The following is a 139618-nucleotide window of genomic DNA, read 5'->3' on the forward strand; positions in this document are numbered from 1 at the left end:
CCATCTCTGCACGGCGGAATCGCTCTTGTCGGGCTCCAGTGCCCTCGCTAGGGAGGCTCTCCTAGGTCGCCCATCACAAAGTGGCTGCCTGACTGCCGTCATCACACTCTGGGGTACATCTCGACATGACTCTAAATCTCCCAGACAAGTCTCGTGTTGGCGCCCCCTGCTTGTTTAGGTGGTTGTGGTTTGCCCCCATCTGATCATTGGCTCTGTGATCCCAGGGTTGGTGTGGATTTTTGCTCCCTGCTGTCTAGAGTAGATGCTTAACCAATATTTGTGGGATGAGTAGGAAAAAAATGAGTGAATGGGTTTCTCAGAGCTCTTCCAGCTCTGTCAGTTTTAAGATTCTACAATAGCTGCAAAAATCCCCTGGGGGTTGGAGGACGAGGTGACAGGGAATCTTTATGATTGAGGGATCAGGCTGGTCACACTGATTATTTTTAGTATCACATAAAACAGGGGAAATCTGGTTTTAAGTGCTCCTGCTGTGATTCAGTAGGAAGGACACAGCTCCACCCAGGAAGTCTGCCTGCCAGAATAATTGGTCCTATGCAGATCGACCCTCTGGATCTAAACGTGTTTCCAGTTATTAGGGGGGTGGCGACAGAGCCGTCTGTTGCATGACACGATGAGGGCTCGACCCACCAAATCAGCAATGAAGGCAGTTGTACAGGACGAAGGACCTGGCTTCCTCGACAAGTAAAGTGGCATAAAAAGGGAAGGGAGGAGGGAATATTAGAGATTAAATGAGATTGCAGAGGCATGGCAACAAAATGCAGTGTGTGGACCTTGTTTAGATCCTGGTTTGAATAAATGCTCCCTAAAAAGACATTTTTGAAAAACAGGAGCACATTTGGGGAGTTCCCATTGTGCCGCAGCAAAACGAATCCGACTAGGAACCATGAGGTTGCGGGTTCAACCCCTGGCTTTGCTCAGTGGGTTAAGGATCTGGCATTGCTGTGAGCTGTGGTGTAGGTCGCAGATGTGGCTCGGATCCCGCGTTGCTGTGGCTGTGGCATAGGCCGGCGGCTGTAGCTCCGATTGGACCCCTAGCCTGGAACTTCCATATGCCGTGGGCGTGGCCCTAAAAAGCAAAAAAAATTTAAAAAAAAATGAGGACATTTGAGTGTGGACTTTGTATGAGATGGTATTAAGAAATGGTTAATTTCTATTAGGTGTGGTGATGAGGTTACTTTTTCAGAAATGTCCTAGTATGTGAGAGAGACACTCTGGAATATATGTGGGTGCAGTGATACACTGCCTGGAATTTTCTTTAAAGAGATTCTTAGGGGGAAGGAGGGAAATAAGGATGTTAAAACCAGGGGTGGTGGAGGAAGCGGAGTGATGGGCACAGGAGGCTTTGTTGTGTTAGTCCCTTTACTTTGGTGTGTGTTTGAAAATTTCCATAATTAAAAGTAAAATTAAATAGGAGGGCCTCTGGATATTCCATTTGGCTGGCTGTGACCCTCCCCGTCCCCTTTCTGCCTCCCCTGTCCCCTCCTCCATGCCCCACATTCAGGCCCAGCTCACATCTGTTCTCATCAGACCCTGCTCTCCCCAAACACCCGGAGAAAGGAGAGGCAGACCTTGACCGGAAGCTGGCCTCTGCCTGATTTGCATGTTGCCTCTTTCCTGGTTTCCCCGAAGCCCATCCTGATTTCTCTAGGTTCTGAGCATGTGTCCCCCCTGCTTGGTAACCCAGCAGCACTTTGCTTGGGCACAGTCCCTGGGCAGATTCCTCTGCCCCCTTAACCCTGCTCCTAGTCATCCATCAAATAAGAGTTTACTGCTCAGCTCCTGCGGGGGGTGGTGGGGGGGGAATGTGGGGATGTTGTTGTGTTAAAGGCTACACGGAGGAGTCAGGTGCAAGCCCTACCCTCCACAGGGAGCTCAAATTCCAGTTGGGGCAGTACTGAAAACGTGGCATATCATGTAATGGATGATGAATTGTGCCCATGGGGCGGAAGAAGGGAGGACTGAATTCTAGGGGGTATGAGGGGCAGCAGGACTTGGGAAGGAAGACCTGGGTCTTGAGCCATGAGGAGGTCAGAAGGGACAGAGTGTATCCCCTACTGCCTTGCAGAGAGGTCTCGGGAGACTCTAAGGAAAGATAAATGCTGGTTATGGTTATATAACTAACATTTATCATGTGCCTACTTATCTCACCTTGCAGGATAAAGGGGAGGTATGTACCTGGCACAGTGTCCACATAAAACAGAAAGGGTTGCCCCCTCCTTTCTGCCCTATGCCTCTTCTTGAATGACTTTGTAGATTTCCCCCAGAGCAGAGACCCCGCTCGATGCTTCTCTGTGCCCCAAAGTATTTGGCACAGTGCTGGGCACACAGCAGGCCCTTCATGAAGACCCGTGACTTTTGAGGTGAGTGAGTCCACCTCAGGCTAGTCCCAAGCTGGATGTATTAGCATCACTTGGTATAAACAGATTCCAAGGCCCCATCTTAGATCCTCAGAACCCATGTCTCCAAAGAAGGGGCCAGGAAATCTCTATTTTTGGCAGGTTCCCGAGGGGGTCTAAATGGATGCTGGGCTAGAGAACGAGGTGGGATTGGAGATGAATTCAGCACCATGGACAGACCCCCCCCCCTCCCCCCCGCCCCCGCTGCCTCTACTGTCCTTCCAGGGACTTGCTAGGGCAAGAACATTCTACATGTCCTCGGGTATGCAAGGAGAGTTCATGGTCTAACCCTGACAGAGGCTGTGAGACACCTGTAGCCTTGGCCCTCATGTGACACAGCCCTCGTCTGTGCTTCAGGAGCGAGTTTCAGGGTGGGCGCTGGTCCTGCTGGGAGACAGCTCTGACTGCACAGGGAGAGGCCTGATAATAAATATCCCTTCCATTGCCTTTATAAGTTATAAGTGACTCCCATACTGTGCAAGCAGCAAAGCATGAAGCCTGAGCCAGTGGGAACAAATTAATCCCCCAAACGTGGTTTGAGCACCTACTGTGTTCAAGAGCTGTGCTGGCAGCCAGGGGGTACCTGGGGATGAGTGAGATACAGCTGCCACCCCGGGGAGCCCAACAGCTTGTCAAATACGGTTCATTGATTGTTGGAAAGGAGTGCGGCCTTGCAGATAACCAGACCCGGAGTCAGCGAGTGCGCTTACTGGGGAGGCAGCCAGAGGAGTGGAGAGAACAGACGTGCAGCAGAAGAGGCTTCCTGGGTTTGAGACCTGGCCCTGGCACCGACTAGCTGTATGGCCTTGTGCCTGATGTTTAGCTTTCAGAACCCGTTTCCTAATCTGAGAAATGCCAGTGACCATATCCTCCCATCCCCTGGGGCATTTGTAAGCAAAGTGCCCACTCAGCCCGGTGCTAGGGATGCGGGCCTGCACCATTCATTCATTCCGAGACTCCCCATTTATGCCAGGCCTGGTGGCAGTTAAGGTGAGCAAGGTGGGTGAGAGCTGGTGTGCAGAGATCTTTTGAGGCTAGGGCAATCATTCTCTCTCTCTCTCTCTTTTTTTTTTTTTTTGGCTTTTTAGGGCTGCACCCACGGCATATGGAAGTTCCCAGGCTAGAGGTTGAATTGGAGCTGCAGCCTCTGGCCTACACCACAACCACAGCCGCCTCTGCGACCTACCCCACAGCTCTTGGCAACGTTGGATCCTGAACCCACTGAGCGAGGCCAGGGATCAAACCCGCGTTCTCATGGATACTAGTCGGGTTCATTACTGCTGAGACACAATGGCAACTCCAAGGGCAGGCATCCTCCTGCCCACCAGCCTCCCTTGCAGCGAGAGGGTGGCCGTGTGACTGAGTCCAGGCTGATGGATGTGCCCCACTGGCAGGCCTGGCCCATATAACCCGTCCCTATGAGATGATCTCTCTCTGTCCTCATTGCTGAGCTGGTTGGAGGAGACTTTGGGTTACAGGAGCCTAAGATGGGAGGAACCCCGGTCCCAGAATCTCTTTGTGGAAGTCTGTCCACTGAACAACTGCACTGAATTGGTAGAAGAACCGGAAACAAACTAGTGTTGAGCCCCTGGTTTGGGGGTGTTTGTTACAGCACTTAGCCAACGCTGACACATACAGGGAGATACAACCAACCAACAGGTAAACAAATAAGCAGGAGTTCTAGAAACTGATAGAGACAGTAGGGAACTTTTGGAGCATGTACAATGGATTTTTGTTCAATTCTTCTTCTTCTTCTTCTTCTTTTTTTTTTTTTTTTTTTTTGTCTTTTTAGGGCTGCACCCTCGGCATATGGAGGTTCCCAGGCTAGGGGTTGAATCAGAGCTGTAGCCACCGGCCTACGCCACGGTCACAGCCACAGCAACACCAACACCAGATCTGAGCCATGTCAGCGACCTACACCACAGCTCACAGCAACGCCAGATCCTTAACCCACTGAGCGAGGCCAGGGATCGAACCTGTGTCTTCATGGATGCTAGTCAGATGCGTTGCCACTGAGCCACAATGGGACCTCCGTTAAATTCTTCTAAGCTTCACGAATAAACCTTTAGCTCCTCAATGGTCCTGATCTGAAATTCTCTAGCTTTGGCTGTCTAACTTGCTTCCCAAGGCTCCTGAAACCCCATCTTGTGTGATATATGTCACGCATAACTCCACCTTCTGGATTTTATTTCAAAGACCTGCTGACCAAGTTGGTCTTCAGTTTGGCCCTGCTGGGCCAGGCACCTGTCCCTTCCTGCTACGTAGCTCCAGCGACCTTTTGCTTTCGTGCCCATACCTTGGCTTTCTGTGCAAAGAGCCTCCAGATGGACCCAGGTTCCCTTCTCTCAAGCTCCTTGACCCCCTCCCCCCAGCTTTGTTCAGTATTCAGGTGAAAAGTACATCTGCACCTTTAATGACTTTAGAGAGGCAGGGTACAGACCGTGAGAGTGAAAACATCCAATTTACCAGTTGGTTTGCAAGAGACATTTATGTAGTCCCAATCTGTTTCATTTGTATCTGATTATTCTAAAATGAAATTGAAATAAATTCTAATACATAAGTAATAGGTTTACTGTTCCATTTACCCATTGCTGCATAACAAACTACCCCAAAGCCTAGTGGCTTAAACCAGCGACACCACTTATTCTGCTCATGAATGTGTGATTTGGGCAGGGCTTGGTGGGACAGCTTGTCTCTGCTCCGCTTGATGTCAGCTGAAGCAGCTCTGGCCAGGGTCAGGACCATCTGAAGACTCCCACGAGTCGGTCGCCTGGGTGGGGAGAACTCAAATTGCTGCTGTCACTGTCTCTGTGCAGTCTCTCTCGTCCAGTGTTGCAGGGTGGCTGGACTTCTTCCGTGCTGGCTCAGGGCTCCCAGCCAAGAGAGCTAGGTTGCTTCTTAGGACCTGGCTTAGGAAGTCAGGCAGCATCAATCAAGGCCATGTCAAAGAGAAGGGATTTAGACTCCCCACCCTTGCCTTATAAATTACATTATTAATTTTTAAAATTGCATTTATATATAACATAAAATTTGCCATTTTAATCATTTTAAGTGTACCTCGGTGGCATGAATCACATTCACAGTGTTGTGCAACTGCCACCAACACTTTTTCGTAATGGTTGAGCATAAGGTTTTCAAGGCGTATCTATGTTGTAACATGTATCAGAACTCCATTCTTCTTCATGGCTGCATACTGTTCCATTTATGTATCTGTCGCATCTTGTTTATCCATTCATCTATCCATGGACACTTGGGTTGCTTCCATCTTTTGACTATTGTGAATAATGTTGCTATGAGCATGAGTATACAAATATCTATATCCCTGCTTTCAATTCTTTTGGGAATATACCCAGGAGTGCAATTGCTGAATCACATAGTAATTCTTTTTTTTTTTTTCTCTTTTGGGCTACATCTGTGGCATATGGAAGTTCCCAGGCTGGGGGTGGAATTGGAGCTGCAGCTTCCAGCCTACACCACAGCCACAGCCACACTGGATCTGAGCAATGGTGGCAATGCCAGATTCTTAATCCACTGAATGAGGCGAGGGATCAAACCTGCATCCTCACGGATATTAGTTGGGTTCTTAACTTGCTGAGCCACAACGTGAACTCCTCATATGGTGGTGATTCTATGTAAGTTTTTTTTTTCTTCTTGAGGGACCAGCATAGTATTTTCCACGGAAGCTGCGCCCTTTTGCATTCCCACCCTAAGGCACAAGTGTCCGAATTCCTCCACATCCACACCAGCACTTGTTTTCTGTTTTGTTTCGGTGATGGGTGTGAAGTGATACCTCACTGTGGTTTTGCTTTACATTTCCCTAAGAGCGATTTTGAACATCTTTTCACGTGTTTATTGGCCATCTTTATATCTTCTTTGGAGAAATGTCTTTTCAAGCCTTTTGCTCAATTTTTAACTGAGTTGTTGTTTTGTTGTTGATGAGCCCTCATTCTTTTTTTTACAGCCATGTAGTATTTGAAAGAAGAATTATACAGTTCTTTTCCTAACCAGTCTTCTTCTTTTTTAAGGCTGCACCTACAACATGTGGAGGTTCTGGGTCACGGCAATGCCAGATCCTTAACCCACTAACGGAGGCCAGGGATCGAACCTGCAACCTCATGGTTCCTAGTCGAATTCGTTTCCGCTGTGCCACAAAGGGAACTCCCTAACCAGTTTTCTATTGATGGATATTCAGGTTGTTTCAAATCATGTGCTGTCCAAGCCATGCAACAACAAATTTTCTGGTACACATCTTATTATGCTCATGTATGAGTATATTGGAAAATAAATTCCTAGCAGTGGGATCAGTGAATTAAAGAGAAGGTGCATTTATCATTTAAGCAGATACTGTCCAATTGCCCTTGAGAGAGGATGTACTGATTTATATTCCCTGTAGCTGCGTAAGAGAGCAAGGCGCAGCTTTAAAACTAACACATATGTTTTCAGCATTGTGCCAAAGATTTCTTCTTCCTTAGGGATGCTAATCTGACGTTTCTTAATACCGATTAAAACGTTGGTCTAACACTGCCCTCTGTTAAGGGATTTGCAACTTAATTGCATTTGTTCATAAAATGGAATTACTATCGAATAACTTGCCATCAACAGAACTAAGTTTTGACCCCCTGCTATGACAAATCTATTCATGTTTTATGTTTTAAAAATCCATTGAGGAGTTTCCTGGTGGGCTAGCAGTTAAGGATTTGGTGTTTTCATTGCTGCGGCTTATGGTCGCTGCTGTGGCTCAGGTTCGTTCCCTGGCCCGGGAACTTCTGCATGCCATGGATGTGGCCAAAAAAATCCATTCAAAGTGAAATGAATAGTAATCAAGTGCTACTTGAATACTATTAAAATGATTAAAAAAAAATCAGACTCAATCTCAATGTGTACGCCCATCTCTCCAAATAGGATAAAATTTATTTTCATCGATTTTTTTCCCCCAGTGGTATAGCCACGAAAATTCATGACTGAAAACTCCTTTCTGTTATCAATGACATCTAACAAGATAATGGGACCATTCACACATCAGCTGTTCACTCAGCCTGCACTTTCTAGACTCTGCGTGGATTTAGAAGCAAACAGCGTCTCTTTCCAAAGCCAACAGCAAACCCCTCACTTCTCCATCTTTTAATTAAGAAGGTAACTGAAAGTGGTTGTGAGCAAGCCAGGATCCAATTACAACAGATAAACAGATTGTAGCCACATTAACCACTTTATATTAATATACGTTCATCATTAATTAGACACTGTTTTCCAGAAGAAGGGGATTTTTTTTTTTTTAAGGAGACAAAATATCCGAAAATGAAGAACTGTCTTGTCAATCATCTCAGGATAGCAAATTGTATATGCTCTGTATTGCAGCTAATGTAATATTTATATTGACTGGTTAGAAAGACATATGCCAAATAAAATAGGATGTGCAGGGTAAATAAATGAGAAATAATCCGTATGCTGAACATATTAACATACAAACTTTTTACTATGTCCGGTGTAGAAGCTGGTTGACATAAATAATAGCTCAGTCCTCTTGCCTTGCATGATAGCTTTGGGTTCATATCTCATCCAGCAAAGGCATCCCAGGTCACCTCCCCTAATGACAGTTTCACTATCTCAAATGGCATCGAAGCATGCTGCTCCTTGTAAGTCACCAAAATTGGTGCTTCGTGCCTTTCTGCCCCCCCGGGAGCTGTCTAAGACACACTGGCTTCTTCCTCAGCCCCCTGAGATTCAGAACACATACCTGCCCAGAGATGTATATTTTTTAAAACTCCCCAGGTGATTTCAGCAGACAGCAAAGTTTGGGACCGTTTACCTTCTTCTCCCTAATAAAGATCATCAGAATCTCTTAGCCGTCTTTTCATTCATTTATTATACTAGCGTGTACTGAACACCTTCTATGCTGGGTTATTTACCTATGTTTTTCTTTTGTCCTTAAAGATATTTGTTTTTAACGGAAAGTTTCTTTTTTTCCCACTTTTTTTTTGGGGGGGGCACACCCATGGCATATGAAAGTTCCCAGGGTAGGGGTTGAATTGTAGCTACAACTGCAAAACCAGATCCAAGCCGCATCTGCAACTTACATCACAGCTCACGGCAATGCCGGATCCTTGCCCTGCTGAGTGGGGCCAGGGATCAAACCCGAGTTCTCATGGATGCTACTCCAGTTTGTTAACTGCTAAGCCACAATGGGAACTCCACAGAAAGTGTCTATAATGCATTTGTGGATCCACATCAAAATGAGTGCACGATTCTTAAAATAAACAAGACTTATTGTCTAAAATGTACACTACTATCTAACAAGTAAAATATTATGTAAAATGTGCCTTGTATGTTACTAGTGATACTCACACTGCCTTTAGGAAACAATGATTTCAATTCTTCATTCATTAACTCCTTTTTTCTCACTCCTTCCTTTTTCTTGCTGTGCCTTTGGCATATGGAAGTTCCCTGGCCAGGGACTGAACCTGTGCCATAGCAGCAACCCCAGCTGCTGCAGGGACAACCCTGGATCCTTAACCCACTGTACCACAAGAGTCCTCCTCGTTCATGCCTTCTTTAATTCATCCATTCCACATTTCCTGAGCAACTCTGATGGGCAATGCTTGATGCTGGTGTGCTGGGCATCCTCTCCTGCCTTCTTGCTTGACCATGTCGAGTGTCCACCTGCCACCCAGGAGCCTACTAGGCTCCCTGCTGCTGGAACAGGAGTGTAGCCGTGCCTGTTGTCGCCAGGCCCTAATGAAGCCCCTTCTCAGTGCTCCTTCCACGATCGCCCATCCTGCCCTTCTAGGCTGACAGTCCTGGAGCTGTCAGGGTGTATGTATATAGGGTACCACTACCGAGACTCTGGGGTCGGAGTCCCAGTGGGTAGTGTAGGCTGTGACCACTAGAGGGCACTCCTGCCCCACTGCCGGCTTCTCACCCAGGCCAGGCCGGGGGCGGAGTGGACCTGGAGGGAAGGTTAGGATGCCTGGGGCACTGCTGCAAGGGACCAGGCTAGGCTTGGAAAGAGCCTTATGAGATAAGGGGGCATGAAAATGGCTCCCTGACCCGAGTTCCCGTTGTGGTGCAACAGAAACAAATCCGACCAGTATCCATGAGGGTGGGGGTTTGATTCCCGGCCTCGCTCAGAGGGTTAATGACCCAGTGTTGCTGTGGCTGTGGTGTAGGCCGGCAGCTGCAGCTCCGATTTGACCCTTAGCCTGGGAACTTCTCTATATGCTGTAGGTGCGGCCCTAAAAAAAAAAAAAAAAAAAGAAAAGAAAAAGAAATGGCCCCCTGCACTCAGATTCTAAGAGATTGCCCCTCCTCCCTGTCGGGAGAAGAGCACACAGTACATCTTTTTACACAGGAGCAGCTGGGGACAGCAGCCATCAATTAAATAATCCTGCCATTTGGTAAAGGGCAAGGCCACCCCACGTGCAGATGCTGCGTGCATCATGAGCACCAGATGAGCCCGTGGCCGACCCTGAACCTGCCCTCTACCTCAACTCTTTGCTGATTCTTTCCAGGGAGGGGAGAGGGCCCATGGGGATTAACGGGGATGTCTCCTGGGGACTGGGGCCACCCTGATCCCCACCTCCAGCCAGGAAGACCAGTCTGGGTGGACTGAGCCTTCTGCAACTGGTCTTCCCTCAGGCCTCAGTTTTCCTTTCTATAAAATGGGACTGGAATCATTTCTGCCCCTCTCGGGAGCACGGATGTGAAAGCTGCTGCAAACAGCAAAGAACAGGTTTAAACAGAAGCAAGAGACTCTAAAATGGAACTTGGCATTCACCCCCCCTCCCCCCTTCCCGCTCTGGAATTTGTGCCAATTTGTAATCCGTGCGAGTGAGTCTGTGCCTCACCATGCCTAGCTGGAGCTGGTAATTAGGTGCGGTGGTGGCTCCTGCCTTTGCCCTCTGATGACTTTTCTTTAATTGCTCTAATCTGTGTTTTCACGCACTCGCTGGAAAATGAGAAGAGCCGCCAGCTCCACGGAGGAGGGGAGGTGAGGAGCGAGCCCGGGCGGCGGCGAAGGAGTGGGGGGTCAGCCACCAGGAACCTACTTACTGTCTGCAGCCCCGTTAACATTAACGGAGGAAGCAATCGCGGGAGGGTGGAGTCCTGGGGACCCTGAGTATCTAGGAAAGGGGGTGGGGGAGGGTAGGAAACCCTGATGGGGTTTGGCTCCTGGGGAGAAGGCTGGCGGAGGGGGTTGCAGAACGCCTAACTAGGACTAGGAGTGGGGGCACAGAGCAGAGAGCCCCCAGGGGAGCAGGTCTGTGGGCGAGCGTGTTTCTGGGCACACGTCCCCGGGTTTCTAGGAGTGCACAGCTGCGGCTTTCTCTGAGACAGGATGCTTCCCTGTGGTCTCTCTGGATTTGTCTTGCCTTTGGGAGGACAGTTCAGTCTGTGTCTGGTGTTTTGTCTCTGACTGTGTGTCTGTGTGTGTGAGTGTGTGGCAGAGAGGATTGTGCGTTAGCACCGGTAGCTGTGGGATTCAGCCGCCAGCCCTGCAGGGTTTCCTTGCTGAACCCCCGGGAACCCCGCCTTGGGACAGAGGTGGCTGGCACAGCTGGGGGTGGGGGGGGTGCTAGCCTATAGAGCGGCTTAAGCCCCCACTGCTGGGGTAAAGCGATTATCCGTGTGTGTGTGCGCGCGCGCGCGTGCACGCGAGTGCACTTGCGTGGGTGGGCGAGCCTGAGCTCACAGCCTTTAGCGGCGGCAGAATCCGCAGCTACCCTTCAAATTTGCCCATGGTGTTTCCTTCCCTCCCTTACCTCGCCGCGATTCACTGACCCCCGGCAGACCCGGCTGCGTGCATGTCTTCTAAGCTGCTCTGCTCCTACGTGGCTTCTCCTTGGAGGGGTTCTCTGGCTCTAATGGTAGAATTTCAGTCCATGTCAGAGGGGAGAGAGTTTGGGATGTAGGGCACTTCCTGATGCTGCCGTAGTGACACGGACAAATTGAGATTCTTGACCTTGTGTTTGACCAGTGAATCGCGGATAATCACCGCTTAGGTTTCCAAGCATAGACCTAAACAAGAGGAAAGGCTTGGGGTTGCTCCTCCTGGTGCTGGGAGGCTCTTCACAGGGCTAATTAGGATCCTTGCAGCAAGTATGAAGTCAGAGGATGAAATTCCAAAACTGGTGAGTAAATTCAGTTTCCTATAACAAAGGTACAATAAAGAGAGCACGTTCTCAGCACGAAGCCGTCAACGAGGCTGACGCTTAAGAGTTCCTCCTGTGTATCAGACACCACGCTCTTCCCAGGTTAGCTCCTGAAACCCTCGAAGCCGTCTCATGGTGCCCATTTTACAGATGAAGAAACGAAGGCACGAAGAGGGTACAGAATTTGCCTGGGGAGCACACAGTTCAGGGAGCAGGGATTTGAAGCCAGGCTGTCCGGTACCCTTGCCCAGGACCCAGCTGCTATGCCACGCCTTGTACGACAGCCCCGTCGGGTGATCTTAGTGTGGGTTGAATGGTGCCCCCGCCGGCAGGAGATCCGCAGCCCTCCGTTTCACATGGCAGAGGCGGGGAGGACAAGTTTAAAGGAGACACTTGCCCCATCCGGCTAGTAGTCATTTTGTTTGTTTGCTCTCTGTGATTTGAAAATATTATCCAGCTTCTCCTTTATTTCTCGCACAGGCAGGATGTCCAGCGCTTTGCTGTCTCAACTACACTTGTGTCACCAGCTCCAGCCCAGCGTGGAGAACCACAGACGCTGGGTTGTGGGGCCCGTTGATTCACAGTGTCTGGGGGCTGGGGGTTGAATGCTGGTGTTTTGGGCATCATGGATAGGGAGGCAGGCAGGCAGGCTGGGGGTGCGCCAGTAAGATGGGGGTGCAAGAGGCAGAGGTTGCACAGGAATATCAACCTCACAAGGCTTTTGTGTTTCGGTTAGGGATTGCTTCCCGCTGCTGATAAAAGAGGCTGGAAATAATAGAGGTTTAAACCAGATTGAGGCTTATCTCTCTCTTACATAAAGATGTCAGGAGGCAGACGTCCAGGACCGGTCAGGGGATTGAGGGGGGGCATCGGGCTTGACAGTGTCATCAGGAACCTGGGATCTTTTAATCCCGCCAACCTTAGCGTGTGGCTTCCGTTCTCAAGTTCACCTCAGGGCTCCACAATGGCTGCTGGATCGCCATCATCGTATGTACTATCTGGGTGGGGTGGGCACAGACTGTTCCCCTCTGTCCCGCCTAAAAGGTCACCCTCCCCAACTCCCCAGTGGCCTTTCCTAGCTGCAAGGGAGGCTGGGAAAAGGAATCTTTTGACTGGGCCCAAGCGAGTGTGTGTAACTAAGGTAAACAGGAGGTAGGATATTATCCGTCTCTGTCCCAAGGTACGTGGAGTCCTGTGCACCCCAAGAGGATGCTCATCTCTTTTTCTGCGACTGTTTTAAACCCAACAGCCAGAGGGGTTGAGGGAAAGGCACCCTAGGAGTGAGTGCCAAGACCCAGGCCCTCCAGGGGCCTGCCAGTTGGGCTTTTATTTCCCCTTAGAGTATTCTGTACAAGTTCCAGCCTTAGAGAAGGGGGTTTTGCTGGCCCACCGTGGAGGGGGTGGGGGGATATAGGGAGGAAGCTATGGAGGATGGGAATCCGTGGCTTGCTGGTATGTTCCAGAAGGAATTGTGATGACAGCAGTGATTACGCAGCTTGGCCCTGAGTTGGGAGGTCTGGGTAGCTCACCTGGGAGGGCAGGATAGGGTAGCTGGGGGTCTTGAGGATGTGGGGGGCCAGCAGATGGTGGCCCGTGTGGGAAGACCTCCTGACACTCTCCAGCAGGCCCAGCCAGCCCCCCGCCCCCTGCCCCCCAGGCCCAGGGACCGAGTCCGTGCTCCTCGCCCCATTTCTGCTGGGCCCTGACCATCCGAGGGAAGGTTGAACTGCTCCAGACACACGCCTCCCTTTCCTCACTGATCATCTTCACGGACTCTTGAGGCTGACAGAGATCATCACCCCCATTTTACAGATGGGGAAACTGAGGCTGGGAGAGGCTGAACGATGAGTTCAGAGTCACGCGGTGGTAGAGCTGGGCTGGGTCTCAGGTTCTTTGATTCCCAAGGGGGTGATAGATGGTCTGAGCATATGTTCCAAGTATGGCATCTTTTCATTTTTATTTTAAGAGAAAATCGAAGTATAATTTACACAGAGAGAGGAAAGAAAGTGCATGGATTTTAAATGTACAGTTTGATGGATTTACAGGTGTTTATCAGATATTCCTAGAAGGTTCCTGCAAGGTCCCTCCCGGCCACTAACCACCCCCACCCCCCCCATCCCCGCCAAAGGCAACGGCTACCCTGACCTCTGTCACTAGAGGTTGGCTTTGCCTGTTCTTGTCTTTCATTTAAACAGAGTCAGAGAGCATGCGCTTTTGCTTTTGGTACCTTCTTCTCCTTCTTTTTAGGGCCATACCCACGGCATATGGAAGTTCCCAGGCTAGGGGTCAAATTAGAGCTGTTGCTGCTGGCCTATGCCACAGCCACAGCAACTCGGGATCCACGCCGCATCTGTGACCTACACCACAGCTCACGGCAACACTGGATCCTTAACCCACTGCGAGAAGCCAGGGATCAAACCCACATCCTCAGGGACTGTAGTCAGGTACATTACCATTGAGCCACAGCAGGAACTCTGTGTTTGGCTTCTTGGACTTCGCATAATGCCGGCGAGAGTCATCCAGGTGGTGGCATGTGTATCCGTAGTAGATTCTTTTTTATTGCTGAGTAATATTCTATTGTGGAAATAGACCATCGCTGGCTTATGCATTCACTTGTTGTGGGCCCTTGGACTGTTTTCTGTTCGGAGATACAGGGAATAAAGCTACAGCGAGAATTCACGTTCAAGTCTCTGTGAGGACGTGTTTTCACGTCTCTTGGGTAAATCTCTGGGTGTGGAATGGCTGGGTCATAGAGTGGGTGTGACTTGGTAAGAAATTGCCAAACCGTTCTTCAGACACGTTGAGCCATTGACAGGGCTCCCATTGAAGTAGGAGGGCTGGTCTTTGTCCTTCCAGTGTTTGATAGCCTCAGTCTTTAACTTTTGGCCATTCACACTGTGTGGGTGTGAATGATACCTTATTGGTGCCTTCAATTTGCATATCTCTGCTCTTCAATTTGCATCTCTCTGCTGTCACTAAGGTGGAGCATCTGTACATATGCATCTTGGCCACTTTGATATTCCCTTCTGTGACCTGCCAGTTCACAGCCTTTGCCTATTTAAAAAAGGGTGGTGTTTGTTTTTTTCTTACTGATCTGTAGGAGTTCTTTACATATGGCGGTTACTAGTCCTTTGTTAGATAAATGTATTGAATAATCTCTACATCTGCAGATTGGCTTTTTGTTCTCTTAATGGGGTCTTTTTGCTACATATAAGTTCTTGATGATAACGAAACCCCATTTACAATTTTTTCCGCTATGATGAATGTTTTTGGCGTCCTGTTTAAGAAAGCCTTGCCTCCCCAAGGAGTCTTTTTAACACATGACTCCCTCTGGCCTCTCCCCCTCTGCTCTGGCTCCTCTTCCTGCCTCCCCATCCCCTCTTTGAAGTGCCTCCCCCAGGCAGGGGGTGAGGGAGGCAGAGATGGGATGGGAGTCTCTGGGGGAAGAGCAGGGTTAAAGCCTCCCCTGATCCGAGATCTATGTGCCTCACCCTCTTCCTTCCTCAATGCGGATTTGGGTTTTGTGCTGGGCTGCAAGATTAAAGCCAAAGAGATTAAAAGATTACCTCTGGCAGGGAAGGCAAATTCTGCCTCTTTGCTCCTAGAGCCATGGAGGGGGAGGGAGAGGGGAGAGGGATGGAGGGTCAGGGGTGGTAGTGACAGAGCCACCTCCACCTCCAGGCCCCTTCCCTTCCTGCTGGGAGCCCCTCCCCCTGGAAGCCTGGCTACTCTCTCATCGCGAGTGGCCCTGGGCACTAGGTCACCTCTCTGGGCCGCAGTTCCCAAGTTATAGAGGGGGTGGGGAGCTAAGCTGGATACCGAGCACCAAGGTGGGCTTTAGTGGGTTCTCAATATGTGGCCCCCAGACCAGCAGTCTCAGCATCAGCTGATCAAGTGTTAGAAATGCAGGAGTTCCCCCTCACGGCTCAGCAGAAAGAAATCTGACTGGCATCCGTGAGGACTCAGGTTCGATCCCTGGCCTCATTCAGTGGGTTAAGGATCCAGTGTGGGCGAGAGCTGTGGTGTAGGTCACAGATGTTGCTCAGATCCTGTGTTGCTGTGGCTGTGGTGTAGGCCGGGGGCTACAGCTCTGATTTGACCCCTAGCCTGGGAACCTCCATATGCCAAGGTTGTGGCCCTAAAAAGACCAAAAAAAAAAAAAAAAAGTTAGAAATACAAACCTCAGGCCCCTCCCCAGACCTACTGAGGCAGGAAACTTGGGGGATGGAGGGAGGCAGCAATCCGGGTTTTAAAAGCCCTCGGGGGATTCCGATGGCCAGGAATGTCTGAGCCCCAGTGCCTTTAATTACAGTAACAATTGCTAATTTTTAGAGCATTTAACTGTGCTCACCAGTGACTCTTCTAGAGTATGTACCCACACGCTTATGGTGCTATTACCCACCCTGCTTTACACATAAGGAAACCAAGGCACAGAGAGGTGAAGCAGCCTGCCCAGGGTCACACAGCTACTGAATGGCTAAGTCAGGACTCTGGATTCCGGGAGGCTGGCTCCAGAGGCCGAGCCACTAACCACTGTTTTATATTGTTTAGAGTTCCCAGCACTAGAGTTCCTGTTGTGGCTCAGTGGGTTAAAAAGCCCACGAGGTATTTTTGCGGTATCCATGAGAGTGTGGGTTCGATCCCTGGCCTCGCTCGGTGGGTTAAAGGATCTGGCGTTGCTGTGAGCTGCAGTGTAGGTGGTAGATGCTGCTCGGATCTGGTGCTGCTGCGGCTGTGGTGTAGGCCGGCCACTGCAGCTCCAATTTGACCCCTAGCCTGGGAACTTCCATATGCTGTGGGTGCCGCCCTAAAAAGAAAAAAAAAAAGAATTTCCAGTGCTGTTCATCCTAGCCTTTTCAGAAGCCCACAACTTTTGTCAGCTGCTTCAGGGAGTGGGGGCTCCAAAAGGCTGACCCCCCCACACACACATACCCCGCAGTCCAGAGGCCCCTAGTCTCAGGGCCCTTTCCCAGCTTCCCCTAGAGCCCGTCGACCACACAGGGGACCTTTCTGCTTCCTCTTCCTGCCTCCCAAGGGCTGCTGGGAACCCCCTTGGCTGAGGCCGAGGGAAGCAGATGCTAAGAGCTGCACGGGAAGCCAGAACCACGACTGAGACCCACGGCTCCACATCTCAGAAATCCACTCATGTCTCTCTCTCTCTTTTTTTTTTGCCATTTCTTGGGCCGCTCCTGTGGCATATGGAGGTTCCCAGGCTAGGGGTCTAATTGGAGCTGTAGCTGCCGGCCTACGCCAGAGCCACAGCAACTCGGGATCCGAGCCGCATCTGCGACCCACACCACAGCTCACGGCAACGCCGGATCGTTAACCCACTGAGCAAGGGCAGGGATCGAACCCACAACCTCATGGTTCCCAATTGGATTTGTTAACCACTGCGCCACCACGGGAACTCCACTCATGTCTCTCTTTAGTCCTCATTTGGTGTTTAGCGATCCCGACCAGAATGAAGTAGAGGCCGGCAGCAAGCTGGAGGCAAAGAGAAAGCAGAGGGGGAGAGGAAACCTGTCCATTAATTTTGCAATTCTCCCTGCGAGCCCCTCCTGCCATAAGGGGTGGTGAAAACCCCCAGCGACCACTCCACCCCACCTTGCCTGGTGCTGGAAAGTGATGAGGCTGATTTATGGGGGCAGCACTGGGGAGCAGGAGTGAGTGCACCAACTGCGGGAGAGAGCAATTCATCACAGCTCCCCAGGAGAGCAGAGAGGGCCAGTGCCTACTGCCTGGGTCCCCACTGGCCTGGCCCCCCACCCCCACTCCCGGGCTGCCTGGCTTGCTCTGCTCTTTGCCGGGTCATCAAGAGCAGAGGGACCTCCGGTATCTGCCGCTTGTCTTGCTTAGTTCTCTTGGGTGTGCAGCTTCTTTGAACCTTTGAGCGGGGGTTAGGGTGGAAAGGAAAGACCTTTGGATGCGACCTGGGGCAAGTCCCCTCTCGGAGCCTCAGTTCCCCATCGGTAGAACCAGGGCATTAGCCCAGCCTGCTAGCCTCAGGGGGCAGTGTAGAGGTGAAAGGCCATGGCCACGGGCTGCAAAGCTCTGTCCTGCCCCTCCCCTGACCCGCAGGTGACAGGTGTGAGGTGAGAATGAAGAACATGCCTTGGTTCCTGGGCACTGGATGTGTGCTGGGCACACGCCGCCTGCTGCAGCTGAGGGTCTGCGTGTGCAGGTGTGTCCACCTGTGCATATAGGCTGGTGTGTCCAAAGCCGCAGCTGCATGTACGGAGCGTGCACGAGTTTGGATGTGCACGAATGTTCGGCTGCACTGACAGCCCTGAGCTGCGGCTCTTCTGTAATCCCTCCACCCCCGCCAGCCTGGGAGGACCCCGGTGGGTGTGGGGGTGGGGGTGGGGTGTGGCTGGGTGCTTAGTCACAGGCCCCATCCAGCTGGTTATTTATTGATTAATTCTGCTGCCAGCTGATAGATGCCAAGCCTGTGCCAGACACAGGCCCTGGGCTGATTTACATAATTAAAAACCATCAGTAATGGAGCCGGGCCTCACCCGCCAACTGCTTCCTCTAGCGTGACAAAAGCTGAGCCTCCCTCCTCCTCCCCCACCCTGGCCTCTGCACCCTCAAGCCTCCCTCACCCCCCCACCTCCCACCCCCTTCGCTCTCCTGGTCTGCTCTGTGTCAGCCTGCTGGCCTGGGCCGCTCTGTGACATCAGCCACCGCCCCAGTCTGATGGAGAGATTGTAGCATTCCGGGATCCTCCAGGCAGTGACTCCAAGATTCTATTAGTCGATGGCTCTGAGGTTCTTTGATGGAGAGTCTCAGATTATAAGATTCCGCTGTGATCCTCTGAGTATGTGATTTTTCAAGAGTCTATTACTCTATGTGACAAAGGGAAAAATGTTTGCTCTTGGCAGCTTGGCCCGCTCTCGGGGAGGTGGGGCTGCGGTCTGGCGGGCCCAGCTCCCTGGGGAGGCCGCCTTGGTGGGTGTGGGTGTCAGTCCCCGCTTTATAGAAGGTGCCCTGCTGGGCCGGGGGCAGGGTTAGGCATGGCAGGGGTCTGGCAGAAGGAAGGAAGGCGCAAGGACACCCCAGGAGGGCTGGAGGGAGAAATGCTTGGTGGCCTCCTAGCCTCCAAGAGGACTTTGGAAAACAGCGGATCCTGGAGAGTGTGTGATGTCGGCTCTCTTGCTGGTGCCCCCTTCACTGACTCAGAGAAGCCTCTTGCTTTGAGAGAAGCAGTTTGGGATGATGAGCTGGGGGGGGGGGTATTCAATTTTCCAGCTGTGTGATTGTGAGGAAGCTGCACAGACTCTCTGAGCTGCAGTTACCGTCTCACCTGTGAAATGGGGCTTGTCGTGAGGATTAAATATTAATTTGCGACAAGTGCTTAGAAGGCGGTTGGCATCTGGTGAACCCCTAATGACTAGTTGCTATTATGTGTATGGGTCTTCTGGGGGTGAACTGCGTTTTCCCGTCTCTGGAGACCCAGCTCCTGGTGGGGCCGGTGCTCGGAGGATGTTGGTTGAATGAATGAGGTATCCTCTCTTCTCTCAGTGCTTCCCAGACACGATGCCAGCCCCAGCCAGCCCTCAGCCAGCTTAGGCAGGGTACCGGGGATGCATGGCTTCTCTCAGGTGGGTCCCCAGGACCAGTCCTTCCCTCCTCCATCTGTCTCATCTCTGCCCCTTCCTCTCTGTTGGCACAGCCCAGCTCCCATGCGCAGCAGGCATTTCTGCTCCTCCCCCAACCACTTCAAAGATTTGTCGTAATTTAAAAAATCGAAATAAAGTGTGTTTAAAATTAATGATAAAATGTGAGATGGTGCAGCCGCTGTGGAATACAGTTTGGCAGTTCCTCAGAAAGTTAAACAGAGAATTACCATATGATCCAACAATTCCACTCCTGGGTAAATATCCAAAGGAGTTTGAAAGTACATCCTCTGAAAAAAAGCAGACACTCAAACAGCTTGTACCCTGGTGTCCACAGCAGCATGCTTCACAACAGCCAAAACGTAGAAACAAGCCAAATGGTCATCTGCAGATGAACGGATTAACAGAATACAAAATGTATATAAAGATATTAAAAATACAATGCAAATCTATACAATGGAATATTATTTAGCCGTGAAAAAGGAATGCAATTCTGATACCTGCCACCACATGTATGAACCTTGAAAACATGCTGGTAAGTGAAGGAAACCAGACGCAAAAGGACACATTTAATTTCCATATTTTTTCCAATCAAATTTCCAAATTTGACTCCAATCAATCTCAATTTTCCATATCATATACCCAGGGAAATGTATGATTCCATTTATATGAGGTACCTAGAATAGTCAAATTCATAGAGACAGAAAGGAGAATAGAGGTTGTCAGGGGCTGGTGGAGGGAGGAATGGGAGTTAGTGGGTTTTTTTGTCTTTTTAAGGCCGCTCCCGTCGCATGTGGAGGTTCCCGGGCTAGGGATCCAATTGGAGCTGTGGCTGCCAGCCTACACCACAGCCACAGCCACGCAGGATCCCAGCTGCATCTGTGAACTACACCACAGCTCACGGCCGTGCGAGATCCTTAACCCACTGAGCAAGTCCAGTGATTGAACCCGCAACGTCATAGTTCCTAGTCAGATTCTGAGAAAGTTCTGGAGATGGAAGGTGGCGATGGTGCTACAACAGCGTGAATTTACTTAATGCTGTGGAACTGTACATTTAAAAATGGTAAATTTTGTTATGTCTATTTTAGCACAATAAAAGAGAAGGCTTCATTTCATTGAGAGAGATGATTTTGGGTTTTTTTTAGGGCTACAGGTGCGGCATATGGAAGTTCCCAGGCTAGGGGTTGAATCAGAGCCGCAGCTGCTGGCCCAGACCACAGCCACAGGAATGTGGGATCCAAGACACAGCTGTGACCTACACCATAGCTGGATGCAACGTGGGATACTTAACCCACCCATCGAGGCCAAGGATTGAACCTGCATCCTCGTGGATAGTAGTCAGGTTTGTTGCTGCTGAGCCACAAAGGGAACTCCCTTATTTTTATTTTTTAATGTCCACTCTTGAGCCTCCAGGGCCCGGTGTTCCCAGCCCATAACAAGGCCCTCGGCCATTCCTGGCTCCAAGGGGAGCCAGCTTGACCAGCAGCTCAGGGTTCCCAGCTAGGCTTCGGCTTCTCTTTCTCTCTTTTTCGCCAAACCCAACAACCCCTTTGGCAGCCACAGGTTGTCAGGGATGGGAACAACTGCCTGGAGATGATTAGGTGGTTCTGGGCTTTGAGGATTAGACATGGCCCCGAGGAGATGAAGAAGCGATTTCTCGCGGGAGCCTCTCTTTAGTGCGCATCAGAAGAGAAGGCGCTGGAAAGCGTGGGGACCATTGGCCCCGCCCCGGCTTTGGTTGCATTTCACACTGGAGAGGATTCCTTCTTGTTCAGCAGCCGCTCTTGGAGGTGGCTTTTAGTACGTTCGCTGCTGTGTCATCGATTTCTCCCCCTGAGCAAGTGCAGAAAATCGCCAAGTGCTGGACAGAGTCAGCTCCTTGGGCATCAAGAAATGTGTCCCACATTCGGGCTTACAAATCCCTGGTATCTTTTTATCTAATGTGAAAATTGTAATTGCCCCCCCCCCCCCCGATTATTCTGGGTGCTGACTGTATAGCCAAGTCATGCTTGTTTTTGCTGCTGTTGTTGTTGTTGTTTAATCAAAGGAATGGTGTTCGGAGTTCCCGCTGTGACTCAGCAGGTTATGAACCCAACTGGTATCCATGAGGATGGGGGTTCGATCCCTGGCCTTGCTCAGTGGGTTAAGGATCCGGTGTTGCTGTGAGCTGTGGTGTAGGTTGAAGATGTGGCTTGGATCCTGTATTGCTGTGGCGGCGGCATAGGCTGGCAGCTGCAGCTCCGATTCGACCCCCTAGCCTGGGAACCTCCATATGCCACAGGAGTGGCCCTTAAAAGACAACAATAAGAAAGAAAGAAAGAAAGAAAGGTGTGGTTTTGACTGACATCATTGTGCTGTAGGGAAAGACAGTCCAGCTTGTCCCTCATTTCAAAAAACTCATCGTGCATCTTTGTTCAACCTCGAGCCTTGCTCTGGTTTGAAAAGCAGATTTTTGCTCAGCCCATTTCTTCCGACAGTTGCTGAAAAGACATCCACTCAGTGGCCTTGGCTCGATGGTACTTGCTTATTTTCTCCATTTTTCTTGGCGCTGAATGAAGATCGGAAAGCCCTTTGTTGCCTGCCAACTGCTCAGAGACCAATGGGTGCTGGCATTCCTGAGCTGGTGCCTCCATCCACAGCGCTGTGCCTTTCCTTGCAGCCCTCAGAGTGGCTGAGTCAGTCCTGACCACCGAGTCCCTCTCCAGTCCACATCAGGGCTCACAAATTGCCATCAACTTAACAAAAAATTCTCTCCGGTAACATCAGTGTTGAGTGATGAATGGTACCCCAAAAAATCACGGGGCACATTTCCATCATATATGCCTAAATCGGGCTCCAGGTGATGGGGAAAATCCAACTAGAAGTACTTCAATAAATAAAAGTGCATTCCTGGGAGTTCCCATTGTGGTGCAGTGGAAACAAATCCAGCGAGTATCCATGAGGATGTGGGTTCGCGCAGTGGGTTAAGAATCCAGCATTGCTGTGAGCTGTGGTGTAGGTTGCAGATGTGGTTTGGATCCTGCATTGCTGTGGCTGCGGCAAAGGCTGGCAGCTACAGCTCCGATTCGATCCCTAGCCTTGGAACCTCCATAAAAACCAATAGACTAGAATAAAATAAAATAAAAGAAGCATTCCTGAGAAGATAGGTCTGTCTGCTAAAATAAAAGCCCAAATAACAGTGATTTAAATAAGGTAGAATTTTGCTTCTCTCTTGTATAACAGCTGAGCATAATGTGACCAGTGATGATAGGCTACAGCTTTTTATTTTTAATGACCTTCCTTCCTCAACCTGCTCCACCATCTGGGTTAAGATGGCTGCTCCAGCTCCTGCCACTGCATCTGCATTCCAGCTTACGGGAAGTGCAGAAGAACCAAAGAGAGATGTGTTATCTTTCCTTTGGAGGAGTAGCAAATTGCACAACTCATAAATTGCTTTTATTTCACTGGCCCGAATCCAGTCACAAGGCCACATTTATCTGCATGGTAAACTGGGAAATGTAGTCTTTTATCTGGGCAGCAAACTTCTATTTGAATGAATCCAGCAAACCTTGATTAGTACTGCAGAAAGAGGAGAGAGTGGATATTAGGAGACACCTAGAAGTTTCTCCATTAATGCAAAGATTAGAGTCGACCCTCTATGAGGGTGAGGATGGAGCAGCAAACAGAACAATAAACACTCCGCTTTTCACGGAGCTCACCCTTGTGTGGGAGCAGAGAAGGAGGAGAAGGTTTCAAGGAGGGAGTGGCCAGCTCTGTCCAAGGTGGCCGACAAATCAGAGGTGAGGTGATAGCCTGGTGACCTTGACAAAGAGTAGAGGGGAGAGGCAAAGACGGACAGCTTGGGCCTCCGAGAGAGGAATTGGGGTGAGTGAATAGAGGCAGTGCTTCGGGTACTTTTTCTTTCCGTACAAGAGGGGAGAGAAATGGAAATATGAGGGCAAGGTTTTTTTTTTTTTTTTTTTTTTTTTAAGATGGAGAAATATAGTCTGTGTTGATGAGGATGATCTCAGGGAGGGAAAAATGAGCATGAAGATGAAAGAGAAAGAGGGAGAAATGCTGGAGGAGCATCCTTGAGATGAGAGGGGTCGGGTTTAGGGCACCATGGAGCCTTGGTCTTAGGAAGAGGCATGTGGGGGAGTTCCCTGGTGGCTCAGCAGGTTAAGGACCTGGCGTTGTCACTGCTGTGGCTTTAGTTACTGCTGTGGTGCAGTTTAGATCCCTGGCCTGGGAACTTCTGCATGCCATGAAAAGAGGAAGAGGAAAGAAGGGAGGAGGAAAAGAAAGAAAGAAAGAAAGAGAGGCATGTGAGCATTGATGGAGTCTCTTCCGATTACTTCTGCTTCCTCAGTGAAATAGGAAACGGTAGCTTGAAGATGAGGAGGAGGGATGGGAAGTTTGGGGACGTAGGAGAAACTATGTATCTGCTGATGAATGGCTGTTTCCCTTATGTGACCAGTAGCTTCCAGGAGGGACAGGATGGCTGTCACCATTGGCTCCAGCATCACGCCAGCACTCCAGGTCTGAGGAAGGGGGAAGAAAGGTGGGGTCCTACTAGTTGTGTCTGACCTAAAAGAAAAGAGAAAGCTTTCCTAGAAACCCACCTGCTGCTTTCTGCTTGGATCTCATGGGTCAGAACTGAGTCACATGGCTAACCCTAGCTGCAAGGGATGCTGGAAAACCAGGAACAGGCTTCTCAGGATTGGCTGAGAGCAGGGCACACAGTCCCATCAAGTGCAGCCAGAGTTCAGCTAAGAGGAAGACGGGCGCTTGCCTGCCAGGCCTTCCCGTGCATGTGCCAAGGTCACATATGCCATGTTCTCAGTGGTTTTGAGCATCCCTAAAGGGAAGTATCAGCTGCCACGCATGTGCGATCCTTGCCACACTTACGTATTGTAGGTCTTTAATTTTGTTGTGTCCCCGACCTCAATAGTGTCATTTGATAAATGATAAAATGATTTTGCCAATGGCTTAACATATTTGCTCTGACTTATCACTTACTATCGCTGGCCTTATATGGGTCCTGGTAATAGAATGGTTTGTGCCTGGCTCTTCTGCGAGGCCTGCCACCTTGAATAATGCCTCTGTGCTTCCGGTCTCTTTTCTGCCATTAGTGACAGAAGTCATCAATTTTGTACTGGAAAGCTTTATTTTGTGCTTGTTCTAGAAACACTCCAGTGGTTTCCCAGAGCGATGCCTTGATTGTTTTCTGGGGAAACAGATGTGAAAACTTCAAAGGCCCCTACCTAGCACCGGCCAACCTGACCTGAGAGACCCAGCGCTGGTCACAGGTATGACGCAGATCCTCTGGCAGGTATGTAGGGCTGTAGTTTCTATTTTTACTGTTCTTTTCTGGTGCAAACTCATAGCTCTCCGAGCCAGTGCTTTCCATGGGCATATCAAAATCCTAGACACTATTTAGGTTATGCCTTATTCTGAATTACAGAATTTGTGTTAATGTATTCAACCCTTCTTTAATATTTCAACAGACCATTTTGCATTATCAGTTCATTTTGTTATTCGAGGCTGAAATACAACAGCAAACATGTTTGAGGGCTTACTGTGTGCCAGGCCCTATTCTAAGTGCTTTATATAGACCATGGCAATTTTAGAAGATGCCCCCAACCTTTGTGACACTCCTCCCTTGAAGAGTTGGAATCTACACCCCTTCCCTTGTAATCTGGGCTGGACTGATGTGATTCGCTTATCATCAACGGAAGGCAATGGCAGTGATGTTTTGTGATTTCCAAGTTCAAGTACAAAAATACTATGTAGTTTCTGCCTTGTGCTCCTGGGACGCTCATTCTGAAGGAAGCCAACCACCATGTAAAAAGCCCAACTCCCCTGATTCTGCCGTGCTGGATGCAGGCCCTTCGGGCACCAGCTCCAGCAGGGCTGCCAAAGTACAGCGGGCACCAGATGCCAGCCGTGGGAGGGAGCCATCTTGGAGGTCCAGTGCAGCCCGGATGACGTATCAGATGATGGTATTTGCAGCCAGCGTCTGACTGCACCCGATCAAGAACCCCAAGTGAGAACTGCCCAGCTGAGCCCTTCCAGAATTCCTGACTCACAAAACTGTGAGCACGATAAAATGGTTGGGTATGGGCTTTTTTTTTTTTTTAAACTGCCAGAATTTTTAAGCCGCAATAGTAACCAGAAGACCTAGAACTCACCTTGTCTCAGGAGTCCCCATCGTGGCTCAGCGATGATCAAACCCAGCTAGCATACACGAGGATGTGGGTTCGATCCCTGGCCTTGTTCAGTGGGTAAAGGATCCGGCGTGGCCGTGAGCTGTGGTGTAGGTCGCAGACGCGGCTCAGATCCTGCATTGCTGTGGCTGTGGCGTAGGTCAGCAGCTGCAGCTCCTATTCGACCCCTGGCCTGGGAACTTCCATATGCTGCGAGTGCAGCCCTAAAAAGACAAAAAAAAAAAAAAAAAAAAAAAAAAAGGAAAAGAAAAAAAAAGGAAAAGAAAAAGAAAAGAACTCACCTTGTCTCCATTTTTCAGATAAAGAAATTGATCCCCAGAGAGATTAAACAACTTGCACATGTTTTCACAGCAGAGATAAGAGATGAATGCAGGCAGCCTGATTCTAATATTCTGCCTCTTGACAATAAGGGGAGGGGGGGAAGCAAAGTTAACAAACAAGCAAGAATGCACACAATATAAAAATGTGCCAGCCAGGCTACAGCACCTGCAGAAATCACAATTAACATGACATTTCAATTTTGCAAAATATAACTGAGTGAAATTCTTCCAATCTTTCCTCTTTCATCCAAAACCTCTAAACTGGAAATTCCCACTGTGGCTCAGTGGGTTACAAGCCTGACTAGTATCCAGTGAAAATGCTGGTTCTATCCCTGGCCTCGATCAGTGGGTTAAGGATCTGGTATTGCCGTGTGTTGTGGTATAGGTTGCAGACTCTGCTGGGATCTGGTGTTGCTGTGGTGTAGGCTGGCAGCTGCACCTCTGATTCGACCACTAGCCCAGGAACTTCCATATGCTCCAAGTGTGGCCCTAAAAAACAAAATAAACCACAAACAAACCTCCAAACTGCCCAGGGAGGTCAGGGTTTTGAGATCACACAGGGGAACCCAGACCTCTTGACTTGTAGTATCTTAGACACTGAAGAACTGAAGCTCCTGGCAAAAAAAAAAAAAAAAAAAAAAAAAAAAAAAAAAAAAAAAAAATTAGGGAGTTCTCTTCTGATGAAATGGATTAAGGATCCAGCATTGTCACTGCCGTGGCTGGGGTCGCTGTTGTGGTGCAGGTTTGATCCCTAGCCCAGGAGCAGCACTTTCTCCCCTACCCCCCGAAATATTAGAGCCATGAAATTAAAGGACATCACATTTAACCATTGGAAGCATCTTGGAATTCATTTCACCCAACCTTCCACCCAGGGCAGGACAGGGAATAAACCACAGGAGAGCAAAGCAACCGCTCGATACTGTGTCCCGAGCGAGCATCGCTAGGCAGCTTGTGATTATTAATGGCTAAGGAACCGTGGAGGAAATATAGCAGGGTCAGATAACGGGGTCAGGATGGTCCCTGAGGGCTGGGGGCCAGGTCGGCTTCATGGACATGTAATCTGTGCTGTTAGCCTGGGCCCCCTGCCTTGAAAGACCCCACACTTCAATCAGTGCCCTGCCTTGCTGTCTTGAAATTCTTAATAATTTTTGAACAAGGAGGTCCTACCTTTTCATTTTTTATGGGGTCTCACAAATTATGGAACTGGTCCAGGCTGGGGAGGTCTGAGAGCTGGCTCAGGAAGGAACATTTCAGCAGGGGGGAGCAGGACAGGCAAAGCCTGGGGGCTAGAAAGCCCTAAGTCAGCATGGGAAACAGTCACTCGCCCAAAGCCACCTGGTCAAGAAGAGGTAGCGCAAGGAATCGAGCCTAGTCTTGTCAGCCTCCAAGGCTTGTGATCATAAACATCTTGCTCTCCAGTCTCCTGGGACAGACCTTTCACCTCACACCTCTTGACCATTCCTACAAGGGCAGCCTCCTCTTCCAGGAAGCCTTCCTGGATTGCTCTGGCCCAACTGTGCTTGCCGTCCTCTCCTTCCTTCCTACTTCCTACCTGGCTGATCCTTGTGCCAGTGCGTTTCCTTTCCCTGCCTCTCCGAGCTGAAATCCACTGTGGCTGCTGGACCCCCAGGCCAACCTGACAGGGCCTTGTCCCCCAAGAAGTGGCCTTGGGCTCCGTTGTCTTGCTGCAAAGCTCATGCAGGTCCCATGGTGCGGCCTTTCCCATCTTCCCCTTCCTAGAGCTGGGCTGAGACTCCGAAGCACTGATGATGGGAGTCAGGCCTGGTTCACCTTCCTCCCACCACGGACTCTGGCACGAGTGGCTCAGCCCCTCCAAGCCTCAGTTTCCCGATTTGTTAAGTGGGCGTAGACCTTATATTCACCAAGGGATCCACATCACCAGTCACGTGGCCCCTGACCTGCAGCTATGACGGGGACACCACGGCGCCTCTGTGCCCTGCTCCCCCGCCCATGACCCAGACCCATCATGAGAAAACTTCAGACACACCCGAAATGGGGCACCTGCTACAAAATACCTGATCGGTACCCTCTGACCCTGTCAAGGTCAAGAAGAACAAGGAAAGAATGAGGGACCGTCACAGAGCAGAGGAGGCTAAGGAGCACCATGACGAAGCGCAGTGTGGGATCCTGGAACAGAAAAAAAGCGCTAGTGGAAAATGGGGAAGAGCGAATGACATGGAGAGATTCGTCCATTGTGCTAGACCTGTGCTCATGCCTTAATTTGGACGAATGGATTGTGGCTGTGCGAGATGCGAACATCAAGGTGAGCTGGGCGAAGGGTGTCCGGCAACTCCCTGTGCTCTGTTTGCACGTGTTTCTAGAAATCTAAAATGATTCCACAATCATAATCTAAAATTATTTCCAAAACAAAATGAAAAAACAGTCCACAAACCAGCACGGCTGCTATTGCTGTGCCCCTGGACCACTCTCCTGCCGACAGGCCCTCCTCTGGCTACAGGGTGGGGGTCCCTGCCCCAGCCTGGGCCGTTAATCTGCCCTTGTCCCCCGGGCCACAGCGATTGGTTCAAGGCTGAAGCATGTGACCCACCCTGGGCCAATGAGAGTCCTTCCCTAGAATTATTCAGATTGGGATTGGATGACAATCTCTTCCCAGGCTCCCCATGAATCCCTGCGTAGGGCTGTAAGCCTGGGGGATCCTGGTTGCACTGAGGGGGGACAGTCGCCCTAAAGAACTAAGCCGCTGAGAGAGAGAGAGAGAGGGAGAGAGAGAGAGAATGAGAATGCTGATGGCGTTCAATATGGCTTCCTTCTTCTCAGTCTTCCTCGGGCTGACCCTTCCTGCCCTGCCTGGTATGAAAGCTAAAATATCCTCTTTTGAGTTTTAAGCCAGTTCAAGCCAGTTTCTGGAGTTCCCGCTGTGCCTCCGTGGGTTAAGAACCCGACATTATCTCTGTGAGGACTTGGGTTCAATCCCTGGTCTCACTCAGTGGCTTAAGGATCTGGCATGGGTTGCAGATGCAGCACAAATCTGGTGTGGCTGTGGCTGTGGCATAGGCCTCAGCTACAGCTCCGGTTCAACGCCTGGCCCAGGAGCTTCTATATGCTGCGGATGTGACTGGAAAAAAGAAATGGATTTCTGTCACTTGCAACCAACAAGTCCTAACATAATGTCCTCTCCAGTCGTTGTGATAATTTGATGGCATTTACATAACCTGGCACATGGCAGTCACCCTGTAAATAGGGAGGGCTGTTGTGTTCTTCTTCCGGGGGTCTGGGGCCTGCTGTGAACTCCAGCCTGCTGGGCCGTGGTCCTGATGCCTGCTCTGCTCCCCTCCTGGATTTCATGTACGCTGTTGGCTGTCCTCCTTCAGACTCACCTGGTTTCACACGCCCTCCCCGCTCCGGGCTCTGCTCCCCGGCCTCCTCCTCTGGGTGCTGGGAACTCAGTTTGCAGCCGCGATTGGGCCCTGCTCTGGGAAAGGCAGGAGGGAGGAGGAACCGGAACTCAGCCTCTGGCAGAAAATTTCCTTCTCAGAAGTGAGGGGGTGGAATATTCCAACACGGGCCCAGCCAGACCCAGGGAAATCAAGGGGTAGTTGAGTGTTTGAATGCCAGGGTTAGTCTAGTGCTTGTTCTGAGCATGAAATGGAGGAACTGCGGAGACTGGAGTTCCTCGGGCCCCAAGTGTGAGGCGGGCGGGGAGCAGGAGTTGTGAGTGGAGGTTTCAGAGAAACCGCAGGCAGAGCAATCAGAAGGCTGTGAGTGAGAAAGGGCAGAAGGCGCTCTTTTATCTCAGGTCTGGGCTGTGGGCCAGGAAGGCAGAGACACCACCAGGGAAATCCAGGGTGAGTACCGAGGGCAGGCGGCCACCTTGCCCTGGAGCTGGGCTGGGAAGGACCTTGCTCGGCCCGAGGAGGGATGAGGCAGGTTGCCTTCCTGAGCCTTGTTGCCCTGTGCCACGCTGGCCATTTCATGCCTCTATGCCTTGTGCCTTCCAGGTGCCCTGCCTACGTGCCCCTCTGCACCTGTCGACCTGACAGGTAGCTGGAGCATCCCTCTCTCTTTATTTCTTGCAGTAATTTCATTTTTAAAATTTCAATACAATTTTAAAGATTGCTTTCCATTTACAGTTATTACCAAACATTGGCTGCCTTCCCCGCGTTGTAAATACATCCTTGAGCCTGTCTCAGACCCAAAGGTTTGTACCCCCCTCCCCCACCTCTGCATAGCCCCTCCCCCCTCCCCACTGGTAACCACTAGTTTATTCTCTATGCCTGTGGGCGTGCTGCTTTTTTTGTTATATTCACTCGTTTGTTGTATTTTAAAATTTATTTTATTTTTATTCATTCTTTTTTGGCTGCCCCTCAGCCTATGGAGTTCCTGGGCCAGGGATCAGATCCGAGCCGCAGTTGTGATCTATGCTGCAGCTGTGGCAATGCCGGATCCGTAACCCACTATCCCGGGCCGGGGATTGAACCTGTGTCCTGGAGCTGCAGACATGCCGCTGATCCCATTGCTACAGCGAAAACTCCTGTTATATCTTTTTAGATTGGAGCATCTCTTCATGTGTAAAGTTTCCCCTTCTGCCCAGTGCCAACGCCCCCTGCCTCTGCCGCCGCCGCTGCCCCCTCTCCAGGGCAGAACTGAATTCACTTGCCTTTCTGCCCCCATACATTTTCTTTTCTCATTTGCCTCCTCTTCCTTCATTCTTGGGCATGACCTTGATCATTTTCTTCAACAAATATTTTTGGAGTGCCTGCTTCGTGCCAGATCCTGAGCACACCGAGGTGAATGGTGAATGGAATGGACCCCGCCCTTGCCTTGTGCTGGTGAAGGGGTGAGAAGGGACTGGGTTTAGGGCACCTTTTGGAGGCAGAGCTGATAGGAGTGGTTGCTGGGTCAGCTCTGCGGGGAGCCCAGGAGGCATCAGGTGACCTCTGGGTTCGGGACCTGAGTCACTTGGAAGCAGCCCCACACCCGCCATCCCCCAAGAGCCTGGAGGACACACGGCTAGTCGCTCACTCACCCACCCTCACGCCTGGATTCTAGACTGCAAGGTCATTGGGCATGACGCCAATGTGCTTGGAACGGCGAGCTAGATGGGGGCTAAGAATGGGGCGACTGGCCTAAAACATCCCAAGAATCCTGTGGCCACAGCATGGTCCCCTCAGCAGGAAAAACTGGGTGAGCTGCAATGTCGCCTCTTCCTGGCTGTGTGATCTTGGTCAAATTGCTTAGCGTCTCTGAGCCTCACCAGTAAAGCGGGAATAACAACAATATGTAGCTCGTAAGATTGCTGTCATTATTCACCCAGACTTTAATTCATGGGAAACATTTGGCATCAAGCCTGAAAGAGATAGTAAACGCCTCCGAGTCAAGCTATTCTTATGATTCTAGGTAGAATGTGGCCAGGTTGCAGAAAACTCCAGATGCCGGTGTAAGGAGTTGGCGCTTTACCCTATGGAGTCAGAGCCTGGATGTTTTTTTGAGCAGAGGAGGAACACAAGGAAAGCAGCCAGTCAGCGCCTCGCCAGTCCCTGCAGCATTGGAGCCGGCGCAGGTCAGCGGTGACAAGCACGGCCGCGAGGCCAGTGACCTCCAGCTCCCAGGGCCCTCCCGCTGCCCCAGTTCCAGACCCAGGCGGTAGAAGCGAGTCTGCCCCCACCCCCACCCCCCAGCATCCCTCTGGGCAGAACCAGATAGATGGTTTAATAATGCGGCTGCCTGGCTGACCTCGTGGCCGCTGAGCCAGCTGAGACTTACCCCTCCCCTTTCCCCTCCCTCCTGGCTCTGGCTGCAGGCCCCAGGCCTGAGGCTCCAGCAGAATCCCTGGATGACAGAATCCTGGAGCCCCACGTAAGGGTGCTTAGACCCCCAACGGCAGACACCCCCACAGTGCAGGGCTCTGTGGCCTCTGGCTAGTGGGCAGCAGACATCAGGTAGATGCAGGAGTTCCCACTGTGGCTCAGTGGTAATGAACCCGACTAGGATCCATGAGGATGAGGGTTTGATCCCTGGCCTCGCTCAGTGGGTTAAGGATCCGGCATTGCCGTGAGCTGTGGTGTAAGTCGCAGACGTGGCTCGGATCTGGTGTTGCTGTGGCTCTGGTGTAGGCCAGCAGCTGCGGCTCTGATTCAACTACTAGCCTGGGAACTTCCATATGCTGCGGGTGCGGCCCTAAAAATGAAAATAAATAAATAAATAAATAAATAAGGAGTCAGGCAGTGCAGAGCCTGGAGCCCCTGGCCATCCCCATCAGCCCTCTCGGGAGACTTCTGGCTCAGAAGGCTGGGGGGAGGTGGTCTGTCACAGGGCTGTCATGCCTGCAGCCCCCACCTGTGTTGGAGGAGGCTTCTTGGTTTGACCCTTTCACGCATGCCTTTTGTGCCGGGTGAGGGGCTGGGCACCCAGGGCACAGACCCAGTGAGTCATGGCTGGGTCTGGGAGTGGCTCATATTCTAGTGGAGGCCCCAGGTGTACCAGCAGGGGAACTCACCTCCCTTCCCTGTCCCAGCGCACACTCAGCCTGATCCACCAAGACAAGACAGGGAGGCAGGCTGGCCAATATTACCACCCAGGGATTTCGGCACCAGGCCAGGCCAGGCCAGGCCAGCAGGGTGCCATCAGCATCCCTAATGCGGTTCCCTGGGGCCCCTCTCATAACTGGGTCTCTGAACCAAAGGGACCCACCTGAACATTTCAAAATATCCCCCAGGGTGTGGCCTTGGCCTCTGGCCCACCTAGACACCCCCTCTTGGGGGCCACACACTCAACCAACCACCCCTGACTCTTGTCTAACTTCGTCAGGAATTTTATGTACATTCTTCAGGCCCCATTGGCCTTGAGCTGCCCTTGATTCACGGAGGATGAGACACTCTCAGAATCAGAGAATCCCGTGGAATTCGATCCTCCAGCTCCCGTATTCACACCCCTCGTTCTGATTTCCCCTGTGCTGGTCTGGATGCAGAACACAGAACTTCCTCAACTTTCCCAAATAGAACTGATTGACCTCAAGCCCACTGGTCCCCAGGTTGGCGCGAGATGATACCTTCCTCCTGGAATTCACACCCTGTGTCGTCCCCTCTCACCATGGAGAGGACAGGCCTGTGTGACCAATAAGAAATAGCCTGAATGACAGGGGGTACCTTCTGAGGATTGGTCTTGGGAAAATTGTGGCTTCCTCCCTGTTCTCGCTCTGGGTGGGGGGGGAGGCAGCCGCCATGCTGTGAGGCCACTCAAGCAGTCCTGCTGAGAGGAACATGTGACAAGGAGCTGAGGCCTCCCGCCAACAGCTGGCACCCGGCTTGCCAGCCCAACGAATGAACCATCTGGAAAGCAAATCCTCCAGTGCAGCCTTGGGGTGAGCGCAGCCCCAGCCAAACACCTGACTGCAATCTTATGAGAGATCTCTGGCCAGAACCTCCCGCTCCCCCATCCCTGAAAACAGGAGTTGCCCAGTAATAGCTATTCTTTGGCTGTTTGAAGCCACCGAGCTTTGAATTCATCTGTTACACAGCAATAGATGACTAGTACGATAAGCACGAAGATTTTTTGAAGGGAGTGGGTAGTGGGGAAAGCGGTGCGCCGGCGGGGGGGGAGGCTGAAGTGGGGGGAGGGCTTATCTTGCTCACGTTTCCTCAACAGCCAGCTCCACACCCTTTCATCTTTCTTTCTTTCTTTACTTATTTTATTTTTTAGGGCCGCACCTGCAGCGTATAGAAGTTCCCAGGCTAGGGGTCCAACTGGAGCTGCAGCTGCTGGTCTACACCACAGCCACGGCCACAGGGGATCCGAGCCACACCTGTGACCTACACCACAGCTCACGGCAAAGCTGGATCCTTAACCCACCGAGAGAGACCAGGGATCCAACCCAGATCCTCATGGATGCTACTTGGGTTCACAGCCTGTTGAGCCACAGCGGGAACTCTGCATTCTGTCATCCTTTTTTTTTTTTTTGTCTTTTTTGCCATTTCTTGGGCCGCTCCCGCGGCATATGGAGGTTCCCAGGCTAGGGGTTGAATCGGAGCTGTAGCCACTGGCCTACGCCAGAGCCACCGCAACGCGGGATCCGAGCCGCATCTGCGACCTACACCACAGCTCACGGCAATGCTGGATCGTTAACCCACTGAGCAAGGCCAGGGATCGAACCCACAACCTCACTGTTCCTAGTCGGATTCGTTAACCACTGCGCCACGACGGGAACTCCTCTGTCATCCTTATTACACTCAGCAGTTATCTGCTGCCTCACCCCTCCTTTTAACCTGGCACACCCTGACCTGTCAAAATGCCCAGCAAAACAAAATGCCCCCAGCTAAGAGACCCCACTTTCCCAAGAAGGCAGCTCGAACCTCTCTCTTCATATTCAATTTGGGATGATTCCATGGTGGGCAAGGTTTGGGGGGTTTGGTGAGGAATTTTCATTATTTTTCCTTCTAGGTTTCATGTCCTCTGTGATTGCAGCCCTCGGCTCCAGCATTGGAAGCACAGCAGAAAATCAGATTTTTGGTCTGGATCCAAAACAGAAATATGACACCCCATATACGGTCAGTGTGTATGTGTTTCTCTAAAAGAATCACTTAACCTAATTTTCTGAGCATCAACTCCAAATGCCATGTAGACCAAGTGGAAAAAAAAAAAAATTCACCCAAGTACAAAGGGGAGCTCTTGCTCTTCACCTTAAACAGCCCATGAAGCTTTTTAGCAATTGACGGGTTCCTCTCCCTCTTGCTGCTCTGTTCTCTAAGCCCGCAGGAAGGAAGATCTCCTGGAAAAATGTCCTTGTGGTGTTAGGGCGAGGACGGTGGGGTCATGGGGATGTGAGCCTCGGCTGACAACTCAGGAAAAAGGGACACTTGTCGGTGGGCTCTGAGGACCGCTCTCAGGCACTGCTGAAGATCACAGGGTCTGGGACAGGGTAGGGGTCCAGGCAGCTGCAAACGCCTGCACATCATCTGGTGCTGAGGCTCCCGGGATGCTTCTGCTCCTGCTGTTCTCCCCATCCTCACACCACTCCACTCAATTATCCCAGCAGGGGGCTGGGGGGGGCACCTTGACTCAAATTTCACCGAGACTATTCATGGTGGCGAGGAGAGAGGAAATTAGGGGGCTGGTGGGAAGGAGGGAGAGATGCTGGGTTCCCAGACACCCCTCTAATATTCACTTTAGTGACTTATAAATAAGAACAATGCATGTTAAGGGGCATCTCGTCTCCTCCTCACCCCACCATGGGACCCAGCCCCCTCTGGGCTGGGACAGGGAAAGGGGAGTGAGGGGGGGCATGGCCCAGAAGTGTGGGTGCATCGGAGGGCACCCCCTGTGCAGGGGGCGGTCTGTGGCTGCCCAGTTGGTTGTGGCCCTTGAGCACCTTCCTCTCCAGGGTGGAGGTCGACCAGCTGTCTCTGCGGACTTGGTCTTGGGCCAAGTGAACCCCATACACGCTGACTCCTATGAGAGAGGGGATGAGGTGGGAAGTAATCGGCGGGCAGATGCATGTGAGAATGAATAACACTCTGACGTGACAGGTGCTGTCACTAAGGTCTGCACAGACTGGGGAGCCAGTGGAGGAAGAAGTAACCTGGCCAGCTCAGCTTAGGATGGGTCCGGGAAGGCGTCACCGAGGAGGTGGCCTTTGAGCCGTATCTGATGACAAACTGGAAGTAGACAGGTAGGGAAGGAACATGAAAGGAGGAAAGTCTTCTAGGTTGAGGGAACAGCATGAGTGAAAGCACAAAAGAATGGAGATGATGGGGCGAGAGATGCATGGCATGTTCTGGAAAGGGCAGCTATTGGGGTCTGGGACTCAGAGCAGGTGTGGGGAGATGATGCTAGAGGAGTAAGGGTTTGACCACAAAGGGTCTTATTTGGGGAAGGGAAGGAGTTTGGGTTTTATTCCCAAGCAGAGAGGGCATACCATTCATCTCTGTCTACACCCAAGGCAGACATCACCAATCGATCACTACACTTTCTGCAGCAGGAGCGCCCAGGCAGCTGCTGCCAATCACTTGGCATTGTCACAAAAAAATGAAACACACTGCGTTCCTGCATGGGCTCTGGGGAGCTACTAGAGGGTTTAAATAGGCAGGTGATGAGGGAGGTTGTTGCAGGTATCCAGGTGAAAGACGGCAAGGCCTGGCCTAGGACAATGGTAATGGGATGGACTTGTCATGGCCCACGTTTGTCTCAACCTCACCCGCCCACCTAGAGATTCCAAGCAGTCTCATCATCTCCACCCCACCCCCAGCCTCGCCAGGGTGCTCAGGGTCCCGAGTGTGTGGATGTGTCTTTTGGTTCTGTGTGGGCTCTCCTGTAATGAGAAAGTTGCTAAATGTATTTCTGGTCCCACGCTAGGCAACATGGGTACCACTAGCCACACATGGCTATTTAAATCTAAATTAATAAAATCAAAATTAAAAATTCAGTTCCTCAGTTCTGCTAGCCAGGATTCCAAGCACTCAATAGCCACATGTGGTTAGAGGTTACTGTATCAGACAGTGGAGTTATATAACACATCCCCCAGCATGGAAAGTTCTATTGGATGGCACCAGTCTAGAGAAAGCCCAGGTGGGTATCCAGGTGGTGCGACCATGACACCCTGTAAGCCCAGGTCAACTCCACCTTCTGTGTGGAGGTTGGAATCTAAGTCAAGAGTCTGAAAGTCTTGCCAATTTATGCCTGCTCATTACGGACAGTCTCTGAAGAGACTCTTAGGATGTTTCAGAGCTTAAAACCACCTCGGAACTCATCCACCAGACCTAGAGGTTCCGGGGGAAGGGCGTGCCCATGTGGGGACCCCCAGCATCGTGCTGGGAACAGGGCTGCTTCTGTCATTCACATTTCACAAAGGAGGAAACTGAGGCTCAGAGAGGGGTGCGCTTTGCCCTTTGGCAGATGATGGGGAAAGTCACGCAAACAGAAACAAAAGAAACTGTTTTGCTGCCCGCTGCTTGGTGCTCTTGGGCTCACTGCTCAGTTTCTTGAGCCGGAGCAGATTAAGTGGGCCTCCTGGCTGGCCTGTCTTGGCAGGTCTCTGCACGGGAGCAGGAGAGCCTCAGCCTCAGGGGTGCATAAGGGAGCTTTCTGCAGTTGCGTCCTAGATCCGCCAGAGGGCGCAGAGGCCGTTGTGTCTCTGCCTGAGGTGTGCGGGGCGGCGGGGCGGGGGCGGTGCAGAGGCTCTTCCAGAGAGGACTTTGGGCTGGGACCCTGCGTTTTGATGAGCCCTGTGCAGGGGACGCACAATGTGTTCCACAGCCCTCTAGGAGAGCTCAGTTTAGAGAGCAGAGACCATATAATGGCTTATCTGGGTCTACAGCCAGGGGCCTTGAAGGGTGCATAGGAGTGTGCCGGGCAGCCTAGCGTGCAGTTATGCACGGCAGTGGTGGAACGCCCAATAGTCTGTCTCCTACTTGAGGAAACAGTGGCCTTGGTGGCCTGTGTCCCAGCACTTGTCTGTCCTCCCAGACTCATCCTGGACCTGCTTTCCTGTTCTCTGTTGACAGGAGGGAGGAATTTCTGAGCAGACGTTCTTTCTGCTCTAGTAATGCCTAACTCCGTGGAGTTCCCTGCACACGTACACCAGGTGGTGTCATGCCTCTGTGCCTTTGCACATGCTGTTCCTGCAGCCTGGGACATTCTTCTCCTCCTTCTTCAGTTGACCGACTCCTACTCATCCATTAAGATTCAGCTCAGCAGTGGCTTTTTCCAGGGATTCTCTCTCTCCCATCCCTGGCCTGGATGAGATGCTGCTGCTGGGAGTTCTGCAGCTGGTTCTGCTGTGCGCTACCCGAGGACAGGCCGGGTAAAAGTGATTGAGACGCATGGGGCCTGCCCCAGGCAGGGCTTCAGGGGGTAGGTTTGCAGGTCCCAGGGGCCAAGGAGGCACCTATTTCTTCCTGCAAGTGGCAGGGGCCAAGCCTCCTCATCAGGTATCTGTGTGCCCAAGGGCAAGGGGTACAGACCTCGAATGCCAGAGCTTCTTCCTGCATCTCTTACCTCCCTAAGTGGTGCAGGTGCGTGTTTAAGTGGAGGACAGTGAACAGAGGGGGGCAACGGTTCAAAGGCCTCAGGAAGCCTCTCCGGGCTACGACAGAGTCTAGTGTACCCCAGGCCATACTCCCCGAAGGGTGGGGAAAGGTAGTGAGTGGCAGCCCAAAGCCCCGGCCTCAGAGGAGAGAGAGTCTTGGCGTCTACCACCGTCTCTGCTTTCAAGCTCGCTGTGTGACCTTGGGGGAGTTACTGCGTTTCCCGAGCCTCAGTTGTCTCTCCTGTAAAATGGGATGCAACAGCCACACTCCTCTCCGCTGCCAGCGCTTGAGCACGGACCGGCGAGCTGGACGCGGGCTGCGGGGGTCGGGGTGGGGGCGGTACACCCCCGACGACAGGGAGCCCCGGGGGGTACGGGCGTCCTCGGGCGGGCGCTGGGGGGCGCTGCGCATCCCGGGCGGCCCGCCCCGCCGTAAGTTTGCCTCCAGCTGTTGAATGCGCCGGCGGCAGGACCGGGTCCCCGCCGGGTGAGCAGGGCCGGGGGCCGGGGCGTGCCCGGGGCTCAGCCGTCCGCGGGGCCGCGGCTGCAGCGGCGGAGCCAGGCGCGGCCCCCGCCCGGCGGGCGTGTGTCTGCGAGCGTGCGTGCGTCCGCGGCAGCATCGAGCCGGGAGAGGGGGCGGGAGGGGTCTCGCTGCGGCGAGGCCTGCGGAGGGCGCGGGCGCGGGCGGCGAGGGCGGCGGACAGACCGCGGCCGCGGCCCCTGACGCACGCTGCGCTCCGGCCCCCTCCCGGGCGCGGGCCCCGGCGAGGCAGAGGCGCGGCGGCGGGCGGCGGGGTCTGCGCGCACCCGCCGGCTCACAGACACACACCGGCCACGCCACAGACACACGCCACGCACCGAGCCACGGCCGGCGCGCCAAGCCCGCCGGGCGCCGCGCGCATCGCTCCGCGCTCACACTCGCACTCACCCTCGCGCGCAGGCCCCGCAGTCGCCGCGGCCGGAGGCGGCGCTCGGCCCGGAGCCCGGCTGGGGCTGGAGGTGAGTGAATTCCTCCGGATCCGAGCGCCCGCGGCCGGCGGAGACCGTGGGAGTGGGCGCTGGGACCCGAGGACACCCCCTCCGCCAGTGGGGGGTGGGGCTTGGAGGGGGACACAGCGAGGGGAGGATGAGACGGGGAAAGCCGCCCTCAGCGCCTTCTGGGTCTGGGGATGCCCGTGAGACCCCCGGAGGACCACCCTTGCGGGGGTGGTGGGCGGAGGCGGGGTGGGAGGACGAGGAGGACGGCCGGTGAGGTGAGCAGTTTTGGGGAGTGGTGCAGAGGCTTGATGGTGGACGCTTGTGCCAGCCTGTGCCACCGCGCATCTCTCTGTCCCCATCTTTGGCGAAGAAGGCGCCCTCGCTCCCCTCTTCCCGGAGTGCTGCCCGGGGGTCAAGGAAATTCATCTTCGTAGCTGGTAAGGGGGGTTTGATGGGTGCTGGATGGCAGCTCCAGGGAGAGGGGCCCGGGGCGGGGCTTTATCCTCCTCTCCTGCAGGAAGGCGATGGGTTTGGGAAGAGGACCAGAAGTGGGGAGTAGGTGCCCCCCCCCGGGGGGGGGCGGGAGGGTACCCTTGCAAAGGCTTTGGCCCTTTCTCCGCTGCGCTGGTGTCGGGCAAGCAGGAGGCAGCAGAAATCGGCAGACTGCAGCTCTGGCAGGGCCAGGGCCACAGCCGGGCTGTGTGTGTGAGTGTGTGTGTGCATGTGTGTGTGTGTTATTTGCATGTGTGGGCTCCAACAACTGGCAGAAGCGGGGGCCCGGGGGTGGGTGTGTTGGCTGAGTGTGCACGTGGGGAGGGATGTGTGTGCTGTGTGTGCACACAGGGCTGTGTGCAGGGGTGGACCCCGCTCTCTCTATCTGTACACACACACACACACACACACACACTCTCTCTCTCTCTCTCTCTCTCTCTCTCTCTCTCTCTGCCCGTGGCCCATCAGGGTTTCCTCCTAATGTTTGGAGGGGAGAGGGCTGGTGCGTTTGTACGTGTGCGCGCTGGGGAGCTGGTGTCCAGGACAGAGGCAGCCGGGCCGTGGTGTGTCAGGCGTGCCCAAGGAGGGAGAAGACAAGGGGACTGTGGCGACGCTGACCCTGGCTGGGCTCAGCTCGGGAGAAGAGTGGTACTCGAAGGCACTTTGCTGCCGTTCTGGGCTCCCTGCTGTGCCCCTTCCATCTGGACCCCTCCCACCCCAGTGGCCGCCCCTGGAGGGCACTTGAGTCCCCTTGCCCAGACACAGGTGTTGGAGCGGGGCGTGTGTGTGTGTGTGTGTGTCCGGGCTGCGGCTGTTGCTGTCAGCAGGCCAGGCTGTCGGAGGAGAGCGGCGGGGGGAGGAGGGGGTGCTGGCAGCACCTGGAGGAATGTGGTGGAAGCTGCAGGCCCCAGGCGGCCAGATTTAGTTACTGAGGGACGTTTTCGTTTGGGGAGCTGCATCACGGGGTGGGGGAGGACCTGCGCGTGGATACGTGTGTGGGTCTGGCTCACACACCTGTTCTCAGGGCCTGTGGGCACCTGTGGGACGTGTCACGTCTAGACCCTCAGCAGGGCATGTGGGCCTGCACATGTGTGTGAATGCGTGTCCTAGGAGAGGCATGCACGTGCGCGGGCACGCGTGCACACGCGCGCACGCAGGCGCTCTCAGTAAATGCGTGTCCCGAGTGGGCTGTGTTACGCGGGTGGGCACTTCTGGGGTTTCTGCCCCTGGGTAGGAAAAAAAGGAGCAACTGAAGGGGATATCAGGGAGAAGTGTGTGTGTGTGTGTGTGTGACGTCAGTGAGAATCTCTGCGTGTGACATCAGCTCTAGGTTATCGGTGACATCACTGGGACAGCAGTGTGAGGGGTCACCCCCAAGGGCTGGGGTGTGTGATGTCGATGCAGGGGAGAGGGGGGCGTCACCGTGAGAGTGTGTGGCTAGGTGTGGTCCCGTTCCCCGTCCCCTGTCCCCTCCGTAGTGAGGAGTGAGAAGGGGAGAGGGGTGGAGACTTGGAGTGAGTGGTCCCTCCCGGGGCCCCATTTCCTGAGGATGTGGGACCCGTTTGCTTCAGGCCTGCTCCCCAATGGCGCCTGTCTACTGTGCCCCCGCAACCTATGGTGTCTCCTCTCCCCGTCCCCCCACCTGGGACCCCACCAGTCCTGCTTTTATCTCCATCCCAGCCAGGTCGCGCAGACCCTTGGTGACCGCGCGCGCGTGTGCGCGCGCTTGTGTGTGTGTGTGTAGGGGGCTGGAGACCTTTGGTTCTAATCCCATGTCGCCACTCTGTGCTTTGTGATTTAAGCCCTCCTGTCACCTCTGGGCCTCAGTTTCTCATCTGTTGCCTAGGGGGTGGTAAGAGAGGCGAGGGGGACATTATAGGAGATGGTGGGCCCTGGGGGGAGGCAGGTGCATTGCACGTAGTGGGAGCTCAGTCCACGTGAGCCCTGTCTCCTGGCCTCTGGTTCCCCAGCCCAGAGCAGCTGCTCCCCTGTTTTGCTTTAGGTCCAACTTTGTAAAGAACTTTCTTTTCTTTCGTTGGATCCTCATTGCAGTCCTGTGAGGTTGGCAGGCTGGCTGCTATTATGTGGCCATTTGACAGATGAGCAAACTGAGGTCCCGAGGATAAAGGAAGCTATTGCTTCATTCCTTAGTGAGAACCCCCCTGCCCGCTGGGTGCAGGGAGACTCACTAAATTGGGAGGGTCCCTAATGGAAGGACAGGGCGCTCTGTGCAGGGGGCAGCGAGAAGTGGGAAGTGGCAGGGGGAGGGGCTCGAGGCCGAGGGTCAGCGGCTGCAGTAGAGGCTGCCTCTTGACTCCAAGTTCAGTGCTCACTTGTTCTGCCCCCAGTGAGATTCTGAGATGGCCCGGGTGATGCAAATGGATGCACACAGTTGCCAAGCCTTGTCTAGTGGGGTCAGCCTGGGGTGCTCACTGGGGGTTCAGTGTTTGCCCTCCAGCATGGCTCCCTTGACCCCTGAGGTCTGGCAGGACATCCGCTGTGGAAGCAGACCTCGTTCCAGGGACACCTCTGCTGTGTCCTGGCTGTATGTGACACGGAGATCAGCCTCTCCCGTCTGTCCGTGAGGCTGTGGCTGCTTGCCTTGCGGGCTTTCGGAACGCGTGTTAGAGTGTCGCATCCCCATTCGGGGTCGGGATGGCACCCGTCATGGTGCCTCTCACCGCTTCAGCTCCAGGGCCTCAGGGTTGGGTCCTCCCTCCTGCCACGGTCCCCCGAATCTGCAGGGGCAGGGTGCTGTGCAGACCCGGCAGCCAGGAAGCAGGCTGCCTTGAAGCCCACGTCTCCTTAACAAGTCAGACCTCTTTGGGGACGGCGTTAATAATCCGAAAGGTTAACTCAATCCTCTGCCTCCTGCTGTTCTGGCCCAATCCCCTATTAAATTAACCTTCTCCTGGCTCAGTTAGCACCTGGGGCAGAGGCGCCTCCACGAGTCCTGGGGATAGTGTCTGGGCGGGGGGTTGGAATCACAGACCCCCCTCCCCCCACCCCCCGGCTCTGCAGACAGTCCCCAGGGAGGCCCCCGAAAGCTCCCCTGGGGACAGGCAAGCCACCTGGGCTAGCTTACACCCAGGGTGCCACAAGAAGGGCTCGGGCTGAACGATGCTGCTGACAGCAATAATTACAGTGATGATAATAATGACATTAGCTAATACCCATTGAGTCTGTACTGAAAGCCAGGCCTGGTGGGAAGCTCTTTATAAAGGGCACTCGTTTAATCCCATAAAGCCTTCTGCAGTAGAGCTATTATCATTCCTCATTTCCCAGAGAAGAAACAGAGAGGTTACAGACCAGCTCAGGGCCACACAGCAGTGGAACCAGGACTGGAAGCCCCAGAGGCAGACTCTTGGCATCGTTAACAATTAATCGGTGAACTCCTCTGCCAGGGGACAGTGGGCAGCTTGGAGTACCCCCTCTCACTGAAGGACCTCTCCGGACCTTGCTTTGCTTATCTGTAAAGGGGGGCAGTGACCTTGCTGCAGGGAAGCAGTAGGTGTGGCTGTGGGGGCAGAGGGGCAGAAAGGCTCCAGGGCCTCAGTCCTGTGTCCTCCTGTGCCCCCACCCTCCAGAGTGACCCTAAGGCAGTTCTTTGCTCCCTGGTTCTCCCACAGGGCCTGGCATAGCACCAGGCACACAGTGGGGGCCCCCTAGGGGCTCCCGTGGATAATGGAGAGGGTGCTGCTCCAGGCTCAGTATCTTTCCCAGGCCTGAGCCTGTCATGGCCTCAGCTGGGGGCCCCTCGACCCCTGCCACACTCTCCCCACATCTCGCAGCATCCAAAATCTGGCTCTTTTCCTCCTCGGTGTGTGTGTGTCCTGGGCAAGAGACTTCACTTCCAGAAGGTTCCGTTTGCTCAATGTAAAATGAGGGAAATGGTACCGAATTCCCAACTCTCCCAGGTCGGTTACGTAAAAGAATGACAAGTGTGTAGCATCGCGTCTGGCACATAGTAGGTGTCAATTAGATGGTTTCGCCCCCCCCTTCCCATCTGTCTCCTTTCTTCATGCCTGGTTCCCTGGAGTGGGGCTGTGTGTGTGTGTGTGTGTGTGTGTCCATCCTTCCCTCTCTTTTCAGCCTCCTCTTTCCTCCCCTGAAATGCACAGAAACTATTTTCCAGAGCCAGGCTTGGGGCGGGGGGGAGGAAGCGTGCAAAGGGCCTGGGAGCTGCGTACCCCCCAGCTGGAGCGTGCAGAGGGACTGGGAGAGGAGTGGGGTGTGTGTCTTTGTGCATGTGTCTGTGCGTGTCGGTGCACACCGGTCACCACCTCTCTCAGGGGAAGCGGGGAGCCACTCCCAAGGGCCCAGCCTGGTGTCCCAAGCCTGATGCACGTTCTCTCCTTGGCCCGTCCCTGTCTCTCTTCCCCCACAATTCTCCTTGGATTTTGGGGAGACACGGGCTGTGGGGTCAGCCTGCCTGCCCCCCCCCACCCCCCAACTTCTTTGCCTTTCTCATTACCTGGGGGGTTTCCTGTCTGTCTCTCCTAAATGGGTAAAGACTAGCCGGCCGTCGGAAAATACTTGAATAACTTCCTCTCATCTCTGTGCTATTGAGGATGGGTTGATGTATTTTGCTTTCCGTACACACACACACACACACACACACACACACACATACCCAGGGATAACTGCTGGGCCAGGGACTCAGGCAGGGACTCCTGGGGACGAGCTTCTGTCTGGAGGAGACAAGAGACGCGTGGACCATCTGCCAGGTACCCGGCGTGGGGCTGGCACACAGTAGGGCTTGCTTGAACACAGTAGGGCTTGTTTGACAGGTGGTCCCCGCTAGGCTGGGACGTGGCCAAGGAGGAGCTGGTGCTGCGGAGGCAGGTGCTGAGCCAGCCTTGTAAGTAGTGCTGGAGAGGCTGGAAGGACTTCTGCTCGGGGCACTGCAGAACCCCTATGACGACACACCTGCTACGTGCCAGGCACAGGACAAAACACTCTCTATTATCTTGTTTAATTTTGGCTGGAAGACTGTGGAAGAGGTCCAGCCGGCCCCGTGGGTGGGGGCATGCCAGGTGGAGACCTCGTGAGCTGAAGTCCGGAGGTAGGAAAGCCTGGCGTGGATTTTGGGAGGAGGAATCTGGACATGTAGTTTGGGGATCAACCCTATGAGGCGGGTTAGGGTTAAACAACCCTAAAATCTGGGCCAAGGAATCCAGCATTTTCCTTTTGGTCAGAGAGGGCCAGGGTCTCTGGGTGTTTGTTAAAAATGCAGATTCTCTGCGTGCTGAGATTTTGATTCAGTGGGGGGTGGATGTGGAGCCCTGAACCTGCATTTTTAGTGCACTTACAGAAGATGAATTTGCTCATGTTTGCTGGGTGGATGGCAGCTGAGGGGGCTGCTGCTTGTTGCCCGGGCTCTCACGGACTCCTCCCACACACCCTGGGTGGCAGCAAAGCGATACCCAGTTTCCAGAAGAGCCTGAGCTCAAAGAAGTGAGGTGCCTTGCCTTGGGTGACACAGCAGCAAGACCGAGGCTTTTACTGACTAATACTGACGAATGATCTTTGTGTTCACCGACTGCCAAGTCCCTTATTAAATCCTCAGAACGACCCTCTGCATCATTCCTGTTGCAGAAGAGAAACGGAGGCAGACTGTATGGTCACGGGTTCAAGGCCGCCCTTGGTAAAGGATGAAGTGAGGGCCTGCCCCAGCATCTTGGACCGAGCGATGCCCTCCGTCGCCCTTACTTGGCTTCGAGGGCGCGGGTAGAGCTGAGCCTTCGGCTGTACCTGAGAGCCGAGGCCAGAGGCGGGGGAGGAGAGGGGAACAGAGAAGCCGGGAAGAGGGCCCAGAGCCAGGACGGCGTCCTGGAGGCAGCGGCGACGCAGAGTCGCGCATGGGTGGCCCGAGGCCATTCACGGTGGGCGCTCCGGCCAGCCAGCCCGGCCGGGCGGCGGGGTGTGTCTGTCCCCGGTGGGTGCATGTCCCAGGCTGCCCCCGACTGGGCACGTGCGCGGGGGCGGGGCCGGAGCGGGGAGGGCGCACCTAGCCCCCAGCCTGCGTGGCCGCCCGTGGCGTGGCCCTGCGGGGTCCCAGCCCTGCCCCCGCGCCGCTCTGCGGTGTCCTCACCCCGCGCAGCCGGCCGGGGGCCGGGGTTCCGCCTTACTTCTCTGTGCTTAGAATTTGCAGCCGCATCCCCTGGCGCTCGCAGCCAATTTCACGGCCTCTGGGCTCGGCGCGGTGCACGGGATGGGATACCGGCCCGCGCCTGGGGGAGGGGGTGGTGGGGGCGACCGAAGAGAGGAAGAGAGTTGTTGGCAAGGGGGTGTGTGGGTCAGGTGAGTGTGGACGGGATGGGGGGGCGCCGCCGTGAACTGCCTGGGAGTGCTGGGTGGGAGGGTGTGTGCCGGGGTGGGTGGGGGGTGTCCCCCATGTGAGCGTGCTTGGGGCATGTATGTGCTGGCCTGTGAGTCAGTGCAGGCGCCCCTGTGCCCGTGGGCATGTTTGGGTGTGTATGGCAAAGACTGTGTGAGTGTTGGGGGAGGGTCCCCAGGGGGTGGGGGGAGTGGGTGTGTTTCTGTGGGTGTGTTGCATGTGTTGTGCAGAGTCCCCAGGCGTGTTGGCACATGTGCCGGTCTGCAAGTTGGTGCAGACACCCCTGTGTCTGGGTTCTGTGGGCAGCTGGGTACAGCGCGTCTGGGTCCATGCGCACACGTGTGTCCGAGCTAGTGTGAAATTCTGGTGTGTTGGTTGCTCTCTGGCTGTGCTCTGTGGGTGCTGGTGTGTGCCTGAGGGAATAGTGTGCAACCCGGGGTGTGTGGCCACTGGACTCAGGGTCAAGGGTGAGCCCCATGGCTAGGGGGGCAGGTGTCCCTGGGGACCTGGACCGGAGAGCCCTTTTCTGGAGCGAGCCGGCTGCTTCCTCGTCCTCTGCCTCTGGGTGGGGGTGATGGATTTATTTGAGGCATCCATCCAGGGGGCAGAGTGTGTGTTTCTGTTTTGTCACTGGCTGCCTCTGGCTGCCAGCACTCGGTGGGTCTGCATATGTTTGTGAATGGCTGTGTCGAGGGGGAGGGGGCCGAGGTGTGAGCCCCTGCCTGCGGGGGAGGGCCAGGAGTACCATCTGGGCTGATGGGGGTGTGGGGCCAGACAGAGAGAGGGCCCTCGGCGGGAAGGGGCTGAGAGTATGCGGGTGCACGTGTGAGCACAGATGGAGGGCAGATTCGGCTCAGGCACGTCTGTCTGGGAGTCTGTGTGTCTGTGCAGGTGGACGGCGGGCAGGCGCATTGCTCTAAGGGTGTGGGAGCGCCTCTGGCAGGCAGTGGGGCAGAGCTGTTACAGCTGGCAGGGCCCAGGCTGGGGGCCACAGGGGCTGTAGAGGCTTGAAAGTTCCGAATAAGAGATCTGCTGGCGTGAGGGGGGGGGGGTTGCTCATTCCCGCAGCAGCGGAGGGCTGGGGCCCATCCTAGGAGGGACGAGACTTGGCGTTGGGGTGACCGACAGGAGGGCAGCATGGTTGGGGTGTGGGGGGTGTTGCTGGACGTCAGGCCAGTGTGAGTGTGTGTGTGGCCACCCCCCACCACCACCACCCTGCCCGGGGTGTGCATCCCTGACTGAGCGTGAGGTGTGGGGCTGGGGCTAGGACTTGGGAGGACCCCCCCACCCCCAGCCCCAGGCTGTGAGGCCCAGCCGGGTCAGAAGGACCTGGGATGGGATGAGGTGGGTGGGAGTGGGGGCCCTTCAGCTCCCAGAAAATCTCCCCATCTGTTGCTTGTCCCTCCCGCCCAGGGGTGGTGGAGGGATTGAAAGAAGCCCTGGCCCCTCCCCTCTCCTCACCCTTCACCCTTGAACCCACTGGAGTAGGCTGGGAGGTCCCCAACCCTCCTCGAGGCCTGGGGAGGGTCTTCCCCTCGTCTCTCTTGCCCCATCATCTTTCTGTCCCCATCGCCCCGCCCCCGGGTCCCCCATCGCCCTGCCTCTATCTCGCTCCATCTCTGCCTCCATCTCCCTCCGTCCTCCCCTCCCGCTGCCTCCTCCCTCTCTCGCACACTGATATTCATTTGTGGTATATTCGGTTGCCATGGGAAACCTAAGAAAGAAGTGAGTGTACCCTTCAAGACTTCAGCATTTTTCCCTCCTCCCTCCCTCCTGCTGTCCCCCTCCCTCTCCTCTCTCCCTCCCTCCCTCCCCTCTCTCCCCCTCGCCTCCTCCTCCTCCTCCTCCTCCTCCTCTCAGAAGGAGAGGACTTGGGTGAGGAGCTGCTGCCGCCTGAGCTGGGCCAAGACCTGAGACCCTTTGGCTGCTGCTGTTGCTGTCGTCGTCGTTGTCGCCGCCGCCCCCGCCGCTGCCACCGTGGGGACCTCCCTGAGACCAGGCCAGGGACAGAGCTTCGCCGGCCAGAGGGGCTCCCTCTGCCCGCAGTCGTCCGGTAAGGACAGGGTCCTTCTCTGACGGTGTGTGAGTGTGTGGCTGTGTGTGAGCACGGCTCACATGACCTGGCCTGAAAAACCCGTGATGTAGCCCAGCCTCTGCCTCCTGTTTGTCCCTTCCTGCCCTGCCTGGCCCCTGCCCCCGGCTGCAGGCACCCCCACGCCGCTTCTCCCCAGCTTCTCGTCCACAGGGCCTGTGAGGCAGCTGGCAGAGGGGTGGGCCTTCTGGGGGCTGGGACAGGTGCACTGGGGAGGGTGGGGCGGAAGCCCCGCTGGCTCGCAGACCCCCCTCGTGTGTGTGTGCCCCTTCGCCCAGCTGAGAGGCTGAGCCAGGCTCACCTGCACCCCAGCAGGGCAGGGGGCGTCTGTGCCCGGGGTTAGGGGCTGGGGTCGGCTTCCAAAAGGTGGCCTGGGAGCATCTGGCCTCTTCTCCCTCCGTGGGGGCCTTTCCACGTAGAGAGGGGCAGCTGAGGGGCTGGGAGCAGGGGCCGTGCAGGCAGAATCCATAAACACCAGGCCTGATCCAGTGTCATTGAATTTTGGAGGAGGCAGGAGAGCAGTGTGACACCAGGAGGCTGTAGGCCGGCAGGCAGGAGCAGTTGTTCTGTCCCGGCTGGGGCTGGTGGCTGCCTTGGAGAGGAGAGGCCAAGGCTGTCCCTGTCCCTGTGGCTGTGTTGGTGGTGACCACGTGGAGGGAGCTGTTGTCCAGGCGGGGCGCTGAGTGACAGTGGTTGCCGTGGCGAGGGAGCCGCCTCTGTGGCATTGTGGTCTCCATGGAGAGAGGAGGAGACAGAGGGAGGAGGCTGGCCCTCTGGGCTGGGTGTTGGTGGTTGCTAAGGAGAGGGAGATGCCGTCTCTAAGATGTGGTGGTCCCCACGTGGAGGGGCTGTGGCTGCCAAGGTGCTGGCGTCCCCGGAGGAAGGGCTGGTGATGGGAGCTCTGGAGGGGGCTCGTGCAGGGAGGAGGGGTGCTCCCTGGAGGATGGCGGGGGTGTGATGGGGGAGGGCCTGCCATCGTGGACTTGGTGTGGCTGGCACAGGCTGAAGCAGGGTTCTTGGCAGGGGGCAGCGAGGCACACTAGGTGGGTCTGAGCTGTGCTCCCCAGTCCGTTGCTCATCCTGCCCTCTCCAGGCCCAACCGGAGCTCGCTCGCGCTGCGCCACCGGCATCCCTTCCCCCAGGGCTCCTCGCGCCCGTCCTTCCCTCTCGCTTCCATGGCCAAGCTCTCTGGCCTCTGCTCCTTGAGCCCTCTCCCTCCCTGGTGCCTCGGTGCATCCAAGTCCCCCATCCGGGCAGCTTTCTCTGCCTCCTTGTCCCCAAGTGACTCTGTACCCATCCTTTGCGTTTGCTCGACTCTGGGATGCCTGGCAGCGATGCCTGCCTCTGAGGTCTCCCATTAGGAGAAGCGACTCGCCCAGGGTCACACGGCGGGTATGTGCTGGGACTGGGATTTGACCCTAGGCACCTGCCTCCCCATGTGTCCATCTCACCAGGCACAACTTTGCCCCCAGAGCCTGCCCCTCCCCAGCCATCCCCCTCAGAGTTGGCTCTCCTCCCTGGGGACCTGAGAAGTCCCTAGGTCCTCTCCCAAAGCACACATTGCGTTGTGATAGCAAGAGGAGGCGGCCCGGAAGAGCCCAGATTCTGGGTTTGCATCCTGCTTCTGTTGCTGACTGCTGTCAGACTCCATGCCTCGGCGTCCCCTTCTGTAAGGTGGGGCAATGCACCTGCCTCCCAGGGTTGCTGTCACTTGGGGATGGGGTCTGGGATGCCCTAGTACCTGGCACAGAGTAGACTGAGTCAGCGGGAACCTTAATTCCTGGAGAGGAGGAGGGCCTCCCGACAGCCAGGCAGCTCCTCAGATGGACCGAGGCGAGGCTGGCCCCCTGTCCAGTTGCTCCCTGCTTCTTTGCTTCAGGGGCCTGTGTGTACTTTATTTATGTTCAATTTTTTTAATTAAAAAAATGTTTTTAAGTTAAACAAAATTGTATTGGTGTATCCACTTTGATCACAGCGGCCTCGTCCCCCCACCTGTGCCTGAGTCCCCAGCCTCCTGGCTTCCTCCCCAGGGCAGGTGTTCTGAGCCAGCTCAGCCAGCTCAGCCAGCTCTGGCCTGGGGCACAGTGTGTTGGGCAGGTGGCCGGTGGTACCCTGGGACTATCAGGAGGAGTCTGTCCTGTCAACCTCCTTGGCACCATCAGGGGACAGGCCCGGCAGAGGGTGAAACAGATATCCGAAGAGGGTCATTTGGGGCTTCATCGTGGCTGAGTGATAATGAACCCAACTAGTATCCATGAGGACATGGGTTCAATCCCTGGCCTTGCTCTGTGGGTTGAGGATCCAGCGTTGCCGTGAGCTGTGATGGAGGTCGCAGATTCGGTTTAGATCTGGTGTTGCTGTGGCTGTGGCATAGGCCGGCAGTTGCAGCTCTGATTCGACCCCTAGCCTGGGAACCTGCATATGCTGTGGGTGCAGGCCTGAAAAGCAAAATGATAAATCATTATTTGTTGGGGAGCAGCAGGCGGGATGGCTATCTTGCAAGTGACAAAGATCTGAGTTCAGATTCTGCCTCTGCCACTGTCTAGGTGGCCTTGGCATGTTTCTCTGCCTTTCTGGGCCTCAGTTTCTTCATCTGTGTAATGGGTATAAGAATCCCTACTCACCTTGCCCATGCGAGGCAGAGGAATGAAAGTTTAAGCACAGGGCCTTGGGCCTGGGTGGTGTTTCCTGGAGTGGCAGCTGCTCTTTGTAACCTGTCAGCCTTCTTCACCTTTCAGGGGAGGGTGACTTGGGAAAGAGGGCGAGAGAGCGGTCCTGGGTGTCCCCAAATGGCAGAAGTGGGACCACCCAGGCACAGACCTCAGTTCATCACAATGAAGAGACTTTCTCACAGTCAGACCTGTCTTGTGATGGGATGGAGGAGGCGCTCAGTGGGCTGTGCACAGCGAGACCACAGAAGGCTGGCAGGAGCATAGGGTTTGGGATTATGAGTCCTGATGTTGCCATTTATCAAACTGTGGGGTCTTGAGAGCCTCAGTTTCCCCGCCTGCAAAATGGGAGGACTAATAATGGAAACAGGATTACTTTATTTTATTTTATTTATTTTTTATTTTTATTTTTGCTTTTTAGGGCCACACCCACGGCATATGGAGGTTCCCAGGCTAGGGGTCTAATCGAAACTACAGGTGTCAGCCTACGCCACAGTCACAGCAACGCAGGATCCAAGCCACATCAGCGACCTACACCACAGCTCACGGCAACACCAGATCCCCAACCCACTGAGCAAGGCCAGGGATCGAACCCACAACCTCATGGTTCCTAGTCGGATTCGTTAACCCCTGAGCCATGACGGGAACTCCAGTGGAACTAGGATTACTTTAAATGAATTCGGGCATGTGGAAGAGACCGAGGATTCCCTTGAATCTACCCATTTTCCAGGGAAGGAAAGCAAGATGCGAGGAACTTAAGGGGCTTATAGGGGTAATCCCGACACCTGCTTTTTACTGCTTACCTGCTATGTGCTGGGCGTTCCCCACCTGCTCATTGAGGCCCCAGTCTTTGCACTTGCTGTTCCTTCCATAGGAGGGGCTGTTCCTTCTGTGCCCGTGGCTGCTTCCCAGGCTTGTGGTGTGGCCGTCTCCTGTTTTGGCTCCTTGTCACCTCCTCCGGGAGGCCCTCCCTGACTACTCTGTTCATCGCTCTGGTTCTTCTCTCTCTGTTTCCCTATAGCCCTCACCTCAGCACAACCTACGCTATTTTGTTTATTTACTTATTTGTTATCTGCCCTTCTACCACTGTAGAATCAGCTTCCTCCTGAAGGCAGGGGCTTTTTCTGTCTTGTTCCCTGCTGTATCCTAGGGGCCTTGAGTGGGGCCTGGCACATAGGAGATGTTCCATTAATACGTGATGACGTCATGAGGGGCAACCCCGCCAGCTACTCTGGGAGGTCAGTCTCATCGTTGCCGTTTTACCCACGAGGAAAGTGGGACTAGGAAGGCCTCTAAATCCCCCGTGGACGTGAACCTGGAAGCGGATGGCAGCCCTGGCACTTGACCCCGGATTGGGCTGACTCCGGGTCAAGTGCTTTTCCTGCTGCACTACACTGCCTTGCTGGGGAGCTTTGCATTTTTGGCTCGAGAGTTGAGACTTTACTCTGGACGCCGAGACACAAATCACAGAAAGGCCCTTAAGCAAGGAAGGCTCCTGCCGTAAGGAAAAGCTTTTGGTAGCAGCCGGAGCTGCCAAGAGAAATCAGTCAGCGGCTCGCTGGCTGTGTGGCCTCAGGCAAATCATTGACCACTCAGTGTCTTAGTTTCCTTGTCTGCAAGATGGAGATGCCACCGTGACTTATCTCGGCCGGCTTCCGGGAAGCAGTGGGCTTTGAGTTTGATTTGCAGCCTTGGCTCCAAGGTGCTCTCCCCAAGGTGGACAGTGTCTGCTGAATGACCCCAGTCCTGGGGGCCCTCAGTGGTGGCCCTGAGGGATTTGAGATTTTGGCTGCTGAATAGGGGACATTTTTGTGTGTATCTTTTCTTCGGGCTGCTCTATGGCATCTGGAAGTTCCCAGGCTAGGGGTTGAATCGGAGCTGCAGTCGCTGGCTTACACCGCAGCCACAGCAACGCCAGACTCGAGCCGAGTCCGTGACCTCCATCACAGCTCACAGCAATGCCAGATCCTTAACCCACTGAGTGAATCCAGGGACCTGCATCCTCATGGGTACTGATTGGGGTTTGTTACTGCTGAGCCACACCAGGAACTCCCTAGGGGACATTTTAAGTGCTTGGGACAGGTCGTTTTCTGCCCTACCCATGTAGGCTCTCTTGTCCCGCCCCATCCCCACTCCTTTAAAAAAAAAGAGAATGGAGTTCCCGTGTGACTCAGCGGGTTAAGGATCCAGCATCGTTGGTGCCATGGTGCGGGTTCGATTCCTGGCTCGGGAACTTCCGAGCCCCTCCCCGCAAAAAAAGAGAGCAAGAAAATCAAAGAGAAGAGCGAGAAGGTTTTAATGAGCCCCTGCTATGTGCCAGGGACATTCCTGTTTGTATCCCCTTTCACTGTCGTTGGCCCCTGCATAGCACCGTTGTTACGCCTGTTTTAAAAATGGCCAAACTCAGGCTTGGGGAGGTTCTGCGTGGGGCGTGGAGCAGGATTTGGACTCGGCTCAGAGGCTCCTGTCTGCACTGTGTCAGAGAGGGGAGAAGGTGATGGAGGAGCCTGGAATGGGCTTGCTCTGGGGTTACCCAGGGAGTGGGCTCTTGGTCCCAGTTCCTTTGGGATGGAGCTGAGAGTGGCCCCTATTTCAGAGGCTGGACCCTGAGGCACTGTGGACGGGCCGACTGCTCCCCCCAGCCCAGCTCCCCGGCTCCCCCCACCTGCTAGCAGCCTCTGTAGCCCCGGGAATAGATCTGGCGTTGTGTCCCAGTGTCTCACTCAAGACCCCATTTGTTTGGGGAGGAGAAAGGGGGGTCTGTGGTGCCCAACAGAGGTGGGATTCATGGATAGGGCCGGGGCGGGGGTGGCCTGCCTGGTACCGGCCAGGCCTGGAGGGGAGCCAGTGGGGAGTGAGAGGAGGGGGCTGGGCGTGGCCTGGGGGTCCTGCTTGGGGCGGAGTCTTGTATTCTGGCCGGTGGTGGGGAAGGGGGCTCTGTGGATGGAGGTGCCAGAGAAGAGGTGGGAGTCCTACTCCCATGACTCCAGGTCTAAAGGAAGCAAAGCATGGTAGCCCTCTCCTCGGGGAGCCCCAGGTCTTAGGGGAGGTGGTGGGAGCATCCTTGTCTTAGGGAGACGCAGCTGTGACGTTAGGGGGTCTCCTATCTGAGGGTTAGGCCTGGACTCTCAGGAGCCCCAGGCTGAGGGTGGAGGCACTTTCTGAGTGCAGACTCCCTGAGTTCTGGGAAGACTTCCTGGAGGAGGCTGTCCCTGAGGACCGGGAGGTGGTTGGATACAGGAGGGCCTGTGCCGTGGTGGGAAGCAGGGCACAGTGGGTTAGATCCAGATTCTGATGGTCATGGGCACCTGAGTCTCGGTTTGCTCATCTGTGAAATGGGGACACTGCCGGGCTCCTAGAGGGAACCGAAGGAGATCGGGTTGGAGGAGGAGCACCTGCGTACAGTAGGCCCACAGGGCTGTTGGGGGCTTCGTGGTTGGTATGGTCTGAGGGTTGTAGAAGCTGCCAAGCGCCCATTCCCTCACCCCCTGCCTCTACCCTGGGTCCCAGCTCAGCTAACTCAGCTGCAGTCTTTACAGGCAAGGGTGGGGGTGGGGGGCAGACTCTGTGCCGAGCTGAGGTGGAGACACGGGCCCAAGGGCTCCTTCCTGCCTCCAGCTTGCTGTGTGGCCCTGACTAGTCCCTTACTCTCTCTGGGCCTTGGTTGGAGGGAGGGGGGCAGCTGGGGCCTGCCGAGGACGCTAAGCATCCTTGGAGGAGACAGGCCACGGGGAGGAGTGGGCATAGGAGAGCAGGCACCCCAGACCATGGTGGCTCAGGGGCCCTTGAGCCAGGCAGAGCCCGGGTGAGCAAGGCCTTTGCTGCCTCTGCCAGACACTCTGGGTGCTGGCTTGGGGACAGAAGGTCAGGGTGGAGAAACTCCTGGGGCTATAAAAGGGGGTGACACCATGGTCAAGCCTGTGGGCTCAGGCCTGGGGTCAACTCCTGAATCTACGCATAACCAGTAGGCACTGAGTAGTAGTGCCTCAGTTTTCTCATCTGTAGAATGGGAATAAAAACAGCAGCACCTCATCAGGTTGGAAGTATAAAGTACCTAGCACTGTGCCTGGCGAACAGTGAGTGCTCAAAAAATGCTCCCTCTGCTTGTTGGGTTTTCTGAGAGTAGGAGCAGAAAGGGTTTCAAGGCCATTTTAGCCACCACTTTTTTTTTCTTTTTTTCTTTTTTTCTTTTTAGGGCCACACTAGCAGCACATGGAAGTTCCCAGGCTTGGGGTCCAATCAGAGCTGTAGCCACTGGCCTACCCCACAGCCGCAGCACCACCAGATCCAAGCCATGTCTGCAATCTATACCACAGCTCACGGCCATGCTGGATCCTCAACTCACCAAGTGATGCCAGGGATCGAACGCGCATCCTCACGGATACTAGTCAGATTTGTTTCTGCTGAGCCACAGTGGGAACTCCCTCAGCCACCACTTTTCAGATTGTTGGGGACAGGCTGTGGCCTATGGAATCCCAGAGGCTGGGGTGCTGGGTCAGGAAATGTGGGGGTGTCTGCCTCTGTGGCTCCTCCCACCCTCCCTGGTGCCTGCCAAACCGGATACTGTGGAAAGAGCGAATGCATTTCGGAGCAGGCAGCGTGCGTTCCATCCCAGCTCATTCATCCCCTTGCAGGCTGCCTGGCTCTGGGCAGGTCATTCTCTGAACCTCAGTGTCTTCCTCCGTAAAGCGGGATGAAGGGGAGCATCACGGGGACTGAGCGAGATGATGCAGGAAGGCATCACCCGTCCGCTCCTGTACAGATGCGTGTTGGAACCTGGTTTCCAACCTCCGCCCGGGGCTTCCCCTCTCTGACTTGAGGCTGAGCGTGCTGACCGGGGTGGGGGCTTTTGGGATGAAGCTCCCAGCTTGGGTGGGACCCAGAAGTTCTGTCCTGGACTCAGGAGAGAGCTTGGGTGGGGGCTGTCCTGGGGAGCACCCAGGCCTCCAGGGCAGCTGCAGATGCTGAGGGACCGGAGGGGTGGGAGCCAGGCTTTGATGAGGAGTCAGGATCCGGAGCACTGGAGGGTCCCAGCCAGCAGGGTCTGCCCCCATCCCTGCACTCATGGGTAGGCTGATGGCCAGAGAGGTGCCAGCCCAGGGTCACTCTACCCTGAGTGCCCGGGCTGGGAGGACAACCCGGTCTGGCAGCTATGAGCTTGGGCACTTTCACTTGCTGGGGCCCCTGGGCCAGGCTGGAGCGGCTGCTCCTGGGCAGGGTCACCCATGGCCTGGGGCTGAGCTTTCTTATCTGTGCCTCTCTGTCTCTTTCCGTCTCTATCTGTCCACCCTCTGGCCTGTGCCCGCCCCCCCCCAGCCCGCCCCTGTCCTTTGCGGCGCCTTCATGTCCCTCCACTGGCCACCTGAGGGAGGTGGCCGGACTAAAGACGGGGGTGTGTGGGTGTGAGCGTGTGTGTGGCCCGGGTGCTTTTGTGTGTGTGTTCTGTGTTGGAGGGCATGCGTGTCAAAGGACGTGTGAATGTGTCCAGCCCGCTGCTGGCCGGGGCCTGGCCCGTGCTCTGTGAGTGTGAAATAGAGGGGGACAGGCTGCTGTCCCCGCCCCATCCCTGGGGGGCCCTTCCCCGTGTTTCTGGGCACCTGTGGACACATGTCTGCCATCTGTGTTTTCCCCGTGGGATTTGCCTCGCCGCCTACCCAGGGGGCCCCGACTCCACACTCCAGGCCTGTCCTCTCAGGGCACAGTGGGGCCCAGTCCCCATCCACCTTGGCACGGGGTCCCCTTGCATGGCGGTGTCCCTGTTGGGGGTACCTGAGCTGGTCCCAGTTTTTCCACTTTGATGAGTAGCACACCAGCCCTCGCCGCTCTGACTCAGGTGGGCTCCGTGTGATGGGGGGAGTTTGTTATTGGGGCTCTGAGACCAGGGCTAAGCATGGATGACTGAGCTCCCCTCGCAGCTGTGGGCTGAGGGCTTTAGGCAGGAACCCCATTCTGGATGGGCTTTTCCTCTGCAGAGGTGGGGCCTGGGGAGGGGTGGGGGTGGGGTGCTGGTCCAGGAGGCCCTTGGCTGTCCCTGGAACAGGATGCTGGGGACCGGGATGGCTGCAGCAGTGCTGGGAGGCCATGCCCCCCTTCCCATCCCCACCTGCTGGGTCCCAGACCCACTGGGTCTTAGGCCGTTGGTGCCAAGGGGAGCTGCTTCATGACCTGGCTGCCTGGGGACCCTGCGTGGCCACAGGGGTGCCCGTTGCCTTCTGGAGCTAGGGTGGGGGCAGGGCAGGTGAGTGTCAGCCGTAGGAGCGGGGAGGTGCGGGAGGCTGGAGCAGCGTCCCGAGGCCTGGCCCCCAGCCTGCACTCTCACCCTTGGGGCCCGAGTCTGGCCAGTCCTGTGATTTCTTGCTTCTCTCGGCTGAGCCGATGACAGTTGGTGATACCCGCCAGGGCACAGCTCGGCCCAGGGCTTGAGTGGCAGCTCTACCCCTAACCTTCCATGGGCCCCAGTTCTCAGGCTGTCCGTAGAATCAAGGGGAGTCATTTATTCTTTTAATGGAACCACATCTATGTAACAGTTTCCATGTGCCAGGCACTGTTCTAAGAACTTTGCAGAAATTAAATCCTCCCGACAATCCAGCAGAATATCCTTGATCCCCATTTTACAGATGGGGAGGTTAAGGATCCTGCCCACAGTCACACAGCGAGTCAGGGGGCCCACCTGGCTCCTGGGGCCGTCCCACCCGCCTTGCCGTGTTGCGTGCCCTTGGCGGTCTGGTGGAGAGTGGCGTTGGAGCCGGGCTGGCCTGGTCCCCCGACCTGAGCCTTGACGATGTTCTGGGAAGTGGTCTTGGCCCACATGAGGTGTGGAAGCTTGGGGTCAGGTTGGATTTGAGTCCCTAGGGTTTTGTTTTGTTTTGCTTTTCTGTCTTTTTGCCTTTTCTAGAGCCACTCCCACGGCATATGGATTTTCCCAGGCTAGGGGTCCAATCGGAGCTGTAGCCACCAGCCTACGCCAGAGCCACAGCAACGCGGGATCTGAGCCGCGTCTGTGACCCACACCACAGCTCCCGGCAACGCGGGATCCTTAACCCACTGAGCAAGGCCAGGGATCGAACCCGCAACCTCATGGTTCTTAGTCGGATTCGTTAACCACTGCGCCACGACGGGAACTCCTTGTTTGTTTGTTTTTTGAAGTTCCCAGGCTAGGGGTTGAATTGGAGCTACGGCTGCCAGCCACAGCAATGCCAGATCTGAACCGCACCTGCGACCTACCCCACAGCTCACGGCAATGCCGGGATCCTTAACCCCCTGAGTGAGGCCACATCCTCATGGATCCTAGTTGTGTTCCTTGCTGCTGAGCCCCAAGAGGACCTCCCAGAGTCCCTAGTTTATCATTACCGCTCAAGTCACTTGACTGAGCTGAGCCTCAGTTTCCCCATATGTGAAACAGGGAGATAGCACCTGCCGGCAGGGCTGGTGTGAGAATTTGGTGCAACGCAGCATAGGCAGCACCAGCGCACAGTAGGCCCTCGGCACGTGGCGGGCAGCTGTGATGGCTCCATGGCAGGTTGAGAGGGAGGCGGCTTCAGGGTGCCCTGTGCCAGCGGAGGAGCGTGTGTATCCTTGGGAGTCCGTGATTGGCAGAGGGTGGGTCTGAGGGGCGGTACAGGTACTGCCAGCCCTTCCCATCCCTGGGTCCACCTGGAGCGTCGTGGTGGGGCTGAGACACACACACACACACACACACACACTCCCCCCTACAGAGAGACGGCTGTGCATCCTCATGGGAGGGCGGGCGTGACCCTTGGAGACCGTCTCATCCTGCTCCGTCGTCGTTGCAGGAGGGAAACCGAGGCCCAGGATGGGGAAGGGATTTGTCCTGGAGTTCCCGTTGTGGCTTAGTGGATACGAACCTGACCAGTATCTGTGAGGACGTGGGTTCCATCGTGGCCTCGCTCAGTGGGTTAAGGATCCGGCGTTGCCATGAGCTATGGTGTGGGTCACAGATGCGGCTCAGATCTGGCATCGTTGTGGCTGTGGTGTAGACTGGTGGCTGTAGCTCCTCTTCAGCCCCTAGCCTGGGAACCTCCATATGCTCTGGGTGTGGCCCTAAAAAAAAAGAAAACAAACTATTACCTGAAGTTTCACTGCTGGGCAGGACCTTTTTCCAAAAGACGCAGCGACAGTCCTGCCTCCAGTTGTCTTGTCCTGGCCCACATCCTACAGGGTCTGTGCCCTACAGGGCGTTTTTCTGCGTCTCGCTCTCTGTTGACCCATTCACATGTGACTCTTTGGCTCGTCCACTGCGCTGAAATCCGTGAGGACAAGGACCATGTCCATCCGCTCATGGCTGAGCCTGCGAGCCCAGCACAGAGCCTGCTGTGTGCACAGTAGGTGCTTCATAAGCCTTGGTTGAAGAATAAGCCACCTCAGGAACCATCCCCTCCAGCGCTGTCATGGGAAAGTCTGAATTTCAGAGGGGTGGAGAGTTGCCCAGCGCCCAGCTGGGCACTGAACCCAGGCCTCCTGGCTCCCAGCCCTGAGCCCTTGGTGCATGTGTGTGTGTAAGAGGCACAACTCACGTGCACACACACAAATGCACACACTCTGCCATGCTTCGAAAGCTTCACTCTGATCATTGCTCAGTTTTCTAGCTTAAAAGTATCCATCTGTCCACCTCTCTGTCACAGCCATGGGCTGGACACCTACCAGGGCACCTGTTCTGGGGCCTCCCCAACAGCCTGAGGCTGACCCCAGGAAAGGGGTCCTGGGAAGCGCCCTGGGACAGTGCAACCTGCCCAAGTGACACCCCCTTCCCAGGTATATTCCCTGCCATGTCCCCCGCTTCTGGCCACATCTACTGAGTCCCACCTTGAAGGCCCACCTGCCCAAGCCTCCTGATCCTGGCTCTCCCATCATCTCTCAGGCTTTGAGGGAAGGGGTGTCATTTCTGGGGACAAGCCCCCCCTCCCCCTCCCCCAGGAAGTCTGCTGTAATGCCCGGGAGGATGGTAATTAGTATGAGGCAGGCTGATTAGCTCAGAAATTAAGTCTTTGTTTTCCTCCCTCCCCAGTTTTCCTAATTGAGCAGATGCAAAGCGGGGGAGGGGGAGGGGCTGCCAGGTTGGTCACGAGGCTGGGTGGGGGCACATGCTGCTGCGCGCTTGCCGCAGGGGGTGGCAGGGGTGGAGGTGTGCATGGTTGGGGGGCACGGTCCGGGGGGTGCCCTGGTGGAGGAATGCCAGGGCAGGTGCACCTGCGGGTGGGTCCCCAGGCTGCTGCCCTCCTGGGGTGTACTCGTGTGGCCCTGGGAGGAGAGCACACCTGGGACCCCGCTGTGAGGGCTGTCTGTATTCATTCATTCCTCAGGGCTCCTCATCCGATCACTCATTATAACCGCTGTCATTTATTGAGCACCTACTGTGTGCATTTCCTGGTTGCCTTTTGCCTATTGCCTTGTTCAGTCCTCAGAAATGGTGCAGGCATAGGACCTTCATTTCTTAGGGGCGATCCTAAGGCTCAGAGAGGTGAGGCGACGAGTCCAATGTCACACAGCTCAGAGCAGCCAGGGTGGGGTTCAGATCCAGGCTGTCTCATGCGGCCCTGCCCTGGGCTGAGGGGACCATTTGAGTAGGGGAGAGGGGATCCTGTGACCAGATGGTGGCCGGCCCAGGTGGCCTTTGTCCTTGTCATCAGTTACATGGAGTTCAGTCCATCCACCGTCTTGGGTTATTGGGAGGGGCGGGAGCAACAGCTGCGGTAATGGCAACAGTGAGGATTTATTTAGTGCTTGCTGTGCGCAGGTGACAGATGCTTTATGTGTTTTCATGTCCACGTTCACGACAATCCCAGGAGCTGGGGGTAGACGCCCTCCTTACCCCACTTCACATTCACAGAAGCCAAGGTTCAGGGAGGTGAGGGGCCTGCCCGGGTCCCAGTTAGTAAGTAGAGGACCCAGGATTTAGCTGGAAGCCGTCTGACTCCAGGCTCTTCCTCCTTGACTCCTGCTCCACATGGTCTGTCACCCCCACCAGGTGCCAGGTGCATGGCAGGTGCTCAACAAAGGTTAGTGGCCTCTGTCTGCCCTGCAAGGGCCAGTTCCTAGAGACCCAGTGTCTGGGGCTCAGCCAAGGGCCTCAGGGGAACAGCTCTCCTAGTGGTATCCTATTGGGGTAGGTATTGCTTTTATTTCCATTTTACAGATGGGGAAGTTGAGGCTCAGAGAGCTGAAATGAATAGTTCAGGATTTCACAGCTGGTGAGTTGAAGGGGCTGGGATTTGAACCCAGATGATCTGGCTCCAGGTGCAGCTGCGCACTGGTGTCTGTGCCCAGCCCCCCTCGTCCCTGAGGGATGATCCTCCTGGCCTGGTCCTCAGCCCCTGCTCCATAGGCGGTGCCTCCACTTCCCCGGCTCCTCCTGACAGCCGTGTGCAGAAGATGCCCAGTTCTCCATCTTCCACTGTGCCTGCCTCTGGCTGCTGGGCATCAGGTGTGGCTACCCACTGACCGGACACATCTTTTGGGGTATCCCTCTGGCCCCTGAAACCCCACTTGTCCGATGCAGGACTCTTCACCTCTCCTCCTGCATCCTGGCCCGTGTGCTTCTTCTCTGAGGCTCCCTGTACCAGGGTGGGCACAACCATCGTTCAGTCACCCACCGGACCCTGGGAGTCACCTCTGAACTCCGCCCTGGGCCTCCCATCCTCATCCTGCAGGTCACCAAGTCTTGCCCTTAGACTGTCCCGTCGTCTGTCCACCCCGCGGCCCTCCTCTGCCTCACCATCGCGGGCCCGGGCCATTGTGGCAGCCCCTCAAAGGCCAGCTCTCACCCTGTCCAGTTCATTCTGGCCCCTTCTGTGTGCCTGGGCTCCTAGCATGTCGCTGGCTCCCCGTTGGTAGCACTTTCGAGAAACTGGCAGTTTGACTGCCCCTAGCATCACCCTCAGCAAAATGTTCCCTGACCCCAGGATAGGTGAGGCCCCGCAGGTGCCCCCCCCCCCACTGGGGATGTCCTTCTGAATCTCCTGAGAGCCCTTTGAGGGGAGCAGTGTTGCCTCTTTTGCGGATGGGGAAGCTGAGACTCAAAAAGCTAGGCTGGCGTCTGAACCCAAGTCTCCTGCTGCGGAGCCCGCGTTTGCCGCCGTCTATGCGCGTGTGCGCGCGCGCGCATGTGTGCGTGCACTGCAGGCACTGCTGTTTGCTGTCTATGCCAGACGTGTTTGTGCTGGGATGAGCTGCTGCCTTCTTGGGAGAGAAGGTCCAAGATTGGCTGGAGGGGGGGTGGCACGAGCCTGTCTCTTCCTGTTGGCGTTGGAGATGCTCCGAGCGAACGCTGGGGGGATGTCAGCCCCTCACCAGCCCCCGAGGCCACAGCCTCTCAGCTCCTCCTGCTTCTCTCCCCTCCCTTCAAAACGAACACCCTTGAGCTCAAACCACCCATCCAGCCAAGGCCCAGATGGAGCCAGAGTTGGAATTAATTAATCCTGTTGCCAGGGCAACTGGGATCCAGTCTTCTGTCTCTGGCCCACCCCCCACCTACCAGGCCCCGCCTCCGCCTCCCTTGACCCCGCCCCTCAAAGCCTTGGCCCCACCCTCTCCTTCCAGCAGCTGGAGGTGCCCTTGGAGATTCTTCCAGAATGGAGGAGGGAGAGATGAGGGCAATGGAAGGACTGGGTCCGAGTCCCCACTTGGCTGCGCTTGGTTTGTTGGGAGCTCCGGCAGGGCCCTGAACCACCAGAACCAAGCTGTGTCTGGGCCTGTCCCGGGAGGGGCACCCAGGGGCGACTTGAGAGACTGGTGAGAGGAAGAGTGACAGTAGCCTGACCTTGGGTTACCACTGAGACTAGCAGTGGCCGCGCAGGGCTGCAGAGGCTGGTGTCCAGGGACAGGGCCGCCTCCTCTGGCCACAGGCTCCGGACTCCGTTCCTCCTCCTCCATCCCAAGCTTCCTCGCGTCCTCAGAGCCTGCACCCCACTGACTGGACTCCAGCCACCAGGGTTGTGTTCTCTATCCTTGTCCATCGGTCTGTCCACCAGTCCACCCTGCTCTGTCTCTTCCTGGGTGGCCCTGCGCAAATGACTCAGCTTCTCTGTGCTTCCAATTCCTCATCTGAGAAATGGGTGTAACATCAGCCACCTAGTGAGCCGTGGAAAGCCCCCAGCGTGGTGTTTTGTCCACGCTAACCACCTGGTTGCTTCTGTGTCACTGCTGGATGCAGGCCAGGGGGTGCCCTGTGAGAGGGGCTCTGGGGAACCCAGGGGACAGTAATGCCACCTTCCTCGTGGGCAAGTTGAGGTTCATGACCTTGGCTGCGTTGCTGGGTTCTTGAGCTCCCAGTCCCACCACCCTCTCCGGAGAACAGCTCACTGTGGCAGAGTCAGCTGTAGCGCCTGGCAGATGCATCAGTCAAGGCCTCGGGGGGAGCCGGTATGGCAGGCGCTGACCTTTCTCGACCGGCCCTGTTTTCCGGATCTTGCGGTTGGTGCTGGCTGGAGGGTAGCCTAAAGGCAGTTCCTTGGAAGCCAGGGCTTCCTCTCCCCCGCTATAGCCATAAAGATCTGCTCCTCACGCCTGAGCCTCAGTTTTCTGTTCTGTGAAATGGGAGATCGCGGGTGTAGCTGGGGGTCGCTCAGACTGAAGCAGGTTGGGGCCATGGCTTTTCAGCTTTGTATCAGCAGAAGGGGGCCAGTGTGGGCTACTGAGGTACAGTGTCTGGCCAGGGCCATCCTGGAGGTGCACTCAAGGTGTCCTCTGTGTCCCCTCTAGGATACAGAGAGGACCTGGGAGGAATGGGCCAGCTCAGACCCCCGGCTTACATCTTTTGGAGCCCCTAGTGCTGGGCTCTGCTGGGGCTGGGCACACAGGCAGGCCACCCTGGCTTTGGATGCTTGTCACTGGACTGGGACGAGGCCCAGGGCAGGCCCTGGAGCCTGCTCAGCCACTCACCTGGTCCAGGACGCACTGGGTCCCTGGAGGCTGAGTGCTGCACCCCCCGCCATCCGTCTAAGGGGCCACTTGCTCCTCTGTGTGTCAGGGAGGCGTCTTTCAAGGTGGCATGGTGGGACAGGGACTCTGGAGAGAAAATGGGCAGGACTGGTGATGGAACTTTCCTTGGCTCCACAACCCCTCCCGCAGGGACTGTGGGCAGGTTGCTGCCCCTCGTGAGCCTCCATTTCCCCATCTGTGAGCTGGGCCTAATGATGCGATCAGTGAAATCACCTGTTGAAAAAGTCTTTGAGAGGCATCCGCTAGGGGGCGGCAAACTCAGACACAGAGTGAGCCCTGGAAGAGAGGAAGGCAATAGGGTGCAGTGGGGCCTGTGGTAAACACCAGCGCTCAGGCTCTGCCTAAGGGCATCGAGTTCGGGTTTGTATCAACACTGAGCCCGCCAACAAACTGATCCGCAGACTGCATTTGGAGCTGCCAGCTTGCCCCAGAAGGCAAACCCTACAAATGGATTAACCGGGAAGGGGATATTTAACTCTTCTTTACATAATAACAAGGGCTAACATTCGTTGAGGGCTTGCTTCTGTGCCAGGCGCCAGCTCAACACTTTACTCGGATTATTTTGTTTGATCCTCATACCAACTCTGAGGCCAGAAGTGCAATTTCTACTCTGTAGATGAGCCAGTTAAACCAGAGAGGTTAAGTCAGAGGCCAAGGTCACACAGGTATGGGAGAGGGAGCAGGGCCCACCCTTGGGCCTTCGGATTCCTTAGCTGGGGGGTTCCCCTCAGGCCTTCTAGGGGCAGAGAGGAGGGAGGGAGGGAGGGGAAGGGCAGACCCACCTGGCAGGGAAGCACCCAAATCCGTGGCCTTCTCCCCGCACCCACCACTGGCTCTGCTCTCGGCATATGGAGGTTCCCAGGGCAAGGGATAAAGCCTGTGCCACAGCAGTGATCTGCTGTAGTGACAACGTCTGATCCTTAACCTGCTGTGCTGCAGGAGAACTCCCCAAATCTGTCGCTTTTTGTTTCTCTCACAGAGGAGGCTGAGAGAGGGAAGAAAAACAAGATTACATGAAGGGTGTTGTGCAGCTAAGGAAGAATAACTTACTTTTTATGAGCTTATAACATTTGTGAAGTTAAGTAAGCCGAAATTTATGCTGTTCATTTGCATGCATGAAAGGGAGGGCTGCCTGGGCCCAGTGTCGTGCTGGAACCTCACTGGCCTCCCGCGGCAGCTGCCCCTCGGCTAACATGAATCAGCTCCCGTAAGGAGGGTTTGTTTTGGCTCTTTTCCGTGATTTCTTCAGATCCAGCTGCAGCTATGTTTCCTAATGGCCCACCATGTGCATGGTGCCAGCCTGATGGCCCACTGTGTGCATGGCACTAGCCCGATGGCCCACTGTGTGCATGGCACTAGCCCGATGGCCCACTGTGTTCTCGGTGCTAGCCCGATGGCCCACTGTGTACTCGGTGCTAGCCCGATGGCCCACTGTGTGCACGGCGCTAGCCCGATGGCCCACTGTGTGCTTGGCACTAGCTTAATAGCCACTGTGTGCTTGGCACTAGCCATGGCTGTCCTTGCTGTGTCTGGGAGCAGCTAACCTGGATGCCATCAGAGCAGCTTGGCCCTTACTTTGGAGGCTGAATGTTCTAAACAGTTTCCAGCCTCCCTAGGGGGCCACAGAAAGTGCAAGGGGGCCCAGAGACCACCGCCTTTGCTGCCCAAGAGCTGGGAGACCTGAGGCATGTTGCTTCAGCTCTCTGAGCCTCAGTTTTCTCATCTGTAAAATGGGGGCAATAGTAGTACATGCTCATCGGAGATGACAGCAAGCTTGTCAGGGTGGCATGCCCCCTGTGCTAGGTGACCGGGCTCTTTGGGTCCCTTTGTTTCTGGTGGTGCTAGATGATTCGAGAGCTAGATGCCCTTTGTCTAGAAGGTCTTCCCGGACACCCCTACCAGGCCTTGGCCACCTTGTCTTGAAGGCCCATGGCTCCCCGACCTTCTCCCCGCAGTGACGGGTCTCCTGCGCCACTGCCTTTGAGCCGTGAACTTCCTCAGGGCAGAACCACCTGCATCCTGGTCACTGCAGAGGCCCTGCTCCTGCCCCAGGGCCTGAGAAATGGGACCAGATGAGGAAGTGGGTGACATCCTTGACCTCAATCTCGGTTTCCCTACTTTGGAATGAAAAGTCCCTTCCCGATGTGCAGGGATTTATGGTTTTAAAAGCGCTTTCAGGGAGTTCCCGTTGTGGCTCAGAGGTAATGGACTCGACTAGTATCCATGAGAATGGGGGTTTGATCCCTGGCCTTGCTCATTAGATTAAGGATCTGGCTTGCTGCGAGAGCTGTGGTGTATGTCGCAGACGCGGCTTGGATCTGGTATTGCTGTGGCTGTGGTGTAGGCTGGCGGCTGTAGCTCTCATTCGACCCCTAGTCTGGGAACCTCCATATGCTGCAGGTGCAAGCCCTAAAAATAAATAAATAAATAAATAAGTGAATAAATAAATAAAAGCACTTACGGGCTGATGCTGTCATTTGAGTCCCACCTTGTCTTACACACACACACACACACACACACACACACACACACACACAGAGCAAGAACTGTAGTCTGCAATTAAAGATGGGGAAACAGGCTGAAGCAAGAGCTTCAGGATTTGAACCCAGCACTCATTTGTTTGTTTGTTTGTTCAAGGCAGCTTTGGAATTCCTGCTTTGTGCTGGGTCTTGGGGATCTGGGGAGCGGTAAGATGGGGTCCCGCCCTTTCGGGGGCTCAGTGGCCGCTCTCACCAGGCAGGCACAGGGAGGGTTGAAGGTCCAGAAGCTGCAGATCCCGGTTTTCTCATTGGCTCCAGAGGAGCAAGGTGGCTGGGGGCTGGAGCCCAGCGACAGCGGGAAGAGGGGAGATGGGAGGGTGGCAAGGGCTGTGGATTTTATTCGGACCTGAGGGCGGCAGCAGGCAGGAGGGTGATGCCACTGCCATAGTGCAGGTATGTGACTGGGGTGGAGGTGGGGAGAGGGGAGTGGATTCACATTGGCTGTGGTTGCCTAATGAACTTGTTCCTTCTGCCCCTGGGGAGCTCAGGGAAGGCTCAGGAGGGAAGAAGCGTGTTTATTTGGTGGACAGTTGTCAAGCGTCTGCTGGGGGCTGAGCAGTGTGCAGGGTTCTGGGGTGTTGGGGGTGATTGAGAGCAGTCCCTGCCACGAGGGATCCCACTGCCAAGGGGAAGGCAGATTAGTCTGACTGATGCCCGGGGAGGCTGGAGGGCTTCCTGTAGGAGGCGGCTTGAGTCCTTTCTGAGGAGTAGCCTTCAGGGGGTGGGGGTGGGGCAGGAGAACATGCCAGATGGAGGGAATGTCAAGGGGAAGGGCCAAGAGGTATTGGGGGAGAAGCTTCTGTGCTAGGGCCTGGGAGTGGGGAAGGAGAATTGCGGGAGTCTGGGGAGGAGCGCAGGGCCTGAGAGCTCTCTGCAGGCCTGGAGGTGTCCGTGCGTCTTCTGGCAGCAAGGGTGCCTGCCTGGGGGTTTAGAAACAGGGTTGTGGGAAGTTTCTGTCGTGGCTCAGTGGTTACGAACCTGACTAGTATCCATGAGGATGCGGGTTCGACCCCTGGCTCTGCTCGGTGGGTTAAGGATATGGCATTGCCGTGAGCTGTGGTGTGGGTCACAGATGCGGCTTGCATCCCGAGTTGCTGTGGCTGTGGTGTCGGCCGGCAGCTACAGCTCCGATGCGATGCCTAGCCTGGGAACCTCCACATGCTGCGGGTGTGGCCCTAAAAAAAAGGAAGGAGGGAAGGAGTAAAAAACAGGGTTGTGGATGATTCTGTCCAGGGCGGGGGGAGCGGGAAGAGCTGAGGAACTGGGGCAGGGAGTCGGAGGTACTGTTCGGGGGTCGGGCTGGAGGGGTGGGGGGCTGTGATGGCAGAGGAGGGGTCAAGGGAGAGGCCCAAGTAAGGACGGAGTCACCCAAGTCCGGGGCAGGTGCAGGGAGAAGCACCTGTGTGCACGCGTGGTGTGTGCACAGCATGAGTGTGCCTAGTGAGGTCCGTTTGTTCTGACAGCATCCTCGTTGTCGGAGGCAGATTTGCAGAGCCAGGGCCGGCCGATCGTGAGTGCAGGGCCAGGATGAGGGAGGCTTCCAAGCAGAGCAGTGACCCACGCGCCTGCTTGTGCTTCGGGAGGTTTCCTCTGGCAGCCCCTGGGCAGAGACGGGGCGGTCCGGGTGTCTCCTTGGGCGACGGCTGCACCCACTCTGGGGGGCTTTCCCAGGTGGTGTCAAGGCGACACAGAGGAGGGGGGATGGCAGAGCTCAGGGTGGGCTCAGTGGGAGAGGTGGCATTGGATCCGGATGGCAGAGGGCGAGAGGGTTGGGCTCAGCGGAGGTGGAAGGGAGGACGCAGCAGGTGGCCTCAGCGCAGGCGGGAGAGGCCCGTCTACTCGGGGTGCCTTTGAAGCACTGAAGGAGAGGTCTGAGCCGCAAAGGAGGACCATTAGTGAGGACCCGCCCCTTGCCCATCATTCTTTGCCCAGCGCGGTATGCCCAGCTCCGCAGCTGCGGCAAGGCTCCCGGGTGGGTCTCCTGTGCCTTCATTTCCTTGTCTGTAAAGTGGGGATGTTGTTCGAACCTGCCTCTTGCGGGGCCGTTGTGAGGCTTTGGCGAGTTCATCTCCCTCCAGCCCAGCCTGGGAGATGCTTCGTCGTTACTGACTGTGGTCCTTGCTGTCTCACTGGACACTCACAGCGGACCTGCAAGGCCACTTCCCATCGCCAGGGACAGAGGAGGAATCGGCTCAGAGTAGCTGTTGAGCCTGCCCGAGGCCACTCAGCTGGGACAGGTACAGAGCAAGGGTCTGAATCCAGGGGGTGCGGTGGCCCTGGTGCCCGTGGCCTCCTGGAATGCCTGTGACATGCCTGTGACACTGAGTGAGTAGTCGCTCCCCTCCTCCTGCTCTGAAAGCCCCAGGCCTGGGTGCAAGGAGAGTGGACAGGCGTGGGGTTCTGACCCCACGCTTGGCCCTCACTGGCCTTGAGGTCCCAGGTCACCGGCTTGCCCTTGGAGCCTCAGTCTCCTGTCTGTGAACAGAGGCCCCAGGCGTCCAGATAAGAGCTGCCAGTGTTCCACTGAGGTCAGCTCTGCCAGCCCCCTGCCTGAGTGAGGCTCCCAACAGAGGTTTCGACCCTGTCCCCGCCCTCCTCCTCTTCCTTTGCCCCTGCCTGACCACACTGCCCCAAGCCGGCTGAGGCCAGGCTGTACGGGGGGCCGCAGCCCTGGGCCCAGGCCCTGGTAGTTATAACCATAGTGATGAGCTGGGAGGCCTGGTCTCCGGTAGCGGTAATGGGCCTGCTCAGCAAGTGGGGAGGTGGGCAGGTGGGTGGGCGCAGAGGCCAGCTGGGAATGACATGCCTGGGGGCCAGGAGGTTCTTGTTTTTTCTCAATCCCCAGGCCCCCAGGCCCCGCCTCTGTGCCAGGCTTCTTGCTGGCATTGGAGGCTCAGAGGGACCAGCAGGGCCAATTTGGCCCCTGGGGGTGGGAATGGTGACTCTTCAGGGGGATCCCGCGTGGAGCTGGTGAGCATGGGGGTGCTGTGGGATGCTGAAGTGAGGCCTGGGGTTCAGGGCAGGCTTCCTGGAGGAGGCGATGCCTGATCTGAAGCCAGCGGGGGTTCACAGTGCCGGTGGCGAGTGGCAGGGAGATGGAGGTGGGTGGGGAACATGAAGAGGGCTGTGCACCCGGGGCAGGAGGCGGGGAAGCCTCCACCTCATGGAAGCTTCGCGTGCCTGCAAGGAGCTTGGCCTCTGTCCTCGGGGCTGTAGGGAACCCCAGAAAGACTTTGAGCAGGAGAGGTGGCCTCAGGGCTGCCCTCAGCAAGACTCTTCTGGCCGCTGTGTGGACGGGCTGGAGGGGCTGGAGGCCATGATGGGCGACAGGGCCAGTGAGGAGGGGGGCCTGTCCCGGTGAAGTGGCGAGCAGAGGACATAGCGGGGAGACTTTCTGGGGACAAAGTGGCAGACCTGGTGGCTGGCCTCCTCCTCCTTTTCCAGCAGGAGTGGAAAGAGTTGAGGATGATGGTGGGATCTGTGGTCTGAGCAAGCGGGCAGGGTGCTGGTGACCCGGACCAAGAAGAGACATGGGCAGGAATGGGCAAGGGGTGACCTGGACCGGCTGAGCCTGGGCCCTCAAGGGCACCCTCGAGGATCTGGGCCACCAAGAGCGGGCCTGAGGCCACCCCGGAAGGGAGGGCTGCATAGGTAGGTCGAGGACAGAGCCTGGAGAAGCAACAATATTTGGGGGGCAGTGCCCGGGCAGAAGGGGGGCCTGGAAGGAGGAGGAAGGATGTGGCTGTGAGGCCGGGGCAGGGCCCCTTCCCCCTCTGGCCTCAGTTTTCTCCTCTGTTACCTGTCGGGGGCCCAGGTGTGCTGAGGGGCTGCCAACTCTGACCTTCAAGGACCCCACAGTCTGAAAGTGGGGGTGCCGCACACAATAGCTTTGATCCCAGGGCCTGGCAATGAGTGTGTTCACAGTCTGCTTGGCCAGAACGTACTGGCACCTTCTGCGTGCCGACCCTGTGCTGGGGCCTGGGGCAGAGAGAGGACTCAGCTGTGGTCCCCGCCCTCAGCACTCACACTGAGGAAACACCTAGAAATCCAAGAGTTTTGCCTCACTTTAAACACTGCCAATTTGTGAAAATTCAGATTCTTTTTTGTTTGTTTGTTTGTCTTTTTGTCCTTTTAGGGCCGCTCCTACAGCATATGGAAGTTCCCAGGCTGGGGGTCAAATTAGAGCTGTAGCTGCCAGCCTGTGCCACAGCCCCAGCCACGCCAGATCCAAGCCATGTCTGCAACCTACACCACAGCTCTCAGCAACGCCGGATCCTTAACCCACTGAGCGAGGCCAGGGATTGAACCCACAACCTCATGGTTCCTAGTCGGATTTGTTTCCACTGCGCCACGAGGGGAACTCCAGATTCTTTTTTTTTTTTTTTTTTTTTTTTTTTCACTTTTTAGGGCCACACCTGCGGCATATGGAAGTTTCTAGGCTAGGAGTCGAGTTGGAGCCTCAGCTGCCGGCCTACGCCACAGCCACAGGAACATAGGATCCTTGATCCAGTGAGTGAGGTCAGGAATCGAACCTGCATCCTCATGGATACTAGTCGGATTTTTTTCTGCTGCACCACAGCAGGAACTTGGGAAATTCAAATTCTTTATGCAAGAAATTAGAGGCTGGTTCTCTCTTTCAAAACAATTTACAGGAGGGTTTCCTTAAATAGCAGAAATCCCCAGGGCGCATGTGCTGGGCCCGTTTGCCCGAGTCCCCAACTGGTCTGTGACTGCCTTGTCCATCCTTGTTTCTTCTGCTGTCTCCCAGGGGTCCTAGTCCAGGCACACGGCAGGTGCTCATGAGATGTGGGATGTCTGGCTGGCAGGGTGCGCGGCCCCTCCTGGGACCCCCGGCCCCCTTGGGTGGTGGCAGGTCCTCAGAGGGGCCGAGCCCTCCCAGTTAACCGTCAGCTTCTCTGCCGGCCCCTGTTGGCTTTGTGCGCTCTAGGTGACAGCAGGCAGGCCCTTGTACCCTGCTTGCCCCCCTCCCCACCCTGATCCCTGGATGAGCCCCTTCCCCCTGCCACCCCGGGTCCCCCACCCCTTGGCGGCCCCCTGTGGGCCAGAGACCAGTTTTGCCATGTTGCAGGCCCTCCGGCATGTGGGTCATGTGCCGCTGATGAAGGGACCCCAGGTTGTCTTGTCACCCTCTTACAGGTGAGGGGTCTGGGGCTCCAAAGGGAAGGCCATGGCTGAAATCCTTGCAGCCGTGGGGCCGGGGCTGGTGAAGGAGCCGTGAAGGGGGTGCTTCTCACCTACGGCAGCCCTGGCAGCCGAGTTCCGGGGAGATGTGAGCGGAGCTGCCGGTGGGGGCTGAGTAGCTCCACGGCCCCAGCTTCGTGTGTCCCAGGCTCTTCCGCTTCCTAGCTGTGTGCCCTTAGGCGGCCGTCCTCACTGCTCTGGCCTCAGTTTCTTTATCTCTAAAATGGGTATGATCATCGTGTCCATCTCACAGGGAGGTGGCGAGGGCTGGATGGGCTCATATGAAATGTCCCTAAGGTCTGGCCTGTCCTTGGCGCTGGCTGCTCGAGCCCAGGCTGCAGGGCTCCGTCCCAGCCCCATTACTTACCAGGGGTGACCCTGGAGCTCACTTTGTGTTTCTGACCCTTGTCATCCCGTTGGGTGAGGGCTGGGTCCACACGCAGAGAGTGGTGAGGCCTGCGTCTGGTCCACCGGGTTCCGTGTTGGCTCTGGTGCAGCCCTGGAGGTGTCGGTGTCTTGACTCGATAGGGGTGTTCGTTTGGGCCACAGGACTGCAGGCCGACTGTGCTGGGGGCTTCAGCTGCAGCAGAGAACACAGCGCTTGCGGCCACCAGGCAGTGTGGGAGGGACAGGTGCCATGGAGGGGTCCGACAAGAGCGGGGAGGGTCACCTTGGCAGCGCTGCCTCGGGGAGGACACAGGAGTGGGCGGCTGGGCCAGGCCTCACAGGGCCTTGACCTTCAGGAGGATTTCTGGCTTTAGCCTGGAGCCATGGAGGATTCTAGAAGGGCTTTAAGACCCCAGGGGTCCACGATAGACAGGCTGTTTTGAGAGGCTCCCTGGTGGCTGAGCAGAGGGTAGGGAGGAAGCCAGGAGACCCTTGGAGACGCTGGGAGGCAGCGTTGCTGTCCAGACAAGAGCCAGTAGTGGCCTGGGCGCTTAGGTGTGTGGTCTGGGCAGTCGAGATGGGTTGGAGATGAGGGATGAGGCAGAGGACGGAGTCCAGTGTGATTCAGATAATGAGACTGAGGCACAGAGAGGTTTAGTAATGGGCCCACAGTCCCACAGCCAGGGAGTGAAGCCTCAGGCCCAGCCTTGGTACAAGGTGGAGGCCTGGCCTGCTGCTGTGGGCCACCCTGAGCCTGGTGAGCAGCCCCACACACAGGTGCCCCCGGAATGGAGGCAGAAGGCAGTGGAGCCAGCAGGGGCAGGGCTGGCTGTGGCATCTCCACGCTTCACTCACAGGCTCTGCTCTGTGCCAGGCATAATGGAGATGGATCAGGGCATCTGCCAGGGGGCATTCTATGTTGGCTGCAGCTCTGTTAGGCAGGGAGTGGCGAGTAGAGGAACCAGATAGGGAAGGATGGATCCAGGGCAAGGTGGTGGCCCACTTGTGGCTGACACGTGTGATGCCGAGGGGCTCAGGACTCCAGGCGTGATGGGGAGCTGGCCTTGACCTCGCTGGCCGTGGTTGCCCCGTCTGTAAAGCAGAGGTGGTTCTAAGAAGGATGAGACCGTGCAGGACTTTGCACCGGGCCTGGGGCGGGGGGTGTGCTCGGGAATCGCCGCGCTTATCATGGTGATTATTTCTGTCGTCATCACTGGTGGGTGGCACCTGGAGTCCACCCTTGCTGGCCACGGGGCCCAGTTGGCCTCTCTGATTTGGGACATGTTGTGGTCTGCCCGGCCAGCTTGGCTCAGGGGCAGATGGATGGTGCTGACCGCAAAGCCCCAGCCCAGGCCCAGTGTGAGTGGAGGCTGCGTGTGCGGGAGGATCAGGACAACGACAGAGACGGCAGGTTGCTTTTTGCGAACAGAGGGTCGTGAGTCCCAGAAAGACGCATAAGGGCAGGGAAGGGTCGAAGGAATCTGCAGACGGATGGGACAGGGCCGACTTTGACAAGCCCAGGCGGTGTTTAGAGACTGTCCTTTGCCTGATTTTCCCAGGAGGTAAACATGCGGGAGGCCCAGAGAGGGTGAGGGCCCAGCTCAAGGTCACACAGCAGCTAGTGCTGAGAGCAGCCGTGCAGGCTTGGGGGGCTGGGCCCTGCCCTCCTCTGTGAAGGAGGGATGTGATCATTTATCAGGAGAGTTTAATAATGAATGAAGTCGAAGTGTCTTTAATGCAGGCAGCAGGCCCAAGGTAATAAGGGGCCCTGTATTAATTCGGAAGTTAATGAATATGCAGGTGTGTCTGAATGATTAATGGGACTCCTGAAGGCCTTGGAGAGGGGTGCGGGAGCTGCCGCTGATAGAAATATGAATATTGCATACATCTGGGAAGTTGGATAAACCAGGGAGCAGGTGGGCGTTCATGAACTGGAGGACTCCAGCAGCTCCCAAGGCTGAATATACAGATACTTGAGGCACAAAGGGCCGAATAGACAATGTCAGGGCTAAGCGCTCTCATTTCTTGCTGTGTAACCTTGAGCAAGTCACTTAACTTCCCCAAGCCTCAATATCCTCATCTGCAGAATGGGCATCCAAAGAGTACCCCACTGCTAGAATCCTGAGGATGAAGTTCCCAGCAAACCCTAAGCACCAGAGGCAGGTGTAGTGCGAGCATCTGATAAAAGCTGTCACAGCCTTGTTAGAAAGGGGGGCACAGCAGTAGCTGGGGAAGGACAAGGCACGTAGAGGAGGAATAATTAAATTCCCTCGAATACGAATAGGACTTTACAGTTTGTAGGGAGCGGGTGTCTGTCTCGCATTTGCTCCTTGAAGCAGCTGCCTGGGGCAGAGGAGATGGGTCTTGGGGAAGCTGAGGCTTAGAGAGGGCTGGTCCCTCCCCAGGTCACCCGGTCAGCAGAGGCAGGGTTGGACTGGGACCCAGATCTGCAGACACCCCTTGCCTGTGAGTTGCAGAAGAGGGTAGAGGTAGAAGGTCCTAGCCAACCAGCGGTGAGGTCCCCTGCTGGTGCACCGGCCAGAAAGGGCCTTTATTTTTATTTTTGTTTTTTTAGGGCCACACCCGCGGCATATGGAAGTTCTGAGGCTAGGGATCAAATCAGAGCTGTAGCTGCCAGCCTACACCACAGCCATAGCAATGCCAGATCGGAGCCACATCTGCGACCTACACCGCAGCTCAAGGCCACGCCGGATCCTTAACCCACTGAGCGAGGCCAGAGATCGAACCTGCATCCTCATAGGTACTAGTTAGATTCATTATGGCTGAGCTACGATAGGAACTCTCAGGAATGGTCTTTAGAGTATGTGGTGGGCTGGGGGTCGGGGGACCCCATATTCCTCCTCAGAGCCTCGGTTTCTCTGTCTGTAGCATTAAGGTCCACTTAGAGCTGTCTTGAGGCTTTGGTGAGCAAATGGAGCATGGACCCCACACCTATAGGGCTCAGCCTTTGGGGAGTTCCAGACTCTGCAAATGTTATCCTCTGATGCTCGGAACAGCGGTACCAGGCATTTGATGTACCAGCCCTGTCTTTTATCCAGGAAGCTGCGGGTCTTAGGCCGCCTTGTAGCTTTGGGTCCTTGGGCACATCCCATAGCCTCTCTCAGCCTCAGTTCCCTCATCCTTCAAGTGGAAAGGTTGTGTTTCAAGTGTGGGGGTTCCCTCCTGCTCCCCCACCTCCCCCTGGGCCCGTGTCATGGCCTCGTGTACGGGTTCCCTTTGTATATGCTACGTGGCATTTTATTCATTCTTTCATCCTCGCATGGACGTTTGTGGAGCGCTTCCTGGGTGCCGTGTTGGGCCCGGGCTTGATAGAGTGAATGAGATGGGCCTCCCCATCCTTGTCCTCGATGAGGTCCTGGTGGAACAGGTGTCTGGTGATGCGGGCTGGGAGGGAGCCTGGGAGCCGGGGGACTGCCTCTGCCCGGACGTGGCTCGGGGGAGAGGGGCCTGTTGACCTTGCTGTCTTTCCCACTACGGCTTCCACCTGACTGTGGCTTCTGGCTGTGAGTTCCCGGCTCCCAGCAGAAGCTCCTCAGAGAATGGTTGGAGTGAATGAGGGAGCGGCGGAGTGAATGGCTGGCATCTAAGCCTCTATCCCTGCCCCTCCCCGGCTCCAAGCCAGGGAGCAGAGGCCCAGCCAAGCCCTCCCCTTGGTCATCCCAGGTGGGCCAGGGCAGCCTCACTTGAATCCTCTTTTGTTCCTCCCTGAGTCCCTAGCCTGGGCCCTAAGGCCTCCCCCTGCCAGCCTGGCAGGGTCCCAGAACTATCGATTGTCGGGTAAAGAGCCTGAGCTGTCATGGTCACGGTGTGTGTCGCCTGCTGTTGCCAAACGGGGAAACCGAGGCCCAAGGGGAGGGACTGTGGGGCGGGGCTGGGGTCAGAGTCCCCTCTGGGCTGCTTCTCGGGTTGCGCCCCATGGTGCCCGGCCTGGCTGTGTATTTATAGCCTGTGCTGATCTATATTAATACCAGGGCCTGCCCGGGCTTTGCAGCCTCTGGATCTGAGGATGGCTTTGAACCTTCCCAGCCCCGGGGCTCACGCTGGGCCCTTCTCCAGTCTGGGCTTGGGCTCCATCTACCCTTTGGTGGGTTCCATGTCTTTGTCTGGGGTTTGCTGTTGCGCCTCGCTTCTCTCCAGTTCAGCAGGGAGGCTGTCTGCGCGGCATGGGATCAAGCCCCCGCCTCCGCGAGCCTCAGTCTGCTCATCTGTAGGACTGGCCAGAATTCCCGCCCGACTGGGTGTTTCGGGTACTGAGCACCCAGTGCCTGTGGGCTGGAGTCCCTGTTTACCCTGCTCACGTCTCTCCCGGTCCTCACCACCAGCAGTGCCCAGAGCCCCTAGGGACCAGAGTGTCCTCTCCGTTGGACAGATGAGGCCACCAAGGCCCTAGGGGCGGTGTGACTTGCCAGGGCCGTCCCGCCTGTTGGGGCAGAATTCGGATTCATCTGAGTCCAAAGGTTCCAGCTTCCCAGTTCCCCTTCTTCCTCCCAGGGCCCTCAGGGTCCTTGGGGCAGGCCACTGCCTCACCCCACCAGCTGGGGTCCCACCTCTGTCGCCACGGGAATGGCTCCACTAACTCTATGCTTCTCTTACAGAGCAGAGACGACTGGCCGCCCTGAGCGCAATTCAATTCAACAGACATTTACTGAGTGCCTACTATGCGCCAGGCCTTAGGCTAGGCACTGGGGTGGGGGCGCAGAGAGGAAGATGGAGTCCCGTCCTCAGGTAGCTCCGGGCCGGGCGGGTGGGGCATGGCGGAGACAGGCCAGGGCTGAAGGACTGCAGCGCAGCTCCAGGAGAGAAGCTGCCTGTAGGGCTGGAAGCAGCAGAGACAGCTGGGTTCCAGCACCTCCCTGGAGAGCCGCTGTCCCATGTCTGTGCCTCAGTTTCCCCATCTGTTAATTGGGGGGTAGGGGTGGGGTAAGACAGTCTCTAGGATCCTTCCAGGAGTCTGTGGGGCTGGAATCAGGGCCTGGGGGCAGAGTAGGGAGGCCCACACTCTTCCCGTGGAGAGGCAATCTCTGAGGGCTTCTTGGAGGAGGAGGCATGAGGTCGGGGCTGCAGCAGGGTGGGAGGGTGGTTGACGGTACCTCGGGCTCAGGAAGCGCATGAGCAAAGGCCCAGGGGACAGCACGGGTGCATTCCTGCAGCTCCACAGAGTGTGAAGGGGTGTCGGGGGTGTGAGTTTAGGGAGGGAGGGAGGGGCCCCAGGCCGCAGGTCAGGGCGTCAGTTCTCTTCTGTGGGCTGTTGAGGATGGAGGGTCAGGAACAGTGGTCCATCTTTGTGCTGCCCCTTCCCTTCCCCCTCTCCTGGGGTGCACTTGACCGTCATGTTCCCATAGAACCTGTGGCCCTGGTGGTGCCTGCACCGTGCTAGACACTTGACATGTTAGTCCTCCTTGCAACCCATACAACGGGCATCCTGGGCCCAATTCACAGATGAGGACACCGAGGCTGAGAGGAGGAAGCTTCTGCCCAAGGTCATGATCTGACCCCCAGCTCTCCCCTGCTTCTCCAGGAGCTGTCACTGGGGGTGGGGGGGATGTTTCCGTCCTGTGTGACCCCTGCCATCCCAGGCACCCCCAAGCTCTGAGGAGTCCCTGCCAAGGGCTACACAGTTGGGTTTCAAGGTGAGGGTGTCAGATGTTGGTAGAACCAGCTTTTCTCCAAGACCTGAGCTTCAGCCCCGCAGCCTCCCTCTGAGATGGGGGTGAGCTGGGGCACCTTCCCACTTTACAGATGAGCAGACTCAGGCCCTGGGAGTCATGTGACTCATCAAAGGTCAAGGCGGTGACAGCCTGGGTAGGGAGCCCCATCTTTTTATCGTCCAGCTGAGGCTGGAGGGAGGTTCACGTCCCCTGAGACCTGTGCAGAAGCCCCCATAGCCCTCCCCAGGGAGGGGAAAAGACTGGCATTGGAATCACAGACCTGGGTTCAAATCCTGGTTTTGTCTTGCACACACGGTGTGATCTTGAACAAGTCATCAATTGCTCTGAGCCTCGGTTTCCTATTCTGTACAGGGAGAGAGCAGGCCTCTTTCAATTCAGTCATTATCAGGTGTTTTTTCAGCACCTACTGGGTCCTCGGAGCTGGGCTTTAATGGAGAATCAGGTCCTTCCTCAGAGAACTCAGTTCAGGAGTGGATGCAGCAGTTCTGATCTCAGTTGTCATAGAGGAAGCCCAGGGGTGTTGTGGGAACCCACAGGAGGGACCCCAACCAGGCCATTTTAACTCCGGGGCCGGGGAGGGGGCAGGAGGCAGGAACTGGCTCTTCAGGACCCCAGGGGCAAGGCCTCAGATGTCTGCTGCTGGAAATTTCCCAGATCGGTAGGGAGCCAGCGAAGGCTTTTGAGGAGCAGAGTGCCCCACTCAGATTTACAGCTGAGAGTGCTCTTTCTCTGCTGCGTGGAGGGGGCGGTGAGATTGGAGGGGGACCGGCAAGGTGGCTGATTGAGAAATTCACTTGGGGCGAGGAAGGAGGCCGAAGCAGTAGAAAGGCACGCACTGAGACCTTCCAGGTGTGGGCAGCTGTGGATGCTTCTCGCTGGCTCAGGGACCGGGCGAGAGAGGCGGGCTGGGGAGTGGGCGGGCTGCGGGAGGAGTCGGGCCCTGGAGGAGGACCGAGGACCGCTGGAGTTGCAGGTGCCAGGGAGGGGTCCCGAGACAGCTGGGAGATGTCGGTCAGCACCCAGCTGATAACAGAAGCCGTGGGTCAGGGTCGGGGGCGGGGCAGAGATGCTGGGGGAGGTGGCAGTGGAAGCAGGCTTGGGAAGAGCCGGGGCAGGGGGTCCAGGACTAGGACGTCAGGGAAGGTCACTTTAAAGTAGCCCCAGGGGGAGGGGCCTGGCAGGTAGGAGGAATCCCAAGGGGGAGGGACTTAGGTCTGGCAGGAGGTGACAGAGGTTACACATGTCAGATACTTGGCCCAGCACCGGGGGCGCCCAGGGGGCGCCTGGGAGGGTCAGCTCCCCCCGGCTTTTGCTGGGAAAGCAGAGCTGTGGTCTGTCCCATTGCCATCCCGAGGAGGAGGAGGAGGCCACTGAGGAGGGAGGTGTTTGGGAAGGAGGAAAAGGGGAAAAGACATTTGCATGCGCAACAAGGCTGAAGCAGGGAGAGAGAAAGGGAGCAGGAGATGAAAAGAAATTACCATACGCTGGGATCTTGTTATTCAACCCAATTTTCAAAGGACCACAGCTGTCGCACTGAGATAATCCGTTAATTATAACAGCCATTGTGCTTTGGCGATGGGAGAGGCTGGGGAGCGGGCTGCAGGCGGGGGTGGGGGCAGGCCTTGGAGGGGCTGGACCCACGAGAGGGGGCAGGACTGGGCAGGAAGGCAGATGCTGTCAGGGGGCCAGGCCTCATCCCTTCCTCGCTGCCAGTGTTGCAGGCACGGGGGACGGGGACCTGCCATGTGCCAGGCGCTGTGCCACGCCTGTGAGCCGGGCCGTAAACATTCCAGAGGCAGCTAACTTTATTGAGCACTTACTGTGTGCCAGACCCTGCTCTGTAGCTTTCATTCTCCATCCCTCTGGGGTAGGGCCCTTCTAGTCCCATTTTACAGAAGAGGAGACTGAGACTCAGAGGAAAGAGCTAGCTTGCCAGGGCCACGCTCTTCGTGCCGTGGCAGAGCCGGGATTTGAGCTGAATGCGGCCCGTCCTTCCGGGAGAACACGAGGGAGGGCTAGTCTCCATGAGTCGGCCACGCGGACTCGGTGGCCACGTGTCCTAGCTGTGGTCTCCACACAGCCAGCAGTTCCTGGGGTGGGCCTTCCCCCGGGCATGTCCGGGGCTCCTCCTGCACGAACAGAGCTCTCTTGTTCTCCAATGCCGCAGCTGCAGGGCCCCGCAAGCCCCCCCACCCGCACCAGAGAAGCTAGTCTCAGGGCCAGGAGAGGGACCCCATGCGACCACCTAGTTTGGGCTTGTGGCCTTGGGAGGGGTCTCAGCCTGGCCCTGGCCCAGGAGAGGCAGTGGAGAGGGTGAGCAGGGGTCCCAGGTGAGCAGAGTGAGGGGAGCCTGAGGTCTGGGGGAGCAGAGGACAGGAGCAGGGAGCCATTCTAGAAGCCCAGAGCCCTTTGCTGCAGGTTCTCCTCTCAGGTGTGGCTTGAGCAGCCGAGGCCTCAGGCTTCCTGAGGTTCTCAGCAGCCTTGGCCCGAGCCTCAGCCCAGGCGGCCGGGCAGCATTTTACAGAGTAGAAGTCATATTCGGGAGAAAGTAACCCTCAAACCCCAAGGGGAGCCCCAAACTTGACCCAGCAACCCAACCAGCGTCATTGGAGAGACAAGGACCCCACAGGGTGCCAGGCAGGTCTAGGGGGCTGGCTGGGTGTTTTCTTGGCTTGGGGTCCCCACTGCAGTGGGCCTGCTTGGAGGCAAGCAGGGGTTGTGATGGGTCAAGGCAGCTAAAAGGCCTGTGGCATCGGTGACACAGAGGCCAAGACTCAGAAGGCCTTTAGGATCAAGGAATTATGCATTTTGAGCCCAAGATGCATAATCAGAGCCCCCCCCCCCAAAAAGACACATGATGTTAGAGGGTCCTAGAGCTCAAAGAAGCCAGAGCCACAGAACCAGGGAGCCAGGTCCTGTGGGACCCTCGGGTTCCACCTGGGACCCTCATGGGATCCCCCACCCCCACCCCCACCCTGTAGGCTGGGATTCCAGTTATTCCCCCGGGATTCCCTCTGCTGCTGGCCTCACAAACCCCAGCACCCAGCGGGCCATGGGAACCTCAGCCAGAGAGGCAGCCAGGAAGATGGGTCCACGCAGGCCTGGGATGCAGAACCTGGGCAGCTAGTTCTTCCAGGCTTTTTGGTGGGTTCCAGAAATGGGGATTTGAAAAATAAAAATCTTCCCAACTTATCAACGTTGGCAACACATTAAAAAAATCTTTTTCGAAAACCATTGTCCAGGGGGAACAGGATCTGACACCATCTCTGGACCCAGAGCCTGTGCCACAGAGGGTCAAAGCTAGCATGTAGCAGCTTCCTCTTCTGTAAGGTGGGAATACTAGCAGTACCGACTCATGGGGTTGTGCTGAGGATTAGTGAGTTAACACGGGAGGTGCTTAGGCCGAGCCTGTGTCAGCCCAGGACTGTGTTTGCATCTGCCCCAGGCTGCCCATCCCTCCCCTGCCAGGCTGTCTCCAAGCGGGCCGCACCCTTGGCCACCCGGAGCCTCCACCTCACCTGGGGACAGCCCTGAGGATGTTGGAAAGCAGGGAAGTGTTCAGCCCTTGGGGCCCTGGAGAGGGAGCAGAGGCGGGAGGGCGGGCCTAGCCGGCGCCTGGTACATAGTAGGTGCTCCATAAATGTTTATTGAATGAATGAATGGAGGCCATGCAGGCAGAGGCAGCCGTGCGTGCGCAGGCACTGGTGAAAGAGCGGGTCCAGTGGAGACTGGTGAGTAGTGCCCGGGGCTGCAGCTGAGCGGGGCCTGGGGTTTGCCGGAGCCAAGGCCAAGGGGCCAGCAGGGACCAGGTGGGGGAGGCAGGGGCCAGGTGTTGGGGGGAGGCAGGGACCAGGTGAGCAGGCAGGGACCAGGTGGGCAGGCAGGGCCAGGTGGGGGAGGGCAGGGGTCAGGTGGGGGGGTGAGGGGCAAGGTGGGGAGGCAGAGGTCAGGTGGGGGTGGGCAGGGGTCAGATGGGAGGCAGGCCCCTGAGTAGCCTGGAGGATTCTGGGAAAGCCAGAGATGGCTCCTAGGGTGGGACTAGGAGATGGACTTTTAATCCAGGTCATTGGCTGTGAGCAGGAGGGTCACGTGCTCCTTGAGGTGCCCGGTGGTGGGTGGGGTGAATACTGGGCTGCTTAGGGCTGGGGAGTGGGTACCACCAGGGGGTGGGCCCTGTGAGGGAAGACCTGCCCGTAGCACCACTGTCAGGGCCTCTCCTACCAGACTGCTGAGTCTTTTCCCAAGGCCAAGACCATTGGTAAAAGCCCTTGCATCCCTCTGCCTACCTCCTTCCACTGAGTCCTGGACACGGCACAGGTGCTGATGACAGGTTTGACGCCCCTGAGAGCAGGGGCGGCCTGACCACCAGTTGAGTTCCTGGTGGCATGACACCGTGAGCAGTTACAGGGGGCTTGGGAGTGGCCCCAGCAAACCAGAGAGACCCACACATGCTCGGCTGTTCTCCCCCTAAACAGATGAGGAAACTGAGGCCCAGAGGGCTAAGGTGCTGACCTGCCGAGGTCACGCAGTGAGCCAGCCCTCAGTGTGTCCTGACAGCCCGTGGCTCAGCAGACCAGCCCAGCCTCCTTCTCTGGCCAAGGTTACTGTGCCTGGAGATGGATGCTTTGTACACCGAGGCTCTGCCAGCCCAATTAACCTCCAATAACTGTCAGCTCTTGCTGCTGGTGACGTGGCGGTTTTCTTATTAAGCCCTGTTGGGTAAGTTGGGGACTCCATGGAGGCAGAGTGTGTCTGTCTGCAGTAGAGCATGCCACTGGCACATAGTGGGTGTGCAGTAAATACGTGCAGGAAGGTAAGGAGCGTGGGCGAGTGCGTGGCTGGTTGGACAGCGTGCCCCCCGCCGCCCCAGGGGCAAGCTGTGGGCTTGGTCCATCCTTTCCCTGTGACACGGATGTGGCCTGCCTGCCCAGTGCAGGATGGCACAGAGCCGGGAGCGGGCGCCACGGCATTGAGGGGCAGGAGCCCGTTCCCCGGAGATGCGGAGCAGCTGGCACGAAGGGCTGAGACTAACAAGGCGTGATTGAATGGGAGTGGACGGAAACCCAGCACCTCAGGCGAAACCCAAACAGATCCTTCCCAGAGCTGCCTGGCAGGATGTGTGAAGGGGCCCCCCCCCCGGGGGGTGGGGGGGTGGGGAGGGGGTTGACATCGAGGACAAGGTGAGGACACAGTGCCGTGCATCTCACAGAAGCGTGACGCCAAAACAAGGGAGGCAGAGGGCCCCTGGTGCCGTCACTGCTCAGACCACGTTAGCACTGAGGCTCAGCGCCAGGTGTCACGTTTTAGGAGGGACCTTGACAGCAAGCATGACCCCGGGGCAGCTGGACCCAAGGGTGTGGGACCTAACACCGTGGAGTGGGAAGAGCAGTGGAGGACGTGAGGCTGTTTAGCCTGCATCAGCGGATTGCAGAGGCACGAGAGAACCGATGAACAATTATCAGACGGGCCTTCGAGGAGGGCAATTGGCTCCATCGGCTCCAGACAAGCTATGTCCAGCCAGTGGCAGGTTGGGACCAATGGATGAAAGAGGCCCAGGGACTAGGTTTGGCTTTGGTGTTTGTTTGTTTGTCTTTTTAGGGCCACACCCTTGGCACATGGAGGTTCCCAGGCTAGGGGCTGAATCTGAGCTGTAGCTGCTGGCCTACGCCACAGCCAAAGCAACGCCAGACCTGAGCCACATCTGTGACCTACACCACAGCTCACGGCAACGCCGGGTCCTTAACCCACTGAGCAAGGCCAGGGATCGAACCTGCATCCTCATGGATTGTAGTCAGATTCGTTTCCACTGAACCATGATGGGAGTTCCAGGTTTGGCTTTGTAATGTAGAGAAATCTCTAACAACCTGAGCTGTTCGAGAAGGGAATAAGTAGCCTCGGGTGGGTGCTGAGATCCCTGTCCCTGGAGGTATGCAAGTTGGGGGGAAGTCATAGCTGCAGGAATCTTGGAAAGGCTGGTAGTGGTAAGAGCTCAGGCCAGTCCAAGTTCCCAGCTGCATGGTCTTAGGCCAATCGTGGTACCTCTCTGAGGCTCAGTTTCCTCATCTGAAAAATGGGAAGCACACACAGGCTCATGGGGCTAAAAAGAAGGCCCAGCACATTTCTTGTACATCGTGAACCCCATCAGTAGTGGGGCCCCTCCCTGTGGTATTTGTGAGGCTGAAGCGCTGCCTACTGTGCTAAGGAGGCAACTACCTCCCTCTGGTATTTAAAATCCTGATTCAGTGGAGTCAGGAACCCCAGGAGCTCCTCTGTCCCCCATCCTGGTCCCTAGCCCTGAGCTCGAATCCCACACATCACGTTCTGGGCATCCGCTACATGCCCGCCCTGTTCCCGGCATGAGGGTTACAGTTTCATTCAAAATAAAGCCTACTGGGAGTTCCCATTGTGGCTCAGAGGTAACGAACCTAGCTAGTATCCATGAGGATGCAGGTTCGATCCCTGGCCTCACTCAGTGGGTTAAGGATTTGGTGAGCTGTGGTGTAGCTCTCAGATTCAGCTTGGATCTGGTGTTGCTGTGGCTGTGGCATAGGCCAGCAGCTGCAGCTCCTATTCCATCCCTAGCCTGGGAACGTCCACGTGACGCAGGTGTGGCCCTAGAAAACAAAACAAAACAAAACAAAACAAAGGTAAAGCCTACTTTGACTTTATGATGGGAGTGGGGGGGCTGATAAGGAACTGAATGATGTCCTGTATTGCTGAGGGCTCTGAAGAGACCAAAGCCAGGGTAGAGTGACCAGTGAGTCATCTCAGATTGGGCGTTATAGGCAAGGTGGGGTTGCGGGGAGCAGCTGAGAAAAGACCTGAATGAAGTGAGGCAGTGGGTTGTGCAGATATTAGGGGAAGAGCATTCCAAGCAGAGAGAACAGCATGTGCAAAGGCCCTGAGGTGGGAGAGCGCCTGGGGTTACTCGAGGAGCGTGGCTGACCTGGGCTGCGTACTTCCCGATGGATGGAGACATGGAAGTCTCTCGGTTTAGGCACAGCCCGCACTCGTACGCTTTCCCGATAGCGAGGGAGGAGTCTACCCAAGGGGCAGGAAGCCCACAAGATGGCCTGGGCATGTCCAGTCCCTGCACTGGACCCGGCCATTTGTTGGAAGCTGGGGAAGGAGGGGGCCTCAGTTTTCTCATCTATAAAATGAAGCCAACAGCACCAGCCATGCTGGGCTGACATAGGAGTCAAGACATATAAAATGGCAGGCACACGTGAGCCCTTGGGCCAAGGGTAGCTGTGGCTGTTTTATGGGCGGGGAGACGGAAACCCCGGGAGGCTCATTAATGTGTCCTGTGTCGCACAGCTCGGCACTCAGTCCCGGGACCCTTTGCCTCCAACATCCATGCTTGTTTCTCTCTGCACCTGACATCCAGATGGTTTACTCACCAAGCAGTGGTTCAGGGGCGAAGATGTTACCTATCCCATTTTACAGATGAGGAACGGAGACCCAGAGCCACCCCCTCGAGGAGCCCTGGTGAGGTGGAGGCAGCCACCAGACCCAGTATTGAGTTCCCAGGGGGTGGCAAGCTTTGTCTCCTGAGGGTGGCGTGGTGGCCCATCACTGGGACCCCGAGCCTGTGCTGTGCTTCCAGTAGAGAGAAGCGAGGTGGCCGCTCACCCTCGAATTCTGGCTGGGCCCCAGGAGTCCTCCGTCCTCCTAATTAATCCCGGCTAATGGCACTGACAGGGACAGTGACAATGGCACCTCAGGGAGCCTTGGCCAGCCCGGCCCAGGGAGGAGCCCATGCCAGGGCTGATCAGCTGCTGCAAATGCTATTTCCCTGGCTAAGCCTCACGTCCAGCTCCTGGGAGGTCGGAACACCTCCCCTGTCAGGCTTCCTGGACCCCATCAATGAGTGTCTCACGGGAGTGTGGCCTCATGAGCAGGAGTGGTGCCTTCTCTGGGCCCCCTGCGCTGTACGGAGCGTGTTTGCCTGGGGTGTTAGGAGGCACACACCTCGCCACCCAGGTGGAGAAACAGGTTTGGCGCGGGCCTGCAACTTGCCCAGGGACTCAGAGCTGGCCAGCCCCGCGTCTTCCCTGCCGGACCCCCACTCCTCCTCCCTCCCCCTCTGCTCTTAGCCCGGGGACACAGGCAGACCTCACCCTGCCCAGCGTCCAGCCCAGGCAGGGGGAGCAGCCCCCTGATCCTCACAGCCCCCCAGCCTGGGGCCAGGAGGCCAAGATTCCCCTCTGACTGGGGAGCTTGATGGTCAGTCTGCTGTGGAGGTCAGGGGGCAGATGTGGCCCAGGGGTACAGGGAGCCTGAGTCCAGGGGAACCCTAATCTTATGAGGAAATCAGGACCACACCCTCATTTATAACGGTAGCTGACATTTTCTGAGGCCTCCAGTGCCATGCAGTGTGCATGCACCTGACGCACCTCAGGCAGCCTTGCAGGTAGGGATCGAGTCTCCTGGGTCGTGTCCTGGGGCAGCCGAGTTGGGGAGGCCCATGTCTGGGGGGCAGGAAGCTCCCGGAGGGGATTCAGGGTTGGCAGATCAGGGCTTGTCGTCTTCCCCAGTCCTGGCCCGGTTTCCCCTCTGATGGGACGCCTCGAGCCTGCTGCTCTAAGGCTCTAGGAGTCTGAGTCCAGGGAGGGGCCCTGAGCCACGTGGCACAGGGAAATGAGTGTAGACTCCAAAAGGATCAGCTGGCGACTTGGGGGTGGGGTGGGTGCGGAGGCCCAGAGAGGGGAAGCCTTCACCCAGAGGAACCCAGACATTCCACGGCCCCGCCCAAGTCTCAACAGAGCCCCCGCCCCCTCGGCTCTGCCCCAGGGCCTGTACGGTCTCACGCACTCTCCTCCCTCCCCTCTGTCCCAGGGTGTCCCCGTGAGAGCGGACATTCTACAGAGCGTAGCCTGCTAGACTGGGGGCCCACCCCAAGATCCCTCGACAGCACGCTGCCCCCAGCTTCTCTCTGTGATCGCCGGACAGGGGGCCCCTTGAACATGTGCTGGTCCGGCACGTTGGGCCTGCCCCCATCTCTGGCCAGCGCTGACTCTACCCCACACCTGTGGCGTTGGGGGGGTGGGGGTGGGGGCTCCAGTCAGGCCAGGTCGGCTGGGAGCGCTGCTCTTGGCCTTGGCCTCTGGCCTGCAGCCTGCTTCCCGGGGGGCCCACTCCCTCCCAGGTTTGGCACCCTTCGGTCCTCGGCAGAAAAGGCCTCGGCTTCCACCCGCTGCTTCCTGCCGCTCCCCACCCCCTTCTGGGCTGGTCACAGGCTGCGTTTCAGTGGCTCAGCAGGTCCCACGGCTCCTCTGCCTCCCTGGCCCCTGGGTGGGTGGGCGGAAGGGGCCGCAGTCGCTGTGCCCCCCCTTTGCACCCCCCATGTTTGTCATCTCGCTGTGCTTTTCTGCTGATCGATTCCTTCATCTCCAATGTGCCCTCTCCATTTGTCTCTATTCCACTGCCTCTCCCGGCTCAGCTGTCTCCCGATTTTTGCTTTTCCCTCCTCCTCAGCCCTCACCTCCTGTCTGCAGCTCCCTCGCTTCCTCTCTCTCTCTCCATCCCCCAGGTGTTGGCGAGGCGGGGGTGGGGGAGGGGGAGGGCTCTATTCCTCCCACACTGGTGTCTGGGCCACAGCATCGCTCTCGTGGGAGCCTGGGAAGGGCCCGACGCCAGGACCCTCGGCCCCAGGCCTGACAGCACGGCGGCCGGCCCACCCCTCCCCACACCTCGTGTGGGTGTGCAGCCAGGCCAGAGGCCAAGTGCTGCTGTCAGCGCCTTCTTGGCCTTGCCATCCCCCCTCTCTGGCTGTGTCAGGCCTCGAGGGGTGGTGGGCAGGCAGCCCAGGGACAGGGACAGGCAGCTGACGCACAGGGGACAGGGTGACGGGGGAGCCTCTGCCCCACTCTGAGTCACGGTGGGGGTGGGGGGGAGCTGGGCCCTGGCCCAGACCCAGGCTGTCCAGGAGGCCCCGGGAGGAGCAGAAGGGAGGGTGGAGCCACCTTAAGAGCCCAGGTTGGGGAATGGCTGGGGTCGGGGGCACGGGGATGCTGTGCCCCCTGGACATTTGGGAAGGGCAGAGGCAGGGCAGGATTAGTTCAACACCCCCCCTCCCCAGGCCTGGGAGCCTTCTCCTACTCCCCTCCTGCCCCTCCGCCACCTTCTCGAGCCTCGGCATGGCCTGGGCTTTCCAAGCGTCTGGCCAGCTCAGCTTTGCCTGACAGCTGCTGGGTCTGGCTGAACGGATGCTGGTTTGAGCACCTCAGATCTGGGGATGGGGCGGGGCTGGATGCCACAGAAGTTACACACGTGCGTACATACTCTTATGTGGAACATACATGTGCTTGACGTGTGGACAGATAGGTGTGTGCCTCTGTGCCCCTGAGATGGCCCACGTGCCTCCCTCCCGCCCCACCACACGCTGGCATGCCCTCGTTCACACCTGTAGCCGGCCATGAAGGCTCACGTCCTGTGCACACGGGTGCATGTGCGCACGCACGCCTGCCCTCACACCCGTCTACTTGTCAGCATGCCCCTGCTCCGGTGCTCTGAGCTGGCGCACACCTGCACGACACCTGCATGCAAATGTGGTCCCCAGACATTCCCAGCTAGAGGAGTCACACAGGTGGGGGTGCTCTGCCAGGGCGAACTTGGCAACAGCCTCCTCCAGTCCAACCTTGCTGCCTGGGGAAGTGGGTGACCGGGGCCCCCAGAGGGGTAGGACTGGCCTGAGCGCCCCTAGGAGCCAGTGGCCACATCAGACACGAGCCCAGGTCTCCAGACTCCCGGCTTGAGACTTGCATGGCACAGCCAAGGACAAAAATGCTCCCTGCTGGAGTTCCCGTCCTGGCTTAGCAGTAATGAACCCGACTAGTATCTATGAGGATGTGGGTTTGATCCCTGGCCTCACTCAGTGGGTTAGGATCCAGCGTTGACACGAGCTATGGTGTGGGTTGCAAACATGACTCGGATCCTGCATTGCTGTGGCTGTGGTGTAGGCCGACAGTAGTTAACTCTGATTCGACCCCTAGCCCGGGAACTTCCATATGCCGCCGGTGCAGCCCTAAAAAGACAAAAAAAAAAAAAAAAAAAAAAAAAAGTTCCCTGCTGCCCGTGTGCCCCTTCTTGCCTGCCAGCCTTGTGGGTCCCCCCATCTCCTCCCTGTCCTGCCCCTCGGCCTGAGCTGGCCCCGCCAGGGACCGGGGACCAGGAGGTGTGAGGCTGGCCTCCCTGGAGCACCTAAACATCACAGCTTCTGCAGCTGCGGCGGCCTTTCATCCGAGAGGGGTCATCCGACTTCCGATGTACTTGCTGCCTCAACAAGAGCTGCCCTGCCTGGGCATCTTTGGGCCCTTTTTCTCCCTCTCCACTTTCCTCTCCTCCGTTCCAGCCCCCGGGGCTCAGGGCTGTAAATTGGTTTGGCTTTAACAGCAAAGATTTAACACTGTTTCCTTAAAGCGCACTCTTTCCTGGAGTTTCCCAGGAGGAGGAGGCAGAAGTGGCCCTTGTGAATGGTCTCGGGCTTTCTTTATTCAAACATAGGTTTCTCTGGCTTCATCTTCACATCCCTGGCCCCTGCCCAGGGTGGAGGGAGGAAGGACCGAGCTCTTCCCGCAGTCAGGAGAGCCCTGGATGAGCGTTCGAGACTGGTCTGGCTGAGCGCCCGGTCTGGCTTGCCGGGCAACCCCGACAAGTCCCCCTAGACTGAGATTCGGTTTCCCCACTTGGAAGAAAGAGGGTCTGTGGGCTGGGAGCCCTGCACCGCCCCTGCCCCCCCCCCCCCGCATCCCCCCCCCTCCCCGCCTGCGTCCTGAGCCGACGCCACATGGCTCACTTCTCCCCGCAGATGGCCAGGCAGGGGCCTGGTCCCCACTTTAGAAATATGGAAACAGACTCAGGTGTGCACGGCATCTGGCTCATGGGGCAGGATGGATGGGGCACCGGGCCCCCCATTCCTGCTGCCTCGGGAGCCTTGATCCTGGCCCCAGCTGTGGTGGTGACTCTGGGCAAGTCCCTGCTCCTCTCTGGGCCTCTGAGTCTCTAGCCACTGAGGGGGATTCCGGGCTCTGGTCACACAATTTGCAAAGGTCTCTGGGTTCTTCACCTGCCTAGGACCCCACCCCTTGCGGGCTCCGGGCCGCTACGGGCAAACACCAAGGAAGGGACTTGGGGGCGTGTCTGGGTTCCCGGACTCTCACCCCGTCTTCCCCTTGGCTTGGCTCTGGCCTGCAGGATGAGCTCATCTCCTGCCCTCCCACTGCAGGAGACCCCAGCCCCTGCGTCCTCCTGCCTGGGGGGACCACGGCCATGCTGCTGTGCTCCCCCTCCCCCACAGAAGCCAAGACAAGGGAATTATTTTTGGAACAAGAGCAGTTACACAACAAATGAATTATTTATCTTTGGGCATGGAGGAGAGGAGGCATTTTGCTGGGCTTCTTAATTCTTCTCTGGATTGGAGGGTGGCTGCTCGGGTACGTGTCCATATGTGTGCGGGCCTGTTGTACACACGATCGTAGGTGTGCTTGTGTGTGCGTGTGTACACCTGTTTAAGTGGGCATGCTGTGCAGTTCTGGCTCACATGAGGGCATGTGGGTCTTTGTGTGGGCAGGTGGATGTGCTGGAGCATCTGTATGTGTGTGTGTGCGCGCGTGCACTTGACCTATTAACTCTCCAGTCTCCCTTCTCTGCCCACTGTCTTCAGACTCTGTCCCCCGTTCCCCTCCCTTGTTTCTTCCGTCTCCCTCCTTCTGGGCCCTTGGCCCCCTCCTCCCCCTCTTGCCACCCGTCCCCTCCCTTCTTTTATGTGGCAGGGACCCCAGAGCGTTGCTGGCACAGGACCCCCGGGAGGGGGCGGGAGAGGGAGTGGGGTCCTGCGCTGGAACTTAGAGGGGCAGCTCTGAGCCTTCCCACTGATCTGTCACCCCCTGTCGGTGCTGCCTTTCAGGAACCAGGTGACAGATGGGTCTCTTCCTTCCTGCCCCCGTCTCTCGTGTGCTTCCCGCTCAGAGCTCCCGTCTCCAGCCTCCCGTGGGAATCCTTTGAAGTTCTGAGCCCGGAATCCCAGGAGGAAGAGGAGGAGGAGGAGGGAGAGGACGTCAAGCCCTGAGCGCCTGGGCACCTGCCCTCGAAGGAGAGGAGCACTTCCGGGAAGCAGGCTGTGGGGCCCCAGGCCCACCCCCCCGGCCCTGGCTGGGCCCCCGCACCAAGCGACTGCCCGTAGCGCCCCGGACGGCCCCCAGCGGTTGGCACTGGCCGTGCCTGCCTCACCTGGGGCCCCCGAGCCGGGGGTGGCCCCCAAGATGGTGACGGCCCCAGGGAGGACTGTGCTGCTGGCCCCAGCCTCCGGCCGCTAGGCACCCCCCCACCCCCTGTGCCCCTCCACCCCGAGCCCGGCCTGCGAGGGGGCCGAGGCGAGAGCCATGCTGCGCCTGGGGCTGTGCGCGGCCGCGCTGCTGTGCGTGTGCCGGCCGGGCGCCGTGCGCGCCGACTGCTGGCTCATCGAGGGCGACAAGGGGTACGTGTGGCTGGCCATCTGCAGCCAGAACCAGCCGCCCTACGAGACCATCCCGCAGCACATCAACAGCACCGTGCACGACCTGCGGCTCAATGAGAACAAGCTCAAGGCCGTGCTCTACTCCTCGCTCAACCGCTTCGGGAACCTCACCGACCTCAACCTCACCAAGAACGAGATCTCCTACATCGAGGACGGCGCCTTCCTGGGCCAGTCGAGCCTGCAGGTGCTGCAGCTGGGCTACAACAAGCTCAGCAACCTGACCGAGGGCATGCTGCGGGGCATGGGCCGCCTGCAGTTCCTCTTCGTGCAGCACAACCTCATCGAGGTGGTGACGCCCGCCGCCTTCTCCGAGTGCCCGAGCCTCATCAGCATCGACCTGTCCTCCAACCGCCTCAGCCGCCTGGACGGCGCCACCTTCGCCAGCCTGGCCAGCCTCATGGTGTGCGAGCTGGCCGGCAACCCCTTCAACTGCGAGTGCGACCTCTTCGGCTTCCTGGCCTGGCTCGTGGTCTTCAACAACGTCACCAAGAACTACGACCGCCTGCAGTGTGAGTCCCCGCGCGAGTTCGCCGGCTACCCGCTGCTGGTGCCCCGGCCCTACCACAGCCTCAACGCCATCACCGTGCTGCAGGCCAAGTGCCGCAACGGCTCGCTGCCCGCCCGGCCCGCCAGCCACCCCACGCCCTACTCCACCGACGCCCAGAGGGAGCCCGACGAGAACTCGGGCTTCAACCCCGACGAGATCCTCTCGGTGGAGCCGCCGGCCTCGTCCACCACGGACGCGTCGGCGGGGCCGGCCATCAAGCTGCACCACGTCACCTTCACCTCGGCCACACTGGTCGTCATCATCCCGCACCCCTACAGCAAGATGTACGTCCTGGTGCAGTACAACAACAGCTACTTCTCCGACGTCATGACCCTCAAGAACAAAAAGGAGATCGTGACGCTGGACAAGCTGCGGGCGCACACCGAGTACACCTTCTGCGTGACCTCGCTGCGCAACAGCCGCCGCTTCAACCACACCTGCCTGACCTTCACCACCCGGGACCCGGTCCCCGGCGACCTGGCGCCCAGCACCTCCACCACCACCCACTACATCATGACCATCCTGGGCTGTCTCTTCGGCATGGTCATCGTGCTGGGGGCCGTCTACTACTGCCTGCGCAAGCGGCGCATGCAGGAGGAGAAGCAGAAGTCCGCCAAGGTCAAGAAGACCATCCTGGAGATGCGCTACGGCGCGGACGTGGACGCCGGCTCCGTGGTCCACGCCACCCAGAAGCTGGGCGAGCCGCCCGTGCTGCCCGTGTCCCGGATGTCCTCCATCCCCTCCATGATCGGGGAGAAGCTGCCCACCTCCAAGGGGCTGGAGGCTGGGCTGGACACGCCCAAGGTGGCCACCAAGGGCAACTATATCGAGGTGCGCACGGGCGCGGCTGGCGATGGCCTGGCCCGGCCCGAGGATGACCTCCCGGAGCTGGAGAATGGCCAGGGCTCGGCCGCTGAGATCTCCACCATCGCCAAGGAGGTGGACAAGGTCAATCAGATCATCAACAACTGCATCGATGCCCTCAAGTTGGACTCGGCCTCTTTCCTGGGGGGTGGCAGCAGTGGCGGGGACCCCGAGATGGCCTTTGAGTGTCAGTCCCTCCCTGCAGCCTCCACCGCCTCCTCGGCCGCCGCCCCCGGGGCGCTGGAGCGGCCCAGCTTCCTCTCACCCCCCTACAAGGAGAGCTCCCATCACCCGCTGCAGCGCCAGCTGAGCGCCGATGCCGCGGTGGCCCGCAAGACCTGCAGCGTCTCCTCCAGCGGCTCCATCAAGAGCGCCAAGGTCTTCAGCCTGGATGTGCCGGATCACCCGGCCGCCACGGGGCTGGCCAAGGGCGACTCCAAGTACATCGAGAAGGGCAGCCCCCTGAACAGCCCGCTGGACCGGCTCCCGCTGGTGCCCGCGAGCAGCAGCGGGAGCAGCACCGGGGGCGGCGTCCACCACCTGGAGGTGAAGCCCGCCTACCACTGCAGCGAGCACCGGCACAGCTTCCCGGCCCTGTACTACGAGGAGGGCACCGACAGCCTGAGCCAGCGCGTGTCCTTCCTCAAGCCGCTGACCCGCACCAAGCGGGACTCCACCTACTCGCAGCTCTCCCCCAGACACTACTACTCGGGCTATTCGTCCAGCCCTGAGTACTCGTCCGAGAGCACGCACAAGATCTGGGAGCGCTTCCGGCCCTACAAGAAGCACCACCGGGAGGAGGTGTACATGGCCGCCGGCCACGCTCTGCGCAAGAAGGTCCAGTTCGCCAAGGACGAGGACCTGCACGACATCCTCGATTACTGGAAGGGGGTCTCGGCCCAGCAGAAGCTGTGACCCTCTCCTCTCCGGTGAGGCTGGAGGGGGAGGGCCGGGGGCACGTGGGGAAGGGCCCGGGGCGGCCGGGCGGGGCGCGCAGGGGGCCCGGGGCCGAGGAGTGGACGCACACGCACACCCGCACGCACGCACCCACGCACACACCTGACCACCACCTGACTGTGAACAACCACCACCCGACAATAACGGACAGGAAAACAAAGACATGTCCTTCTTAAAGTTTACACACTGATACCGAAACCAGTCGTCTTTACTGTGCTGCCCAGGGACTCTGCTGGGGGGTGCGGGCTGGGTGGGGGCGGGGGGCAGGCCAGGAAGCCAAAGGAGGGTGTGGGGGGACCGGGGCTCTGGGACCGGGGACAGGTTTGGGGGCAGAGGAGCCTGGGGTGGAGACGGACCGAAGCCCTCCCCCTGCTCCGTGGGGGACAGGTCACTTGGAGATCTAGTGGCAGATGGACACGGGGCATCAGTCCTTCCTTCACGGACAGGGCAACCGAGGCCCAGAGAAAGGTGATGACCCCAGAGTCAGGTTACCAGGTGGCGCGGATTAGGGTCAGTCTCCCCCCTTCCCGGCCCAGTGCTGTCCGCCACCCCCGGCGGCCTCCCCGGGACCCTCCCCCTCTGTCCACCACCCACCACCTGTGGTCTCCCGGGGCTGCGGGACTTGAGAATCAGGCGGGTGCTTTTCCATTCTAGAAAGCCCCGTGGCCACGCCCCTGAGCACAGAGCTGTGATTCATCCTGTGGGGGGCCTCGCCGCCCCCCCCCCCCCAACGCCAGTACCGGGAGAGGTGGGAGGTCCTGCTGACAGGGGAGGAGCAGACCTGGGGATGGTCCACCAGCCCCCTTCCAGTGTCTTCCAAGTAGCCTGGGAGCTGCTGAGGGGTCAGGAGAGCAGCTGGGCTGGCAGCCACTGTGTCTCAGGTGCAGGGCTCCACACCCTGGCCCACCCCCCACCTCTCTGGGCCTCCAGGACCCCTCCTCGTCCCACAAGCGCAGCCGAGAACGCTAATGCCTGGGAGCAGCAGGGAGGTGGGGTCTCATGGGGGGGCCCTTCCAGCCTCCGCCCCCACACCCTGGCCTCCCACCTACCTGACCCCCTGTCATGGGCTCTTGGGGCAGCGCCTCAGCCTGTCTGGAGCAAGGAGGGCTTTTGGGGGCTTTCCACTCACCCCTTCGTGGCTGCCCATCCCCACCCCCACCCTCTGGCCTGAGGGGCACCCACGTTGCCATGGAGATGGCCACTCCTCCCTTGCTGACCCCCACCCAACATCGAACAAAGCACAAACGGCGGTGAGCCCCCCCACCCCCGCCGGGAAGGAGCAGGCTGGGTTGGAGGGGGCCCTCCCCCCACCCTGGCCGGCCTCTGTCACCATAGCGACCCAGAGCCTGGCAGTTGGGACCGTTGGGCTCCTGGGGTTTCTCAGTGTGGGTGGCAGAGGGCGCTGAAGGGAGGGCAGGGCCAGACCACAGTGGCTGCCTTTCTCCAGAACAAGGGGCTTCCCGGGGGCGAGCTCTAAGAGGGCAGATCTGGGGTCCTGAGACTGGGGGGTCTTGAACACCGTCAGGGTGTTGAGGGGCCAGAGTCAGCGGTCCTTCCACCTGCGGATGGGAGATGGGCCTGTAGGGGGTGGAGACAGCCGTAGCTTCGCCTGCCTGCCAGGGTGCCCCCTGGCGCCCCAACCACCTCAGGAGAGGGAGGAGCCCGCCCGGCTCTCCCCACGCTCTGGCCTGTGTCACTGGCCCAAGTGGGGTTTCTTGAGATCTGGGGAGTGACTGTGGGGTGAGGGTGGGTGCCGGGAAGGGGCCAAGACCTGTACTGTGGGCGGAGTCTGACCGGAAAGCTAGTGCCAGTTCCTGAGTGGGGGGCTCTAGTGACCTTCCTGCCAGGGTAGGATCTGGGGGTGGGTGGCAGCGGAGGGTGAGGGGGCCTTAGGGCTCGACCGAGCACCTCTCTCACACCCACTGGGGGGACCGACCAAGCCCGGGGCTCACTTTGGGGGTGACATTTGCAAAGAAAGGACTGTTCTCCTGGGGAGTGGAGGGGGGAGGCGGGCATGGACGCGCAGAGCAGGCCTCCCCCAGCTCCCCAAAACCTGCCCCCCAACCCCTCCTCACACCGGATTGGCAAAACAGAAAAGCAGGCAGGCGGAGAAGCCAGTGGTGTGAGAAAGCAGATTCCCTGTTATATTTGCATGATGATTTTACTGTATTTTTCTGAGCAAACATCTGTCGTGTATGTGCCAGTTTGTCCAGACTCCCTTGCCCCGCCTCCCCGCCGCCCCCCCATTTCCACATTCCCTCTGTTGTGATCTGACAAGCAGCTCTTGAAACCCGGGCAGGGGCCAGCTCTGCAAAAGACCCAAAACAGGTGCCACGACAGCACAGCCCCCGCCCCGATGTCCCCACAAGTGCCGCCTCCCCTCCTCCCATCTGCCCTGGCCCCTTCCCCTCTTCCCAGCCAGGGAGGGGCAGCCCAGGGGAGGGAGCCTGGGAGGAGCCCCCCCTCTTCCCACCTGCTCCCATTTTGCAGAGGAAGAAGTGGGAGGGGGCAGCGAGGGAGGGGTCTGGTGATGTGGCTGCCAGGTGAGGGGTCAGTCACACTGCTGAGGACAGAGGCCAAGAGCTTGGGGCTTCGTGCTCAGCTTTACAGGGAGGTTTGGGTTCCTGAGGGAGGGATCCCTGGGGAGACGGCGGGCCCCCTGACATTGGCCTGGGCTCACCGGGGTGGGGGGGGTGGGCTGCAGCAGGAGCCACAGTCCCCCACCACCCTTGCCATTCCATCATTCCTGGTTGAAAATGACCTCTAGAAACCTCAGAATCACTTCCAGGGGTGGGGGGGAGGCCTTTAAAGGCCAGGTCCCCTTCTTAACCGCCAGAGTTTTCCACTCCAGGAGGTGAACCAACAGTTCACAACCCAGGTCACACGGATCTTTGAGGCAGAATAGGGTCTCAAACTCAGGCCTCTGCCTGCTGGGGCCAGGCTGCCTCCCTCAGCTGCCCAGGCCAGGCCCCTGCCCCTGCTCCAGGGAAGGCCCCACCGCACGGTAGCTCATCCTGGGGGTTTTCCTGTATCCCTGTCCTGGGTCCGATTCAGGATCACGTTCCCTGGGGGCGGGGGGCAAAATCTTCACAAAAAACAAATGACATTTATGTTGAGGAGAACATGGCTGGCCGGGGCCCTGTGTTTGTAATGGCAGGACCTGGGGCCACGGCCTGGGCAGGCTAGGAGGGCAGGCAGAGGTGGGGGGCTGGGGAGGGGGGTACTGGGGGGGCCCCGGGGGAGGGGCTGGTGGAGTTGGGGGGAGGGGCGAGCCAGCTGGAGCAGATGTGGGTGCGACACCCTGGACCTCCGGGGACCTGCCTTGGTCGTGCCTGGACGTGCTGGAATCGCCAGAGGAAATTCCCTGGGTGCCTGTCTGTTGGAGCTTGTGGCCTTCCAGAAGTGAAAGGCAGAGGCCTGGCAGGAAGGAAGCTCGGCCTGCTGTGGCCACCACCTCAAGGGGCCGGGGCTGGTTCATCCCCCACCCGCCGCCCCGGCAGGAGGGGCCTGCCTTGGCCCCTCGCCTCTCACTGCTCCCCCTCCTCCCAGGGCAGGGCTGAGAGTCTGGGCCTGGCCGAGGGTCTCTGATGTTCCCCACCCCCGTGTCCCGGACTTTTAGCAGAGGAGGAAGCACAGGGAGGAGGGAGAGGGAAGGAAAGCTTGTAGGGTCTCAAAACCCGTTAAAGACAGACTGAGGCCAGAAAGGGGGGCAGGCATCGGGGGACAAGCGCAGTAGGTTATAAGGCGCTTACGTGCAGCGACACGGGACAGCCACAAGGTCTCTTCCACAGATGGACACTGTGCAGAGAATTAAAATAGGGCGATGGAGTGGGGAGGGGCTGGGGAAGCCCTCGGAGCCAAGCTCTGAACAACGAGAGCCAGAGGAGTAGCCCGCTGGCCATGTGAGGAGGGGACGGGAGGTAGGGGAGGACGGCTCAGAAGGGCCCGATGTCCCCAAGGACCTCCTGGGATGCCCCCCACTGCTCTGCCCCTGCCCTGCGAGGACCCCCAGAGTCGGCAGCATCCCACCCCGTTCCTGGCGGAGCAGGGCCCTCTCTCTGCCGGGTGCTGGCTGGGTGGTTAAGGCCCGGGGAAGCCCCCTGGGGGTCTGACCCCCACCGGGCCTAAGGGGCAGGGCTGCAGCTTGCCCGGGAGCCCTGTGTGCCAGTTAGGGTCCTGGGGCTGTTCCCCTCTCTGCTAAGACTTCTGCTCCACGGCCACCGCAGCCCCAGGAGCTGCCAGGCTCCTCCACCCTCCAGCCTGACCGTCCAGCCTCCCACCCTTCAGACAGAACCAGTACTTGAGGCTCTGTGCTCTCACGCCTGCCTCCGAGGCCCCCATTAAAGGTCCATCACTGCTGCTGAGCAGTGGGGGGAGGAGAGGGGTTGGGATGGGGTGGGGGGAGGGTCTGGGCGGCCTCCCCTTCCCCTGCCCCTCCCCAAAGAAGCACAGGGCTGGGCAGGGGCGAGGGGTCCACCCTCGCTCGCTCCTTCCCTCCCCGAGGAGCCACCAGCCCCTCGGCCCTGCCTCGCGGCTTGGCACCTGGTTTGGGTCCTGCAGAGTTGGGCTCCGGGCCCCCGGGCTACGAACCTGTGAACCTTCGCTGTGTGGACCGGACCTTTTCCTCCTTGGGTGGGGGGGGATGTACGCTCCTTTTCTTCTTTTCAGGGTGGGGGGGGTGACTTCATTTATTTTCTCTTCCCTGTATCTGCCTCTCCCTCCCAATTTCCTATTTTAAACTGAATGGCACGAAATTGTTTTCCTCAACTTGGAGATTCCTGTATGGAGAGAATCAATTTCTATATTTGCAATAAATTTCTTATTTAAAACAACAGGACCCAGGTCTTTGTTGAGTGTCCACCCCTCCCTCTGCAAGTTGGAGTCCCCGCGCCGCGCCCCCAATCTCTGATGTGTCCCCTCACCCCCACCCCCCGTTACCAGCTCTCTTTCTCACCAGAGCCTCCCACACAGGATCAAGGAACGGGGCCCAGTCCAGGGGGCAGCCCCCGCCCGTGGTCAAGGAAAAGAGACGTGTGTCTGCCGGACAGAGGGTGGGCCAGCAGGGAAGTGAAGGGTCACGGTGCCCCCCCACCCCAAGCCCCACCTGCTGAGGGGGATGGCCTCATGGCCTCTCCCCGCTGGAAACCAGGAAGCCTGTCCTCATGTGTCCCCTTCCTGGAATCCTGGCCTCCGTCATCTCAGTTTCTGGACCTCAGAGACAGGGGGACATTTGGGTATCATTTAAGTCTCAGCTGATTCCCAGGGACTATGCCCCTTCATCAGTAGCCGAGGACCCCAGTTTCTCATGGGCCTGCCTCTTAACTGCTTGCTGTCCTCAGAGGGCTGGGGTGATGGGGAACCCTAAGTAGGTCTCCTCCTGGCCATCGCCAGGCCAACTTCCAGGCTGCCTGCCTCTTCCAGCCGGCCTGCTGCCCTTTCCTCCACAGCTATGCATCACCCCTGCTCCTTCTCAGGGGTCAGGAGATGTAGCTTGTCTCTCTGGCCAGGCACGGAGCTCCGGGCTTCCTCCGGGGACCTCGAGCTGACCTGCCAAACCTCTGCTCAGGTGGAGCCTGGAGCCCCCCTCCAAGCCCCAGGCCCCTTGTCTCCCCAGGAGGCAGGGGCCCTCCCCTTCTCTCTTTCTAGGATTCCTGCTTTCCACCTGCTGCCAGCCCCTCCTCCAGGCAGCCCCTGGATTCGGCCTGGGTGGCCCGAGGGGAACTTGGAGGGGACTCCCTGGCTCTGACCTCTTCCCCCGTGAGGGAGTGAGGTCACAGTGAGGCCTTCCGGAGCCCGGACCTGGGCGGGGCCAGCAGCGTGCCTGTGGTCCTGGGGTTCTCGGCCCATGCACCTTTCCTGATGCCTTTGACCTCCCTGGGCGTAGATGTAGACGGAGATGGGGAGGATCCTTCTGGAAGGGCCCAGGCTGGAGCTGCCCTCGAGCACCCTCAGCGCTGCTGTCCCAAGGGGGCTGCGGCCTGGGCTCCCCCCTCTGTTTGTTGGCTTTTCCGCAAGCAGCCTGTGCTCAGCTTCCTGAGGGAAGGTTCACCATGAACTTGCCCCCTGGGAGGAGGAGAGAGGGCAGGTTGTGGGGGAGGGCCCAGAGGAGCAGGTGCTGAAACCTCGCAGGCTCTGTCATCTGGGGCCTGGAGCTGGGGCTGCCCTGGGGTTGCCTGGCCTGGCTCAGGCTCAGGGCCGCCCGGCCCAGCCGCCTTCCTGTGTCACTCTGTCCTGGTGACTCATCATCAGCATGAGCCTTTCCTCTTGGAGGCTCCTACTATTCCTGAGAAAACAAAGGTGTGACCCAAAGTTGACCAGGGGTGGTGGTGGCCAGGCCAGGCCCTTCCTCTCCTGGCTGCCCCAGTGCCCCCTACCCCCTGAGTGCCACTCTTCCGCTTTGGTTAAGGAGGAACCTGTAGTTACTGGGAACACGGAAGGGTCTTCAAAGACAGTTTTGCTTTGGGGTACAGAAAGGCTCGCTCCTTTATACTCAGGTTTCAGAATGAACTTTTATTTACAAAGTTACACATTCAAAGAGCCACACCCTTCATTTCAACACAAAAGTTCGCCTATGTACACATGTAGTAAATGTACACATTTCCCCTTCAAGGGGACTGGGGGTTCATTTCAGATCCTGCTTACAAATGTAATCAGGTAAATGTTCTTAAGGGTCCCAGACTTTATCCAGAACTTGAACACATTTAATTTCCTTTTTCAATACTTTGTTCACTTGAAGAATAAACAGAACCTTGCAGCCTAGTAAATTTCCACTCCTAGGGTGACGCTGGGCTCTTGTCTTGTCCCAAGCTTCTGTCACATGAGTGCTATTTCCAAGGAAAATCACAATTCTGAATTACCTCTTTTTGAAGCATCGATTTGAATTCCAAGGACACTGGTGCTTTAATAGAGCAAACATCCCAAAATACCTGGAACCCTAAATATGCCCAGATCTCTTAACACAGACCCCGAATTAGGCAAACGTGACATGTCTGTTTCGGACCTACGCCTAATTCTTTCCGGGGTGCGGGGTATCCATCCAGGAAGGGGACTCGTGGGTCTGCCTTGTGGGCGGTTTTGGGTAAAACCTCCATGCTGGCTCGGGCTCCCGAGGACCGGAGACTTCGGCTAGGACTGGAGTCGCGGGGCTGTGGACAAGAGAGACCCCTCTTAGACCCTTCCTGTGTCGTGCCCTCTCAGTGCCGGGCTCGCTCAAGCCAGTGCCCGTGGGGCCAAGCTGCAGGCTCTTCTGTCTTCTCCTGGAGGTCTGCAACCCGACGTGTGTCCTCTCAACCTTGAACCCTTGGCCTCCTGGCTTGCCCTGTCCCCGCTGTCCCCCTCCCCCTGTCTGGGGGTCTGCGGCCCTTTCCTCCAGCCCTGCTCCTTGGCAGGGGTCAAGAGAGAACGTGTCTCCAGCTGGCTTCCTCCTCCTCCGGGCTCGCCAACACTCCTCCTGCCTGGGAAGCTCCCCCTTTCTGGGCTCCGCTGGGGCTTGGTTTGAAGGTGTTCACAGTCCCAAGGTTCTTCTGTGACCCCCTCGGAGCTGCTGGCCGGGGACCTCCCTCTTCTCTTGAGGAGCTTAGTTCAGCTCCCCCGCTGCGGGGAGCTCCCACTTTGCCTCGGCAGCAGCAGGATCCTCGGCCTCCGTCAGCATCCTGAGGCTGTTTAGCTCCCTGGGGGTAAATGTAGACGGCGAGGGTGGAAATGCCCTCACATCGAGCCCACTGGGTCTCAGCTGGTTCTCCGGGGAGGCCCGGATCTCTGACTCCCAGACCCCTGCTTCTCCCAGGCTGCCTCCTCCTGTCTCTGCCTCCAATGGTCCATGGTCGAGGTTTCCGTAGGAAGTCAGGCCGCCGCCTCCAGGCCATGGCCAAGGCAGCCTCCAGGGCTGGCTGGACTCCTGCCCGTGGCCCGCTGGCTCGCCCTGTCCCCTGCTGGCCCCCTCCTCCTGGCTACGGCCTGCTGCCCTTTCCTCCACAGCTATGCATCACCCCTGCTCCTTCTCAGGGGTCAGGAGATGTAGCTTGTCTCTCTGGCCAGGCACGGAGCTCCGGGCTTCCTCCAGGGACCTCCCACTGACCTGCCAAACCTCTGCTCAGGTGGAGCCTGGAGCCCCCCTCCAAGCCCCAGGCCCCTTGTCTCCCCAGGAGGCAGGGGCCCTCCCCTTCTCTCTTTCTAGGATTCCTGCTTTCCACCTGCTGCCAACCCCTCCTCTGGGCAGCCCCTGGATTCGGCCTGGGTGGCTCGAGGGGAACTTGGAGGGGACTCCCTGGCTCTGACCTCTTCCCCCGTGAGTGAGTGAGGTCACAGTGAGGCCTTGGGGAGCCCGGACCTGGGCGGGGCCAGCAGCGTACCTGTGGTCCTGGGGCTCCTTGGCCCATGCACCTCTCCTGATGCCTTTGACCTCCCTGGGCGTAGATGTAGACGGAGATGGGGAGGATCCTTCTGGAAGGGCCCAGGCTGGAGCTGCCCTCGAGCGCCCTCAGCGCTGCTGTCCCAAGGGGGCTGCGGCCTGGGCCGTGGTCTCCCTGTTTGCTGGTTCTTCCCAAGCAGCTGTGAAGATTCATAAAGGGAAACCTCACTAAAATGCAGATGGGAGGCCGGCGGGAGCGCCGTCAGGCGTGTACTTTTAGATGTCCGTACAGATCCCGAAGGGGAAGAGAGGTACCTTGCATCTCTGGCAAGAAGTGACACAAGCTCACTAACTAGCAGGAGGAACAAAGATTTTCTCCTTGCCTGGCAACAGCTCAGCCAATGAGAGACGGTCACAAGACAGCCAATGAAAAGCCACTATACTACAGGCATTTGCAGTTTCTTCTAATGGACTTTTTTGTTTATAACAGCCCCTCCCAGCTCCCCCTTCCCCTCGATCAAAGAGTTTCCTCTCCCTTACTTTCCCAGGATTAGCAAGTAGTTCACCATAGTTGCATGTCCTGAGTTGCAATTCCTTGCTGCTCCCAAATAAACCCATTTTGCTGGTAAAATAACTGGCTATTTTGTAGGTTTAGGATAATACAGCCCTTGTCCTGCCTCCCGCGGGAAGGTTCACTATGAACTTGCATCATGGAAGGAGGAGGAGAGAGGGAGGTTTGTGGGAGGGGTGAGAGGAGCAGTTGCTGGAGTTTCACGAGCTCTGCTATCTTTGGCCTGTAGCTGGGGCTGTCCAGGGGTCCCCCAGGCCGGTTGGGGCTCAGGGTGCCCTGGCCAGCTGCCTTCCCCCTGGCCCTCTCCTGCTGCCATTGTGAGGATAGGGGTGTGTGTCAAGAAACCTATCCCCGGAAGGGTCTGATATGAGGTCCTCAGGAAAAGCAGGGTCATGCAGGTCCTTGTCCTTCACACTCTGATGCCAGCAACTAGGACCTGGGTCGGTGCTTCTCCGAGGCCCCATGCCCTCCAGAACTTTCCTTTGGGCTGGGAGCTAGTCGCCTGGGTCACGTGAGATCCTCCTTCTGAGGGGAGCCGGGGGCCACCTGCCAGGCCTGAACTGCAGTCCATATGCCCATGCCTTGCTGGTCTTCTTGGGCCGGTACCTGCAGCTGGTCCCCTCTGCTTCTCACAACCTCTTCCTCCCAGCTGGGGGCCTCAGGGACCCTGGGTACTAGCAGGGACGCTCACACTCTGCTCCTAGTTGACTTGAGCCAAGTGTGTTTCTCAAAGCCAGGTGTCCCTGAACCTGGCCCTGGGGGTAGCCAAAGTCACCACTGTTGGGGGGTGGGGGGGAACACTGCCTGCACAGAAACTGTCCCCTCATCCCAGGGGACCACGCAGGATGTTATCTAGTGACCTCAGGCTTCTTTGCGCTATTGTCCGCTGCTCTGCCAACAGCTCTTCTTCCAGGCCCCGCCATCCTGTCGGGACTAGGAATTCCTTCCTGCAGGAAGGTGCCTAGATTTCGCCTGTCAGCAGTAACGGGGACAATCTGGGGCAAACCTGGGTCTCACTTGTTCCCAGGGGCCAGGCACCAGTGTGTGGCCTCAGGCCTGTCTCTCTCTGCCTTGAGGGGTCGAGGTTTCTGGGGGACCCAAGGGCCGCCCCCTGTAAGGCCATGGCCAGGCCACCCCCCCGGGCTTCTCTGGGCCCCTGACCCAGGCCCCCTAACTTGCCCTGTTCCCCATTGTCCACCCACCCACTTCAACCGGTCTGCTGCCCTTTCCTCCACAGCTATGCATCACCCCTGCTCCTTCTCAGGGGTCAGGAGATGTAGCTTGTCTCTCTGGCCAAGCACGGAGCTCCGGGCTTCCTCCGGGGACCTCGCACTGACCTGCCAAACCTCTGCTCAGGTGGAGCCTGGAGCCCCCCTCCAAGCCCCAGGCCCCTTGTCTCCCCAGGAGGCAGGGGCCCTCCCCTTCTCTCTTTCTAGGATTCCTGCTTTCCACCTGCTGCCAACCCCTCCTCTGGGCAGCCCCTGGATTCGGCCTGGGTGGCTCGAGGGGAACTTGGAGGGGACTCCCTGGCTCTGACCTCTTCCCCCGGGAGTGAGTGAGGTCACAGTGAGGCCTTCCGGAGCCCGGACCTGGGCGGGGCCAGCAGCGTACCTGTGGTCCTGGGGTTCTTGGCCCATGCACCTTTCCTGATGCCTTTGACCTCCCTGGGCGTAGATGTAGACGGAGATGGGGAGGATCCTTCTGGAAGGGCCCAGGCTGGAGCTGCCCTCGAGCACCCTCAGCGCTGCTGTCCCAAGGGGGCTGTGGCCTGGGCCCCCCCCCCTCTGTTTGTTGGCTTTTCCGCAAGCAGCCTGTGCTCAGCTTCCTGAGGGAAGGTTCACCATGAACTTGCCCCCTGGGAGGAGGAGAGAGGGCAGGTTGTGGGGGAGGGCCCAGAGGAGCAGGTGCTGAAACCTCGCAGGCTCTGTCATCTGGGGCCTGGAGCTGGGGCTGCCCTAGGGTTGCTTGGCCTGGCTCAGGCTCAGGGATGCCTGGCCCAGTTGCCTTCCTCTTGCCCCCCTGAAGCCTTCTCATGCCGTAGTTGTGAGGATGGGGGCCTGCTAACCCCTTCTTCCAGAAAAGCCCTCAAATTCTGCTCCCTGACAGTAGGCTATTTAAAATGACTTCACAGCAGCTGAAGTGTTTTTTTTTTTTGCTGGACTGTGGGGTTGGAAAATCCAGTTCTGGGTGTCTCTTGGCCCAAACTCACCCCGTTTCCCTGGATTACAGGTCCCTCTGCATTTGCAGTCTCCTACAGGGGTAAGGACTCAGTCCCCAGGGGCCACCTTCTCTGGGCCCTTTACCTGCAAAAAAGGAGACCCTGTGCCCAACATAAGTCAGCGGCGAAGGTTCTGGGCCCATTCCTTGTCCTTCCATCCCCCTCCTGTCGGCCCCCCGCCCCTGCTTCTGGTGCCGCTCTCAGCCTTGCTAGGCCAGGAATTCATGGGCTGTCTCTTTCCTCGGGCCCGAGCTCTCAGGGTGTCCCCCCTTCACCCTTGTCTTTGGTCCCAAGACGTCCTGACCCTGAAGTGTGAGCCGGCTGGCAGGGTCTGTCCCTGGCACTGTGGCCCTCATCAGGGGTTATCTCTGGGCCTCCCCTCTCACGGGGGCCTGCACAGGGTTGAGACGGGATCTCCTGGGGCCACCTTCCACGTGGGGTCTGCGGCCACCTTCTCCGCCTGACCTGAGTCCCCTTTGTCCTCCTCTAGGCCTGGAGCCCCAGCGGGTCTATCCTCTCTCCTCGAGGCCACGTTGGCCACACCCATTCCTGCCCAGCTCCCCTCTGAACCGGAAGTCCTGCCCCCAGGCTCCTTTCTTGGGCTGAAATAGCCCGTCCCCCCTGCATTTGACAGCCTGACCTGGGTCCTCGTGGATCTTGCCCAACTAATAAGCAAGGTCAGGAGTGAGGGACTACCCAGTGACATGGGAATCGGTAGCCTCTGAAAGCCCTTGTCATCAATATTCTTGCCTTCCCTTTTGCCGACCGACCGCCTCTTCCAGCAGCCTCTGCTCCCTGCCATTTAGCCAGCTCAGGATCTGCACTGGCCCAGGAGCTGATACTCCCCACCCCCGCCCCCCTCTACGAAGTCTTGCAAACATTATATCTCACCCCCCCCCCCCATTAGCTAGACACGACAGCTACGAACTGACAAACTTTGACCTGCGCTCTGTCACAGACAACAGAATTCCCTATAGCTAATTGAAGCAGGGACAGCATGATGACAGGGGGCCAAGAGTTGTACAGAGCTATCGGAAAGGCTGATGGCCCAGACTCAAGCTTGTGCTTTCTGGACTGACTTTCTAAGTAACAGTGCAAACCTGAGCCGCCCAGGAGGCTGCTGCTCCCTGGTCCATTGGCAGGACACCCAGGCTGCTGAGGCCAGGACCACAGCAGCCCAGTGGATGCCCGTGGAAACTGATGATGGGCTGGGGGGTCCTTCGCTAAGGCAGGGGAGGGTTACAGAAGCAGAAGCGGACCCTCTGCCTCACTGCCTCCTCCACATGTCTCCAGAGAGGAGCTGGTCTGCAGAACTGAAACCCCAGCCTCTGGCACTCAGCTTCCAGAGGGTCTGGCTTGGTGTGGACCATTTTTAGTGTTTGGGTCTCCATAGTGCCAGGAGCCCCTCTGCAGGGTGGTGGGCCAGTCCCCCTGCCCCCCAGCCACCGCACAGGACCGAGTTGCATCTATTTCCCACCGCAACCCTGGGAAGCAGGTGTTCTAGCTCCGTTTTACATTTGGGGAACAGAAATGGGAACGTCATAAGCGAGCATGGCTCATCAGAGCCAGGCTGGGAGGAAACGCTGCCTCAGTTTACTCCCAAGCTTGGCTTGTTCCTCTAGAAAGTTTCCTCTAGAAAGACCTCCCCTCAGGTCAACATCTAAAGGCTCCAGGCTCACTTAAGAACTACAGGAGGGGAGTTCCCGTCATGGCTCAGTGGCTAACCAATCCGACTAGGAACCATGAGGTTGCGGGTTCGATCCCTGGCCTTGCTCAGCGGGTTGAGGATCCGGCGTTGCCGTGAGCTATGGTGTGGGTCACAGATGCGGCTCGGATCCCGCGTTGCTGTGGCCCTGGTGTAGGCTGGTGGCTACAGCTCCAATTAGACCCCTAGCATGGGAACCTCCATGTGCCACGGAAGCGGCCCAAGAAAATGGCAAAAAGAGAAAAAAAAAAAGAACTGCGGGATGTCCCAATCTGTAGGCCAAGAGAAGGCAGAGGAAGGCCAGCTTTGGAAGTGTCCCAGGGCCTGTGACTGCCCTGAGCCTTGGACTTACATGGGAAGCTGTCCCAAGATCTGGCAGACCCTGCGTTCTGTCCCTTGCTGTTAAAATCCAGGCTCCTTCCAAGCTATCTGTCACAAAGTCCTCATTTCAAGGTGAAAAGAATGAAGTCCAGAAGACAGGGGGTGAGGAGAAGCATGGCCTGACCCGGGAAAACGGAGGTCAGGCCTGGCAGTATGTCAATGACCAGAGATGGGAAGGAAAGGTGGCGGCGGCGGGGGACCGGGGTCAAGAGGGGCCCCGCCTTGGACCGTGCCCAGCGGAGGGCCTACCCGGACCTGCCTCTGGCCTCCAGCCCCTCCCCACCTAGAGCGATGAATCTGCAGGGCAGACCACGTGCGTGCGCAGGGTCTCCCTACTTTTAGACTCTACTCGAAATACCTGGGATCCTGGGGTTGTCTGCCCAATTGGCCTCAGGTCTGCTTTCGGGGTCTGTCCACCCAAGGGTGGACTGGGCCGCTCAGGTGGGCACCCCCCACCAGCACGAGAGTTGGCCAAGGGGGAGGTGTGTACGCAAGTGTGGACAGAGCTTAGATGTGTGGGTTGGGGGCTCTCTGCGCGCAAGCTCGCCTACGCTGTGGAGCGAGTGAGAAGAGAAGGGGGTGTGTGGGGGGTGCCAGAAAATGGGGGCGTGCTTTCCCTGGGCTGCCACATTCAAGGAGCCCAAGAATTCACATTTCAAATCGCTCGTAGGTCATTCTGATAGTATATTTGTCAAAGTAGGAGGCTGTCCAGACAGTGGATTAGCTTGATTTATCTTAAAGATTTAGACCGGTGGGGTCTTGGGGCTTCCCTTCTGTAGTCCGGCCTTAGGCCTTGCAAGCACTGGGGGGGTAGGGGTGGGGGGCTGGGCTTGGGGTTAAGGGAGGCCACCGTAGAGCAGGGGAGGGGCCCACTGTTTGGAGGAAAAGGCTCAATAAAGGGTGAGGAAATGGTTTTGCTTTTTTGTGTCTGGGCGGGAGCAGGGAGGACTGGAAGGCCAGTCACAGAGGAGAGGATAAAGCTGCAATGAAGGTAAAAATTGGAGTGGGAGTGGTTCATCTTCAGCGGCGGTGGGGGGCGGGGGTGGGGGTTGTCTCCTGGAATAGGGAGGGGATGAAGCCAGGATCAGGGGAGGTCAGAAAGTCTGTTTGCATCTGGGGGGGGTGTCTGCCCTTTGCCTTTATCAGCTAAGTAAAGCAGCTATTTTTTTTCTCTTCCCTCCGCTGCTCAGCAGAATCCTCAGCCCCAGGTGGTTTTCCGTTTCTTATTCTGAGGGTCAACCCTCGAGCCTTGCTCTATGTGCCATCTGAGGCTCTGGTCCTGGCTGGCATCTGCAGTGGCGATGCCTCGAGGAGACACAGCTTCTGTCTCCTGGGAGCCAAGAGATGCTGAGGCGGAACAGGGGCCTGAGGGGCAGTACATGGAGCACGGGCCGGGCATAGGAGCTGCCATAATTACCCCTTAATTATAAAGTTCCTTTCACATTCTTCAGGTGAGGATTAAATGCTGAAATGCAACCCTAGTAGATATCAGGGCTTCACGGGGCCCAGCGTGAGAAGTGAATACCATTCCAAAGAGCACAGTCCCACCATCAAATAACGAGGGGAGAGGGCTGCCACTCTTTGCTCTCTTGAAGAGCATCTAGATTGCACTTAGGATTCATGGCAGTGCTTCTCACAAGCCCCTTCTTTACTCTGCTCATCCGTCTCACTCACAGAAGCCGTTCCCACCCCGGATCCCTCCACTTCTTTGGTGTTGCTACTGTCGACTCTGTTCCCCACAGCCCCCATTTTTGGTCCACAGGTCCCCCTTGCCCAGCCCCTTCTGGTCTAAGAACTGTTCCGGCTTTAGGACACCAGGGTCAAAGCCAACTGTTGTCAACCGACTCTCCATGGTCCCTGAGCTGCCACTCTACCCGGCCTGCTGTGGACTGCTTTGGAGGGGTGGGGAGGAGTGCGGTCCATGGCTCCTGCCCTGGGGGACCTCACTGAAGGACAAAAGCACCTACCGTGTGTCGGCATTGTGCTTGCACACAGTGCTAGCCATGTAAACCTCACAATAGTACCATGACGTAGGCATTAGGTCATTAATGACCTAAGGCGAGATAAACATTTTCTTCTTCTCCCCAGTGGACAGACCAGGGGATCGGGATGCCACAGATGTTAACACAGGCAAGGCCAGACTCCCACAGATCACGCCCCTGGCCCAGGCCTGACTGCCCCCCCAGTGCCCATCAGTGGATAGTGTGTCCCAGGCTCGACTCCAAGGTGAGGGGCGCCCCTGAAAGGAGAGGGAGTCTGGTGGCCAGCTGGTGAACCTCTGCGAAATGGAGCCAGCTCCGCCAGAGGAGCGGTAGACCTGAGAGCTGAGAAGCACTCTTACCAGGGCCTGGCCGCCCCCGACCCCAGGAGGCTGCCAAGACGTTAGGAGGAAGGAGGCCATGACAGAGTTGCTGGCGTAGCAGTGGAAGCACATGCTTAGCCCCCAAGAAACAGACCCCAGAGAGGGTGCGTGGGGGCAGCTAGGACCAGGGGAGGGAGAGGCAGAGGGTCTCAAGAGTGGGATGAAAGAGAACGGGGAGGGACAAGGCCTCGGAGGTGGGAGATGGAGCCTGCCTGGCCAAGGGGGCTAGAGGGCGGGCTCTGGGGAGGATCCAGCGCCTGCAGGGCTGATGGTCAGCTTTGGACCCCACCCCGCCCAGTGCTCTCTGGGCCCAAACCTGGGGGCCACCTCGACTTCTTCCTCCCCTTCCCCACCTGCATTGGGTTAACCGGGCCTTAATCCCAGCCTCCGTCTCCTCTCGGATTCCTGCAAGAGCTAGAGAAAGGCGTGGGTTCACACATTCACTCCCTGGCCGGTTCTCCACCGACCGCACCCTGAAGTCCGCGGCTCCAAGTACCATCCATACGTTGATGACTCTCAGCTACAAATCCAGCCCAGACACCTCCAGGGCCGCCCCCCCAAACCTCGTGCTTTTTATGTAAATGGCACCACTCAGCTGCTCCAGCTAACATGGGCGGCACCTTCACTGAGCTCTCTCCTTTGTTTCCTACGTCCGATGCTGCGGCCTGAGCAGTTGACTTTACCTTAAAAACCCATCTCGAATCTGATTCCATGCAGGTGGTTCCCTGGGGGCCAAGCCACGCCCCCTTCACCTGGGCCACTGCCACAGCCTCCTCATTGGCCTCCCTGCCTCCGTTGTGAGGCCCAGCCCCTCTCTATGCTGCAGCCGAAGGGACCTTGGGGGCCCTCATCTGTTTAAATCATCTCGCTGCCTCCTTCGCCCAGTCATGCCCCTGGGCCTTTGCACCTGCTCTTCTCTCTGCTGGGGGTTTCCCATTGAACTTCCATTTCTCCCCTTTATCTCCCCTAAAAGAATCCTTTTTAGGTGCAGGAAAGCTTTCCCCACCTGGGTCCATAGCGAGGGATACGGCCCCGCCCCCTGCAAATCTGGATCGGGTTGAGCCAATCATGGTGGCCCTCACGCCCCTTGCCAGTGATTGGTTTAGGCATGGCCATGTCACCCACTTCCTACCAAGAGGAGGAAACCTGTCTGTGGGCATGGGCTTGGGGAAGGGTCTCCTGTGTTCTCCTGGGTGGCATGGTTATTTTTCACCAGCCGTGACTTCCTCCTCTGTGAGCAAAGCTGACACACTAGGAGGGCCAAGTGGAAAGAGAACAAAGCCTGTGGTTGAAGACACGGTGGAGCTGAGGCTCACACTGGGCCTGGATCTGCCTGCCTCTGCCTTCTCATGTGAGATGATGCCTCTTTAGCTTGACCTTGCTTGCGCAAGGATTTCGTGTTGCTTGCAGCCATAGGCAGGTGTACGCCATCAAGATGTAACTCCTGCTCCTGGAAGCTGTGGTAGATTTGGGCTCAAATTTGTCACAAGAGTGACAAAGCCTCCTCTAGGGCCGATGCAGCCGTGGGCCACAGGAATAGAAACATAGGGTCCAGGCCGGGGGAGGTGAGGGTTCCATGCTCTTCCTCCTGCCCAGACCCCACCTGGAGAAGATCTGGTCAATTCCAAGATGGAGGTTGACCTGACAGCATCCATCTAACTGACAACAATACCATTTGGAAGGGTTTGGAAATCCTATCACACAAGGGACTTTTGCAGGGGTTTTAAGCCTGGCAAAGAGGAGGCTCAGGGAAGGCCTCATTAATCTCTTCGAAATGGGGGGGGGGGGGCGCTGCTGAATGGAGGAGAGACCAGCCATGTTTGTGTTGGCTACGGAGGACGAAGAGGAAGTGACAGTGCAAAGCAGTTTGCTAACAATTTCAGGCAAACGCAAACTTGGCTGGGCAGCATCCTCACCTGGGGAACTTGGTTAAAAGCCACAAGGTCCAGTCCCTGTCTTTCAATGAGCCTCTGTGTTCCTAGCACCCCCGAGGCTTGTGTTGGCTAGCTCCACGCCAAGCCTGGGTGACCCCTGCGTTAGGGGAAGGAAGCCACCATTCATGCGGTGTCTAAGATAAGTCAGGTGCTGAGCTGAGCCCTTCACTGTGTCTCCTGTTTGACTTTGACCCAAATCCTTAGAGCCAAGGATGGCTGTTACAGTAGTGAGAGCCCTATAAGAAGCATCACTTGAAATAAGAGGAACCAGTGCAACAGAAAAAAGAGTGTGAAAAGAAAAGAAAAGAAAAAAGAGAGTGTGAAAAGACAATTCTTGGGTGAAAAAATAAAAATGGCCCAGAAACCCTTGCAAAATACTCGTCCAGCATGGCAGAGATCACAGGCTGTCCTCCCATATCTACTTTCCCTTCTTCCATAGGAGCAGAAACTTTGATTTTTGGCTGGGCACACTGTCATCTGAATAAAGACATTGCCCAGCCTCCCATCTAGGTGAGGTCATGTGCCCCTATTCGGGCCAATGAAAAGTAGCAGATTCCAGGGATCTTCCTAAAGCTGGCAGGTACTTCGTGTCTCTTTTTTCTTTGTCCCTCTTTCTTCCTGTGGCTGGAAGATAGGACGTGATGGTTGGGGCTCCAGCAGCCATCCTGGACTGTGAGGACATCTTGGGACCAGAGATGACACACAGCAAAGGAACAAGAAAAGGAGCCTGAGTGATGGACACCACGGGGTACAGCTGCCCTGCCAGCTCTCAATTACAAAGCTCAAGATTTTACTTGAGCAAGAAATGTCTGATTTAGGTCTCTGTTATTTGCACCCACGCTTAATCCTAACTGATAAAATGACAGTAAAGAAATGCAAAATGAGACAATGAAGTGTCACTTTTCACTTACGAGATTGGTAAGAATTAAAAGGTTATTACGTCATTAGCAGCAGTGCAGCCCTGTGGTTAATGTCCCCCTGGCGCTGGACTCCTGCCTCGGACTCAACAGCTGTGGAACCTGGATGATATTACATAACCTCTGGGCCTCAGGCCTTTTTGAGTGTTTCCTTGCCTGAAAAAAAAAAAAAAAAAAGATGGTGAAAAACAGTACTAGTCTGTGGAATCATCATGAGAAATTCTTAGCAAAGTGCTTGAGGAGTTCCCGTCGTGGCACAGTGGTTAAGGAATTCGACCAGGAACCATGAGGTTTCAGGTTCGATCCCTGGCCTTGCTCAGTGGGTTAAGGATCCAGCGTTGCCGTGAGCTGTGGTGTAGGTCGCAGATGTGGCGGCTCGGAGCCTGAGTTGCTGTGGCTGTGGTGTAGGCTGGTGGCTACAATTCCGGTTAGACCCCTAGCCTGGGAACCTCCATATGCCGCTGGAGCGGCCCAAGAAAAGGCAAAAAGACAAAAAAAAAAAAAAAAAAAAAGGCCTTGATACAGAGCCTCACTCAAGTGCCTGCCATTACTGTTGCCACTTAGTGGTCACATGTGCCATCGACTTGGGCAGAGGGAGTGTGACATGGAGACAGCCATTCCAGAGGGCTCTTGGTTGCATCTATTAAAACTTTAAAAGGACGCACAAGACTCTAATGTGTCCCCTCTTCATGGAGCAGTTGTTACCTCTGGGACCCTGAGATCCCTGAAGCCAGACTTGTTCCAGATTTTAGGAAGGTAATTTGGTGCCGGTGGCACATTCGGTGTCCCTCCCCTGCAGGGCCTGGGGGTGTCCCACGCTGGGTCTTCAGCCCACTTCTAACGTGGGCATCATGCAGCCAGATCCCGCCTTGCTGTGGCTGTGGTGTAGGCTGGCAGCTACAGGTCCTGATTCTCCTCCTGGCCTGGGAACCTCCATATGCCACGGGTGCGGCCCTAAAAAGACAGAAGACCGAAAAAATTGAAAAATTAAGAAACTAAAATAAATAAAATGTCCTTATGGTTTAAATATTTTGAGTTGCTGCTTCCTTAGTTATTTGCAGCCAAACATCTTAACTCATTCAACACATAGTAAATAGTGTTAGTAGTATTACATATCACGTGGGCTCAGATTTCTGCGCAGGAAATCAGTCATTCATGTCGCCAGCAACTGGAACAGGCATTTTCTCCCACCAGATATTGAGTCCCACCTCAAGTGCAGCTGGGAAGTTTGGGGAAGGGACAGCTCCTTGGGACAAGCTCAGCTAACAGGGCCCAGGGGGCAGGTGGGTGAGTGTCCAGCAGCCTCCATCCTTGAGGCGAGCTCTCTGGGCAGCTCACAAGGTCCCAGAGGACTTGAGCATCCCCATCCCTGCCCCACTGCCCTCCGCAGTGACCTTGACAAAGATGCTTGATTTGGTTTCTCCCTGTCCCAGGCTCCCTTGCCCCAGTCCCCTCCTCCTGCTTCCTGGCACCACCTTCTAAATAAACCCCCAGCATCCAAGTCCTATCTCTGTCTCTTGCTTTGGCTTTGCTTTGTCCAGCCCAGGACAACCTTCTAAAAAATCCCACTAAGGAGTTCCCACTGTGGCTCAGTGGAAACGAACCTGGCTACGACCGGTGAGGATTCAGGTTTGATCCCTGGCCTCCGTCAGGGGGTTAAGGATCCATCGTTGCCATGAGCAGTGGTGTAGGTTGCAGATGAGGCTTGGATCTGGCGTTGCTGTGGCCGTGGCGTAGGCCAGCAGCTCCAGACCCGATTTGACCCCTAGCCTGGGAACCTCCACGTGCTGTGAGTGCGTCCCTAAAAACAAAACAAAACAAACGTATTTCTTCAGCAAGATGCATTTATAGTCACACACTAAATAAGATAAACGAAGACAACTACATAACCTCACAACGGTTTGGGTCAGGTTTGCTGCCATACAGATAAAGTTTTAATGGCTCGGATAAAGGACTGGTCTATATTTACCTGGTCCACAGACGTGCCCCCTCATGCTTGGTTCAGTCATTGTGAGTGGAGAACATTCTGGTGCCATGGGCTGTCCCAGAAGGCCTCGAGGACTGCCGAGGACACAGCAGTGACCAGGATCTCGAGGGCCCCTCCCTCGAGGAACTGACATCCAAGCAGGAGGAGACGCTGGGTAAATATAGGTAAGTAAACAAGGTGATTCGGCCTCTGGCAACATCAGAGAAGGACACCCCAAGGTGGCCACATGCACGAGGTGCTCAGGAGAGGCCCATCTGCAGAGAAGCAGGAACAGGGACCCAACAAGGAGAAGGAGCCCAGGACATATGATCCAGGCACAGGGAAGAGCAGATGCAAAGGCCCTGAGGCAGGGTGGGGTTGGACCTGTTTGAGAAAGAACAAAGAAGCCACAGGTAGGTATACGATCTGGCTGGCAGGGAGATGGAACGGGCTAGTTCTAAGAACAGAGGGACGTACTAGGGGGCTCTAGGCAGGGAGCAGCATGCTCTGACTTGAAAGAGCCCCCTGCATGCTGCTGGCGGAGGGGCAGATGGGGTGGGGGTGGGGATGGCAATATTAGTGGCAACAGGGCAACTTCAGAATCAGCAGAATGGTGTCTGCTGCCCACCTGCACCCCTACCCCCGCTTTTCCTAACTATCCATGCCCGTCCCTCCTTCCCCTCCCTCCAAACCTTGCTTCAGGGAATCAGCAGCAGCTGGAGCCACCACCACCACTGGTGCTCTTGATTGGTCTAATGGTGACCACACCCTCTGCCAGTGATAGGTCAAGAGTGGGCGTGTGAATAATTCCAGCCAATGAAACATCAGGGAAAGCTGCAGGTACTCATTTGGGGAGGCCCAGTACCCAGTTGGCTTGGGGGTGACATCTGCATCACCAATGAGGTGGGGGCGAGCAAGAAGGAGGGAAGAGGCAGCTTCCCGCATCCAGGAACCCAAAGCTCACTCCTCACTTTCTGCTGCACAGAAATGGCAGATGTGCTTGTGATCATGCGAGACAGAGCAGGGGTTTCTGTTACTTGCAGCAGGAAACCCCAGAAGGACAAGCAACATGTCCATCAGAAGGAAAGGCCTGACAAATCTGGGCATGTCTGTTCTGTGGAATACAGCAGAACCATTGTAAAGAAGAGGAGGAGGGAGCCTTCTGTCCCCACAGGGAACCAGCCACAGGAGATACTTCTGGTTCTTAACCATGCATGATTTAGTTCCCAGGTGGGTTGCCAGATTAAGCCCATAAAAATGCAGGGTGCCCAGTTAAAGTTGAATCTCAGATAAACAACTGACAATTTTTTACATTTTAAAAAATTATAGGGAGTTCCCGTCGTGGCTCAGCAGAAGTGAATCTGACTAGTATCCATAAGGATGCAGGTTTGATCCCTGGCCTCATTTGGTGGGTTAAGGATTTGGTATTGCCGTGCACTGTGGTGTAGGTTGCAGACACGGGGCTCAGATCCCGCGTTGCTGTGGCTGTGGTGTTGGCTAACAGCAGCAGCTCCGATTCGACCCTTAGCCTGGGAACTTCCAGGTGCGGCCCTTAAAAAAAAAGCTAGAAAAAATTATAGTCGATTTACAATGTTGTGCCAATTTCTGCAGCACAGCAAAGTGACCCAGTCATAACAGATAATAATTTAAGTTAAAAAAAAAAAAAAAGTGGGAGTTCCCGTTGTGGCTAGCATCCATGATGACCCAGGTGTGATCCCTGGCCTCACTCAGTGGGTTAAGGATCCATCGTTGCCATGAGCTGTGGTGGCAGATGTGGCTCGAATCTGGCATTGCTGTGGCTGTGGTGTAGGCTGGCGGCTACAGCTACGATTTGACCCCTAACCTGGGAACCTCCATGTACCATGGGTGCAGCCCTAGAAAAGCAAAAAAAAAAAAAAAAAAAGTGCATATTAACTGGATGTACTGTATTTTATCTGGCAACCTTAGTCTCAGGGGATCTTTGGCAATGTCTGGGGACACTTCTGATTATTATGACTTGGGGGGGCACGAGTGGGTATAGAGGCCAGAGATGATACTACACATCCACAAGGCACCGGACAGCTCCCCAGCAAAACATGATCCAGCCTAAACTGTCCATGGTGCCAAAACTTAGGACCCCTGGAATAAAATGAAAACCAACAACCCAGTAAGATACGGTAGAATCTCATTTGTGTGTGTGTGTGTGTGTGTGTGTGGTTTTTTTAAAATTCAACTAAGATATACAATTGCATAAAAACTATGGAGGTCACACTCCAAGGTCACGTGGGGTAGGGAGTGAATTTCTTCTAAATCCTTCTGCAGGGTTTTAGTATTTTTAAGTGACTATATTTTAATTTAATCATAAAGACCATATCCATGTGAACACGCAAAGTGAACAGATCAAAATGATGGCCTTTTCGCAAAGCGAATACACCCCTGACACGCAGACCCCAGGTGAAGACGCAGGATGTGACCAGCATTCCACGAGGCCCCTCGTGTCCCCTCTCCATCTCTCCCTGCCCTGCAAGGATAATGGTGCTCCTGGCTGCGAAGCTGTTTTGAACTTCATGTAAAAGGAATCCCGCAGTATCGAGTGTGTTTTCATACATTCATGCATATCTGGCTTCTTTCCCTCATCTCATTATGCGAGATTCATGTTATTGAGTGTAACGGTAGTTTGTTCCCCTTGCTGTGAAATAGACTACAATTGCTTTACTGTTTTGTTTTGTTTTGTCTTTTTAGGGCCACACCTGAGGCGTCTGGAAGTTCCCAGACGAGGGGTTGAATCAAAGCTGCAGCTGCCAGCCTACACCACAGCCACAGCCGCTCAGGATCCGAGCCATGTCTGCAAACTATTCTGCAGCTCACGGCAGTGCCAGGTCCTTAACCCACTGAGTGGGGCCAGGGATTGAACCCTCGTCCTCATGGGTATTAGTTGGGTTTGTTCCCGCTGAGCCACAGTGGGAGCGCCGTATCCACTCTACTGTTGATGGACACTTGGGTGGGTTCCAAGCTGGCTCTGTGATGACTGAAGCTGTTAGAATGTTCTTTCACGCTTCTCTCTGTGGCATCTGTACTCCCTCCTGGTGGGTGTATACCTGAGACTAGATCATTCTGCCACAGGGCGTGTGTATGCATGGTTTTGCGAGATGGGACCTAAGAGCTTCCAAAGTGCTTGTGCCAATTTACACATCCGTCCCCCAACTGTATATGAAAGCGCTGGTGGTGCCGCATCCTCGCCAACTCTTGATGGGCTCTCCCGATTTGATTTCAGTCCCTCTGGTGGATGTGTAAATTGGGAATCACTGTGAGTTTAATTTGCATTTCCTTGAGTAGAGCAAGTTGAGCGCTCCTTTGCAGCTTTCTGGAGCGTCTGGATAGCCCCTTTTGTGAAATGCCTATTCCCACCTTTTGTCCATTTTTCCATTAGGTTATTGCCTTTTCTCTCACTGATTTGGAATGGAGTCTTATTTGCAAAATACCTTTTCCCACTGAGTGGCTTGCCTTTTCCTCTACTCGCAGTGCTGCATCCTTCTCTGGACATGGCTCAGGCTCAGGTAATAGAAGCGAGGCTTTTGTAGAGTGGCTCAAGGCTGAGAAGGGAACAGACATTCTCATTATATAATAAGGAACAGGATAAAGAACTCCCTTAGCCGGAGGTTAGTGTTCTCAGCGTGAAAGGTCTGGTCGTGTTTTATAAGGGCCACTATTGGACTAGACCGCGTCAGGGCTCTGCTCCTCCCTCCCCTTGAGAACCTCGGTGCCCCCCCCCCTCCCCGAGCTTCCCCACCGGAGCAGTCGCAGAACTGGAGAAAGCCGAGAAGGACCTGACAGCCCATGCTGAAGGCTGGATGCAAGAGGAGGCAGGACTTTGGTGGAAAGAGAGAATGAAGAAGAACCAAGGTAGAGTTCCCGTTGTGGCTCAGTGGTTAAAGAATCCGACTAGGAACCATGAGGTTGTGGGTTCGATCCCTGGCCTTGCTCAGTGGGTTAAGGATCCGGCATTGCCGTGAGTTGTGGTGTAGGTTGAAGACGTGGCTTGGATCTAGTGTTGCTGTGGCTCTGGCGTAGGCCGGTGGCTACAGCTCTGATTCGACCCCTAGCCTGGGAACCTCCATATGCTGCAGGTGTGGCCCTGAAAAGACAAAAAAATTAAAAAAAAAAAGAACAAAGGTATGGAGTTCCTGCTGTGATGCAACAGGATTGGCAGCATCTCTGGAGCACTGGGATGCAGGTTCGATCCTTGGCCAGGCACAGTGGGTTAAAGGATCCGGCCTTGCTGCAGGTGCAGTGTAGGTAGAAACTCCACTCAGATCTGATCCCTGGCCCCAGAACTTCCATATGCCTTGGGGCAGCCAAAAAAGAACAAAAAGAAAAAAGAACCAAGGCATAGAGTGGAGGCCAAAGAATGTGGGGAGATGGTTGGGAAAGTGCTTCCTGCTCTCTCAGATGGAGCAAGTTCAATGACCTCATCCTGTGGACACTATTCACCAGAACCACGTCTCTCCACACTGCCACCGTGTCTGTGCCATCAGTGTCACTTGCTTGCATCACTGCAACATCCCTTTACCTGGCCTCCCAGTTTCTGTTCTTGCTACCCTACCCTCGACAACCCATTCTGTGCTGGCAGCCAGCGTATGGAGATGCGTTAAAATGAACAATAAAGCTTGTGCTTGGAGTTCCCGTCGTGGCGCAGTGGTTAACGAATCCGACTAGGAACCATGAGGTTGCGGGTTCGGTCCCTGCCCTTGCTCAGTGGGTTAACGATCCGGCGTTGCCGTGAGCTGTGGTGTAGGTTGCAGACACGGCTCGGATCCAGCGTTGCTGTGGCTCTGGCGTAGGCCAGTGGCTACAGCTCTGATTCGACCCCTAGCCTGGGAACCTCCATATGCCGCGGGAGCGGCCCAAAGAAATAGCAAAAAGACAAAAAAAAAAAAAAAAAAAAAAAAAAAAAAAAAAAAAAAAAAAGCTTGTGCTTAAAATCTCCAGTGACAGTGGTTGCTCTTCACATGCATCGCCAGCAACGTCCAGGATCCACCAGGCAAGCTGCTATCCGGCTTGGACAGCATCCCCTACCCGTTCTGCTCCAGCCACGCCGGCCCCCTGTCCTCAGATGTGCTCCAGCCTCAGGGAAACGGCGCTTGTGTTCCCTCCATGTAGAATGATATGCCCCAAACCCTGTCGTGTGGGCTTCTTGTCAGTGTCATCTCCCCCAAGGGGTCTTCCCACAGCCCTTGAATCTGGCCCTGTCCCAAGTCATTGTCCCCTCCCTCTTTGTGTGTGTGGTTTTTTTTCCTTTTTTTTTTTTTTTTTTTTTTTTTGGTCTTTTTGCCTTTTCTAGGGCCACTCCCTCGGCGTATGGAGGCTCCCAGGCTAGGGGTCTAATCGGAGCTGCAGCTACCAGCCTACACCACAGCCACAGCAACACGGGATCCGAGCCGCATCTGCAACTTACACCACAGCTCATGGCAACACCGGATCCTTAACCTACTGAGCAAGGCCAGGGATCGAACCTGCATCCTCAAGGAGACTCTGTTGGGTTTGTAACCCACCGAACCACAATGGGAACTCCCCCCCCCAACAATTTTATTTCTGTCATAATGCTGGTTAGCTGTAGACTGTGAAACAAGAGGACTTGCTGTCGGCATCCTTGCTGTGTCCCCCAGCGTGGCCTGGCGCACAGTAGGTACTTGATGATGACTCTGCCCTGAAGGCAGCTGGAGTCCGAGCTGACAGGAGGTCCCCTGGGATCCCGCGTAGGCTCTACCAGCTGAGGGAACGTGCGTGTGTGGAGAATGCGAAGAGGCTACTGGTTGGCATTTCTTATTACCTGGTCATTAAAAATCGTTACAAATGTGGAATTCCTGCCATAGCGCAATGGGATCGGCTGTGTCTCTGCAGCACTGAGGATGCAGGTTCGACCCCCGGCCCGGCACAGTGGGTTAAAGGTCCGGCGCTGCCGTAGCCATGGCATAGGTCACACCTGCGGCTTGAATCTGATCCCTGGCATAGGAACTGCATATGCCTTGAGGCAGGCAAAAAAAAAAAAAAAAAAAAAATTTACAAAATAATATGAATTGTGAAAGAAAACCCTTGAGCTGGGTGAATCAGCAATGTTCTTACAAGGTCTGAGGGACTGAACTGAACTTGACCCTGGAAACCAGGGTCGGCTTCGGATGAGAGCAGGTGGGGGGAGCAGGGCACAGTCTGCTCAGGGGCCAGATGGGAGCAAAATGAGTGAGGCGACCCCAGAGACAGAGGGAGTGAGAGGGTCTAGGAGGAACTGGAACTCTGGGCCTGGCCCCAGACCATCCGGGGTAAAAACCAACACAAAACAATGAGGCTGGCCACCAGAGCAAGTACGGAGCCTGCTGCTTCTGATGAAATATTGAAAGGTCCCGTCGTGGCTCAGTGGTTAACGAATCTAAGAACCATGAGGTTGTGGGCTCAATCCCTGGCCTCGCTCAGTAGGTTAAGGATCTGGTGTTGCCGTGAGCTGAGGTGTAGGTCTCAGAAACCGCTTGAATCCCGCATTGCTGTGGCTCTGGCGTAGGCCGGTGGCTACAGCTCTGATTGGACCCCTAGCCTGGGAACCTCCATGTGCCATGGGCCTAGAAAAAGGCCAAAAGACAAACAAAACAAAACAAAACAAAACAAAAAAACCCTGTAAAGTCTGGAAGCCACAGAGCCTGAGCCCAAAGGGTTCCAAGGTGGAACATCATTTTACAGATGGGAAAACTGAGGCCCAGAGGGGAAGACGGGCCAGGAGTGGTCTCTGGACTGCCAGTCCGGTGCTTTTTCTTCCAGCCTTGAATCCTGTTGAGAGGTGGAGATGGGGAGGGGTGAGGGGTGGCGATTGCTCCCATTTGAGGAAGTGCCTGGAGCAGTGGGGTTGGGGGGGGGGCACCCTCAGGCCCAGCCCTGCCTGGGAGAGGTGAGGGCAGAGGAGGAGGGCAGGGCTGGGGGCATTAGGATTCCAGGCAGCTCCCGACACCCAATTTTCCAGCTGGGTGCCCCGGTCTGCTCTCTGAGCATCCTGCCAGAGCCAGTCTAATTGACAGCAGAAAGGAGGCTGCTGGGGAGTGGGGGTGGAGTGGGGGTGGGTGGGGGGAGGAGAAGGACAGCGGGGGAGGGGGGAGGTGATGGGAGAGGAGCCGGAGGAGAGGAGCTGGCGGGGGAGAGGTGGGAAGAGGGTAGGAGGGAGGAGGCAGAGGAGGCAGCTGACTGCTTGGGGTAGAGCTGACTGGGAGGTTTGCAGGATGCTACAGCTGGAAGGGGGCTGAGATGTGCCACCCCCTGGTTTCAGAGAGGAGGAAAAGGCTCAGAGAGAGGAAGCCACTTACCTGGGGTGGCACAGCCAACGCAAAGCAGAAGCAGGATAAGCAGAGCCTGGGTTTCCTGCCTCTCAGGCTGCGGGAGGGAGAGAGGATCCGGAGAGGGGTTGGAGGGGCGCTCCTGGGGCGACTGGAGGTGCAAGGAGACTGGAAGGTCCAGTGACCCCCACCCCCCGCCCCTGATCATGGTTCATGGCGTGGAAAAGTGTTTGGTTGCAAGTTGCGCTCCCTGCTGCCCGTCCCCTGCTCCCCGCAGGTCCCCCAGGCCCTCTCCACTGATGGCAGGAGTGGCGCTGAATAGGGATAATTGGCATTTCTGACACTGGGTAGATGGCTGGGGTGGGCGCCAGAGCCGCCACCCTCCGTCCCCCATGGCGCTGATTGGAGTAATTAGCGCTAATGACAGGATTAGGGGCTCTGTTATCACACTCGGCTCAGCCCCTGCTGGGGTGCCATCCAGGGAGAGCGGGAGGCAGGGTGGGGAGGCGGGTGGCAGATGGGCCTGGGGCGAGGCCTGAGGTGGGATGGGGGTGGGGGGGAGCAGAAGGGAGGGGCGGGGCGGGGCAGCCCCCCAGCCCTCCAAGGGAAACTGGATCTGCTTCCAAATGCTCCCCAGCAACCGCTGGGTCGGTCATGGGCGTTTACGCAGCTACTTGGCTCAGTGTCCATGCCCCCCCTCCATCCCCACCCCCTGGGTGAGGCACCAGTGCTCTTGGCAGCCACCTGAAGCTCACTGAGTGCAGACTCGAGCTTGGAGGGCAATTCTTCAGGCCACAGATTCAGGTGGAGTTTACAGGAACTAAACAATTTTTTTTTTTTTTTCCTTTTTAGGGTTGCATCTGCCCTAAAAGGGCATGGAAGTTCCCAGGCCAGGGGTCCAATTGGAGCCGCAGCTGCCACACCAGATCTGAGCTGCGTCCTCGACCTACGCCACAGCTCACAGCAAAGCCAGATCTTTAACCCAGTGAGTGAGGTAGGGATCAAACCTGCGTCCTCGGGGATATTATTTGTGTTCTTAACCCACTGAGCCACAATGGGAACTCCTAAATTTCATCTTTTTCTGCCCAGTCCCTCCTGCTTTTTACTTGTTTCTGCTACTTGGCCCCTTATAGACAAACTCAGCCCAGATAGGGATTTCATGGTGTGAGCTGATTGGCATCCCCCTGGCAGGGTGAGGTTGGCACTGCCAGGCCCTCTCTGGTCCCAGGCAGCCCTCCCTGTCCCACGCCAGGAGCACCTGTGGCTGGCTGCCCCCCGTGGCAGAGCTGGGGTCTCTCTTTCTCACTCCCTTGGATCCCAGAACCCACAGGGGCTTCCCCCCCACAGAGGAGGAGGTCCATGCAGGGGGGTCCCCTAGCCGAGACTTACCCTGAGCCATGCTGGGAGTCAGGTGGGTGAGTCCAAGATGGAGTTGAGGCTAGAGGTGGGGGTGGGTGGGGCCCCTGGGAGGCTTCACAGGAACCTCCAAGCATCCTTGAGCAGAAGTAGGCCGGTCCGTCAAACTGGGGCAGGTGCAGGGAATCTGGGCCGGCGGCCTGGCTGGTCCCTGGGGCTATGCCTCGTGCACTGGCACCTCTCTGCTGCCCGCCCTGGCTGGGGAATCCAGGGCCACCTGTCCAGCCCCTGCTCAGTCCCTGCCTATCACAAGCACACACATGTCCCCTGGCTCCATCATGAAGTAACTGAGGCCCAAAAAGGCAAAACCGCCCATCTCTGACCCCACAAGTTCTGGGTGGTGGGGCTGGGGATCTGTGCCCAGGCCTTCTTGATACTAGAGCTTGGCCTTTTCCAGGGCGTCACACTGCTGTGGGGAAGCCGGAAACCCAGGACCACCCATGGAGGCACCAGCCCAGCCGAGGCCTATGCCTGGCACATAGTAGGTGCTCCACAGATATCTGGGGACCGGCTGATGGTGTAAAGCACTCAGCGTGTAGTAAACGCTCAACAAACCTAAAAGGAAGCAAGCCAGTGGGCAAGGGTGCAAGAGGGGTAGACACGGCGGCCATCGGGAGCAGGGGACCCCTACTGGGCGGACAGATCACCCCCAATCATCACGGCTCACCTCATATCCCACCACCGTGAGCACCTGGGATCGCCCTGAGCCCCGGCCTCACCTCCCGCAGGCCTCACCTCTCTGCATCCTCTCCCACCAGCCCCTGCCTTGGACGGCATGCAGATGGGTGGCACCTGGGAGCTGCAGTCAGAGGGAGGGTGTCCCCTCGGGGCAGCCTGTCCTCAAGGAGAGAGGCCCAGACCCTCCGCAGGGTGTTGGGAAGCTGGAGGCCTAAGGCTCCTAAGGCCCAGGGCCAGGCCTCCCGCTCTGGCGCTTGCTGTCCCCTGCAGTGCAGGATTGGATTGACAGCCCCGGGACTTCCCAGGAAGGCCACCCCCTCTTCAGCCAGAGTCCTTGTGCTCACCCCAGCTTCGTGCTTCCTCCCCTCCCTCCTCAAAAGAGGACCCCAGGTCCATCAGCCCCACCCCGCCTTCTCTGCCCACTGCCACCCCGTAGGGGATAGGCCCTGGTTGCCTCCTTCCCCAGCCTGAAGGCCATATGCTTCACACCTGCACACGTGGCCTGGAGGTTTCTGTCCTTGGCCCGTGGGCCTGGCAGGGGAGGGTCACCTCTGCAGGTCCTCAGAGGCTGACAGCAGCCAGAAGAGGAGAGGGTTTAGGGTCCCAGGGAAGAGACCCAAGACCCTAGGTGGGAGAAGCCCTGGAGGCCAGAAGCCAGCTCAGCAGAAGGGGGCCCTCAAGCTCCATGGGAGATGGGAGAGCAGGTGGGGGTGCCCCCGAGTCCCGGAGGTACAGACCCAGTGGTTGTAGGCTGGGATATTGTAAAGGGAGTTTGAATACCAGAGACCAGGTGGAATTTAGGGCCTCTTCTGGCCCCAGATTTAAGGAATGGGGGGTTCCCAGCCTTGGAGTATCAGATATGATGCTTTTCCAGGGGAATCTGCATCTGCAGAGAGAAACCTGTGCAAAAGAATGGGTTGATAAGGGTAGGTTGGAGGCCCAGTGACTAGCCTCTATGTGTGTGTGTATGTGTGTGCCTATGCACACTCGTATGCGTGTGGTGTGTGTGACCGTGTGTGTGGTTTGTGTGCCTGCTGTGTGTGCTGGCGTGCACGAGTGTGCGTCGGGTGGCGTGCCCTCCCCTGCACACCTGTTTGCTGCTGTCACGGAGACAGAGGCACACAAGCCCTGCAGTCTCCGGCTGAGAGCAGAGGAATTCTTTATTTCCGTGGCCTTCCATGGTGATTAAGTCTCCAAACTTCTCCTCCACCATCATGTCTGCAAAATGAAAAAACCCAATTGTATCTCCAAGCAGCTTGGAAATCGATTTCTTTCAAAATGAACTTTTGGAGCAGGGATTCTAAAGAGAAACGAGAGGAAGGTGGGAGTCAGAGCAGCTATTGGGCCTCCGAGCACCGGGGCAGGGGTGGGGAGGGGGGGTGCGGAGGGCGGGGCACTCGGGACCCCTGGCTGGGTGGCTTTTTTTCTTCCCAGCCAGACAATCTCAGCTCCCCCCTGCCCCTCAGTCCCCACCCCTCACGAGCAGTCTGGGGTGGAAGGCCGTGGGATGAGTCTGCCTCACGCACCTGCTGGGGTCTTCGGGGTGGCAAGAGGTCTCAGCAGGAAACCCAGGAATAACAGTGGCCGCCACGTTTTCATTTAATCCTCACATCCATTCTGGGTCCAGATTATCATTATTATTCCATTTGAATGATAAATAAACTGTGGCGCAGAGAGGCTAGTGGGGTTTGGGGAGGGGGTCCTGGGGAGGATGTGGGGCAGAACAGACGGGAATTGCTGAGCACCGCACCTGGGATCAGAGAGTCACAAGGAGTCCGCTTCGTGGCGCAGTGGTTAACGAATCCGACTAGGAACCATGAGGATGCGGGTTCGATCCCTGGCCTTGCTCAGTGGGTTAAGGATCCGGTGTTGCCGTGAGCTGTGGTGTAGGTTGCAGATGCAGCTTGGATCCCGTGTTGCTGTGGCTGTGGTGTAGGCTGGCGGCTACAGCTCCAATTGGACCCCTAGCCTGGGAACCTCCATATGCCGCGGGAGTGGCCCTAGAAAAGGCAAAAGACCAAAAAAAAAAAAAAAAAAACCAAAAAACACCAAAAAACAGAGTCACAGCCAAGTCCAGGGTTGGCCTTTCATGGGGGTGGGGCGGGGAGCGGGAGAGGTGTGCACTTCAGGGTTTGCTGAGCTCTGTGTGCCCCTGGCATTTGCACAATTTACACCCCCCCACACACACACAGACACACAAACTCAAGCTCGGAGAGGAGGAGCAGCTTGCCTGAGGTTGTATTGCCTGAGGTCATAGAGAGAGCCCAGTCCATCCCAGGTCCAAAGCCTGTACACCACCCAGGGTCACCAGGGAGAGCAGGTGGGGAGGGCTTCCTGGAGGAAGCGGCTTATGAGGATGATGGGGAAGGAGCAGCAGAGACGGTGTTCCCAGCAGAGGAAATCCACAGTGACCGGCAAATAGGGTGGGAAAAGTGCGGATGGCAGGAAGAGACTCACAGTCCCAAGGGGACACAGTCAGGGGACTGGCCCACACATCACAACCCCTGAGTGCTGAGGTGGAGGGAGGCCCAGAGAACAGCAGACCAGACCCTGGGGAGATGCGCCCGGGCCAGCTCCTGATGTGTGTGTCTGTGGCATTTTATGCCTCTGTGTGTGTGATGATGGTGGTAGGTTATGGACAAGGTACAGCCAGCCCAGGGCAGGAAGGTGTCTGTCACTTGGTGTCCTGTAGGGAGAGAGTGGTGGACCGTGGTGGCCAGGCCGTGGGAAGGGTGGTGGCCAGTGTCACTGCAGTGTAGGGTCCCTGTGTGGCTCTCAGAGCCCCTGTGCGTCTGGTAGACAGGTGGGCAGGAGGGGCGAGCGGTACTCAGCCCCCCATTTACCCTCCCCCACTGCTCTGCCCCCCCCCTTTGGGGGATTCCAAAGGATCCAGACGCCTCTGGAAATGAGGGATGGGATAGCTCTGGGCAGGAGGGTTGGGGCGATCTGGGGGAGTCTGGAGAGGACTGAGGGTTGGACGAGATGGAGAAGGATGGAGTTTGGGGCCCGCAGGGGCCTGGGGGTGTGCAGGGGCTGATGGGGGGCGGAAGAGAGTGGGGCGCTGGAGGTGGAGGTAGGAGGCTGAGTGGAGGGGGCCATGGAGCGTTCTGGGCCCAGATGAAAAGTGCCCACGAGGCTGTTCTCTGCCACGCCCCCTCCCTCGCTGGCTGGCAGCTGGGGTTTTGATCATTTTCACAGCAAGCGAGCAGGGACCACTGGGGAGGGGGCCAGGCGGGCTGGGCTGGCAGCTGCGCGTGCGGGGCGGGAAGCCCGCCGAGGTGGAGGTGGAGGAGGCAGGAAACACACACACATGCACACACACACATGGTGGAGCCGTGTGGGGGCTGAGAGACAGACAGAAATCTCAGACTGGAGGCGGCCCGGTGGGGGAGAGGCAGGCTCTGGCTGGCTGGGCACCTCCTCTGCCGGGCGCCCGTCTGCCAGTCCGCGCAGCAGACCCAGAAATGGGCTGATGGGATGCTCAGTCTCCCTGGGGTAACTGAGGCTCAGGGAAGGCCACCCTCCGGTCCAGGCAGAGCTGGGATTGCGGAGCCCAGGGTTTGGTGGGAGGGAGAGTGAAGGGAGAGGGTGTGTGTGTGTGTGTGTGTGTGGTCTAGACTTTTGCCTGGAGCCCCACCACGAGGGATTCCTGGACAGAGGATGGAGGCGGGAGCCCTTGGTGCTAGTTTGCACACTGCCAGGGCCACACTGGGGTTCCTTGCAGGCAGGTGCCTGCCCTCTGTGGGGCTCGGCCTCCCTGTCTGTGAAATGGAAGAGGCCTTGGGACCGGACCATGTGCCATATTTCTTTCAGCTTTTGCGACTTGAACCCCACCAGACTCACCTTGGCAGCATTAACGGGATGCTGAGTGGGCATCGCTAAGCTCCCGAACCCGGAACTGTCCCTTCGCTGCTGTGGGACCTTGGGCAACTCTCTCAAGCTTTCTGTGCCTCGGTTTCCCTTGGCCGCAGCGGGGAGGGGCTTGAAAGGGACCTGTCTGCCCAACTAGACAGGCACAGCCAGGCACAGAGGGATGAATGAGACCCCCTTTGCCTCTCCTCTCCCCCCCTTCTCCTCCCCTGCCTCCCCACCCCTCCCCTCTTCACCCCTCACTCCCCAGCTCTCGAAGCCTCTGCAGGGGCCCAAGGCTGGCTCTAATGAAAGGTTCATTTTCCTTTCATTGTGCAGGTGACAGATTCTGCCGCCAATAATCACTTGTGAGAAATCAACAGTGAAGCCCAGCGGCTCCCAGGCCCCCGGAGAAATTGGAGTGGATTTCCGAAGGAGCAGAGTGGAAAAAACCCAGGGGTGGCCATGGGATCTGGGGGTAGCGGGCCGGGGAGGGGCAGTCACACTCGACTGTGTGCCCAGGGGCCCCGCCTCCTTATCACCGCTGCCGGGGACTTGGCACAGGCAGGTCCCATCTTGCAGGAATGGCCCAAGTAAACTAGGCGGGGGCGCTCTGAGGATGTGGGGGAGGCAGCTCTGGCTACAATGGAGGCGGGGAGGGAGGCTGGGGGAGGGGACCCCATTATCTCAGGGATCCCCACAGGGTGACACAGGTGGTAAATGGCTAAGTCTAACTTTGAGCCCAGATCTGTCTGAAAATAGGGCCCTGGCAGGAAGAGGATGCCAGCAGTAATCTTTCTGGGGTGGGGGTGTTCCCCTAAAGGGAATCAGAGCCCCTTGTTCTGAGGGAGGGGCTCTGCCCTCACTGGTCTATTTTTTTTTTTTTTTTTTTTGTCTTTTTAGGGCTGTACTTGCGGTATATGGAAGTTCTCAGACTGGGGTTAAATCGGAGCTGTAGCTGCCGGCCTACACCACAGCCACGGCAATGTTAGATCTGAGCCACATCTGGGACCCACATCACAGCTCACGGCAGCCCTGGATCCACTGAGTAAGGGCAGGGATCGAACCTGAATCTTCATCGATACTAGTCAGGTTCTTAACCCGCTGAGCCACAAGGGGAACTCCCTCACTGGCCGGTTTTACAGAGGAGGAAACCAAGGTTCAGAATCGCTAAGGGTTAGAGGTCACCAAAGAAACCAGTATTTCAGTCTTTCCAGTCTTCCTGGCCCAGCGCTTGGCGCCGAGTAGGTGCTTAATGAATGGATAAGAGTCAGGATTTGCACACCCTCTCTGGACTCCAGAATCAGTGCTCTCCAGATGGTACCGGAGTGCTTTCTCCGAGTGGGGCCGTTTTTAGATAACACGAAAACCCCAGAAATAGAACCATCTGGGAAATATTCAGCCGTCTTGGAAACATGGCCCAGAGAGGGAAAGTGACTCACCCAAGGCCACACAGAAGCAGAGCAGGGACCAAGGGCTAGGTCTTCAGCCTTTTCCTCCCCACTCTGGGCCCAGGCTGGCCAGTGAGCACCCTGGATTCAGCCCTGGGCTGGGCAGGAAGGGTAGGCAGTACCCAGCTGTAGTGAGTACCCCCTGGCTCTGAAGTTGGCCAGGAGAGCCCTGGATGGGGGTGGGGGGTGGGGGGAGGGCAGGTGCCATGGCCACCAGCCACAGTGATGGGTGGCAGTTTACAAAGTGGACAGCTGTGGTGGGAGCAGTGCGGAGTCCCCTTCAGCCTCTGGGGCCCCCCAAGTGAGAGCCCTCGGAGGCAGGCCTGGCCACCTCAAGGCCTCTACCTCCACTCAGCCCCTTGTTGCCATTTATCAGCTGCCCCCATGGCTGTTGGTGAGAATAGTGGTTTCTCTGCTCACCATCCTTCTTGCTCGCTCCTTCCCTCTATCTCCCCATTTCTCTTTCTCCCCCCTTGGCGCCCTCTCTCCATCCCTCGCCTCCATCCCCCACCCCATGCCCCCCTCCATCCCTCTCTCCATCTGTCCTTATCCCTCTAAGACTTCAGCTTCAGCCGCGTGATTTTCAAGTCCCAGCTCTACGACTCTGTGGAGCCTGGCCCATCCGTCTACCACCAGCCCGGGCCTCACTCTTCTCATCTGCGCAATGGTTTTAATCCCCTGGTGCCGTGTCTCCAGGCTTAGTGTGTCTCCAAGGGGGTCCCTGAGCTTCCAGCAGGTGCTCGCTCCTCAGTAGCCGCCAGACGGTTGATGCGGATTGTGATCCAATTCGTTGGACTCTAAGCGCCTCACCGCCTACCTGCCACCTGACACCCGCCTTGCGTCTCTCCATCACAGTCGGGGAGGCTGGGCAAGCGCCCGGCTCCCTGCTCTTTCTCTTCTGGAGCCTCCCGGGAGGTTAATAGCAGCTTCTCACCCGGATGCCTGGCTTTTTTCGGAGTCTCCTCTGCCTCTTTCTTCTCTGAGGATGTTCTTAGAGTGGCTGCTGCGGAAGAGAAGGAGGGGACACTGGGGAGGCATTTGCTGACTAAGGGGGACCACTTAAGGATGGGAGGGAGGCCTGGTCTGGGCAGGATGTGGGCCAAACAGTGCCTGTTTCCAAAACAGCTCCGAGGTGCTAGGCTGGGTTTAAATACAGCAGAAGGGGAGTTCCCGTTGTGGCGCAGTGGTTAATGAACCCGACGAGTATCCCTGAGGATATGGGTTCCATCCCAGGCCTTGTTCAGTGGGTTAAGGATCTGGTGTTGCCATGAGCTGTGGTGTAGGTCACAGAGGCGGCTGGGATCCTGCGTGGCTGTGGCTGTGGCTCAGGCTGGCAGCTGCAGCTCTGATTGGACCCCTAGCCTGGGAACTGCCATACGCCATGGATGCGGCCCTAAAAAGCAAAAAAAATTAAAAGATAAATACAGCAGAAGAGGCTCAGGAGTGGGGTCTCAGGCAGATTGTACCTACCCTAATCCAGGTTGTTGGGGGGGGTGTCTCAGAGCCTGTTGGGGCCTCAGTCTCCTGTTCTGCAAAATGGGCCTGAGGATCCATGCCCCGCCTCCTGGGGAAGGGACAGAGTTTTGCCAAACTGGATGGAGGAGCCGACCAGGTGACTCGGTGACAGGGTCAGCTGGAAGAGCCCCCAGGGTCCTCCTGCCTCATCCCTGAGTCCATTGACCCCTGCTCTCCACCTGCCCTGAGCTCCCGGTCAGCCCCAGGTCCGAGGAGGAAGGCAGAGCTCTGGGCAGCCCTTCCACTTGCCCCCCAGCTCAACACGGCCTCTCAGAGTGTGCCCCTTCCCTGTGGGGTCTCGGTCTGCCCTGCCTTTTCCTTGTTTTGTATTTTTCAAAAATTGCGGTAAGATAAAATTCCCTTTGCGGCTTAGTGGGTTCAAAACCCAACTAGTATCCATGAGGATGCGGGTTCCATCCCTAGCCTCGCTCAGTGGGTTAAGGATCTGGCATTGCCTCAAGCTGCAGCGTAGGTCATGGATGCGGCTGGAACCTCCATGTGCCACGGATGCGGCTCTAAACAGCCAAAAAAAAAAAAAAAAAAATAAGAAAAAATTGAGGTAAGATACACTTATCATCTTAACCATGATAAAGTGTACAATTCTGTGACACGAAGCACACTTACGACACCACACAGGGATCACCATCTCCATCGGAAACGCCACCCATTGGGCAATCCCTCCCCATTCTCCCTCTCTCCCCGCTGATACGCTGATACCCACGGTCTGCTTTCTGTCGGTGTGAGTTGCCTATTTGAGGGACCTGGCATAAGTGGAGTTCGGCAGTCTTTATCCTTTGGGGTCTGGCTTATTTCCCTTGGCATAATCGGATGACCTCTTTTAACAGAGGAGTAAACTGAGGCACGGGGAGACTGAAGGGGGGGACGCCCAAGCTGTGCCCCGCACCCTTTCCGCTGCCTCCTTTCTGTTCCTCCACATCCCTGTCACTGTCCCAGTTCACCTGGCATGCCCCCATTTCACGGAGGAAGAGAAGCTATGAGCTCCGAGGCCCTGAGGGGCTAAGAAACCCCAGGCTGAAAGACTCCCAGGGCAGGGCTCAGAGAGTCAGGGAGCCACCCAGCTCCACCTGGGAAGTGCCAGGGGCTGGTTCAGTCCCTGGGGTTTTCAGGAAACATGGCAGGTCCTGGTGTCTTTTTTCTGCGACTGACCTGGTGACCAGACCCTGCAGGTTGCCTTGGGCTGCGTTGGCATCACCCCTCCCCCGGGGCTCTCTGTCTAGCAGAGGGGACAGGCTTCACCAAGCAACATGGCCTGAGGGGCAGCCCTAGGCAAAGACAAGCCTGATCTGGGGCTCTGGCCTCTGCGGGACCCACCACGGCCTGACACGGTCCCCAGCCCCCACCTCTCTGGCCTCCCGAGCTCAGAGTGCGTGTGCTTGGAGAGGGCCAGGGTGACGGGGACACTTTTAAGAACTGGGGAATGCATTTCTTGGGCTCTCAGTGTGAACGTGGGGACATAAGCAAGTCAGGGGTCTGGTGAGAAAAGGGAAGTGGAAAGGCGTTCCCCCAGGCCTCCCTCACCTTCTCAGTCTAACACTTAAGATCTTTTGCCATCTGGCCCAGCCCATGTGTCCATCTGCAAACCCTGCTGTCCACGGACCCTCCCATAGGTTCATTCATTCATCCACTCATTCAGCAAGTACCGACGGAGTGTGGCTCTGCCCGGGCACAGTGTCTGAGAGACACTGGGGCCACGGCCACAGCTGTGCCGGAAAAAAACAGGCCCTTCTGGCCTGGAGTTCCTGAGCCTGTGGTCCCTGCATTAGCCCGCGGTGTGTAACCGCGGGCGGGCGGTGCCCAGGGCTTTGAGGGAAAAGTAGAGCCTTGGAAGGGACTTAGAAGCCAGCTGGATTAAGACAGGGAGAGGGATGGCATTGCCTGGTGGCACAGTGGTTAAGCATCTGGCGTTGTCACTTTGTGGCCAGGCTCCATCCCTGGCCTTGGAATTTCTGCATGCCATGGGCGTGGCCAAATAAATAAATAAAGATTGGGAGATGGAGAGGAGCTTCCTTAAGAGGATGCTGAGCAGAGAGGGATGGATGGACCAGCCAGGCACAGGACTTCAGGATGAGTGCCCCGGACTTAGGGACCAGTGTGTGAAAAGGCCCAGAGGTGCACAAGTGCTTGGTGAGAGATTGGGGAACCCATGCGAGGTGAGGGGCAGCCATAGCAAGTGAGAGTGGTGCGGGGATGGGGGTGCAGGCAACAGGGCTGGGGTCTGGACACTCGGGACTTAGCAGATGGGACTGCTTACACAGGGTGACCGGAAGCTCGAAGGGGACAGGGAGAAGAGGTTCTCCTAGGCCAGGACCTTGGAGCCAGGCTGAGCATTTCCAGCATGAGCTGGAGTCTTGGCAGAGACACAGCCATGTCCAAGGCAGAAAGAGGGAGAAATGCCCTGACTGCCCTTCCTCCCAGCCTCCAGGCTCCGGGCAGGGTCTCCTGGGTGGGTTCCGCCAGGAAGTCAACGGATGGGGGGGAGCGCTGGGAACATGGCTTGGACAAGTTTCTTAATCTCTCTGAGCCTCGCTTTCTTCATCTGTGAAGGGGGCCCCTTAAGACCTGCGTGGTGGGCGGGGGTCTGGAGGGAGTGAGGCTGGACACTGGGAGACCAGTGGGGACAGTGGGGAGGGTCTTTCTAGGTCCCAGCCCCGTCCACACCGCCTTCCTGGGGCTGCCAGGATAAGCCCTTCTCCCCTCCCTGGAGCCCCTGGGAGATGCTGCTGCCTGGATTCTGAAACGGTTCCCAGTGTCCTGGGCCAGCCCCACCCTGCTGTGGGTTGAGGCAACACTGCCACACCCCAGCCTGCTGCTGGGGTGCTGATTACTTGTCATTTCTGGGTACAGTCTTGCGGGGCAGAAAGAGGTTAGGTGGAGGAGGCTTCTTCAATAAGAAGAGGGAGGCGAGTGGGGCCAGGGGCTCTGCAGTGTGCATGTCATGGGGTCTCCCTGATGCCGCCACAGGCTGATGGGGGGCGCATCTCCCCATCCCTTCCCGGCTGCACAGCAGGGCGGCTCCACTGTCACGCATCCAAGCCGCCCTCCGCCCTCCGAGAGAGGCTGGGAGGTGGGCAGCCAGGTGCTTCTTGGGGAGAGGAGGGGGAGGTGGGAGATGTGAAGACGCAGGAGAAGGGGGGGGAGGAGAACAGAAATTGAGAGCGATCGGCGCGCTGGCAGCCGGCAGTGACAATCAAAACAGGACGGTTCACTGAAACTTCCGTGTGTCTGTCTGCTTCCTGCACACATCTCACAACACCTCCAGGTACCGGTATTATTCCTCAAGTTCAATTTTGTAAATGTTTGCATTTTATTTAATCCAGTCATTGGAATTGCTAATGCATTTATCTACTTGCATATTTAAAAGAATGGGTCTCTGTCTCTTCGTTCCTTCCCTCCTCTCCCTGGAGGCAGCCAGCTGAGCCTGCGACTGCGCTTCCCTAACAGGGTGTCAGCGCGGAGACAAGAAAGCACAGACAAGAAAGCAAGCAAAGGCAGGCAAATATATACACACACAATGCCCCCCTTTTAACCCTTTAAAGGCTGGCTTTCCATCCTCGAGGTCTTCTGATTTTTTTTTTAATTCCACTGCAATCGATGACGGAGGCCGCTGCTAAAGCTCAGACTGGTTAAGACACTCCTCTAGGGTCACACAGCAGGGACACAGAAGTGGGCCATGACCGCAGTAAACTGGCAGGGTAGGGGTGGAGGGAGGGGGAGAAGCCCAGTTTCCGGAAACCAAATGGGGGGAGGAGGAGGGGGGAGGCGGGCGGAGGCGCGCCAGTGGGGAAGGGTGGGCAGCCGAGCGCCGGGGCGCGAGGCGGAGCTGGAGGGGGGCGCGGCGCGGGTGAGACTCTGTCTCTCCTGCCGCCTCGGCTCAGGCGGTACTGGGGGTGCGGGTGGGGGCGCCTTCCTGGAGGTCCTCCTCCGCCCCCTTCCAAACTCTCCCTAGATGTCGATCGGGGTGCCGCCCCTTCCCCTGGTGCCCGGTCTCCGGAAACCCAGCAGAGCAGCGTGGTTCTAGTCTTGCTCCAGACCTAAGACAAACCACCTGTAAAATGGGTGTGTGGCGTTGGCGGTGGGGGTAGGGGGGGGGTCGGGGAGTGGAACGATCGGGAGCTGTTCTCTGTGTTGGCACCGCCCCCCCCCCAATATGGGGTTCCCACCCCTCCTGCCCCCAGCGCTTTCACGCTCTTCCTCCCCTTCCCCGGGCTTCGAGGCAGGGCGGTCCCCCGAGTGCCGCCTCGGTCCCCCGAGTGCCGGGAACCCTGCCGCACCCCCTCCTCCCTGCTTCCCACCCGCATCACCCTTCCCAGCGGCTCTGGTAGTTGCTGGTCGGAGCCGGGAGCGCCTGGGCGGAGCTGGCGCCGGCAGCCTGCGCGTGGCTGAGCTTTAATGAAGGCCCCTGCGGTGCCGGGCTAACGAGCTCGGCCCGGGTGTGCTCAGCCCCGCCGCGTCTTCCATGCCCTGCCTGCTCTTAGAGCGCTGCGCCACTGACTCGCACTGGGTTCGAATCCCATCAGAGCGGATTCTCCCTGCTTGCTCTCCTCTGAAAGATCCCTCCCTGAGCCTCACTTTACGACCTTCTAAGGGCTGGCAGGGGCATGGGGAGGGTGGAGATTCAGAGAACCCCTCTTAGATGATCATACTAAGTGAACTAAGTCAGAGAGACACGTGTGATATCACATGTGGAATCGAAAATATGACACAGATGAACCTATTTACAGAATAGAAACAGATGCACAGACATAGAAAACAAACTTATGGTTACCAAAGGGCAAAAGAGGTGGGGAGGACTAAATCAGGAGTTTGGGATTAGCGGATACAAACTACTATACATAAAATAAAGAAGGAGTTCCCGCGTAGCTCAGCTGAAATGAATATGACCAGCATCCATGAGGATGCAGATTCGATCCCTGGCCATGCTGGCTCAGTGGGTTAAGGATCTGGCGTTGCCCAGAGCTGCGCTGTAGACCAGCCGCTATAGCGGCTGTTGACCCCTAGCCTGGGAACCTCTATATGCCACGGTGTGGCCCTAAAACGAATAAATAAATAAATATAAAGTGAAATAAATGAGCAACAGGAGTTCCCATCGTGGCTCAGTGGTTAACGAATCCAACTAGGAACCATGAGGTTGCTGGTTTGATCCCTGGCCTTGCTCAGTGGGTTAAGGATCCAGCGTTGCCATGAGCTATGGTATAGGTCGCAGGTGTGGCTCGGATCTGGAGTTGCTGTGGCTCTGGCGTAGGCCGGCGGCTACAGCTCTGATTAGACCCCTAGCCTGGGAACCTCCATATGCTGCAGGAGCGGCCCTAGAAAAGGCAAAAAGACAAAAATAAATAAATAAAAAAGATAAAATAAAATAAATGAGCAACAAGGTCCTACTTGTAGCACAGGGAAACTGATTTCAATATCTTGTAATAACCTATAATGGAATCTGAAGGAATATATATATATATGTATATATATATATCTGAACCACTTTGCTATAGATCAGAAACTAAGACAATATTGCAAATCAACTATATTTCAATAAAAAATAAATACAAATTTATAGGGAGTTTCTGTCTTGGCTCAGTGGGTTAGGAACCTCACCAGTATCCATGAGGACGCAGGTTTGATCCCTGCCCCTCTTTCAGCAGGTTAAGGATCTGGCATGGCTGTGGCTATGGCATAGGCCAGCAGCTGCAGCTCTGATTCAACCCCTAGCCGGGGAACCTCCATATGCCTGGGTGCAGCTCTAAAAACAAATAAATAAATAGGAGTTCCTGTTGTGGTTTAGTGGTTAACAAACCTGACTAGTATCCATGAGGACGCGGGTTCGATCCCTGGCCTCGCTCAGTGGGTTAAAGATCCAGTATTGCCGTGAGCTTCGGTGTAGGTCCCAGACGCAGCTCAGATCGGTGTTGCTGTGGCTGTGGTATAGGCTGGCAGCTGTAGCTCCGATTGGACGCCTCGCCTGGGAACCTCCATATGCCTCAGGTTCGGCCCTAAAAAGGCAAAAGACTAAATAGCTAGATAAATAAATAAAATTCATAAAGAAAAGAGATAACCTCTCTTGGATGGTTAAAAGGATAAAAAAATCCATGCTGATTGCTTGGCCGGGTGCCAAGACTTACTAAATGTTCAATAAATGTCTGCTGGAATGAGAAGGATAATGAGCAGGATGATGATGGTGATTCCAGCTGGTCTGACTGGAGGATTCCAGAGCCAGAGGACTTGGGAGAGATCACATGAGAATCCCCCGGGATGGAGGGAGCCACCTGCTCAAGGTCACAACCAACACTGGGGAGGGAGTGTGGTTCCAAGGGGAGACTTGGGCCTCTCAGGAAAGCTTCCTCTCCCCGGCCGTGGCCGCCACACCTGAGCCCCCCCTTCGCCTTGTCTTTGCCACCTTCTTATTTATTTATTTACTTATTTTGTCTTTGGTCTTTTTAAGGCCCCATCTGCGGCATATGGAGGTTCCCAGTCTAGGGGTCCAATTGGAGCTGTAGCTGCCAGCCTACACCACAGCCACAGCAACACGGGATCCAAGCTGTGTCTGCAACCTACACCACAGCTCATGGCAACGCTGGATCCTTAACCCACTGAACAAGGCCAGAGATCAAATCCGCAACCTCATGGTTTCCTAGTTGGATGCGTTTCGGCTGTGCCATGATGGGAACTCTTTTTTTTTTTTTTTTTTTTGGTCTTTTTCTTTGAAGTGTCTAAACTGGAAGGGGGAGTTCCCATCGTGGCGCAGTGGTTAAGAACAAAGCGCTCTTGCCTCTGAGCCTCTCCCTGGCCCCTTCTTGGGACAGATGAGGAATCTGCAAACCAGAGAGGAGAGGTCACCTGCCAGTCTCTTCTCTCACTGGCCCCCTGCTCAGCCTTCTGCCCATTCTCGGGCTGAGCTGAAGCATCTAAGGACCAGACTGACCTGAGTGGGGTGGTGGAAGCATCTGTGCCCCTGCCTGTGGCTGACCCTCCTTGTGCCCCTGACATCTGGTTCTGACCCCAGTGCTGGAGCCCTGCCTCATTTTTCTGAACCCACAATTGTAGGACTCTCTTGGGCGGTACCTGGAAAGGACGGAAGTGGTGCTGGTGGTGGAGGGGAGGACAGGAGAGCTGGAAGTAGGCTCACGGGTCCCTGGCCTTGAAGAGCCTGTGTTCTGGTCTTGGCTCCTCTCAGGAGGGATGGTTGGGGAGAGGAACTGATTGAAATGTACTTTTCGTTTCGGGAAATTAAAGTCCTCAATTTGAGAGCATGGTGGCAATTAGTGTTTAATCATGGGCGTAGGGAACCGTTCCCAGCGCTTGGATGGGTGGGCTGATGAGCCGCCCTGCTTCCTCCTTTGGGGGGGCTGAGGTGCATCTCTCCCCTTCCCCATGACAGATTAAAGGTGTAATTTAATGAATCAGTTTGTTTTCTGGAGGAGGGAAGAGGGAAGCAGAAATATGATAATAGTTCGCATTGAGTCGCTCCATCCTGTCCTCCAAGAGTCGTTTGGAAGAGAGGCAGGGAAAAGAGGCTGATCCAGTAGGCGTCTTCCTTCAAGCATTGACACTGATGTAGTGGCCCTTGAAGTCTCACGGGCCAGATGTGGGTTCAAATCCTGGTTCTGGCATATATTGGCTGTGTGACCTTGACCAATTCACGTAACCTCTCTGTGCCTCCATTTCCTCTTCTCCAAGGGGGGACATCGCAGCAGAGTGGCTTGCCTAACATTTGTAAATGTGCTTTATGCCGTGTCTTGCACATAGCAGGTGCTCGGGAAAGGTGACAGGAGAATGATGGGTTTGGAGTCCAGCTGACAGGGAGGAGAAGGAAGCCAGAGGTAAGATGGGTGGGGCTGAGCAGGGCTTGGGGTGCCAGGCCAGATGGTTCTCTGTGCAGAACCTTTTGGGTCCCACATACAGAGCACGGTAATGGGGTACTTCTAGGCAGAGGGCAAAAACTCCAGACAGTGGGCAGCAGGAACAGCTTGTGTGATGCTGCTCCCAGCTTGAGTGAAAATAGCCTGTTCCTTCCTCCCAGAGGTCTCCCGCCCCCAAAACCAGGTTGGGTCCCCCAGCACATCTCAACATCCCCTTGACTCTACTTCTGTAGCCCTGCAAGTCGTGGTGGGTGTCTGATGTGCCAGGCACACACAGCAGGTCCTCAATCAGTGCTGAGCCCTAGGAAGTGCTGGGCAGCAGTGCACAGGGTGTCAGGCTCTGGCTGCAGCTGGATTGGCCAAGAGAGGCTAGGCTGCCGCAGAGAGGGCTCAGTCTCAATCAGACAGACTTGGGTTCGAATCCTGCCTCCTCCTCTTAGTGTTTGGGAGCAAAGTGCTGCCCTTTTCTAAAATCTCATCTGTAACTCTGCAACTTACATATCTCTGGGCTGGTGTTTTTGTTTTTGTTTTTTTTTTGGTCTAGGGGTCCAATCCGAGCTACAGTGACTGGCCTACACCACAGCCACAGCAACGGCAGATCCGAGCCGCGTCCGAGTCTGTGACCTACACCACAGCCCACGGCAACGCCAGATCCCTGACCCACTGAGTGAGGCCAGGGATCAAACCCGTATCCTCATGGATATTAGTCGGATTCATTTCTGTTGAGCCACAATAGGAACTCCCCGCCCTTTTCTAAATCTCATGTGTAACTTACATTTCCCTGGGCTGGTTACTAATAATGGGAACAGTCGCCTCCTGCCTCCTCCTATCCAGGGGGCCCTAGAGGAGCCTGAGCTCAGCTCCAAGGCACCATTGGGCACTGAGAGGAACAAAGCGGTTGGAGAGGGGGGCCGCTCTCCATTTACCGGGTACAAGCCACATACCAGGCCCTGTGATAAGGTCTCTCCACCCTTTGACGCCACCACTCCATCATAAGATGGGGATAATTATTCCCATTTTCCCAACGGAGAAACTGAGACTCAGGGAGGTTGCCTGGCTTGCTCAGGCTTAGCAGAGAGGGACCAGTTGTCAAACGTGGGGCTCTCTGACTCAGAGGCTGGGCTCTGTCCAATCCGGCTGGCTCTGTCCAATCCGGCTGGAAGATGGGAGATCAGGGCTGGAGCTGCAGCCGGGTGTGGGTGGGCTGGCCCATAGATCCTGGCTAATGGGCACTGGAGCTGTCAGGCACAGATTTCATGGGCAGGCAGGTGCTGACTGTAGTGTGGCCAAGAGCGTCTCTGCCAGCCCCCACTTCTTTCCTGCTCCCACCCTCCCCACCAGGAAGGAGAGGGTTCAAGGCAGGGTGTCAGGGAGCTGACACATGCCCAGTTTTGCCCCCGACATTCCAGCTGAGCCTTAGCTTTCCTTTCTGCCCAGAGAGCTAATGATCCCCAGCTCTCAGGTCTGTTCTGACCACTGAGGGCAGTCATGCATGGGGATGAAGCTTGTAAAAATCAGGAGGTCAGCTGGAGTGGTGGCTCTGTTCCCTCTGCCCCAAGAAAATGCTCTTTTTGGGGGTGGGGGGAGGGTCCCAGGGTCTTGTGGGTGCAGGCTCGTGCCCCTAGATTATGCCAGGGTCCCCCTGCCTCTCCTAGAGTAGTCCTGGGTGAGGGACTTGCACAGCCTGGCCTGAGTAGGTGGCTGGGTGGGTGGCTCTGGCTGAGAGAGACCTGCCTGCTTCTGATTGGAGGGCTGGTTTCCATGGCGACCGATTGATTGCCCGAGCTGCGGAGACTCAAGGGGAATGAGCAATGGGCCTTTCTCCCAAGCCGGACAGCTCAGGCTTGGGTGGGGAGGCCAAGGTGGGGGAGACCCCCATGACTCCTCTCAGGGCCGAGGGACCCACTGGGAAAAAGAGGGCACCTCAGCTCAGCCCAGGAGTTGCTATTGGGCATATGCTGTGTGTGAGTGTGTGTGTGTGTGTGTGTGTGTGTGTGTGTGTGTGTCCTGAGCTACCAATGGGATGGGAAGAGGGGGAGGGACTAGCATTATGAAGCACCAACTCTGTGAAACTGTATGGACTTGAACCTGGCCCAGCTGAGTCTCAAGATCAAGAGCTTAACCACTAGGCTATGAAGCTTCCCCATGAAATTTGTGAGGATGAAGCACCTTGATACCATCAGAATGGAACCCCATCAAGCCCTG

At 56.8% G+C, this 139618-nt stretch overlaps 1 protein-coding gene across 13 annotated transcripts; it reads left to right on the forward strand.

Annotated features, from left to right (window-relative positions):
- Positions 1 to 29264: 29264 nt before the first annotated feature.
- Positions 29265 to 97769, forward strand: ELFN2 (extracellular leucine rich repeat and fibronectin type III domain containing 2). Of its 13 annotated transcripts, none has more exons than XM_021091522.2 (4): positions 29265 to 29532; positions 31085 to 31247; positions 34124 to 34230; positions 89961 to 97769. In XM_021091522.2, the coding sequence occupies exon 4, from the start codon at positions 90436 to 90438 to the stop codon at positions 92893 to 92895; it is 2460 nt and encodes an 819-aa protein (XP_020947181.1). In that variant the 5' UTR covers positions 29265 to 29532; positions 31085 to 31247; positions 34124 to 34230; positions 89961 to 90435; the 3' UTR covers positions 92896 to 97769. The 13 variants fall into 13 exon arrangements, with proteins under 13 accessions (XP_020947181.1, XP_084881154.1, XP_084881159.1 ...); XM_085025028.1 differs by lacking the exons at positions 29265 to 29532; positions 31085 to 31247; positions 34124 to 34230 and adding exons at positions 38157 to 38193; positions 47377 to 47569; positions 75980 to 80784; XM_021091519.2 differs by lacking the exons at positions 29265 to 29532; positions 31085 to 31247; positions 34124 to 34230 and adding exons at positions 38478 to 38705; positions 47377 to 47569; positions 75980 to 80784.
- Positions 97770 to 139618: the final 41849 nt, after the last annotated feature.

This window comes from Sus scrofa, chromosome 5, assembly GCF_054392235.1.
Source record: "Sus scrofa isolate SSC_HxYL_T2T_F1_AM1 chromosome 5, Sscrofa_HxYL_maternal_Yorkshire_Landrace_v2.0, whole genome shotgun sequence".
Taxonomy (NCBI): Eukaryota; Metazoa; Chordata; class Mammalia; order Artiodactyla; family Suidae; genus Sus; species Sus scrofa.

What these genes read in the sequence shown, in the direction of transcription:
- ELFN2 (XM_021091522.2), top strand. Translation starts at nt 90,436, where the DNA reads ATGCTGCGCCTGGGGCTGTGCGCGGCCGCGCTGCTGTGCGTGTGCCGG.